The sequence below is a fragment of the Phyllobates terribilis genome, unplaced genomic scaffold, assembly GCF_046119375.1.
Source record: "Phyllobates terribilis strain yellow unplaced genomic scaffold, ASM4611937v1 Scaffold_4__5_contigs__length_816908805, whole genome shotgun sequence".
Taxonomy (NCBI): Eukaryota; Metazoa; Chordata; class Amphibia; order Anura; family Dendrobatidae; genus Phyllobates; species Phyllobates terribilis.
In genome coordinates this window covers 674,009,323-674,151,620 of record NW_027362764.1, presented here as the reverse complement: position 1 = coordinate 674,151,620, position 142,298 = coordinate 674,009,323, and the positions used below count along the sequence as shown (strand labels likewise).

At 46.8% G+C, this 142,298-nt stretch overlaps 3 non-coding genes and 36 pseudogenes across 3 annotated transcripts; all 39 read right to left on the bottom strand.

Moving 5' to 3' along the window:
- Nucleotides 1–5,217: 5,217 nt before the first annotated feature.
- Nucleotides 5,218–5,337, bottom strand: LOC141269720 (5S ribosomal RNA; annotated as a pseudogene).
- A 621-nt stretch (nucleotides 5,338–5,958) lies between these two features.
- On the bottom strand, nucleotides 5,959–6,077 carry LOC141267796 (5S ribosomal RNA; annotated as a pseudogene).
- A 930-nt stretch (nucleotides 6,078–7,007) lies between these two features.
- LOC141268803 (5S ribosomal RNA) lies at nucleotides 7,008–7,127 on the bottom strand (annotated as a pseudogene).
- Nucleotides 7,128–7,747: 620 nt separating this feature from the next.
- Nucleotides 7,748–7,866, bottom strand: LOC141268754 (5S ribosomal RNA; annotated as a pseudogene).
- Nucleotides 7,867–8,798: 932 nt separating this feature from the next.
- Nucleotides 8,799–8,918, bottom strand: LOC141269172 (5S ribosomal RNA; annotated as a pseudogene).
- A 2,198-nt stretch (nucleotides 8,919–11,116) lies between these two features.
- Nucleotides 11,117–11,236, bottom strand: LOC141267514 (5S ribosomal RNA; annotated as a pseudogene).
- A 7,651-nt stretch (nucleotides 11,237–18,887) lies between these two features.
- LOC141267490 (5S ribosomal RNA) lies at nucleotides 18,888–19,007 on the bottom strand (annotated as a pseudogene).
- A 5,623-nt stretch (nucleotides 19,008–24,630) lies between these two features.
- Nucleotides 24,631–24,749, bottom strand: LOC141268215 (5S ribosomal RNA; annotated as a pseudogene).
- A 984-nt stretch (nucleotides 24,750–25,733) lies between these two features.
- On the bottom strand, nucleotides 25,734–25,853 carry LOC141269852 (5S ribosomal RNA; annotated as a pseudogene).
- Nucleotides 25,854–34,854: 9,001 nt separating this feature from the next.
- LOC141269590 (5S ribosomal RNA) lies at nucleotides 34,855–34,974 on the bottom strand (annotated as a pseudogene).
- A 14,689-nt stretch (nucleotides 34,975–49,663) lies between these two features.
- Nucleotides 49,664–49,783, bottom strand: LOC141269314 (5S ribosomal RNA; annotated as a pseudogene).
- Nucleotides 49,784–50,404: 621 nt separating this feature from the next.
- On the bottom strand, nucleotides 50,405–50,523 carry LOC141268228 (5S ribosomal RNA; annotated as a pseudogene).
- Nucleotides 50,524–51,445: 922 nt separating this feature from the next.
- On the bottom strand, nucleotides 51,446–51,565 carry LOC141268483 (5S ribosomal RNA; annotated as a pseudogene).
- Nucleotides 51,566–52,186: 621 nt separating this feature from the next.
- On the bottom strand, nucleotides 52,187–52,305 carry LOC141268227 (5S ribosomal RNA; annotated as a pseudogene).
- Nucleotides 52,306–53,248: 943 nt separating this feature from the next.
- On the bottom strand, nucleotides 53,249–53,368 carry LOC141269322 (5S ribosomal RNA; annotated as a pseudogene).
- Nucleotides 53,369–53,989: 621 nt separating this feature from the next.
- Nucleotides 53,990–54,108, bottom strand: LOC141268226 (5S ribosomal RNA; annotated as a pseudogene).
- A 943-nt stretch (nucleotides 54,109–55,051) lies between these two features.
- Nucleotides 55,052–55,171, bottom strand: LOC141269321 (5S ribosomal RNA; annotated as a pseudogene).
- Nucleotides 55,172–55,792: 621 nt separating this feature from the next.
- On the bottom strand, nucleotides 55,793–55,911 carry LOC141269074 (5S ribosomal RNA; annotated as a pseudogene).
- Nucleotides 55,912–56,854: 943 nt separating this feature from the next.
- Nucleotides 56,855–56,974, bottom strand: LOC141267163 (5S ribosomal RNA). Its single transcript, XR_012321176.1, has one exon. It is a non-coding gene; the product is annotated as a 5S ribosomal RNA (ribosomal RNA).
- Nucleotides 56,975–71,070: 14,096 nt separating this feature from the next.
- On the bottom strand, nucleotides 71,071–71,189 carry LOC141268777 (5S ribosomal RNA; annotated as a pseudogene).
- A 656-nt stretch (nucleotides 71,190–71,845) lies between these two features.
- Nucleotides 71,846–71,965, bottom strand: LOC141268000 (5S ribosomal RNA; annotated as a pseudogene).
- Nucleotides 71,966–72,586: 621 nt separating this feature from the next.
- LOC141269951 (5S ribosomal RNA) lies at nucleotides 72,587–72,695 on the bottom strand (annotated as a pseudogene).
- Nucleotides 72,696–84,503: 11,808 nt separating this feature from the next.
- On the bottom strand, nucleotides 84,504–84,623 carry LOC141270048 (5S ribosomal RNA; annotated as a pseudogene).
- Nucleotides 84,624–85,244: 621 nt separating this feature from the next.
- LOC141268066 (5S ribosomal RNA) lies at nucleotides 85,245–85,363 on the bottom strand (annotated as a pseudogene).
- A 937-nt stretch (nucleotides 85,364–86,300) lies between these two features.
- Nucleotides 86,301–86,420, bottom strand: LOC141267761 (5S ribosomal RNA; annotated as a pseudogene).
- Nucleotides 86,421–87,041: 621 nt separating this feature from the next.
- Nucleotides 87,042–87,160, bottom strand: LOC141270079 (5S ribosomal RNA; annotated as a pseudogene).
- A 6,473-nt stretch (nucleotides 87,161–93,633) lies between these two features.
- LOC141269316 (5S ribosomal RNA) lies at nucleotides 93,634–93,753 on the bottom strand (annotated as a pseudogene).
- Nucleotides 93,754–94,374: 621 nt separating this feature from the next.
- LOC141266997 (5S ribosomal RNA) lies at nucleotides 94,375–94,493 on the bottom strand. Its single transcript, XR_012321016.1, has one exon. It is a non-coding gene; the product is annotated as a 5S ribosomal RNA (ribosomal RNA).
- Nucleotides 94,494–95,434: 941 nt separating this feature from the next.
- LOC141267936 (5S ribosomal RNA) lies at nucleotides 95,435–95,554 on the bottom strand (annotated as a pseudogene).
- A 621-nt stretch (nucleotides 95,555–96,175) lies between these two features.
- On the bottom strand, nucleotides 96,176–96,294 carry LOC141270219 (5S ribosomal RNA; annotated as a pseudogene).
- Nucleotides 96,295–97,237: 943 nt separating this feature from the next.
- Nucleotides 97,238–97,357, bottom strand: LOC141267852 (5S ribosomal RNA; annotated as a pseudogene).
- Nucleotides 97,358–115,957: 18,600 nt separating this feature from the next.
- On the bottom strand, nucleotides 115,958–116,077 carry LOC141268085 (5S ribosomal RNA; annotated as a pseudogene).
- Nucleotides 116,078–116,698: 621 nt separating this feature from the next.
- On the bottom strand, nucleotides 116,699–116,817 carry LOC141268666 (5S ribosomal RNA; annotated as a pseudogene).
- Nucleotides 116,818–117,750: 933 nt separating this feature from the next.
- LOC141269764 (5S ribosomal RNA) lies at nucleotides 117,751–117,870 on the bottom strand (annotated as a pseudogene).
- Nucleotides 117,871–118,491: 621 nt separating this feature from the next.
- Nucleotides 118,492–118,610, bottom strand: LOC141267260 (5S ribosomal RNA). The gene has a single exon (XR_012321269.1). It is a non-coding gene; the product is annotated as a 5S ribosomal RNA (ribosomal RNA).
- Nucleotides 118,611–119,544: 934 nt separating this feature from the next.
- LOC141269230 (5S ribosomal RNA) lies at nucleotides 119,545–119,664 on the bottom strand (annotated as a pseudogene).
- Nucleotides 119,665–137,718: 18,054 nt separating this feature from the next.
- On the bottom strand, nucleotides 137,719–137,838 carry LOC141269961 (5S ribosomal RNA; annotated as a pseudogene).
- Nucleotides 137,839–138,459: 621 nt separating this feature from the next.
- Nucleotides 138,460–138,578, bottom strand: LOC141270015 (5S ribosomal RNA; annotated as a pseudogene).
- A 934-nt stretch (nucleotides 138,579–139,512) lies between these two features.
- Nucleotides 139,513–139,632, bottom strand: LOC141267863 (5S ribosomal RNA; annotated as a pseudogene).
- Between the last annotated feature and the right edge of the window lie 2,666 nt (nucleotides 139,633–142,298).

Sequence of the window (142,298 nt, the reverse complement as noted above, 5' to 3'; positions counted from 1 at the left end):
GTGAAATGATGATCTGGTGTCGGACTGCAATCGGGTTGAGAGGTAGAGACTACCAAGCCATGGTAGAACCCGTGTACTCAGAAAGCAGGCCCACCATTTTGACAGCCCGGGGGGTGGTTGATGTCCGTCATGGGAGGCTGGCCGTCCGCATCCTCAACATTGGGGAGAGGGAAGTACACTTACCCAGGTACGCTACACTCGCCAAACTGTTTGTTGTCGAACACCAAGCTATCAGGGCCGTGGAACCCTTGCCTCCATCTCCTCAGGCGGAGGGTAATGGCTCCCAGAAACAAAAGGAGGACTGGTGCCAGAAACTCCATGTGGGTGCTGACTCCACTCCCCTGCACCAAAAACAAGGAGTCTATCGGGTGGTACAGGAGTACGAGAGAGTCTTTAGTAAGCACCCGCTGGACTTCGGCAGAGTAAAGGGGATAGAACACCACATCCCCACAGGGAGCCACCTACCAATAAAAGAGAGACACAGGCCTGTACCCCCTGCACATTATCAGAACGCCAAGGGCATGCTAAGAGAGATGAAGGAAGCTGGGGTCATTAGAGATAGCTGTAGCCCCTGGGCAGCCCCCTTGGTTCTGGTGAAAAAGAAAGACGGCACCATGAGAATGTGCGTGGACTATAGACGATTCAACCGTATCACCCACAAAGACGCATACCCGCTGCCTAGAATAGAGGAGTCTTTAGCCGCACTAAAATCTGCTAACTTCTTTTCTACTTTGGACCTTACTAGCGGGTACTGGCAGGTTCTTGTGGCAGAGGCTGACAAGGAGAAGACCGCTTTCACCACCCCGATGGGACTGAGCGAGTTCAACTGTATGCCTTTCGGGCTCTGCAACGCACCAGGGACCTTCCAGCGGCTGATGGAATGCTGTCTAGGGCACCGAAACTTCAATACGGTCCTCCTTTACCTGGACGACGTGATCGTCTATTCGAAGACCTACGAGGACGATCTAAAGCACCTGGCCGAGGTGTTCGAAGCCCTGGCAGGCTATGGCCTGAAGGTGAAACCATGGAAGTGTCACCTGCTGAAAGCAAAGGTCCAGTACCTAGGGCACGTGGTAAGCGCGGAAGGAGTGGCCCCCGACCCTGACAAAGTCACGGCAATCAAGAGCTGGCCAAGCCCCTCGAACATCAAAGAGGTGAGACAGTTTCTCGGGTTGGTAGGCTACTACTGAAGGTTCATCCCCGGGTTCACTAAGATGGCAGCTCCTATGCAGGACCTCCTGATCGGACAGTCTAAGTCCCGAAGTCAAAAGCCACCCTTCAAGTGGGATAAACCGGAAGAGGAGTCCTTCCGCCAGCTAAAGATGGCCCTCATGGGGGATGAGATCCTGGCCTACCCTGATTACGGCCAGCCTTTCATTCTCCACACAGATGCCAGTAATGTGGGACTGGGAGCCGTACTGTCCCAAAACCAACAGGGCAGAGAACGGGTGATCGCATACGCCAGTCGGAAGCTGAGGCCCACCGAGAGGAACCCGGAGAATTACAGCTCCTTCAAGCTAGATTTCTTGGCGGTGGTGTGGGCCATGACGGAACGCTTCAAGCATTACCTGGCCTCCGCAAAGTTCACCGTGTACACGGACAACAACCCGTTGACACACCTGGACAATGCAAGACTGGGTGCCCTGGAACAGCGGTGGATGGCCCGTCTCTCCAACTATGACTTCGTGATCATATGCCCCAGAGGAAGCCAAGCAGCTAAGGAAGGAGAAGAGCAAGCTGTTCCTCTACGAAGGCAAGTTGTGCAGAAGGATTGTCAACCACCGGACGCACGAGCTGACCTGGCAAGTCGTGGTCCCAAGGTGAGATGCAGCTATGGTCCTGGGGGCTTTCCATGACAGAGCGGGACACTTCGGTTGGAAGAAACTGGAGTTCCTACTAAGAGGAAGGTTCTTTTGGGTCGGCATGAGAGGAGCTGTAGAAAAATGGTGCAGAGACTGTGGCCCTTGTCACCTGAGGAGGAAGGACCGCACCAGCCAGAAGACACCCTTGAGGCCCATCGTCACCACGCAGCCTCTTGAGCTGGTAGCTCTGGACCATGTCAAATTGGCTCCCAGCCAGTCAGGATACATCTATGCCCTGACAATCGTAGACCACTATTCCCGTTTTCTAGTGGTGGTCCCGGTAAAGGACTTGACAGCCCAAACAGCGGCCAGAGCCTTCCAGCAATACTTCTGCCGTCCACATGGGTATCCGGAACAGGTCCTGACAGACCAGGGTCCAGCGTTCGAGGCTGAAATCTTCCAGGAGTTCTGCAACCTCTATGGCTGTAAGAAAATTCGGACAACGCCTTACCATCCACAAACCAACGGGATGTGTGAGAAGATGAACAATATAGTCATTGATCTCCTGAAGACATTGCCCCTGGAGGAAGGCAGCCTGTGGCCAGAAAAACTGCCGGACCTGATAGACCTATACAACAATATCCCGGTGAATGCTACCAACTGCACCCCGGCTTACCTGATGCGAGCCAGACCGGGTAAGCTGCCCGTAGACCTGGAGATGGGAGTCCTAATACCTGAGGACACCTCCCCGGATGCGGACTGGGATACGGAAAGGCAACTGCAGTACAAGAAAGTACAGGAGAGTGTGGAGAAGAGCCTGGCCCAGGTGAGAGAGAAGCAAGAAAGACTCTTCAATCAACACGCCCCTGCTGGTCCCCTAGAACCTGGTGAGCAAGTCCTAAAGCGAAAAAGAAGGCTACATAAGTTGGACGACCAGTGGGAAAGGGAACCCTACACCGTACTGCAGTCTGACCACGACAACCCAAAGGTGTGCGTAATCACCAAGGACGGAGGAGAAACCACTAGTGTCGTCTCCAGAGACCACCTCAAAAGGTGCCCCGAGCAACTCCGTAGTGCAGAAGAGGATCAGAGTGACCTTGAACCCGCAGAGGACAAGGAAGAAATGATCAGCACCATTCTCGGAGAGTTCCCTCAGTCCTGGACTCGCATAAATGATGCCATAGTGGTACCCGTCCTGCATTTCCTGCAACCGGCCCAGCAACAACCAACACCAGAGCCGGAAGGTGAAGAGGAGCCAGCAGTTCCAGAGGCAGAAGAGCCTGTACCAGCAGCCCAGGAGAGTCAACCCTCTGCTGACAGTGAGCCTGCCATGCCTGCGGTAAGCCAAAGAACCCGCAGACAGCTGCCTGCCCTACCTGTACACCCAGTTGGTAGCTGTACCCCTAACGCTAGTGGGGAAAGCCAGGTTGGTCCACCACCAGACAGTGGGTTAAGGAGGTCAACCAGGAGCACAAAGGGGCAGATACCCGCTCGCTGGAGAATATAGAGTGTACTAAGATTGTAAATAACCCTGTTGCCAAATGTTGAAATGTTTGCCAAGTTACCTGCATGTTTATTAATAGTGTGTTTCAGTTTCTTGCAGCTACCGTAAGGACTCACAGGTTATGGACTTTTTATAACCGGGACCTTGTATGGACTGCATTCTGAGCCTAACCCAGGAATGAACTAAGACTGTGAAGGACTTGGGGTAGGACAGACCCCCACCTGGTTAAGGCTCCCGTTGTATTGGTGATATGGACACCCGGTCACAGGCCACACTGTGACCTTAAGAACTCAATTTGTGCGTCGTCTGTCTATTAATGTTTTATTGTTATGCATATTGTCTTGTTTATTGTTTAGTCCCGGAGTACTAAATTTCACTAGGGGGGAATGTGTCACCCTGGCCTGGATGCCACAAAATGTATTAAAGCTGTGTCTGAGAGCAAGGGGGAGGTTCTCTGGTCAGGGGAACATTAGCATGCAATGCCTCCTGTCTCAGGCCAGTAGGGGGAGCAGGCTGCCCCTATAAAAGCTGGTGCTGGGGGCAGGGTTAGAGAGAACTGGATTGCCTGTCTCAGCTCTGAGACATGTCCCAGAGTGGAGCAGGTACAGAAAGTTGATTGCACCTAAGAGGAAGTGTGGCAGGAGGAGAGCCACAAGCCAGAGACAAGAGGCGAAGAGAGTCTGTCTTGGCAGAGAAAAGACTTAATTTTACCAGACTTTGGTGTCTGAGGCTGGAAGGATTCCACATCCCCCAGCAGAGAACCAGTCCGCAAGGGACTGTACATTCCTTGGCCTAAGAAGCCTGGAGGCCCTGCCACAACTGAAGAGACCAGTAAAGCCGTACAAGGCTGGGAGAAGAAAGGAACCCACGTCGCAGGCCATACAGGCGAGAATACACGGAAAGCTCGGAAACGTGGGCTGTTACCCTATCAGGAGGAGATAGCCAGAAGGAGCGCAGAAAGCACGGTAGGCCTACACCCTCACCCTGACCAGGGCCAATTTCCCCATTGCTCTCAGACGTCCAGGTCCCCTCCTAGCCGGGACTGTTTATGGGTGAGTTTACCTGTTGTAGTTAGGACCCTGGACTGCAACTTGTTGTCTGTGTGCTCCTTGCTCCTCCCGCACTATCAGCACTGGGATTCTCACTACCATCACTCCCACCATCCATTATACTGCCATGGGGCCGCACTCTTCCCGTGGGGAGTCACACTACCCTAGCTGCACACCTCATCAGCCCCAGCGGTCTGCATGCAGCAGCGGTTCCTAATAACCGCAATCCACGGGTGGCGTAGTCGGACATTATTAGCAGAACGTAGCAGACTACCATTGGCCTGACCACCCTGAGCCACGGAACCGGGTCGCCACTACTACCCCCATCGTCTCCCTATTGCCCGGATCCGAGTGCCCCACGGCCCAGGGGGCGAGTCATATGCATCAGACTCTCCTGCCTGTTTTATGATTTCAGGGCCCTATCAGGAATCACCCCCCCCCTCCCCAATTCCTTCTGCACCTTCCTTGCCTTCCTTGCACTGAGGTTAGCTCTTTGGCAGCTGTCTGGCTTGGTTACACAAGCTTCTTTGCAGAGATACATGTTACTTCTGCTGGCCCTCGCTAGGCGGCCGGCATCCAAAACCTTCCCTGGGCACCTGCTGAAAGCCTGGCCCCTTCACGGCACCGGGTGCTTTTAACGCCATCATTTCAACACGGCGAGCTGCGGAGTCAATAAGCACTCCTAGCCGTGACAAGGAGCTCGGTGTCAGGCCTGCGTGAAGGCGGCGGGATAGCATACTTAGCTGCCAACTGGCTCAGAGGCCTTGGGGCTTCCATCATCTAAGTTACTTAAGGTCGGTGTCCGGCAAGGCGGCGTTCCATGCTAGCCGAGCTGGGCAGTAGGGCAAAACGTCATCAAAATGGTCTACAGCACCCGGTGTTCCCAGGTGGTCTCCCAACCAAGTAACAACCAGGCCCAACCCTGCTTAGCTTCCAAGATCAGACAACATCGGGCGTATCCAAGGTGGTATGGCCAGTAGATGCTGCTCGATCCATCGCCCGGCCAGCCTTTCTCAGCATCGCTTGATGGCGAGCAATCTGGCCGTGACGGGGCGGGCTCCGAAGGGTCCATGCAAAGGCTGTGCCGTCCCTACAGGTGGTGTTTGTTTAGCAGTGATTCACCCGCCGCATCAGGTGTCTTCAAAAATGTCTTGGCGCTGTGTCTCCTGCTGGCTAAACCCTTCATCGCGGTAATGTGACAGAAAGAGCAAGCTGGACCCGTAACTTGGGGGCGGAGCGAGACGTCCAGGGGTGTATGAAGGAAGAGGGTGAGATGGTTGCCAGTGACTTTGAGCTGCTCTTCAGGGGGGAGGGTCGTGTTGCCTGCAAAGGTCTTCTTCTTGGGGTTACCGGTTGTTGCCTCCAGCCACACGGGAGACGCTGGTCCTGGTGAAAAGGAGCCTAGTATTAAAAGTAAAGAAGCAACAATGCTGGAGGCCCACGGTGATCAGAAGGATGCTGGTATTTTGCAGAGATGAAATAGCGCAAGAGAGAAAGCAAATGAAAAAAAGAAAAGAGAATGAATGTGTGCACTTGTGAAAGGGAATGGAAAAAAGGCATAGAAGAGAGTGCCCCCTGCTGGTGGAAGGAAGGAAAAAGCAAATGCCTACAGCACCTTGTATTCCCAGGTGGTCTCCCATCCAAGTACTAACCAGGCCCAACCCTGCTTAGCTTCTGAGATCTGACAAGATTGGGCGTGTTCAAGGTGGTGTGGCCGTAGGCAGAGACAAATCTCTCTCTTGCTTCTTTTCTACTTTGAAGTCTGGCTGCCAGCTGCCGTTTCCAGTGCTCAGCAAGACCAGGTCCTTTTGTGCTTTCCCTTCTCTTCAATTTTTTTGCTGGCTTCCTTAAAAGGTCTTGTAGACACAACGCCCCACTCAGAGCCGCTGAGCTCACTGATCGGGTGCAGCGCTGTCGACGGAACGTCGGCTTCACCGCCAATGCCACAGGCCGGGAGCAGAGGCGAGACTCACCGGTAGACCCGGGTAGGGTGAGAAGAGTGCGGTTAGTTGCTTTCTAAAAGCCTGCAGCCGGGGATTAACTTTTAATGAAAGGGAACAATCCCTTTCACTGTCTGCAGCGCGCCACACCTAGGAAGCGCACTCTCACACACAAGCCAGCATGCACACGTGCTCGCATGTGACAACACCCCCTATCTGCCCCTACAACCTCTCCGTCACCATGCGTCAGACTCTCCTGCCTGTTTTATGATTTCAGGGCCCTAGCAGGAATCACCCCCCCCTCCCCAATTCCTTCTGCACCTTCCTTGCCTACCTTGCACTGAGGTTAGCTCTTTGTCAGCCGTCTGGCTTGGTTATACAAGCTTCTTTGCAGAGAAACATGTTACTTCTGCTGGCCCTCGCTAGGCGGCCGGCATCCAAAACCTTCCCTGGGAACCTGCTGAAAGCCTGGCCCCTTCACGGCCCCGGGTGCTTTTAACGCCATCATTTCCACACGGCGAGCTGCGGAGTCAATAAGCTCTCCTAGCCGTGGCAAGGAGCTCGGTGTCAGGCCTGCGTGGCAGTGTACTTAGCTGCCAACTGGCTCAGAGGCCTTGGGGCTTCCATCATCTAAGTTACTTAAGGTCGATGTCCGGCAAAGCGACGTTCCATGCTAGCCGAGCTGGGCATTAGGGCAAAACGTCATCAAAATGGTCTACAGCACCCGGTGTTCCCAGGAGGTCTGCCATCCAAGCACTGTCCGAGCCCAGCCCTGCTTTGCTTTCGAGATCAGATGAGATCAGGCGTATCCAAGGTGGTATGGCCAGTAGACGCCGCTCGATCCATCGCCCGGCCAGCCTTTCTCAGGATCGCTTGGTGGCGAGCAATCTGGCCGTGACGGGGCGGGCTCCGAAGGGTCCATGCAAAGGCTGTGCCGTCCCTACAGGTGTGGTTTGTTTAGCAGTGATTCACCTGCCACATCAGGTGTCTTCAAAAATGTCTCGGCGCAGGGTCTCCTGCAGGCTAAACCCTTCATCGCGGTAATGTGACAGAAAGAGCAAGCTGGATCCGTAACCTGGGGGCGGAGCGAGACGTCCAGGGGTGAATGAAGAAAGAGGGTGAGATGGTTGCCAGTGACTTTGAGCTGCTCTTCAGGGGGGAGGGTCGTGTTGCCTGCAAAGGTCTTCTGCTTGGGGTTACCGGTGGTTGCCTCAGCCACTTGGGAGACGCTGGTCCTGGTGAAAAGGAGCCTAGTATTAAAAGTAAAGAAGAAACAATGCTGGAGGCCCACGGTGATCAGAAGGATGCTGGTATTTTGCAGAGATGAAATAGCGCAAGAGAGAAAGCAAATAAAAAAAAGAAAAGAGATTGAATGTGTGCACTTGTGAAAGGGGATGGAAAAAAGGCATAGAAGAGAGTGCCCCCTGCTGGTGGAAAGAAGGAAAAGGCAAAAGCCTACAGCACCTGGTATTCCCAGGCAGTCTCCCATCCAAGTACTAACCAGTCCCAAACCTGCTTAGCTTCTGAGATAAGACAAGATCAGGCGTGTTCAGGGTGGTTTGACCGTAGGCACAGACCAGCCTCTCACTTGCTGCTTTTCTTCTTTGAAGGCTGGCTTCCGGATGCCCTTTCCAGCGTTCAGCAAGACCAGGTCCTTTTGTGCGTTCCCTTCTCTTCAATTTTTTTGCTGGCTTCCTTAAAAGGTCTTGTAGACAGAAGGCCCCACTCAGAGCCGCTGAGCTCACTGATCGGCTGAAGTGCTGTCGACGGAACGTCAGCTTCACGGCCAATGCCACATGCCGGGATCAGAGGCGAGACTCACCGGTAGACCCGGGTAGGGTGAGTAGAGCGTGGTTAATTGCTTTCTAATAGCCTGCAGCCGGGGATTAACTTTTAATGAAAGGGAACAATCCCTTTGACTGTCTGCAGCGCGCCACACCTAGGAAGCGCACTCTCACACACAAGCCAGCATGCACACGTGCTCGCACGTGACAACACCCCCTATCTGCCCCTACATCCTCTCCGTCACCATGCGTCAGACTCTCCAACCTGTTTTATGATTTCAGGGCCCTAGCAGGAATCACCCCCCCCTCCCCAATTCCTTCCGCACCTTCCTTGCCCTGAGGTTAGCTCTTTGTCAAACGTCTGGCTTGGTTACACAAGCTTCTTTGCAGAGAAACATGTTACTTCTGCTGGCCCTCGCTAGGCGGCCGGCATCCAAAACCTTCCCTGGGCACCTGCTGAAAGCCTGGCCCCTTCACGGCCCCGGGTGCTTTTAACGCCATCATTTCCACACGGCGAGCTGCGGAGTCAATAAGCACTCCTAGCCGTGGTAAAGAACTCGGTGTCAGACCTGCGTGAAGGCAGCGGGGAAGCGTACTTAGCTGCCAACTGGCTCAGAGGCCTTGGGGCTTCCATCATCTAAGTTACTTAAGGACGGTGTCCGGCAAGGCGCCGTTCCATGCTAGCCGAGCTGGGCAGTAGGGCAAAACGTCATCAAAATGGTCTACAGCACCCGGTGTTCCGAGGAGGTCTCCCATCCAAGTACTGTCCGAACCCAGCGCTGCTTTGCTTCCAAGATCAGACGAGATCGGGCGTATCCAAGGTGGTATGGCCAGTAGACGCTGCTCGATCCATCGCCCGGCCAGCCTTTCTCAGGATCGCTTGGTGGCGAGCAATCTGGCCGTGACGGGGCGGGCTCCGAAGGGTCCATGCAAAGGCTGTGCCGTCCCTACAGGTGTGGTTTGTTTAGCAGTGATTCACCCGCCGCATCAGGTGTCTTCAAAAATGTCTCGGCGCAGGGTCTCCTGCAGGCTAAACCCTTCACCGCGGTAATGTGACAGAAAGAGCAAGCTGGACCCGTAACTTGGGGGCGGAGCGAGACGTCCAGGGGTGAATGAAGGAAGAGGGTGAGATGGTTGCCAGTGACTTTGAGCTGCTCTTCAGGGGGGAGGGTCGTGTTGCCTGCAAAGGTCTTCTGCTTGAGGTTACCGGTGGTTGCCTCCAGCCACTTGGGAGACGCTGGTCCTGGTGAAAAGGAGCCTAGTATTAAAAGTAAAGAAGCAACAATGCTGGAGACCCACGGTGATCAGAAGGATGCTGGTATTTTGCAGAGAAGAAATAGCGCAAGAGAGAAAGCAAATGAAAAAAAGAAAAGAGAATGAATGTGTGCACTTGTAAAAGGGAATGGAAAAAAGGCATAGAAGAGAGTGCCCCCTGCTGGTGGAAGGAAGGAAAAAGCAAAAGCCTACAGCACCTGGCATTCCCAGGCGGTCTCTGTTAAATGGTTAATTATGGAAATTCATTTGGAATGTTAATCGATAATCATTTTTCTGAGTTCTATGCCTCAGCCATCGTGTCTAGTTGACATGCGCTATTTGTGTGTGTATTCTTGGTTCACTACCATATGTAGAACAGGTGTCCATACGACTGGCTATAAAAGCCCATGGTACAGAAAGGGGGGGCTCTCTTGCTCTGCCCACCCCACAAGACACAGAATCTTCATGCTGAGAAGCAGATGACATGTAGGCCTGGACACATGCTGGACAAAGACATGATTTACCAGCCAGGATCCAAGGAAAGATGGGTGAATCTCAACAATTAAGCTAATTATGGACAAATGGACAATTACTTTCTAACTAATTATTGTATGTACCTGCTGCAATCTGATTCTTTTTAATGGACAATCCAAGAATAAATAGATACATTTTTTTATAAGAATATCGTGATATTGATACTTTGAGAAGTCCTCAGTAGATAAAAATAATACAGGAAGAGTATGATTTTACAGTCTCCAATCCAAGTACTAACCAGGCCCGACCCTGCTTAGCATCCGAGATCAGATGAGATCGGGCATGTTCAGGGTGGTGTGGCCGTAGGCAGAGACAAGCCTCTCACTTGCTGCTTTTCTACTTTGACGTCTGGCTGCCGGCTGCCCTTTCCAGTGCTCAGCAAGACCAGGTCCTTTTGTGCTTTCCCTTCTCTACAATTTTTTTGCTGGCTTCCTTAAAAGGTCTTGTAGACACAACGCCCCACTCAGAGCCGCTGAGCTCACTGATCAGCTGCAGCGCTGTCGACGGAACGTCAGCTTCACGGCCAATGCCACAGGCCGGGAGGAGAGGCGAGACTCACCGGTAGACCCGGGTAGGGTGAGTAGAACGCGGTTAGTTGCTTTCTAATAGCCTGCAGCCGGGGATTAACTTTTAATGAAAGGGAACAATCCCTTTGACTGTCTGCAGCGCGCCACACCTAGAAAGCGCACTCTCACACACAAGCCAGCATGCACACGTGCTCGCACGTGACAACACCCACTATCTGCCCCTACAACCTCTCTGTCACCATGCGTCAGACTCTCCTGCCTGTATTATGATTTCAGGGCCCTAGCAGGAATCACCCCCCCCTCCCCAATTCCTTCCGCACCTTCCTTGCCTTCCTTGCACTGAGGTTAGCTCTTTGTCAGCCGTCTGGCTTGGTTACACAAGCTTCTTTGCAGAGAAACATGTTACTTCTGCTGGCCCTCGCTAGGCGGCCGGCATCCAAAACCTTCCCAGGGCACCTGCTGAAAGCCTGGCCACTTCACGGCCCCGGGTGCTTTTAATGCCATCATTTCCACACGGCGAGCTGCGGAGTCAATAAGCACTCCTAGCCGTGCCAAGGGGCTCGGTGTCAGGCCTGCGTGAAGGCGGCGGGGTAGCGTACTCAGCTGCCAACTGGCTCAGAGGCCTTGGGGCTTCCATCATCTAAGTTACTTAAGGTCGGTGTCCGGCAAGGCGCCGTTCCATGCTAGCCGAGCTGGGCAGTAGGTAAAAACGTCATCAGAATGGTCTACAGCACCCGGTGTTCCCAGGAGGTCTCCCATCCAAGTACTGTCTGAGCCCAGCCCTGCTTTGCTTCCGAGATCAGATGAGATCGGGCGTATCCAAGGTGGTATGGCCAGTAGAAGTTGCTCGAACCATCGCCCGGCCAGCCTTTCTCAGGATCGCTTGGTGGCGAGCAATCTGGCCGTGACGGGGCGGGCTCCGAAGGGTCCATGCAAAGTTTGTGCCGTCCCTACAGGTGTGGTTTATTTAGCTGTGATTCACCCGCCCCATCAGGTGTCTTCAAAAATGGCTCGGCGCTGGGTCTCCTGCAGGCTAAACCCTTCATCGCGGTAATGTGACAGAAAGAGCAAGCTGGACCCGTAACTTGGGGGCGGAGCGAGACGTTCAGGGGTGAATGAAGGAAGAGGGTGAGATGGTTGCCAGTGACTTTGAGCTGCTCTTCAGGGGGGAGGGTCATGTTGCCTGCAAAGGTCTTCTGCTTGGGGTTACCGGTGGTTGCCTCCAGCCACCCGGGAGACGCTGGTCCTGGTGAAAAGGAGCCTAGTATTAAAAGTTAATAAGCAACAATGCTGGAGGCCCACGGTGATCAGAAGGATGCTGGTATTTTGCAGAAATGAAATAGCGCAAGAGAGAAAGCAAATGAAAAAAAGAAAAGAGAATGAATGTGTGCACTTGTGAAAGGGAATGAAAAAAAGGCATAGAAGAGAGTGCCCCCTGCTGGTGGAAGGAAGGAAAAAGCAAAAGCCTACAGCACCTGGCATTCCCAGGAGGTCTCTGTTAAATGGTTAATTATGGAAATTCATTTGGAATGTTAATCGATAATCATTTTTCTGAGTTCTATGCCTCAGCCATCGTGTCTAGTTGACATGCGCTATTTGTGTGTGTATTTTTGGTTCACTACCATGTGTAGAACAGGTGTCCATACGACTGGCTATAAAAGCCCATGGTACAGAAAGGGGGGCTCTCTTGCTCTGCCCACCCCACAAGACACAGAATCTTCATGCTGAGAAGCAGATGACATGTAGGCCTGGACACATGCTGGACAAATTCATGATTTACCAGCCAGGATCCAAGGAAAGATGGGTGAATCTCAACAATTAAGCTAATTATGGACAAATGGACAATTACTTTATAACTAATTATTGTATGTACCTGCTGCAATCTGATTCTTTTTAATGGACAATCCAAGAATAAATAGATACATTTTTTTATAAGAATATCGTGATATTGATACTTTGAGAAGTCCTCAGTAGAAAAAAATAATACAGGAAGAATATTATTTTACAATGGTGAGCCAGCCAGTCCTGTTTTTTTGTTTTATAAATTAAGTAAGTGAATTTCTTCCGTGAACAGGGGGGGAGTCCTGACGAGCTGAACAGCTGTTGCTCACGTGTCAGTAAATTCACTAGTTTGTCACGAGAAGCAGAAAAGACCTACAGACTGAGGAAAGACAGGAAGCAGAGGTACTAACAAGGAACAGAATCACACAGGAAGAGAATCAGACGAACTGAAGACATTACGTGCTGATAAAGAGAAGCCAAGGAATCTTAAGGTAAGCAAAATATGGATATAATTTCTTGTTTTGCTAAACAAAGTAATATTAATTTCAAAGTTAATGTAGGAGATGACATAGAAGTTTTGTGGCTCAGTTTATACAAAGAATGTGAATTGCAAAATTTACAGTTAACTTCTAAATTGGTAAATAGAGACAAACAGAAATTGAGAAATATTCTACATTTGGTAGATTTTTTTCATAGTCTTGTGTTAGAGATTTCTAAGCAGGAAAATAGTGTAGAAGTGTCAGACGGTGATACTGATTCTGACTGTAATGTGGAAAATGAACAAGAAGTAAGACACGTGTCTGTAACTGAAGGTGACCTTGGGTCTGACCAAGAGACGGACATACAGAAATCTGACATGGGAGGAGACATGACTGACATACGAGAAACCGATATACTAGGTGATGTGGGAGGAGACGTGAGTGACGTAGGAGGAACAGACGTACAAGAGCCACTAAAAATATCAGAGAATTCTGGAATTACCCAGGCTCAACTCCAAATTAAAATGAGGAAAAATTTGCTGAAATTATACAAAATCATGCCAAAATATGATGTCAAAATCCATGCCTGTAGAAATTCAGAGACATTTGAGAGCTTCTCTGATAAGTTTGATTTATCCAATGAGGAGAGGAATCAATTATTTAAAATATGGATTCCTGTGACATTGTCCAGACGTTTACATTTAATGCCCTGTGAAAATGACTCTCCTAATGGATGGGAAAATGATTCGGACAGATTAAGATATTTGATTTATTGTGTCACAAAGGATTTTCCCAACATAGAAGATCTGCAGAAACTAAGGATTGGTAGGAAGGAATGTACATATACATTCATGTCCATATTTGAACGGTTGTACAAAGCTCTCATCAAAAATGGAAAAGTACAACATATGATAACAACTTTTGTACAAAAATTCAAATTCCTAAATTCAGTTTCCCAAGTTATGGCATCACAAAAAAATTCATTATTTGAATGTGCGCAGATGCTGGATTTTGTTAGAAAACATGAGAATCGTGAAAAGAAAATAAATCAAGCTAAATTTATAAAACCAGGAAAGGTAAAATCTTACCAAAAGCCAGTATCAAACTCTCCTAGACTGAGTCATCCCCATAGTGAACTCTATCAAATACGAAGAAGATATCATATATGTTATAAGCCATATCAGCCAGTGCAAAGATCCATCTCTCCACAGAATGAGTTAATTCTCAGTCAGAACTGTGATTCTCTAAAAAGGAAAATGGCTGAAACTGATGGACAGAGACAGGTGAGACGACCAACTCACAGTGACGTCATGGAATGTGGACAGAAGAACAGGCAGTTCTCTGAAGTTTTGAAGGATAGAAAACTGTCTTTCCTAAATAGGGCGTTCCTGGAGATATTTGAGAGAGACAGAAGATTTGGTTTAGGCAGTGGCTAAGGAAAAACTGTAATTATAATGTTGTATCAAAATGTAATACAATGTCTCAATATTTATTTATAATCTTATACAGTAAAATTGTAGTTACATAGTTTATAATAGTTCATATATATATATATATATATATATATATATATATATATATACACTTGTCTAAATAGAGATTGCGTATAATTGTATTTATATATACGTTTATAAAATATATATATATATATTAATTAATAAATTAGAACTTCATATATATACATTTAAGTAGCAATATTTTGAATTACATTAGAACCAACCAATATATGTATAAGATATTTAAATAATTCTGTTTCTGTATGAATTTGATATTTAATTTTATTTTCTTATATTTCCTTAGAGTTTTCATTCCAAAGCAGGATTTGATCAAAGAACTCTAAAATGGATTTATTCCTTTATTCACACAGGAAGTGAAAAAATTGCATGATTTTATGTGTATAACATTTTAAAATAATAACAATATATCTAGTTGAACTATAATATATATGTAATACTTATTAATTCTTTTGTGTTGCTAATATTTTCTGTGCATGAAGTGTTCGTGCAAATTAAAGTAGCTTTACAGCATGATGTGTGACAGCTGCGGCCTTTGATCTTTGAGCTAATACTATAGTATCCCATTCATTCTATTTTCAACTGATGTAACTTAAGACCGGGCAGCCAGTGAAAAAAGAATCTAAGACAAGAGTTTTTTCAAGTGTCTGAAATTCCAGTGACTTACTCTCATATTATATAATATGTACTTGGGGAATATTCAAAGAAATATAAAGATATTCAATTGATATGGCAATGCGCATTAATAAATTGGGATACAACAATTTTGGGTTAAATATATATATATATATCTGAAACTTCATATGTGGAATGTTTGAGTTGAACAGATCTGTGAATGTCAGAGTGAAGGTGACAGATGAGTAAATCAGCAGCTGCTAAGTGTGATTGATGTGACAGAGGCCTCGTATGTTTGTATGTTTGAAAAAAAAAAATGTTTCTTTATGTGAAGGTACAAAAATATATTTAATTCTGAGGAAATTATAATACATAATTAGGTATTATCTACATATATATATTTCTATATTTCTTTAATAATTATTATTTCTTGATTTAACTAATAGTGGATAAGGGCAACCACACATCAAAATGGTTTACAAAGCAAATTTATATTTAGAATAATTTTCCACATGATAATATTCTTGAATAACTATAATATTATTTTTAATGGTTACCTAAATAGGTATACACCTCTCTTTAGTCAAATCTATGCTATTCATCGATATGCAATTTATGCACAATATTTCTAGAAGAATAATTATTTTTAATTTGGTTCTGATATATACAATAATTTTATAAAATAATATTTTTGGTATTAAGGGGAAAAATGTGTTTTTGATCCTGATTACATAATCACTTTTGATCAATACTTATTTTCCACACATTTTAATAAAGAAGGAATAATAATAAGGTACTATGGTATAATTAAGAAGGGTATTACATGCAAAGTTGCATAATTTAATATTTTTTGGTGGTACAAGGTTATGACAAATATGAAATCATCCAGATAATTGAGATATAAGGGTATTTTTTATGGAGAATATAATTACTCTGCATTTGTCATTAAAATTTAAAGGCCTTATTTTTATTTTTATTCTTATTTTTACTCTTAATTTTATTTTTCATTTTTAAAATTTTATTCTTACTTTATACTTCTTATTTTTCTATTTTTTCATTTTTTAATTCTCATTTGATTTTATTTGAGTTCAATATCTCAATTGAGAAAACACATTAATATTTAATAAAGTAATGTCTAATACAAGAGTATTGCTTCATTAAATATATATTGCTAAGGAAAAAAATGTTTACATTTTCTGAGTAAACACAATTCATTCATTCATTTATTCATTCATTCATTCATTCATACATTCATATATTTATTCATTTTGGTTCAGGAGTATACATTCTTTGATATTATTGGTTTAATAAAGATATAAAAACTTGTTTTTTCAAAATACACTGACACCTATGGGTTGGAAAAGGTAATTACACCTATGACATAAAAATGTTCTATCATATGGAGAACTTGATTGATAATGAATTATTATCTATTATTGTTTATTATTCCAAACATAATTTATTTTAATATTTTGATAATAATTAGATGGATATTACTGATTGCTATGGTACGCTGTGATATTATAGGTTAGGAAAAACTGCCAGATTTGGTATCAGATTAGGGAATGAAGACTTCAATCAAGACATCGCAATTATGAATTCTATCTTAATAAAGACTTTTAATTTTTATAAATCAAAGAGATTCTCAAAAGTTACAAGAAGAAGCAACTGATATCCGGACGTCTCAGAAGGTAACAGGTGTGAATGCTGAGTGTTATAATAGACTGTGTCCATTACATACAATACAATTCACACCACTGATCACCAGGACGGCAGAGGATGATGATCCTATATGTACTGTGTTGTGTTCAAGTTTCATCACGTTCCAGTGGTTTCTTATCACCTGCAACGCTTCAATGAAAGCTGGTGAACAGGTAATACCTGGCATATGTGTCCTGTATATAAAGGACTGAGTACTGGTTATGGTGCTATATAAAGCAGGGAAGTGTCAAGTTAACCCTTGCTTTACTGACCAAAGACGTCACATCTGTTCCAAAAGTGACACGAGACCAGTGCGGACACACGGAAGATTCCAAAGACGATCCAACGTAAGTCCAGGTGACACTGCACAGATATTAAAGCTACATTTCATCCATGGACTTTGTTTTCTTATCAACTGACACACATGATCTTTCTAATAAAGAGTACAGTTTATGGACTGAACAATAATGAACACAATTATGGACTGTACAATATCTACATGCTGTAATTTATTTCAAAGGAGTTTTCATCTAAAGACTGTGTTATAAAAGAACCAAGAAGAAGACGAGACGACGACCCGATGACATCAGATGATGACGATTGAACCCGCGATTGCTTCAATTTAGATATAGGGAAGTATAATTATACATATTAAATGAATATTAGTCACGGCTTACCATAACATGAATTCACATCATTATATAGCAATAATCCGATATTGATACTATTATTACTATTTTTTTATTATGGAAATTTAATGATATTGCCAAGGAAGAAGGAAAGAAAAAATGATTGATGAATGTATCTTCTTTTGAGATTTTTCAGTTAAAGTCCTTTTATTCTCAAAAAAGGGGGAAATGTTAAATGGTTAATTATGGAAATTCATTTGGAATGTTAATCGATAATCATTTTTCTGAGTTCTATGCCTCAGCCATCGTGTCTAGTTGACATGCGCTATTTGTGTGTGTATTTTTGGTTCACTACCATATGTAGAACAGGTGTCCATACGACTGGCTACAAAAGCCCATGGTTCAGAAAGGGGGGGCTCTCTTGCTCTGCCTACCCCACAAGACACAGAATCTTCATGCTGAGAAGCAGATGACATGTAGGCCTGGACACATGCTGGACAAAGACATGATTTACCAGCCAGGATCCAAGGAAAGATGGGTGAATCTCAACAATTAAGCTAATTATGGACAAATGGACAATTACTTTCTAACTAATTATTGTATGTACCTGCTGCAATCTGATTCTTTTTAATGGACAATCCAAGAATAAATAGATACATTTTTTTATAAGAATATCGTGATATTGATACTTTGAGAAGTCCTCAGTATATAAAAATAATACAGGAAGAGTATTATTTTACAGTCTCCCATCCAAGTACTAACCAGGCCCAACCCTGCTTAGAATCCAAGATCAGATGAGATCGGGCGTGTTCAGGGTGGTGTGGCAGAAGGCGGAGACAAGCCTCTCACTTGCTGCTTTTCTACTTTGACGTCTGGCTGCCGGCTGCCCTTTCCAGTGCTCAGCAAGACCAGGTCCTTTTGTGCTTTCCCTTCTCTTCAATTTTTTTGCTGGCTTCCTTAAAATGTCTTGTAGACACAACGCCCCACTCAGAGCTTATAAGCTCACTGATCGGCTGCAGCGCTGTCGACGGAACGTCAGCTTCACGGCCAATGCCACAGGCCGGGAGGAGAGGCGAGACTCACCGGTACACTCGGGTAGGGTGAATAGAGCGCGGTTAGTTGCTTTCTAATAGCCTGCAGCCGGGGATTAACTTTTATTGAAAGGGAACAATCCCTTTGACTGTCTGCAGCGTGCCACACCTAGGAAGCGCACTCTCACACACAAACCAGCATGCACACGTGCTCGCACGTGACAACACCCCTTATCTGCCCCTACAACCTCTCCGTCACCATGCGTCAGACTCTCCTGCCTGTTTTATGATTTCAGGGCCCTAGCAGGAATCACCCCCCCCTCCCCAATTCCTTCCGCACCTTCCTTGCCTTCCTTGCACTGAGGTTAGCTCTTTGTCACCCGTCTGGCTTGGTTACACAAGCTTCTTTGCAGAGAAACATGTTACTTCTGCTGGCCCTCGCTAGGCGGCCGGCATCCAACACCTTCCCTGGGCACCTGCTGAAAGCCTGGCCCCTTCACGGCCCCGGGTGCTTTTAACGCCATCATTTCCACACGGCGAGCTGCGGAGTCAATAAGCACTCCTAGCCGTGGCAAAGAGCTCGGTGTCAGGCCTGCGTGAAGGCGGCAGGGTAGCGTACTTAGCTGCCAACTGGCTCAGAGGCCTTGGGGCTTCCATCATCTAAGTTACTTAAGGTCGGTGTCCGGCAAGGCGCCGTTCCATGCTAGCCGAGCTGGGCAGTAGGTAAAAACGTCATCAAAATGGTCTACAGCACCCGGTGTTCCCAGGAGGTCTCCCATCCAAGTACTGTCCGAACCCAGCCCTGCTTTACTTCTGAGATCAGATGAGATCGGGCGTATCCAAGGTGGTATGGCCAGTAGACGCTGCTTGATCCATCGGCCGGCCAGCCTTTCTCAGGATCGCTTTGTTATGATCTGCTACAGAGAGTATGGAAAGAAAGGAGATCTATCCCTACAATAGAACTAAACTAGATCCCTACGATGTAACGGGGAACCTGATCCTGCGATCAGACCCGCTAAAGTCTTTGGCTAGTCTGAACGCAGACCTATAGATGTGAGGGAGGGATCCCTACAAGATCTAGGGACTGGGAAAAGTTGGACACCTCCTAGCAGAAATAGTAGCAGTCAAAGACAAACACACAACAAAAAGGCATAGGGGTCAGAAGACCTAGCAAAACTAACAGAGAACGGCAACAGAGCAACAAGCTAGCTCAACAGTAGTAAATACAAATGAAGTCCAGCAAAGCCAGGAGGGCGGAGCCGGATTAAATAGACAAAATGGTCATGTGACCAGCAAACTAAAAAAAAACTAACAGGAGAGTTGTAACAGTACCCCCTCTTCTAAGAGGATCCTCCGGATCCCCTAGGCCCAGGCTTACCAGGAAACCTCCTGTGAAACGCTCGGACAAGTCTGGGTGCAGAAACATAATCCGCTCTCACCCATGAGTTATCCTCAGGTCCGAAACCCTTCCAAGCGACGAGATACTGCAAACTCCCTCTATACCGTCTAGAATTTAGGATGCGGGAAATTTCATATTCCCCGTCCTCCACCACCGGAGGAACAGTGGCAGAGGCGTCACCATCCGACACATCAGCTTTTTTCAACAGAGAAACATGAAACACCGTATTAATCCTCCAGGACGTAGGAACCTCCAGCCTAACAGCAGATTGGTTAACTATCTGAAGTACCTTAAAGGGCCCTACGAACTTGGGACCCAATTTTTAAGAAGGAATCCTCAATTGCAGATTCTTAGAGGACAACCAAACCATGTCACCAACCGCAAACAAAACCCCTTGCCGTTTCCTATCAAAGTACCTCTTAGATTTTTTGTTAGCCTCCTGAAGATTACCACGCACATCCGTCCAAACTCTCTCCAAATCACCGGAAAAACTATCCTCCTCAGGCACAGCCGAAACCAATTTGGAAAATGACCCAAAAGACGGATGTCTCCCAGAACAACAAAAAAAAGGCGAACACCCAGCAGAAGAGGATGTATGGTTGTTAAGAGCAAATTCAGCAAGTGGCAGAAATTCAGACCACCCCTCTTGATTGTCTGCCACAAAACAACGCAAGAACTGCTCAACATCCTGGTTCTTCCTTTCTGTCTGGCCATTAGACTCAGGATGATATCCGGATGAAAACGACAAATGAACTCCCAACCTGTCACAAAAGGCACGCCAAAAACGAGCCACGAACTGAGGTCCCCTTTCAGAAACAATGTCAGTAGGAACACCATGTAGTCTGACAATCTCCTTGACAAAGGCCTTAGCGAGTGTCTTAGCGCAAGGCAGTTTGATGAAGGGAACCAAGTGACACATCTTGCTAAAACGGTCCACGACCACCCAGATGACCGTGAAACCTTCAGAGGGAGGAAGGTCAGTAATAAAGTCCATAGCCAGATGTGTCCAAGGAGCACTAGGAACCTCCAGAGGGCAAAGCAACCCCGCAGCAGGAGCATGCGAAGACTTGGATCTTGCACACACAGTACATTGGCGCACCCACTTAATGACTTCCTTCTGCCATCCAGGCCACCAAAAACTGCGACCCACAAGTCTCTTGGTCTCAGAAATTCCTGGATGACCTGCCAACCGAGACTCATGACACTCAACAAACAAATCTCTCCTAAAGGTCCTAGGCACAAACAACCTCCCATGGGGATTGTTAGATGGGGCATTCTCCTGTGCTTTAAGAATCTCACCCTCCAAAACGGAGTCCAAAGCAGCAATCACAACACCTTCTTGTAAAATGGTCTCCTCTTCCTCCTCAACACCGACCATGGGAGAAAAGCTGCGAGACAGAGCATCCGCTTTAACATTCTTGGTACCCAGGATGTAAGTAACGGAAAAATTAAACCGCGAGAAAAAAAGTGCCCACCTAGCCTGACGGGCATTCAAGCGCTTGGCAGCATCAAGATAGATCAGATTTTTATGATCAGTGAAAACCTGAATGGGAAATTCAGCACCTTCCAAGAGATGACGCCAGTGTTCAAATGCGAGTTTAATCGCCAGCAATTCCCGATTACCAATATCGTAATTAAGTTCAGTCTCGGAAATTTTTTTTGAAAAAAAAGGCACAGGGATGTACTCCATCCTTGTTTTCCTGAGACAACACCGCACCAACCCCCACCGAAGAAGCATCAACCTCAACCAAAAACGGCTTAGTCACATCAGGCTGCATAAGGATGGGAGCAGAGGTGAACCTCTCCTTTAGAAACACAAAAGCTTCAATGGCCTCAGAAGTCCACTGAACCACATTAGCACCTTTCCTGGTGAGATCGGTCAGCGGTTTGACAATAATAGAACATTTTTTTATGAATTTTCTGTAATAATTGGCGAAACCCAAAAACCTCTGTATCGATTTCAAACCAATAGGCCTAGGCCATTCCTGCACAGCTTGAACTTTAACCGGGTCCATCTCAAAACCTTCACTGGAGATAATGTAGCCCAAAAAACTAATTCTCTGTACAGCGAACTCACATTTCTCCAGCTTAGCAAAAAGCGAATTGTCCATTAATAACTGTAATACCTCACGTACGCTCCGCCAATGAGACTCCAGATCCGGCGAATAAATCAAAATGTCATCCAAATGCACAACCACATTTTTGACGATTAAAGGTCTAAGGATATCATTAATAAGATTCTGAAAAAATGCTGGAGCATTGGTGAGATCAAAAGGCATAACCAGATTCTCAAAATGACCCACAGGAGTGTTAAAAGCAGTCTTCCATTCATCACCCTCCTTCATGCGCAACAAATTGTATGCCCCCCGGAGATCAATTTTAGAGAACCACTTGGCCCCCACTAACTGGTTAAATAAATCAGGAATCAATGGCAGTGGGTAAGGATTGCGTACAGTAATTTTTTTAATCTCACGAAAGTCCAGACAAGGACGTAAACCGCGATCTTTTTTTTTTACAAAAAAAAATCCAACAGCCACAGGAGACTTGGAAGGCCTAATGTGACCGGCGGCCAAGCTTGTCTGTATGTATTCTTCCAAAGCCTTTCTTTCAGGAATAGTAAGATTAAATAAACGACTCTTAGGAAGAGTCGCGCCAGGGACAAATTCAATGGTACAATCATAGTCTCTATGGGGAGGCAAAACCTGCGACTCCTCCTCAGAAAAAACTCTCCAAAAATCCTGAATAGGTACAGGCAATTCCCCTCTATCCACAGCAGCAATGTGCCCGGTACAACACTTGTCATAACACTTAGGGCTCCAGGACTTAATTTCATTGGTAGACCAATCCAGTACAGGATTGTGCAATTTTAACCAGGGTAACCCCAACATTACTGGAGAAGGCAAATTATCCAATACCACCAAATCCAAATTCTCTTGATGAATACCATTAATAGTGAGGGGAAATTCACAGACCTTGTGAGTAACACTCTTCAAGGGAGAGCCATCGACAGAAACCACAGCAATAGGGAATGACAAAGTTTTAGGTTCTAATCTAAGTTTTTCCAAGAATCCCCCATCAATCACATTCAGAGTAGATCCATAATCTACAAATACCCGAAATTCAATTAATTCATCCTGAGCAGCAGTAGTGGCAGATAGGAATACTCACTTAGAATTTAAACAGGCAATACGAGCATGACTGACCATTTTTTTTTCTTTCTTCTTACGAAGCACACAGCTCTTAATAAAATGACCAGAATTTCCGCAATAGAAACACAAGCCTTCAGAAAGTCGGCGGTCTTTTTCCTGAGAGCGGGGTGCCATCGCCCCAATTTCCATCGGCTCTCCATTGTCAGCACAGAACCTCTCAGGACTCGAAGCTGACATAGCAGAGGATTTGCTCTCATTAACCCTTTCACGCAGTCTCCTGTCCACCCGTATAGCTAATTGCATTGCCTCCTGCAAGTTTCCAGGTGTGGGATAAGCAATCAGTAAATCCTTTACCCTTTCACATAGCCCTGCAAGAAACAAGCTTTTCAAAGCAGAATCGTTCCACCCCACCTGGGCAGACCACCGACGGAAGTGAGAACAATATTTTTCCACATTACCTGATCCCTGCCTCAAACGTCTTAATTCAGACTCAGCAGATGAGACACGATCAGGATCATCGTACAACAAACCCAAATCAGAAAAAAAACTATCCACTGATCTAAAGCACGGATCACTAGGTTTATAGAGAGAAGGCCCATCCCTGAGGATCTTTGCGCAAAAGTGACATTATGATCCCTATGTGCTGTGATTCATCACCAGAGGATCCGGGTCACAAACGAAAATATAATAGACAAGCATTTTTAAATGAAAAAAAATCTTGTTGTTTGCCAAAAAATAGATCAGGCAGACGTACCTTAGGTTCCACAAAATGCGCTCCAGAACAGCTACTCACGTGTTGTTGGAGCTTGGTCACCTCCAGAGAGAGTCCCTGCAAGCGTTGAGCCAAATCTTGCACCGAGACCATGATGGAAAACTGGAGGTCTTTCCTTAGAGAAATTTTTTTTTTTTTTTTTTTTATGGCTGGAATTACTGTTATGATCTGCTACAGAGACTAAGGAAAGAAAGGAGATCTATCCCTACAATAGAACTAAACTAGATCCCTACGATGTAACGGGGAACCTGATCCTGCGATCAGACCCGCTAAAGTCCTCGGCTAGTCTGAACGCAGACCTATAGATGTGAGGGAGGGATCCCTACAAGATCTAGGGACTGGGAAAAGTTGGACACCTCCTAGCAGAAATAGTAGCAGTCAATGACAAACACACAACAAAAAGGCATAGGGGTCAGAAGACCTAGCAAAACTAACAGAGAACGGCAACAGAGCAACAAGCTAGCTAAACAGTAGTAAATACAAATGAAGTCCAGCAAAGCCAGGAGGGCGGGGCCGGATTAAATAGGCAAAATGGTCATGTGACCAGCAAACTAAAAAAAAACTAACAGGAGAGTTGTAACACGCTTGGTGGCGAGCAATCTGGCGGTGACGGGGCGGGCTCCGAAGGGTCCATGCAAAGGCTGTGCCGTCCCTACAGGTGTGGTTTGTTTAGCAGTGATTCACCCGCCGCATCAGGTGTCTTCAAAAATGTCTCAGCGCAGGGTCTCCTGCAGGATAAACCCTTCATCGCGGTAATGTGACAGAAAGAGCAAGCTGGACCCGTAACTTGGGGGCGGAGCGAGACGTCCAGGGGTGAATGAAGGAAGAGGGTGAGATGGTTGCCAGTGACTTTGAGCTGCTCTTCAAGGGGGAGGGTCGTGTTGCCTGCAAAGGTCTTCTGCTTGGGGTTACCGGTGGTTACCTCCAGCCACGCGGGAGACGCTGGTCCTGGTGAAAAGGAGCCTAGTATTAAAAGTAAAGAAGCAACAATGCTGGAGGCCCACGGTGATCAGAAGGATGCTGGTATTTTGCAGAGATGAAATAGCGCAAGAGAGAAAGCAAATGAAAAAAAGAAAAGAGAATGAATGTGTGCACTTGTGAAAGGGAATGGAAAAAAGGCATAGAAGAGAGTGCCCCCTGCTGGTGGAAGGAAGGAAAAAGCAAAAGCCTACAGCACCTGGTATTTCCAGGCAGTCTCCCATCCAAGTACTAAACAGGCCCAACCCTGCTTAGCTTCCAATATCAGACAAGATCAGGCGTGTTCAGGGTGGTTTGGCCGTAGGCACTGGCAAGCCTCTCACTTGCTGCTTTTCTACTTTGAAGGCACAGACAAGCCTCTCACTTGCTGCTTTTCTACTTTGAAGTCTGGCTGCCGGATGCCCTTTCCAGTGTTCAGCAAGACCAGGTGCTTTTGTGCTTTCCCTTCTCTTCAATTTTTTTGCTGGCTTCCTTAAAAGGTCTTGTTGACAGAACGCCCCACTCAGAGCCACTGAGCTCACTGATCGGCTGGAGCGCTGTCGATGGAACGTCAGCTTCACGGCCAATGCCACAGGCCGGGAGCAGAGGCGAGACTCAACGGTAGACCCGGGTAGGGTGAGTAGAGCGCGGTTAGTTGCTTTCTAATAGCCTGCAGCCGGGGATTAACTTTTAATGAAAGGGAGCAATCCCTTTGACTGTCTGCAGCGCGCCACACCTAGGAAGCGCACTCTCACACACAAGCCAGCATGCACACGTGCTCGCACGTGACAACACCCCCTATCTGCCCCTACAACCTCTCCGTCACCATGCGTCAGACTCTCCTGCCTGTTTGATGATTTCAGGGCACTAGCAGGAATCACCCCCCCCCTCCCCAATTCCTTCCGCACCTTCCTTGCCTTCCTTGCACTGAGGTTAGCTCTTTGTCAGCCGTCTGGCTTGGTTACACAAGCTTCTTTGCAGAGAAACATGTTACTTCTGCTGGCCCTCGCTAGGCTGCCGGCATCCAAAACCTTCCCTGGGCACCTGCTGTAAGCCTGGCCCCTTCACGGCCCCGGGTGCTTTTAACGCCATCATTTCCACACGGCGAGCTGCGGAGTCCATAAGCACTCCTAGCCGTGGCAAGGAGCTCGGTGTCAGGCCTGCGTGAAGGGCGGCGGGGTAGCGTACTTAGCTGCCAACTGGCTCAGAGGCCTTGGGGCTTCCGTCATCTAAGTTACTTAAAGTCGGTGTCCGGCAAGGCGCCGTTCCATGCTAGCCGAGCTGGGCAGTAGGGCAAAACGTCATCAAAATGGTCTACATCACCCGATGCTCCCAGGAGGTCTCCCATCCAAGTACTGTCCGAGCCCAGCCCTGCTTTGCTTCCGAGATCAGACGAGATTGGGCGTATCCAAGGTGGTAAAGCCAGTAAACGCTGCTCGATCCATCGCCCGGCCAGCCTTTCTCAGGATCGCTTGGTGGCGAGCAATCTGGCCGTGACGGGGCGGGCTCCGAAGGGTCCATGCAAAGGCTGTGCCGTCCCTACAGGTGTGGTTAGTTTAGCAGTGATTCACCCGCCGCATCAGGTGTCTTCAAAAATGTCTCGGCGCAGGGTCTCCTGCAGGCTAAACCCTTCATCGCGGTAATGTGACAGAAAGAGCAAGCTGGACCCGTAACTTGGGGGCTGAGCGAGACGTCCAGGGGTGAATGAAGGAAGAGGGTTAGATGGTTGCCAGTGACTTTGAGCTGCTCTTCAGGGGGGAGGGTCGTGTTGCCTGCAAAGGTCTTCTGCTTGGGGTTACCGGCGGTTGCCTCCAGCCACCCGGGAGACGCTGGTCCTGGTGAAAAGGAGCCTAGTATTTAAAGTAAATAAGCAACAATGCTGGAGGCCCACGGTGATCAGAAGGATGCTGGTATTTTGCAGAGATGAAATAGCGCAAGAGAGAAAGCAAATGAAAAAAAGAAAAGAGAATGAATGTGTGCACTTGTGAAAGGGAATGGAAAAAAGGCATAGAAGAGAGTGCCCCCTGCTGGTGGAAGGAAGGAAAAAGCAAAAGCCTACAGCACCTGGCATTCCCAGTCGGTCTCTGATAAATGGTTAATTATGGAAATTCATTTGGAATGTTAATCGATAATCATTTTTCTGAGTTCTATGCCTCAGCCATCGTGTCTAGTTGACATGCGCTATTTGTGTGTGTATTTTTGGTTCACTGCCATATGTAGAACAGGTGTCCATACGACTGGCTATAAAAGCCCATGGTACAGAAAGGGGGGGCTCTCTTGCTCTGCCCACCCCACAAGACACAGAATCTTCATGCTGAGAAGCAGATGACATGTAGGCCTGGACACATGCTGGACAAAGACATTATTTACCAGCCAGGATCCAAGGAAAGATGGGTGAATCTCAACAATTAAGCTAATTATGGACAAATGGACAATTAGTTTATAACTAATTATTGTATGTACCTGCTGCAATCTGATTCTTTTTAATGGACAATCCAAGAATAAATAGATACATTTTTTTATAAGAATATCGTGATATTGATACTTTGAGAAGTCCTCAGTAGAAAAAAATAATACAGGAAGAGTATTATTTTACAATGGTGAGCCAGCCAGTCCTGTTTTTTTGTTTTTTAAATTAAGTAAGTGAATTTCTTCCGTGAACAAGGGGGGAGTCCTGACGAGCTGAACAGCTGTTGTTCACGTGTCAGTAAATTCACTAGTTTGTCACGAGAAGCAGAAAGGACCTACAGACTGAGGAAAGACAGGAAGCAGAGGTACTAACAAGGAACAGAATCACACAGGAAAAGAATCAGACGAACTGAAGACAGGACGTGCTGATAAAGAGAAGCCAAGGAATCTTAAGGTAAGCAAAATATGGATATAATTTCTTCTTTTGCTAAACAAAGTAATATTAATTTCAAAGTTATTGTAGGAGATGACATAGAAGTTTTGTGGCTCAGTTTATACAAAGAATGTGAATTGCAGAATTTACAGTTAACTTCTAAATTGGTAAAAAGAGACAAACAGAAATTGAGAAATATTCTACATTTGGTAGATTTTTTTCATAGTCTTGTGTTAGAGATTTCTAAGCAGGAAAATAGTGTAGAAGTGTCAGACGGTGATACTGATTCTGACTGTAATGTGGAAAATGAACAAGAAGTAAGACACGTGTCTCTAACTGAAGGTGACCTTGGGTCTGACCAAGAGACGGACATACAGAAACCTGACATGGGAGGAGACATGACTGACATACGAGAAACCGACATACTAGGTGATGTGGGAGGAGACGTGAGTGACGTAGGAGGAACGGACGTACAAGAGCCACTAAAAACATCAGAGAATTCTGGAATTACCCAGGCTCAACTCCAAATTAAAATGAGGAAAAATTTGCTGAAATTATACAAAATCATGCCAAAATATGATGTCAAAATCCATGCCTGTAGAAATTCAGAGACATTTGAGAGCTTCTCTGATAAGTTTGATTTATCCAATGAGGAGAGGAATCAATTATTTAAAATATGGATTCCTGTGACATTGTCCAGACGTTTACATTTAATGCCCTGTGAAAATGAGTCTCCTAATGGATGGGAAAATGATTCGGACAGATTAAGATATTTGATTTATTGTGTCACAAAGGATTTTCCCAACATAGAAGATCTGCAGAATCTAAGGATTGGTAGGAAGGAATGTACATATACATTCATTTCCATATTTGAACGGTTGTACAAAGCTCTCATCAAAAATGGAAAAGTACAACATATGATAACAACTTTTGTACAAAAATTCAAATTCCTAAATTCAGTTTCCCAAGTTATGGCATCACAAAAAAATTCTTTATTTGAATGTCCGCAGATGCTGGATTTTGTTAGAAAACATGAGAATCGTGAAAAGAAAATAAATCAAGCTAAATTTATAAAACCAGGAAAGGTAAAATCTTACCAAAAGCCAATATCAAACTCTCCTAGACTGAGTCATCCCCATAGTGAACTCTATCAAATACGCAGAAGATTTCATATATGTTATAAGCCATATCAGCCAGTGCAAAGATCCATCTCTCCACAGAATGAGTTAATTCTCAGTCAGAACTGTGATTCTCTAAAAAGGAAAATGGCTGAAACTGATGGACAGAGACAGGTGAGACGACCAACTCACAGTGACGTCATGGAATGTGGACAGAAGAACAGGCAGTTCTCTGAGGTTTTGAAGGATAGAAAAATGTCTTTCCTAAATAGGGCGTTCCTGGAGATATTTGAGAGAGACAGAAGATTTGGTTTAGGGAGTGGCTAAGGAAAAACTGTAATTATAATGTTGTATCAAAATGTAATACAATGTCTCAATATTTATTTATAATCTTATACAGTAAAATTGTAGTTACATAGTTTCTAATAGTTCATATATATATATATATATATACACTTGTCTAAGTAGAGATTGCGTATAATTGTATTTATATATACGTTTATAAAATATATATATATATATATTAATTAATAAATTAGAACTTCATATATATAAATTTAAGTAGCAATATTTTGAATTACATTAGAACCAACCAATATATGTATAAGATATTTAAATAATTCTGTTTCTGTATGAATTTGATATTTAATTTTATTTTCTTATATTTCCTTAGAGTTTTCATTCCAAAGCAGGATTTGATCAAAGAACTCTAAAAATGGATTTATTTCTTTATTCACACAGGAAGTGAAAAAATTGCATGATTTTATGTGTATAACATTTTAAAATAATAACAATATATCTAGTTGAACTATAATATATATGTAATACTTATTAATTCTTTTGTGTTGCTAATATTTTCTGTGCATGAAGTGTTCGTGCAAATTAAAGTAGCTTTACAGCATGACGTGTGACAGCTGCGGCCTTTGAACTTTGAGCTAATAGTATAGGATCCCATTCATTCTATTTTCAACTGATGTAACTTAAGACCGGGCAGCCAGTGAAAAAAGAATCTAAGACAAGAGTTTTTTCAAGTGTCTGAAATTCCAGTGACTTACTCTCATATTATATAATATGTACTTGGGGAATATTCAAAGAAATATAAAGATATTCAATTGATATGGCAATGCGCATTAATAAATTGTGATACAACAATTTTGGGTTAAATATATATATATATATATATCTAAAACTTCATATGTGGAATGTTTGAGTTGAACAGATCTGTGAATGTCAGAGTGAAGGTGACAGATGAGTAAATCAGCAGCTGCTAAGTGTGATTGATGTGATAGAGGCCTCGTATGTTTGTATGTTTGAAAAAAAAAAATGTTTCTTTATGTGAAGGTACAAAAATATATTTAATTCTGAAGAAATTATAATACATAATTAGGTATTACAGTGCCTACAAGTAGTATTCAACCCCCTGCAGATTTAGGTGGTTGACACATGCGGAATTAACTTGGCATTGTGACATTTGTACTGTAGATCAGCCTGGAAGTGGGAAATGCACTGCAGCAACTTTTTTTTTGTTTTTTTGTTTTTTTAAAACGTTAAAAGTTAATTCAGAGTGTCATTTATTATTCAACCCCTCAAACCACAAGAATTCTGTTTGGTCCCCCTAAAGTATTAAGAAGTAGTTCAGGCACCAAGAATAATGAGCTTCACATGTGTGGATTAAAGATCTCTTTTGCCAGCCTTTTCTGACTATTTAAGACCCTCCCCAAACTTGTGAACAGCACTCAGACATGGTCAACATGGGAAAGACAAAAGAGCATTCCAAGGCCATCAGAGACAAGATCGTGGAGGGTCACAAGGCTGGCAAGGGGTACAAATCCCTTTCCAAGGAGTTGGGCCTACCTGTCTCCACTGTTGGGAGCATCATCCGTAAGTGGAAGGCTTATGGAACTACTGTTAGCCTTCCACGGCCTGGACAGCCTTTGAAAGTGTCCTCCCGTGCCGAGGCCAGGCTTGTCCGAAGAGTCAAGGCTAACCCAAGGACAACAAGGAAGGAGCTCCGGGAAGATCTCATGGCAGTGGGGACATTGGTTTCAGTCAATACCATAAGTAACGTACTCCACCGCAATGGTCTACGTTCCAGACGAGCCCGTAAGGTACCTTTACTTTCAAAGCATCATGTCAAGGCTCATCTACAGTTTGCTCATGATCACTTGGAGGACTCTGAGACAGACTGGTTCAAGGTTCTATGGTCTGATGAGACCAAGATCGAGATCTTTGGTGCCAACCACACACGTGACGTTTGGAGACTGGATGGCACTGCATACGACCCCAAGAATACCATCCCTACAGTCAAGCATGGTGGTGGAAGCATCATGCTGTGGGGCTGTTTCTCTGCCAAGGGGCCTGGCCATCTGGTCCGCATCCATGGGAAGATGGATAGCACGGCCTACCTGGAGATTTTGGCCAAGAACCTCCGCTCCTCCATCAAGGATCTTAAGATGGATCGTAATTTCATCTTCCAACAAGACAATGACCCAAAGCACACAGCCAAGAAAACCAAGGCCTGGTTCAAGAGGGAAAAAGTCAAGGTGTTGGAGTGGCCTAGTCAGTCTCCTGACCTTAACCCAATTGAAAACTTGTGGAAGGAGCTCAAGGATAGAGTCCACATGAGACACCCAAAGAACCTAGATAACTTGGAGAAGATCTGCATGGAGGAGTGGGCCAAGAAAACTCCACAGACCTGTGCCGGCCTGATCAGGTCTTATAAAAGACGATTATTAGCTGTAATTGCAAACAAGGGTTATTCCACAAAATATTAAACATAGGGGTTGAATAATAATTGACCCACACTTTTATGTTTAAAATTTAATAAAATTCAACTGAGCAACATAACTTTTTGGTTTGTAAGATTTATGTTTCTGTTCATAAAACCTACTCTCGTTTGCAGTTTGAAGGCTCTAACTTATTTGCATCTTATCAAACCAGCTAAATCTGCAGGGGGTTGAATACTACTTGTAGTCACTGTATCTACATATATATATTTCTATATTTCTTTAATAATTATTATTTCTTGATTTAACTAATAGTGGATAAGGGCAACCACACATCAAAATGGTTTACAAAGCTAATTTATATTTAGAATAATTTTCCACATGATAATATTCTTGAATAACTATAATATTATTTTTAATGGTTACCTAAATAGGTACACACCTCTCTTTAGTCAAATCTATGCTACTCATCGATATGAAATTTATGCACAATATTTCTAGAAGAATAATTATTTTTAATTTGGTTCTGATATATACATAAATTTTATAAAATAATATTTTTGGTATTAAGGGGGAAAATGTGTTTTTGATCCTGATTACATAATCAATTTTGATCAATACTTATTTTCCACACATTTAAATAAAGAAGAAATAATAATAAGGTACTATGGTATAATTAAGAAGGGTATTACATGCAAAGTTGCATAATTTAATATTTTTTGGTGGTACAAGGTTAGGACAAATATGAAATCATCCAGATAATGGAGATATAAGGGTATTTTTTATGGAGAATATAATTACTCTGCATTTGTCATTAAAATTTAAAGGCCTTATTTTTATTTTTATTCTTATTTTTACTCTTAATTTTATTTTCCATTTTTAAAATTTTATTCTTACTTTATACTTCTTATTTTTCTATTTTTTCATTTTTTAATTCTCATTTGATTTTATTTGAGTTCAATATCTCAATTGAGAAAACACATTAATATTTAATAAAGTAATGTCTAATACAAGAGTATTGCTTCATTAAATATATATTGCTAAGGAAAAAAATGTTTACATTTTCTGAGTAAACACAACAATTCATTCATTCATTTATTCATTCATTCATTCATTCATTCATTCATACATTCATATATTTATTCATTTTGGTTCAGGAGTATACATTCTTTGATATTATTGGTTTAATAAAGATATAAAAACTTGTTTTTTAAAAATTCACTGACACCTATGGGTTGGAAAAGGTAATTACACCTATGACATAAAAATGTTCTATCATATGGAGAACTTGATTGATAATGAATTATTATCTATTATTGTTTATTATTCCAAACATAATTTATTTTAATATTTTGATAATAATTAGATGGATATTACTGATTGCTATGGTACGCTGTGATATTATAGGTTAGGAAAAACTGCCAGATTTGGTATCAGATTAGGGAATGAAGACTTCAATCAAGACATCGCAATTATGAATTCTATCTTAATAAAGACTTTTAATTTTTATAAATCAAAGAGATTCTCAAAAGTTACAAGAAGAAGCAACTGATATCCGGACGTCTCAGAAGGTAACAGGTGTGAATGCTGAGTGTTATAATAGACTGTGTCCATTACATACAATACAATTCACACCACTGATCACCAAGACGGCAGAGGACGATGATCCTATATGTACTGTGTTGTGTTCAAGTTTCATCACGTTCCACTGGTTTCTTATCACCTGCAACGCTTCAATGAAAGCTAGTGAACAGGTAATACCTGGCATATGTGTCATGTATATAAAGGACTGAGTACTGGTTATGGTGCTATATAAAGCAGGAAAGTGTCAAGTTAACCCTTGCTTTACTGACCAAAGACGTCACATCTGTTCCAAAAGTGACACGAGACCAGTGCGGACACACCGAAGATTCCAAAGACGATCCAACGTAAGTCCAGGTGACACTGCACAGATATTAAAGCTACATTTCATCCATGGACTTTGTTTTCTTATCAACTGACACACATGATCTTTCTAATAAAGAGTACAGTTTATGGACTGAACAATAATGAACACAATTATGGACTGTACAATATCTACATGCTGTAATTTATTTCAAAGGAGTTTTCATCTAAAGACTGTGTTATAAAAGAACCAAGAAGAAGACGAGACGACGACCCGATGACATCAGATGATGACGATTGAACCCGCGATTGCTTCAATTTAGATATAGGGAAGTATAATTATACATATTAAATGAATATTAGTCGCGGCTTACCATAACATGAATTCACATCATTATAAAACAATAAACCGATATTGATACTATTATTACTATTATTATTATTATGGAAATTTAATGATATTGCCAAGGAAGAAGGAAAGAAAAAATGATTGATGAATGTATCTTCTTTTGAGAAATTTCAGTTAAAGTCCTTTTATTCTCAAAAAAGGGGGAAATGTTAAATGGTTAATTATGGAAATTCATTTGGAATGTTAATCGATAATCATTTTTCTGAGTTCTATGCCTCAGCCATCGTGTCTAGTTGACATGCACTAGTTGTGTGTGTATTTTTGGTTCACTACCATATGTAGAACAGGTGTGCCATACGACTGGCTATAAAAGCCCATGGTACAGAAAGGGGGGGCTCTCTTGCTCTGCCCACCCCACAAGACACAGAATCTTCATGCTGAGAAGCAGATGACATGTAGGCCTGGACACATGCTGGACAAAGACATGATTTACCAGCCAGGATCCAAGGAAAGATGGGTGAATCTCAACAATTAAGCTAATTATGGACAAATGGACAATTACTTTATAACTAATTATTGTATGTACCTGCTGCAATCTGATTCTTTTTAATGGACAATCCAAGAATAAATAGATACATTTTATTATAAGAATATCGTGATATTGATACTTTTAGAAGTCCTCAGTAGAAAAAAATAATACAGGAAGAGTATTATTTTACAGTCTCCCATCCAAGTACTAACCAGGCCTGACCCTGCTTAGCTTCCAAGATCAGATGAGATCAGGCGTGTTCAGGGTGGTGTGGCCATAGGCAGAGACAAGCCTCTCACTTGCTGCTTTTCTACTTTGACGTCTGGCTGTCGGCTGCCCTTTCCAGTGCTCAGCAAGACCAGGTCCTTTTGTGCTTTCCCTTCTCTTCAATTTTTTTGCTGGCTTCCTAAAAAGGTCTTGTAGACACAACGCCCCACTCAGAGCCGCTGAGCTCACTGATCGGCTGCACCCCCTATCTGCCCCTACAACCTCTCCGTCACCATGCGTCAGACTCTCCTGCCTGTTTTATGATTTCAGGGCCCTAGCAGGAATCACCCCACCCCTCCCCAATTCCTTCCGCACCTTCCTTGCCTTCCTTGCACTGAGGTTAGCTCTTTGTCAGCCGTCTGGCTTGGTTACACAAGCTTCTTTGCAGAGAAACATGTTACTTCTGCTGGCCCTCGCTAGGCCGCCGGCATCCAAAACCTTCCCTGGGCACCTGCTGAAAGCCTGGCCCCTTCACGGCCCCGAGTGCTTTTAACGCCATCATTTCCACAAGGCGAGCTGCAGAGTCAATAAGCACTCCTAGCCGTGGCAAGGAGCTCGGTGTCAGGCCTGCGTGAAGGTGGCGGGGTAGCGTACTTAGCTGCCAATTGGCTCAGAGGCCTTGGGGCTTCCATCATCTAAGTTACTTAAGGTTGGTGTCCGGCAAGGCGCCGTTCCATGCTAGCCGAGCTGGGCAGTAGGGCAAAACGTCATCAAAATGGTCTACAGCACCCGGTGTTCCCAGGAGGTCTCCCATCCAAGTACTGTCTGAGCCCAGCCCTCCTTTGCTTCCGAAATCAGAGGAGATCGGGCGTATCCAAGGTGGCATGGCCAGTAGACGTTGCTCGATCCATTGCCCGGCCAGCCTTTCTCAGGATCGCTTGATGGCGAGCAATCTGGCCGTGACGGGGCGGGCTCCGAAGGGTCCATGCTAAGGCTGTGCCGTCCCTACTAGTGTTGAGCCACCCCCGTAGTGTTCGAGTTCGGTTCGGTTCTTCGAACACCCGTGTGTTCGCCGAACTGTTCGTCGAACTGTTCGTCGAACACCTTCGAACACCGTTAAAACCAATGGCAGGCAAACAAAAACACATAGAAACACATAGAAAACACCTTCAAAGGTGTCCAAAAGCTGACAAACTGCTCAGAAGACATAACTAACACATGGAAAAGTGACAAGAACATATAGTCATGCGAAAATAAAAGAGGTGGAGGAGTAAAAGGAGGGGGAGACACAGATATAGGCATGTCATGCCCTTCTAAAATCCAAAAAGTGAGAAGCCGACACGGCCAGTCCGCTCCTGCCCGTGCCACCTCCGTGTCGCCGGGTTTGTGCCAGAGCCGCGGTGAACCCTGATGGCCAGCCCCCCTCTCCCAATACTGGTGCCTGTCCGCTGGTGGGTCGAGCGAGCCCCCCTGTGGTGGAGGCAGCTCTAAGCTTTTTAATTTAAATTGTCTCTCTAATTTGAATGAATACACTTTAAATCCATTTACAAGGATCTATTGGAGGGCAAGTCTCATGCCAGCAGCCGCGTAATTCCAGCTCCAGTAGCGTCCACTAAAGCTGCTGCAGTTAAAAAGCTTTTATAAGGATCGATCTCGGCTGTCCACCGCAAGGCATCCTACTGCCAGTCCCAGCCCCCATGCCTTGGGGTGCCTCCTGATGCTCTTCACTGAGTATCCCATGGTCCCGAAGCACTTCCTTTGATAAAATTAAGTGTCTAAACTACAGGTGGTGTAGCTTGCTTAACAGCCGGGATAATCCGCTGACTAGCAGACACTGCTACTAGGCACAAAGTATTTCCTGGGCTAGATGCAGTTAAAAATTTGTAATTAGATACTCTCGTTGGATGCTGAGAAAGCATTCCATAGAGTCTCCTGGCACGCCATATATGATTCTCTTAAAAAGCTTGGGGTAGGGGTCTAGGGGACCCTTTTATAGCCAAAATCACGGCCCTGTATCACAATACGTCACCTAGGCTGAAGATAAATGGAACTGTAGCACCCTGAGCGCTTGGTTGCTACAGACGTATTGCACCTCACCCAGAGGTGTGATATCTCACTCTCAGGTAAGGATGGAGTGTGGATCAGGACCCGACACCTGCATGCATTACACCACATTGCCGTGGGGCAGGGCGACCAATATGCCTCTGAGATGGGCACGACAGTCCCTGTCCCTGGCTGGAGTGGGGGGAGGGAACACTGAGGAAGGGGAACCCTGTAGTGCAGGAGCAGGGAGGAAGCAGTTCCTGGGTGCATTGAGAAGGGAGTATAAAAGGTGGGCACCATCTTATTTCAGTGCAGAGAAGTCTGAGCAGAAGTGGCAGGGAGCAGGGGCTCTGCATGAGCTCTGCTCCGGAGGCGGGCCTAGTAACAGAGGCCCAGGCCTGGAAGAGGGAGAAGGAAGGAAGAGGAGCGGAGAAGGCTCCAGGAACGAGGAATGAAGGGATCCCAGGGGTGCGGACGGGCGAGTCGCCACCGCACGCCCGAATCCACCTGCGTGGAGGGGTCAGGCCAAAGGGGGAGACCGGTCCCCGAAACTAGTGGAGGCAGGAAACGACCCTTAGCTAGAAACCGGAGGCTGTGACATTTTATGTGGCGCAGCCCCTCGCTACACCCGCTAGGAAGGCACCACATAGGGTCAGGGAAACTGGCGCCAAGTTTACCAAGAGGAGGCCCGAGGCAGCCGGACAGAAGGGTTGGTAAGAAAGGCCAGACAAAGGACACACAAAGGGGGTCCTGTGAAGCGCTCCAAAGTTATCTGGGAGTTGTCTGAGCCCCTCACCTGGTGAGCACAGTACGACGTGGGCAGCCGTTACCTGCAGACGTGGTCTGGATAATAAGAACTGTGAGTAAAGGCCCTGGACTGCATCACTGACTCCGTGTCGTTACTGCTGCTGCCCTGCACCATCACCCCCATCCTCCGCATACACTGCCCTGAGGCTATACTCCTCCCGTGGGGAGTTATGCTACGCTCTGCTGCACCCACAACACCAGCCTCAGCGGTCTGCCCTGTAGCGGCGGTTCACTCTGACCGCAATCCACGGATGGCGTAGTCGGACATTTAAACATCAAAACCACATAAATAGTTCCGCCACTGGTTTGACCACCCTGAGCTACGGAACCGGGTCGCCTCCACGAAGACTACAACCACCAGCATCCACCAAAAAGGGTCCGGCTCCGGGTGTCCCAAGGCCCAGGGGGTGCATCAGAACATTTTCATCACCTTTCACAATCACCAATGGGACAAGGCAGGGATGTCCTCTGTCCCCTCTCTTATACATCCTAGTGACGGAGCACCTGCTCTCATCAATACGCCATAACCCCAATATTAGGTGGATTGAGGTGGGAGGCACCGAGTACAAGTGCTCTCTATTTGCTGATGATGTCCTAGTATATATCACTCAATCACATATATCCATCCATGCTGTTATGGCTGAAATAGATCACTTTGTTACATGGTCAAATTTTAAAATCAATGCAGCGAAGTCTGAGGCCCTCGATGTCTCCCTCCCCAAATCCATATAGGATTCCATCCAGTCCAACTTTCCCTTTGCCTGGCCCTCACAGGGTATCAAATACTTAGGAATTCCTATTCATAGAGACCTCTCCCATCTATGTTATCTTAATTTTGGGCCCTTTATTGAACAACTCCATACAGACCACGGTTGGCAAGTTAGAACTGTAAGATTCACGACGTGAACCACTGGTGTTTTGTGGAAAAGCACATGTACACTGCGTTCCAAATTATTATGCAAAAAGTGTTTAGGAGTGATAAGGGAAGAATTTGTTTGTTTGTCAGTTAAACTCATTGATGGTGATGTGTGTCAGGGCTCTTTATATCACTGTAAGCAATTGCAGACACCTGTGCTAATTAGTTTGGCAGGTGTGTCCAATGAAAGGCAAGACTACTTAAGAAGGCTGTCTCACATTTTTAAGCAGCCTACATTTTCTGCCAAAATGGGAAAGAAAAAGGATGTGTCGGCTGCTGAGAAGCAACAAATTGTGGAGTGTTTAGGTCAAGGCATGACTACAATCAACATTGTGCGATGATCAGGATGAAGTGTCTTGGCAATCAAGAAGTATGTAGCTGATTCACAGTACACACGTGTGCGTGCTGATAAGGGCAAATTGAGGACTCTTTCCTACAGGCAATTACGTCAGGTTGAAAGAGCAGCGGCAAAAAAGCCTTGTCATAGCAGCAGACAAGTTTTTGAAGCTGCTTGTGCCTCCAACGTTCCCCGAACAACAAGATGCAGGGTCCTTCAGAGGTTTGCAGCTGTGCATACGCCATCCTGTCGACCTCCTCTATCCACTTCACACAAGCAGAAACGGCTCCAGTGGGCCAAACATTACATGAAGACTGATTTCAAAACTGTTTTGTTCACGGATGAGTGCCGTGCAGCGCTCGATGGTCCAGATGGATGGAGTGGAGGATGGCTGGTTGATGGACACCCCACGCAAACACGGCTACAGCGCCAACAAGGAGGAGGTGGAGTAATGTTTTGGGCTGGAATCATGGGGAGAGAGATTGTCGGCCCCTTTAGGATCCCTGAAGGCGCTAAAGATGAACTCCATAATGTATGTGGATTTTCTCAAACAGCACTTCCTGCCATGGTTCAAGAAGAAGAACCGTGTATTTCACAGCAAGATCATTTTTCTGCATGATAATGCACCATCTCATGCTGCACATAAAACATCTGCATCTCTGGCTGATATGGGCATAAAAGGGGACAAACTTATGGTGTGACCCCCATGCTCCCCTGACCTCTACCCCATTCAGAACCTTTGGAGCATCATTAAAAGGAGTGTCTATGATGGCGGGAGGCAGTTCACATCTAAGCAACAGCTCTGGGAAGGTATTCTGTCCTCATGCAAAACAATTGAAGCAGAAACCATCCAAAACCTGACAAATTCAATGGACGAGAGAGTTCAGAAGCTCCTTTCGAACAAGGGGTCCTATGTGAAAATGTAACATCACCTAGAATAAAGTTTTGAGTTGAAAACTGTTTGATTTCAGTTTCTAACAACCTGCTAATGCTTATAATTTCAAAAATGACCATTTTTTTGGTCTTTATTAAAATGAAAAGGTTGATCGAAAAGTTTGGGGGATCTAAGAGTGTGGCAACCCAGTAGTCATGATTACTTCGAATTCTGACAATATGAGGGTCATGCTGCAGGTAGTGCAGCAAGAAGGCACTTATGTGTCTTGCGCATCTCGGAGCCCCAAAATTATTTTCCGGGCAAGATGCAGCTAAAAATTATTATTAATTTTAAATCTGGTGAAGCTTTAGTATAGATGGCCTAATAGGATCAGTGCTGCACACTGCTACAAAGCCCAAATTATTTTCCAGCCAAGATGCAGATAAACATGATTAGTAATTTGAAAGCTTAAAACGGTTGGTAGGGTGATTTTAACCAATCATCAAGCTTTTACTCTCCCCAGGATGACACATGGGTAGAAAAGTCGTTTCGGATCCATGATTTGTTCATCTTTATAAACGTGAGTCTGTCCACATTATCAGTGGAGAGCCGTGTGCGCTTATCTGTCAGCACACCACCAGCAGCGCTGAACACACGTTCAGACAGAACGCTGGCTGCGGGGCATGACAAGATCTCCAAGGCGTAAGTGACTAGCTCCGGCCATTTATCCAGATTGGAAGCCCAAAAAGAGCAAGGGTCCAGTGACACAGTCGTGGCTTCAATGTTTACTTGGAGATACTCCTGTACCATCGTCTCTAGCCGTTGACTATGTGTCAGACTTCTTGTCTCCTGTGGCCTTGCAAAGGATGGGCTAAAAAAGTGGTGAAATGATTCCGCAAAATTGATGTTACCAGCAGATACTGTGGTTCTGTTACGGTTTGAGTGCTGAACACTTGATGGTCCCATGGTTGGCAAGTTGGAACTGTGAGATTCACTACGTGCACCACTGGTATTTTGTGGAAAAGCACATGTAAGATTCTGCAACAGTCTCTGCTGATACTCCTGCATGCGTGCATCCCTTTCTATGGCAGGAATAATTTCTGCAAATTTACTTTTGTACCGGGGATCTAACAGTGTGGCAACCCAGTAGTCAGGATTATTTCTAATTCTCACAATTCGAGGGTCATGTTGCAGGTAGTGCAGCAAGAAGGCACTCATGTGTGTTGCGCATCCAGGAGCACCAAGTCCCTGTTGTGTTGGTGGCGAGGTAACAATCATGCTTCCTTCCTCTGTCCTCTCCCCCCAACCTCGCACAACAGAAATGTGATCAAGGTCTCCCTCATCTGATGAGTCTTCCATCAGTTCGTCCTCCACTTCTTCCTGGGCTCCTGCACCTTCCTCACTAGTTTGGCTGCTACCATGCGCCCTGGTAAAACCATCTCCCCCACCCTCACATGCCTGCCGCCTTGGTGCTGCCGACCGTCTGGACCTTGCAGATGTTAGCCCTTCCGCATACAACTCCTCCTCCTCTACTTCCACCACCTCCTCTTGTGCCACCACCTGACTCCGAATCTGTTTAACATGTGCTCCAGCATGTAAATCACCGGAATAGTCATGCTGATAATGGCATCGTCAGCACTAAACATCTTCGTCGCCATTTCAAAACTGTGCAGAAGGGTGCATAGGTCCCTGATCTGAGACCACTCCTCCAGCGTGATTTGCCCCACCTCTGAATCTCGTTGGCCCAGGCTATACATCAGAACGTATTGCACCAGGGCTTGTCGGTGCTGCCACAGTCGCTGCAACATGTGCAGAGTTGAATTCCACCGGGTAGGCACATCGCATTTAAGCCGGTGAAGTGGCAGGCCCAACGACTTCTGTAGAGATGTAAGTCGCTGAGCTGCGGGATGCGAGCGGCGGAAGTGAGCACACAGCGACCGTGCCCTCTGCAGAAGGCCATCTAGTCTGGGATAGTGGGCTAAAAATTGCTGGACAACCAGGTTCAACACGTGAGCCATACAAGGCACGTGTGTGACATTGCCCCGGCGAAGGGCCGCACCCAGGTTTGCAGCATTGTCGCACACGGCCTTCCCTGGTTTCAGGTCCAGTGGAGACAACCATTCATGAAATTGGTTCTCCAGAGCTGACCACAACTCCTCAGCTGTGTGACTCACATTTCCCAGACATTTCAATGTAAAAACCGCCTGATGACGTTGAGCCCTACTGCCAGCATAGTAAGGAGGTGTGCAGGATTCCTTCTGCGCAGTTAGAAAGCTTGTGGCATGACCAGACAGGATTTGGGTGCAGGTGGAAGACCGAGAGGAGGTTGAGGAGGCAGAAGCAGTGGAGGAACTTTGACATAAAGAGGATTGACGCACAACTCGTGGGGACGGCAAGACTTGGACAGCAGCCCCTTGTCCTGCTGTCACCATAGTTACCCAGTGCCCAGTCAGCGACATGTAACGCCCCTGTCCATGCCTACTCGTCCAAGTGTCTGTGGTGAAATGCACCCTGTCACACACAGAGTTTCTCAAAGAAGCGGTGATGTTGTGTGCGACATGCTGGTGGAGCGCAGGCACACCTTTTTTTGAGAAGTAGTGCCGACTGGGCATCTGGTACTGGGGCACTGCGACGGACATAAGGTTTCGAAAATCCTCTGTGTCCACCAGGCGGAAAGGCAGCATTTCTGTAGCCAAGAGCTTGCAGATGGTGAAATTCAACCTCTTAGCTTTTTCATGGCTAGGAGGAAATGGTCTTTTACTTGTCCACATCTGAGGGACCGAGGGCTGGCTATTGTGCTTAGACGGGGTTGATAAGGGTGTCCCCGGCAAACTGCCGGTCTGTGAGGAAGATGCAGGCGGACATGTTAGGTTGCCTTGATCCAAAGGTGGTGCTATCGATGTCGGACAGCGCTCAACACCAGCTGGTGTTACCACCTCCAAAGAAAATGATGACCTGCCAATCACGCTGGCTGTTGCGGGTAATGAGGTGGCAGGTCTGCGCCCCAAAACAGGTGTGACTGCTGTCCTCCCAGTCACAGAGGATGAAGAGGCCGCGGATGCACAAGATATGGCAGACGGTGGTTGGCCCGGCCGGCTAGGCCGCATTGTAGCACACTGAGCTTCCCACTGCAACTTATGCTTCATGTCCATGTGCCGGTTCATGCATGAAGTACTCAAACTATGTATTTTTTGGCCTCTACTTAGCTTTTGCTGACAAATGTTACAGATAACACGAGTTGGGTCATCTTTATCGATCTGAAAAAATGCCCAGGCTATGCAAGGCTTAGCACCCATGCGACCTGAAGAGCCACCACGACTTGTGGTGAGAGGCAGAGTTGTGTTTGAGGATGCAGTTGTTGACGTGCTTCCAGTACTACGTCTCTGTCCAGGAAGGCGCAACCTGACATCGTCGTCACTAGCATCTTCCTCCACCTCCTCTGCTGACCTCATCTCTTGGCTGACTGTGGGTTGACAGTAAGTGGGATCTCCAACCTCATCATCATCACCCTGTGCGTTATCACACCCGTCGTCCTCAGAGCCAACCTGTTCCTGCCCTGACAAAAAACTAAAGTTGTCGCTCCAATCAGGTATTTGAGTCTTATCATCGTCTTCCTCATTGTCTCCACCAACAGGAGTTACAGTTTGGGAATGAGGGTCTACATTATGGTCAGTACCTTCTGCGTCTGGTCCTGGATCCGACTCATAAAGATTCTGGGCATCAGTGCAGATCATTTCCTCGTCTGGATTCACAGAAGCGCTGGAGTCGACCTCTGATTCCCAGGCTATAGTATGAGTAAACAGCTCTGCAGACTCAACCATCTGTTCTACCTCATACTCAGACGGGCAGCTGGAGATTTGGGAGCTGTGAAGAAGCAAGTGCGATTGGGGTGACACCTTTGAGGACTGGAGTATTTGTGATGTTGAAGTTGATGTGGAGGAGAGCCCACTTAAAGGAGCACTTGATATCCGTTGAAGCACCTGCTGTTTTTGTACCTCATCTGGAATTTGTAGCGATTGGCGTGGCCGTAAGAAAGGGATCTTATCACATTGTCCGCTAAAAGAAGTAGACATTTTAGTTTGGCTGGAAGATGGTCTTTCTTCTGCAGATGTTACTGTTGCTTTAACACCTACCCCACGGACACAACCTTTTTTCCCCTTCCCAACATGCCTATTCCCCTTTCCACCAGCAGCAGGCCTTTATCCACTCATTTTGGTGGTTAACTAATTCACAACTCTGGAGTTGTTTGCACAAAAAAACAATGGATGGGAACCGAGCAGAGCTGAGTGGCCAAACTGTGGTATTAGGCCAAAACTATTGGCTGGGTTAGATGCAGAAAAAAATTATATTCAATTTGCAACCTGATGGAGGTCTGTATAGATGGATTAATAGAACAAGTCCCACACACAGCTAGAAGCCCAATATTTTTTCAGAGGTAGATGCAGAAAAAAATATATTCAGTTTGCAACCTGATGGAGGTCAGTATAGATGGACTAATACAACAAGTCCCACACACAGCTAGAAGCCCAATATTTTTTCAGAGGTAGATGCAGAAAAAAATATATTCAGTTTGCAACCTGATGGAGGTCTGTATAGATGGATTAATAGAACAAGTCCCACACACAGTTAGAAGCCCAATATTTTTTCAGAGGTAGATGCAGAAAAAAATATATTCAGTTTGCAACCTGATGGAGGTCTGTATAGATGGATTAATAGAACAAGTCCCACACACAGCTAGAAGCCCAATATTTTTTCAGAGGTAGATGCAGAAAAAAATATATTCAGTTTGCAACCTGATGGAGGTCTGTATAGATGGATTAATAGAACAAGTCCCACACACAGCTAGAAGCCCAATATTTTTTCAGAGGTAGATGCAGAAAAAAATATATTCAGTTTGCAACCTGATGGAGGTCTGTATAGATGGATTAATAGAACAAGTCCCACACACAGCTAGAAGCCCAATATTTTTTCAGAGCTAGATGCAGAAAAAAATATATTCAGTTTGCAACCTGATGGAGGTCAGTATAGATGGACTAATACAACAAGTCCCACACACAGCTAGAAGCCCAATATTTTTTCAGAGGTAGATGCAGAAAAAAATATATTCAGTTTGCAACCTGATGGAGGTCTGTATAGATGGATTAATAGAACAAGTCCCACACACAGCTAGAAGCCCAATATTTTTTCAGAGGTAGATGCAGAAAAAAATATATTCAGTTTGCAACCTGATGGAGGTCTGTATAGATGGATTAATAGAACAAGTCCCACACACAGCTAGAAGCCCAATATTTTTTCAGAGGTAGATGCAGAAAAAAATATATTCAGTTTGCAACCTGATGGAGGTCTGTATAGATGGATAAATAGAACAAGTCCCACACACAGCTAGAAGCCCAATATTTTCATAGAATCATAGAATCATAGAATGGTAGAGTTGGAGGGGACCTCCTGGGTCATCTGGTCCAACCCCCTGCTCAAGGCAGGATTCACTAGATCATCTCAGACAGATGTCTGTCCAGCCTCTGTTTGAAGACGTCCATTGAAGGGGAACTCACCACCTCTCGTGGCAGCCTGTTCCACTCATTAATCACCCTAACTGTCAAAAAGTTTTTTCTAATATCTAATCTGTGTCTCCTCCCATTTAGTTTCATCCCAATGCTTCTAGTCTTTCCTTGTGCAAATGAGAATAAAGATGATCCTTCTACAATGTGACAGCCCTTGACATATTTGTAGACAGCTATTAAGTCTCCTCTCAGTCTTCTTTTTTGCAAGCTAAACATTCCCAAATCCTGCAACCGTTCCTCATAGGACAGGGTTTGCAGACCAGTCACCATTCTGGTCGCTCTTCTCTGAACTTGCTCCAGTTTGTCTATGTCTTTTTTAAAATGTGGTGCCCAAACCTGTACACAGTATTCCAGATGAGGTCTGACCAAAGAGGAGTAAAGACCGATAATGACTTCACGTGATCTAGACTGTATGCTTCTGTTAATACATCCCAGAATTGTATTTGCCTTTTTTGCTGCTCCATCACACTGTTGACTCATGTTCAGTGTATGATCTATTAGTATACCTAAGTCTTTTTCACATGTACTGTTGCTTAGCTCTATTCCTCCCATTCTGTATATGCTTTTTTCATTTTTATTGCCCAGATGTAGTACTTTGCATTTTTCCCTGTTAAAAATCATTCTGTTGGTTGCTGCCCACTGCTCCAGTTTATTTAGGTCTTTTTGAATCCTCTCTCTCTCTTCTCTAGTATTAGCTATCCCTCCTAGCTTTGTGTCATCAGCAAATTTAATCAGTTTACCCTCAATTCCTTCATCTAAATCATTGATAAAGATGTTGAACAATACAGGTCCCAGGATGCAGCCCTGTGGTTCCCCACTTGAGACATTCATCCAGCTGGATGTGAAGCCATTTACAACCACTCTTTGAGTCCGATCACTAAGCCAGTTATGAATCCACCTAACAGTTGCCTGGACCATTGCATACTTGGTCATTTTTTCTATAAGGATGGTGTGAAATACTTTGTCAAATGCTTTGCTGAAGTCAAGATATACTATATCTACAGTATTTCCCTGATCCACCCAGTCAGTGATTCTGTCATAGAAGGAAAATAAGTTAGTCTGACATGACTTGTTAGTTACAAACCCATGCTGACTCTGGTTAATCACTTCATTCTTATCCAGGTACTTACATACATGTTGTTTAATAATTTGTTCAAAGATCTTTCCTGGTATAGAAGTCAGACTCACCGGCCTATAGTTCCCTGGGTCCACCTTCTTCCCCTTTTTGAAGATAGGAACAACATTTGCTCTTCTCCAGTCTTCTGGGACTTCTCCTGTTCTCCAAGAATTTTCAAAGATTATGGAGAGTGGTTCTAAAATTTCTTCTACGATCTCCTTCAGTACTCTGGAGTGTAAGTCATCTGGACCTGGAGACTTGAACTCATTTTTGTTAGCTAAATATTCCCTCACAATCTATCTGTTTACAGATTACTTGGATTCTTCTATTCCTTTAAAAGGACAGTGAAGATCAGTTGATGTTACATTTTCTTTCTGAGAGAAAACAGATGCAAAATAGGAATTAAAAAGTTTGGCCTTCTCAACATCCTCTCTTACCATTTCTCCATTTTCAGCCTGTAAAAATCCTATAGCATCTTTGACTTTTCTTTTACTTTTGACATACCCCCAAAATCCTTTTTTATTGCTTTTGACATCTCTTGCAAGGCTTAATTCATTGTCAGCTTTAGCTAACCTGATACGTGCCCTACAGGATCTGCAGACTGCATTATAATCTTCTTTAGATATGCCTCCCTCTTTCCATTTAATAAACATTTCTTTCTTACTTTTTAGCATGTGTTTAAGTTCTGTGTTCATCCATCCTGGTTTCCTTAAATGCTTCCCATTCTTCCTACTTTTCGGGATTGTTTTCGGGATTTTTTCAGAGGTAGATGCAGAAAAAAATATATTCAGTTTGCAACCTGATGGAGGTCTGTATAGATGGATTAATAGAACAAGTCCCACACACAGCTAGAAGCCCAATATTTTTTCAGAGCTAGATGCAGAAAAAAATTATATTCAATTTGCAACCTGATGGAGGTCAGTATAGATGGACTAATAGAATGATGCTATGCCCAAAAGATTTTACTTCACTAGGTGCAGTAAAAAAATTGGTATTCTATACAGAGGTGGTATATCTTGCAACACAGATAGGCTACTCCACTGACTAACACACTCTGCAATAGGCCAAAAAGGATTAGCTTTGCTAGATTCAGCCAAATGCTGTGAAAAAAACTTGCACAGCACTGGCACAGACCTGCCTGGCAAAAACTGATAGGAACTGATGTAACCTAGTCCTGAAAAGGACTCCAATTACAATTAGTCTTTACTCCCATAATCTATCTATTTAAGAGCACAGACCTGCCTGATAAAAGTCGTAGGAAATGCTGTAACCTAGTCCTTAAAAGGACTGCAATCACAACTATTCCCTACTCCCAAGCTATCTGTAGATTTGTGCGAAAATTGGCTTGAAATTAACAAGGTATAGCGCACACAGCAACAGCGGTGCCGTCTAACACGCAGCTGCAGCAGTGAGAAAATGGTGGTGACGGGGAAAATGGCTTGGTCTTATAGGGCAAGGACATGTGACATACACTGCCAATGACACATGCCCTTGCTTGTGTGAAAAAAAGCACTTCGCTCCGTGTGTGCGCTGCTGATAGGCTGACAGATTGCACCTCCCCACTGCAAATACGGGAAAGAGAAAAAAAATGGAGATCTTCATTGTTCCTGCAGAGATCCATCCCCTGCCCCTCCCCCCACCCTGCTGTACACTCAAACTGCGTATTAAAATTAATTTTCATCATTACTGAGAAAAAATCCAGTTATGATTTTGGTGCACGAACAGTTATCGAACATAACCTCGAGCAGCCGAATTTTTCTCAAATTGTTCGTGTTCGCCGAACGGCTCGAACACCGCCCAAAACAGCTCGAATTTGAGATTGGCGAACAGTTCGAGTAGAACAACGCTCATCTCTAGTCCCTACAGGTGTGGTTTGTTTAGCAGTGATTCACCCGCCGCATCAGGTGTCTTCAAAAATGGCTCGGCGCAGGGTCTCCTGCAGGCTAAACCCTTCATCGCGGTAATGTGACAGAAAGAGCAAGCTGGACCCGTAACTTGGGGGCAGAGCGAGACGTCCAGGGGTGAATGAAGGAAGAGGGTGAGATGGTTGCCAGTGACTTTGAGCTGCTCTTCAGGGGGGAGGGTCGTGTTGCCTGCAAAGGTCTTCTGCTTGGGGTTACGGGTGGTTGCCTCCAGCCACACGGGAGACGCTGGTCCTGGTGAAAAGGAGCCTAGTATTAAAAGTAAAGAAGCAACAATGCTGGAGGCCCACGGTGATCAGAAGGATGCTGGTATTTTGCAGAGATGAAATAGCGCAAGAGAGAAAGCAAATGAAAAAAAGAAAAGAGAATGAATGTGTGCACTTGTGAAAGGGAATGGAAAAAAGGCATAAAAGAGAGTGCCCCCTGCTGGTGGAAGGAAGGAAAAAGCAAAAGCCTACAGCACCTGGCATTCCCAAGCCGTCTCTGTTAAATGGTTAATTATGGAAATTCATTTGGAATGTTAATCGATAATCATTTTTCTGAGTTCTATGCCTCAGCCATCGTGTCTAGTTGACATGCGCTACTTGTGTGTGTATTTTTGGTTCACTACCATATGTAGAACAGGTGTCCATACGACTGGCTATAAAAGCCCATGGTACAGAAAGGGCGGGCTCTCTTGCTCTGCCCACCCCACAAGACACAGAATCTTCATGCTGAGAAGCAGATGACATGTAGGCCTGGACACATGCTGGAAAAAGACATGATTTACCAGCCAGGATCCAAGGAAAGATGGGTGAATCTCAACAATTAAGCTAATTATGGACAAATGGACAATTACTTTATCACTAATTATTGTATGTAACTGCTGCAATCTGATTCTTTTTAATGGACAATCCAAGAATAAATAGATACATTTTTTTATAAGAATGTCGTGATATTGATACTTTGAGAAGTCCTCAGTAGAAAAAAATAATACAGGAAGAGTATTATTTTACAGTCTCCCATCCAAGTACTAACCAGGCCCAATCCTGCTTAGCTTCCAAGATCAGACAAGATCAGGCGTGTTCAGGGTGGTGTGGCCGTAGGCAGAGACAAGCCTCTCACTTGCTGCTTTTCTACTTTGAAGTCTGGCTGCCGGCTGCCCTTTCCAGTGCTCAGCAAGACCAGGTCCTTTTGTGCTTTCACTTCTCTTCAATTTTTTTACTGGCTTCCTTAAAAGGTCTTGTAGACACAACGCCCCACTCAGAGCCGCTGAGCTCACTGATCGGCTGCAGCGCTGTCGACGGAACGTCAGTTCACGGCCAATGCCACAGGCTGGGAGCAGAGGCGAGACTCACCGGTAGACCCGGGTAGGGTGAGTAGAGCGCGGTTAGTTGCTTTCTAATAGCCTGCAGCCAGGGATTAACTTTTAATGAAAGGGAACAATCCCTTTGACTGTCTGCAGCGCGCCACACCTAGGAAGCGCACTCTCACACACAAGCCAGCATGCACACGTGCTCGCACGTGACAACACCCCCTATCTGCCCCTACAACCTCTCCGTCACCATGCGTCAGACTCTCCTGCCTGTTTTATGATTTCAGGGCCCTAGCAGGAATCACCCCCCCCTCCCCAATTTCTTCCTTGCACTGAGGTTAGCTCTTTGTCAGCCGTCTGGCTTGGTTACACAAGCTTATTTGCAGAGAAACATGTTACTTCTGCTGGCCCTCGCTAGGCGGCCGGAATCCAAAACCTTCCCTGGGCACCTGCTGAAAGCCTGGCCCCTTAACGGCCCCGGGTGCTTTTAACGCCATCATTTCCACACGGCGAGATGCGGAGTCAATAAGCACTCCTAGCCGTGGCAAGGAGCTCGGTGTCAGACCTGCGTGAAGGCGGCGGGGTAGCGTACTTAGCTGCCAACTGGCTCAGAGGCCTTGGGGCTTCCATCATCTAAGTTACTTAAGGTCGGTGTCCGGCAAGGCGCCGTTCCATGCTAGCTGAGCTGGGCAGTAGGGCAAAACGTCATCAAAATGGTCTACAGAACCCGGTGTTCCCAGGAGGTCTCCCATCCAAGTACTGTCCAAGCCCAGCCCTGCTTTGCTTTTGAGATCAGACGAGATCAGGCGTATCCAAGGTGTTAGGACCAGTAGACGCTGCTCGATCCATCGCCCGGCCAGCCTTTCTCAGGATCGCTTGGTGGCAAGCAATCTGGCCGTGACGGGGCGGGCTCCGAAGGATCCATGCAAAGGCTGTGCCGTCCCTACAGGTGTGGTTTGTTTAGCAGTGATTCACCCGCCACATCAGGTGTCTTCAAAAATGTCTCGGTGCAGGGTCTCCTGCAGGCTAAACCCTTCATCGCGGTAATGTGACAGAAAGAGCAAGCTGGACCCGTAACTTGGGGGCGGAGCGAGACGTCCAGGGGTGAATGAAGGAAGAGGGTGAGATGGATGCCAGTGACTTTGAGCTGCTCTTCAGTGGGGAGGGTCGTGTTGCCTGCAAATGTCTTCTGCTTGGGGTTACCGGTGGTTGCCTCCAGCCACGTGGGAGACGCTGGTCCTGGTGAAAAGGAGCCTAGTATTAAAAGTAAAGAAGCAACAATGCTGGAGGCCCACGGTGATCAGAAGGATGGTGGTATTTTGCAGAGACGAAATAGCGCAAGAGAGAAAGCAAATGAAAAAAAGAAAAGAGAATGAATGTGTGCACTTGTGAAAGGGAATAGAAAAAAGGCACAGAAGAGAGTGCCCCCTGCTGGTGGAAGGAAAGAAAAAGCAAAAGCCTACAGCTCCTGGTAGTCCCAGGTGGTCTCCCATCCAAGTACTAACCAGGCCTGACACTGCTTAGCTTCCAAGATCAGACGAGATAGGGCGTGTTCAGGGTGGTGTGGCCGTAGGCAGTAACAAGCCTCTCACTTGCTGCTTTTCTACTTTGACGTCTGGCTGCCGGCTGCCCTTTCCAGTGCTCAGCAAGACCAGGTCCTTTTGTGCTTTCCCTTCTCTTCAATTTTTTTGCTGGCTTCCTTAAAAGGTCTTGTAGACACAATGCCCCACTCAGAGCCGCTGAGCTCACTGATCGGCTGCAGCGCTGTCGACGGAACGTCAGCTTCACGGCCAATGCCACAAGCCGGGAGCAGAGGCGAGACTCACCGGTAGACCCGGGTAGGGTGAGTAGAGCGCGGTTAGTTGCTTTCTAATAGGCTGCAGCCTGGGATTAACTTTTAATGAAAGGGAACAATCCCTTTGACTGTCTGCAGCGCGCCACACCTAGGAAGCGCACTCTCACACACAAGCCAGCATGCACACGTGCTCGCACGTGACAACACCCCCTATCTGCCCCTACAACCTCTCCTTCACCATGCGTCAGACTCTCCTGCCTGTTTTATGATTTCAGGGCCCTAGCAGGAATCACCCCCCCTCCCCAATTTCTTCCTTGCACTGAGGTTAGCTCTTTGTCAGCCGTCTGGCTTGGTTACACAAGCTTATTTGCAGAGAAACATGTTACTTCTGCTGGCCCTCGCTAGGCGGCCGGAATCCAAAACCTTCCCTGGGCACCTGCTGAAAGCCTGGCCCCTTCACGGCCCCGGGTGCTTTTAACGCCATCATTTCCACACGGCGAGATGCGGAGTCAATAAGCACTCCTAGCCGTGGCAAGGAGCTCGGTGTCAGACCTGCGTGAAGGCGGCGGGGTAGCGTACTTAGCTGCCAACTGGCTCAGAGGCCTTGGGGCTTCCATCATCTAAGTTACTTAAGGTCGGTGTCCGGCAGGGCGCCGTTCCATGCTAGCCGAGCTGGGCAGTAGGGCAAAACGTCATCAAAATGGTCTACAGAACCCGGTGTTCCCAGGAGGTCTCCCATCCAAGTACTGTCCAAGCACAACCCTGCTTTGCTTTTGAGATCAGACGAGATCAGGCGTATCCAAGGTGTTAGGACCAGTAGACGCTGCTCGATCCATCGCCCGGCCAGCCTTTCTCAGGATCGCTTGGTGGCAAGCAATCTGGCCGTGACGGGGCGGGCTCCGAAGGATCCATGCAAAGGCTGTGCCGTCCCTACAGGTGTGGTTTGTTTAGCAGTGATTCACCCGCCACATCAGGTGTCTTCAAAAATGTCTCGGTGCAGGGTCTCCTGCAGGCTAAACCCTTCATCGCGGTAATGTGACAGAAAGAGCAAGCTGGACCCGTAACTTGGGGGCGGAGCGAGACGTCCAGGGGTGAATGAAGGAAGAGGGTGAGATGGATGCCAGTGACTTTGAGCTGCTCTTCAGTGGGGAGGGTCGTGTTGCCTGCAAATGTCTTCTGCTTGGGGTTACCGGTGGTTGCCTCCAGCCACGTGGGAGACGCTGGTCCTGGTGAAAAGGAGCCTAGTATTAAAAGTAAAGAAGCAACAATGCTGGAGGCCCACGGTGATCAGAAGGATGGTGGTATTTTGCAGAGACGAAATAGCGCAAGAGAGAAAGCAAATGAAAAAAAGAAAAGAGAATGAATGTGTGCACTTGTGAAAGGGAATAGAAAAAAGGCACAGAAGAGAGTGCCCCCTGCTGGTGGAAGGAAAGAAAAAGCAAAAGCCTACAGCTCCTGGTAGTCCCAGGTGGTCTCCCATCCAAGTACTAACCAGGCCTGACACTGCTTAGCTTCCAAGATCAGACGAGATAGGGCGTGTTCAGGGTGGTGTGGCCGTAGGCAGTAACAAGCCTCTCACTTGCTGCTTTTCTACTTTGACGTCTGGCTGCCGGCTGCCCTTTCCAGTGCTCAGCAAGACCAGGTCCTTTTGTGCTTTCCCTTCTCTTCAATTTTTTTGCTGGCTTCCTTAAAAGGTCTTGTAGACACAATGCCCCACTCAGAGCCGCTGAGCTCACTGATCGGCTGCAGCGCTGTCGACGGAACGTCAGCTTCACGGCCAATGCCACAAGCCGGGAGCAGAGGCGAGACTCACCGGTAGACCCGGGTAGGGTGACTAGAGCGCGGTTAGTTGCTTTCTAATAGGCTGCAGCCTGGGATTAACTTTTAATGAAAGGGAACAATCCCTTTGACTGTCTGCAGCGCGCCACACCTAGGAAGCGCACTCTCACACACAAGCCAGCATGCACACGTGCTCGCACGTGACAACACCCCCTATCTGCCTCTACAACCTCACCATCACCATGCGTCAGACTCTCCTGCCTGTTTTATGATTTTAGGGCCCTAGCAGGAATCACCCCCCCCCCTCCCCAATTCCTTCCGCACCTTCCTTGCCTTCCTTGCACTGAGGTTAGCTCTTTGTCAGCCGTCTGGCTTGGTTACACAAGCTTCTTTGCAGAGAAACATGTTACTTCTGCTGGCCCTCGCTAGGCGGCCGGCATCCAAAACCTTCCCTGAGCACTTGCTGAAAGCCTGGCCCCTTCACGGCCCCGGGTGCTTGTAACGCCTTCATTTCCACACGGCGAGCTGCGGAGTCAATAAGCACTCCTAGCTGTGACAAGGAGTTCGGTGTCAGGCCTGCGTGAAGACGGCGGGCTAGCGTACTTAGCTGCCAACTAGCTCAGAGGCCTTGGGGCTTCCATCATCTAAGTTACTTAAGGTCGGTGTCCGGCAAGGCGCCCTTCCATGCTAGCCGAGCTGGGCAGTAGGGCAAAACGTCATCCAAATGGTCTACAGCACCCGGTGTTCCCAGGAGGTATCCCAACCAAGTACTGTCCGAGCCCTGCCCTGCTTTGCTTCCGAGATCAGACAAAATCGGGCGTATACAAGGTGGTATGGCCAGTGGACGCTGCTCGATCCATCGCCCGGCCAGCCTTTCTCAGGATCGCTTTGTGGCAAGCAATCTGGCCGTGACGGGGCGGGCTCCGAAGGGTCCATGCAAAGGCTGTGCCGTCCCTACACGTGTGGTTTGTTTAGCAGTGATTCACCCGCCGCATCAGGTGTCTTCAAAAATGGTTCGGCGCAGGGTCTCCTGCAGGCTAAACCCTTCATCGCGGTAATGTGACAGAAAGAGCAAGTTGGACCTGAAACTTGGGGGCGGAGCGATACGTCCAGGGGTGAATGAAGGAAGAGGGTGAAATGGTTGCCAGTGACTTTGAGCTGCTCTTCAGGGGGGAGGGTCATGTTGCCTGCAACGGTCTTCTGCTTGGGGTTACCGGTGGTTGCCTCCAGCCACCCGGGAGACGCTGGTCCTGGTGAAAAGGAGCCTAGTATTAAAAGTAAATAAGCAACAATGCTGGAGGCCCACGGTGATCAGTAGGATGCTGGTATTTTGCAGAGATGAAATAGCGCAAGAGAAAAAGCAAATGAAAAAAAGAAAAGAGAATGAATGTGTGCACTTGTGAAAGGGAATGGAAAAAAGGCATAGAAGAGAGTGCCCCCTGCTGGTGGAAGGAAGGAAAAAGCAAAAGCCTACAGCTCCTGGTAGTCCCAGGTGGTCTCCCATCCAAGTACTAACCAGGCCTGACACTGCTTAGCTTCCAAGATCAGACGAGATAGGGCGTGTTCAGGGTGGTGTGGCCGTAGGCAGTAACAAGCCTCTCACTTGCTGCTTTTCTACTTTGACGTCTGGCTGCCGGCTGCCCTTTCCAGTGCTCAGCAAGACCAGGTCCTTTTGTGCTTTCCCTTCTCTTCAATTTTTTTGCTGGCTTCCTTAAAAGGTCTTGTAGACACAATGCCCCACTCAGAGCCGCTGAGCTCACTGATCGGCTGCAGCGCTGTCGACGGAACGTCAGCTTCACGGCCAATGCCACAAGCCGGGAGCAGAGGCGAGACTCACCGGTAGACCCGGGTAGGGTGACTAGAGCGCGGTTAGTTGCTTTCTAATAGGCTGCAGCCTGGGATTAACTTTTAATGAAAGGGAACAATCCCTTTGACTGTCTGCAGCGCGCCACACCTAGGAAGCGCACTCTCACACACAAGCCAGCATGCACACGTGCTCGCACGTGACAACACCCCCTATCTGCCTCTACAACCTCACCATCACCATGCGTCAGACTCTCCTGCCTGTTTTATGATTTTAGGGCCCTAGCAGGAATCACCCCCCCCCCTCCCCAATTCCTTCCGCACCTTCCTTGCCTTCCTTGCACTGAGGTTAGCTCTTTGTCAGCCGTCTGGCTTGTTTACACAAGCTTCTTTGCAGAGAAACATGTTACTTCTGCTGGCCCTCGCTAGGCGGCCGGCATCCAAAACCTTCCCTGAGCACTTGCTGAAAGCCTGGCCCCTTCACGGCCCCGGGTGCTTGTAACGCCTTCATTTCCACACGGCGAGCTGCGGAGTCAATAAGCACTCCTAGCTGTGACAAGGAGTTCGGTGTCAGGCCTGCGTGAAGACGGCGGGCTAGCGTACTTAGCTGCCAACTAGCTCAGAGGCCTTGGGGCTTCCATCATCTAAGTTACTTAAGGTCGGTGTCCGGCAAGGCGCCCTTCCATGCTAGCCGAGCTGGGCAGTAGGGCAAAACGTCATCCAAATGGTCTACAGCACCCGGTGTTCCCAGGAGGTATCCCAACCAAGTACTGTCCGAGCCCTGCCCTGCTTTGCTTCCGAGATCAGACAAAATCGGGCGTATACAAGGTGGTATGGCCAGTGGACGCTGCTCGATCCATCGCCCGGCCAGCCTTTCTCAGGATCGCTTTGTGGCGAGCAATCTGGCCGTGACGGGGCGGGCTCCGAAGGGTCCATGCAAAGGCTGTGCCGTCCCTACACGTGTGGTTTGTTTAGCAGTGATTCACCCGCCGCATCAGGTGTCTTCAAAAATGGTTCGGCGCAGGGTCTCCTGCAGGCTAAACCCTTCATCGCGGTAATGTGACAGAAAGAGCAAGTTGGACCTGAAACTTGGGGGCGGAGCGATACGTCCAGGGGTGAATGAAGGAAGAGGGTGAAATGGTTGCCAGTGACTTTGAGCTGCTCTTCAGGGGGGAGGGTCATGTTGCCTGCAACGGTCTTCTGCTTGGGGTTACCGGTGGTTGCCTCCAGCCACCCGGGAGACGCTGGTCCTGGTGAAAAGGAGCCTAGTATTAAAAGTAAATAAGCAACAATGCTGGAGGCCCACGGTGATCAGTAGGATGCTGGTATTTTGCAGAGATGAAATAGCGCAAGAGAAAAAGCAAATGAAAAAAAGAAAAGAGAATGAATGTGTGCACTTGTGAAAGGGAATGGAAAAAAGGCATAGAAGAGAGTGCCCCCTGCTGGTGGAAGGAAGGAAAAAGCAAAAGCCTACAGCACCTGGTATTCCCAGGCAGTCTCCCATCCAAGTACTAACCAGACCCAACCCTGCTTAGCTTACAAGATCAGACAAGATCAGGCATGTTTAGGGTGGTGTGGCCATAGGCAGAGACAAGCCTCTCACTTGCTGCTTTTCTACTTTGAAGTCTGGTTGCCGGATGCCCTTTCCAGTGTTCAGCAAGACCAGGTCCTTTTGTGCTTTCCCTTCTCTTCAATTTTTTTGCTGGCTTCCTTAAAAGGTCTTGTAGACACAATGCCCCACTCAGAGCCGCTGAGCTCTCTGATCGGCTGCAGCGCTGTCGACGGAACGTCAGCTTCACGGCCAATGCCACAGGCCGGGAGCAGAGGCGAGACTCACCTGTAGACCCGGGTAGGGTGAGTAGAGCGCGGTTAGTTGCTTTCTAATAGCCTGCAGCCGGGGATTAACTTTTAATGAAAGGGAACAATTACTTTGACTGTCTGCAGCGCGCCACACCTAGGAAGCGCACTCTCACACACAAGCCAGCATGCACACGTGCTTGCACGTGACAACACCCCCTATCTGCCCCTACAACCTCTCCGTCACCATGCGTCAGACTCTCCTGCCTGTTTTATGATTTCAGGGCCCTAGCAGGAATCACCCCCCCCCCTCTCCAATTCCTTCCGCACCTTCCTTGCCTTCCTTGCACTGAGGTTAGCTCTTTGTCAGCCATCTGGCTTGGTTACACAAGCTTCTTTGCAGAGAAACATGTTACTTCTGCTGGCCCTCGCTAGGCGGCCGGCATCCAAAACCTTCCCTGGGCACCTGCTGAAAGCCTGGCCCCTTCACGGCCCCGGGTGCTTTTAACGCCATCATTTCCACACGGCGATCTGCTGAGTCAATAAGCACTCCTAGCCATGTCAAAGAGCTCGGTGTCAGGCCTGCGTGAAGGCGGCGGGGTAGCGTACTTAGCTGCCAACTGGCTCAGAGGCCTTGGGGCTTCCATCATCTAAGGTACTTAAGGTCGGTGTCCGGCAAGGAGCCGTTCCATGCTAGCCGAGCTGGGCAGTAGGGCAAAACGTCATCAAAATAGTCTACAGCACCCGGTGTTCCCAGGAGGTCTCCCATCCAAGTACTGTCAAAGCCCAGCCCTGCTTTGCTTCCGAGATCAGACGAGATCGGGTGCATCCAAGGTGGTATGGCCAGTAGACGCTGTCTGATCCATCGCCCGGCCAGCCTTTCTCCGGATCGCTTGGTGGCGAGCAATCTGGCCGTGACGGGGCGGGCTCTGAAGGGTCCATGCAAAGGCTGTGCCATCCCTACAGGTGTGGTTTGTTTAGCAGTGATTCACCCGCCGCATCAGGTGTCTTCAAAAATGTCTCGGCGCAGGATCTCCTGCAGGCTAAACCCTTCATCGCGGTAATGTGACAGAAAGAGCAAGCTGGACGCATAACTTGGGGACGGAGCGAGACGTCCGGGGGTGAATGAAGGAAGAGGGTGTGATGGTTGCCAGTGACTTTGAGCTGCTCTTCAGGGGGGAGGGTCGTGTTGCCTGCAAAGGTCTTCTGCTTGGAGTTACCGGTGGTTGCCTCCAGCCACGCGGGAGACGCTGGTCCTGGTGAAAAGGAGCCTAGTATTAAAAGTAAAGAAGCAACAATGCTGGAGGCCCACGGTGATCAGAAGGATGCTGGTATTTTGCAGAGATGAAAAAGCGCAAGAGAGAAAGCAAATGAAAAAAAGAAAAGAGAATGAATGTGTGCACTTGTGAAAGGGAATGGAAAAAAGGCATAGAAGAGAGTGCCCCCTGCTGGTGGAAGGAAGGAAAAAGCAAAAGCCTACAGCACCTGGCATTCCCAGGCGGTCTCTGTTAAATGGTTAATTATGGAAATTCATTTGGAATGTTAATCGATAATCATTTTTCTGAGTTCTATGCCTCAGCCATCGTGTCTAGTTGACATGCGCTATTTGTGTGTGTATTTTTGGTTCACTACCATATGTAGAACAGGTGTCCATACGACTGGCTATAAAAGCCCATGGTACAGAAAGGGCGGGCTCTCTTGCTCTGCCCACCCCACAAGACACAGAATCTTCATGCTGAGAAGCAGATGACACGTAGGCCTGGACACATGCTGGACAAAGACATGATTTACCAGCCAGGATCCAAGGAAAGATGGGTGAATCTCAACAATTAAGCTAATTATGGACAAATGGACATTACTTTATAACTAATTATTGTATGTACCTGCTGCAATCTGATTCTTTTTAATGGACAATCCAAGAATAAATAGATACATTTTTTTATAAGAATATCGTGATATTGATACTTTGAGAAGTCCTCAGTAGAAAAAAATAATACAGGAAGAGTATTATTTTACAATGGTGAGCCAGCCAGTCCTGTTTTTTTGTTTTTTAAATTAAGTAAGTGAATTTCTTCCGTGAACAAGGGGGGAGTCCTGACGAGCTGAACAGCTGTTGTTCACGTGTCAGTAAATTCACTAGTTTGTCACGAGAAGCAGAAAGGACCTACAGACTGAGGAAAGACATGAAGCAGAGGTACTAACAAGGAACAGAATCACACAGGAAAAGAATCAGATGAACTGAAGACAGGACGTGCTGATAAAGAGAAGCCAAGGAATCTTAAGGTAAGCAAAATATGGATATAATTTCTTCTTTTGCTAAACAAAGTAATATTAATTTCAAAGTTAATATAGGAGATGACATAGAAGTTTTGTGGCTCAGTTTATACAAAGAATGTGAATTGCAGAATTTACAGTTAACTTCTAAATTGGTAAATAGAGACAAACAGAAATTGAGAAATATTCTACATTTGGTAGATTTTTTTCATAGTCTTGTGTTAGAGATTTCTAAGCAGGAAAATAGTGTAGAAGTGTCAGACGGTGATACTGATTCTGACTGTAATGTGGAAAATGAACAAGAAGTAAGACACGTGTCTGTAACTGAAGGTGACCTTGGGTCTGACCAAGAGACGGACATACAGAAACCTGACATGGGAGGAGACATGACTGACATACGAGAAACCGATATACTAGGTGACGTGGGAGGAGACGTGAGTGACGTAGGAGGAATGGACGTACAAGAGCCACTAAAAATATCAGAGAATTCTGGAATTACCCAGGCTCAACTCCAAATTAAAATGAGGAAAAATTTGCTGAAATTATACAAAATCATGCCAAAATATGATGTCAAAATCCATGCCTGTAGAAATTCAGAGACATTTGAGAGCTTCTCTGATAAGTTTGATTTATCCAATGAGGAGAGGAATCAATTATTTAAAATATGGATTCCTGTGACATTGTCCAGACGTTTACATTTAATGCCCTGTGAAAATGACTCTCCTAATGGATGGGAAAATGATTCGGACAGATTAAGATATTTGATTTATTGTGTCACAAAGGATTTTCCCAACATAGAAGATCTGCAGAAACTAAGGATTGGTAGGAAGGAATGTACATATACATTCATGTCCATATTTGAACGGTTGTACAAAGCTCTCATCAAAAATGGAAAAGTACAACATATGATAACAACTTTTGTACAAAAATTCAAATTCCTAAATTCAGTTTCCCAAGTTATGGCATCACAAAAAAATTCATTATTTGAATGTGCGCAGATGCTGGATTTTGTTAGAAAACATGAGAATCGTGAAAAGAAAATAAATCAAGCTAAATTTATAAAACCAGGAAAGGTAAAATCTTACCAAAAGCCAATATCAAACTCTCCTAGACTGAGTCATCCCCATAGTGAACTCTATCAAATACACAGAAGATTTCATATATGTTATAAGCCATATCAGCCAGTGCAAAGATCCATCTCTCCACAGAATGAGTTAATTCTCAGTCAGAACTGTGATTCTCTAAAAAGGAAAATGGCTGAAACTGATGGACAGAGACAGGTGAGACGACCAACTCACAGTGACGTCATGGAATGTGGACAGAAGAACAGGCAGTTCTCTGAGGTTTTGAAGGATAGAAAAATGTCTTTCCTAAATAGGGCGTTCCTGGAGATATTTGAGAGAGACAGAAGATTTGGTTTAGGGAGTGGCTAAGGAAAAACTGTAATTATAATGTTGTATCAAAATGTAATACAATGTCTTAATATTTATTTATAATCTTATATAGTAAAATTGTAGTTACATAGTTTCTAATAGTTCATATATATATATATATATATATATATATATACACTTGTCTAAGTAGAGATTGCGTATAATTGTATTTATATATACGTTTATAAAATATATATATATATATTAATTAATAAATTAGAACTTCATATATATAAATTTAAGTAGCAATATTTTGAATTACATTAGAACCAACCAATATATGTATAAGATATTTAAATAATTCTGTTTCTGTATGAATTTGATATTTAATTTTATTTTCTTATATTTCCTTAGAGTTTTCATTCCAAAGCAGGATTTGATCAAAGAACTCTAAAATGGATTTATTTCTTTATTCACACAGGAAGTGAAAAAAATGCATGATTTTATGTGTATAACATTTTAAAATAATAACAATATATCTAGTTGAACTATAATATATATGTAATACTTATTAATTCTTTTGTGTTGCTAATATTTTCTGTGCATGAAGTGTTCGTGCAAATTAAAGTAGCTTTACAGCATGACGTGTGACAGCTGCGGCCTTTGAACTTTGAGCTAATAGTATAGGATCCCATTCATTCTATTTTCAACTGATGTAACTTAAGACCGGGCAGCCAGTGAAAAAAGAATCTAAGACAAGAGTTTTTTCAAGTGTCTGAAATTCCAGTGACTTACTCTCATGTTATATAATATGTACTTGGGGAATAGTCAAAGAAATATAAAGATATTCAATTGATATGGCAATGCGCATTAATAAATTGGGATACAACAATTTTGGGTTAAATATATATATATATATATATATATCTAAAACTTCATATGTGGAATGTTTGAGTTGAACAGATCTGTGAATGTCAGAGTGAAGGTGACAGATGAGTAAATCAGCAGCTGCTAAGTGTGATTGATGTGACAGAGGCCTTGTATGTTTGTATGTTTGAAAAAAAAAAATGTTTCTTTATGTGAAGGCACAAAAATATATTTAATTCTGAGGAAATTATAATACATAATTAGGTATTATCTACATATATATATTTCTATATTTCTTTAATAATTATTATTTCTTGATTTAACTAATAGTGGATAAGGGCAACCACACATCAAAATGGTTTACAAAGCAAATTTATATTTAGATTAATTTTCCACATGATAATATTCTTGAATAACTATAATATTATTTTTAATGGTTACCTAAATAGGTACACACATCTCTTTAGTCATATCTATGCTACTCATCGATATGAAATTTATGCACAATATTTCTAGAAGAATAATTATTTTTAATTTGGTTCTGATATATACATAAATTTTATAAAATAATATTTTTGGTATTAAGGGGGAAAATGTGTTTTTGATCCTGATTACATAATCACTTTTGATCAATACTTATTTTCCACACATTTTAATAAAGAAGAAATAATAATAAGGTACTATGGTATAATTAAGAAGGGTATTACATGCAAAGTTGCATAATTTAATACTTTTTGGTGGTACAAGGTTATGACAAATATGAAATCATCCAAATAATGGAGATATAAGGGTATTTTTTATGGAGAATATAATTACTCTGCATTTGTTATTAAAATTTAAAGGCCTTATTTTTATTTTTATTCTTATTTTTACTCTTAATTTTATTTTTCATTTTTAAAATTTTATTCTTACTTTATACTTCTTATTTTTCTATTTTTTCATTTTTTAATTCTCATTTGATTTTTTTTTAGTTCAATATCTCAATTGGGAAAACACATTACTATTTAATAAAGTAATGTCTAATACAAGAGTATTGCTTCATTAAATATATATTGCTAAGGAAAAAAATGTTTACATTTTCTGAGTAAACACAACAATTCATTCATTCATTTATTCATTCATTCATTCATTCATTCATACTTTCATATATTTATTTATTTTGGTTCAGGAGTATACATTCTTTGATATTATTGGTTTAATAAAGATATAAAAACTTGTTTTTTCAAAATACACTGACACCTATGGGTTGGAAAAGGTAATTACACCTATGACATAAAAATGTTCTATCATGTGGAGAACTTGATTGATAATGAATTATTATCTATTATTGTTTATTATTCCAAACATAATTTATTTTAATATTTTGATAATAATTAGATGTATATTACTGATTGCTATGGTACGCTGTGATATTATAGGTTAGGAAAAACTGCCAGATTTGGTATCAGATTAGGGAATGAAGACTTCAATCAAGACATCGCAATTATGAATTCTATCTTAATAAAGACTCTTAATTTTTATAAATCAAAGAGATTCTCAAAAGTTACAAGAAGAAGTAACTGATATCCTGACGTCTCAGAAGGTAACAGGTGTGAATGCTGAGTGTTATAATAGACTGTGTCCATTACATACAATACAATTCACACCACTGATCACCAGGACGACAGAAGACCATGATCCTATATGTACTGTGTTGTGTTCAAGTTTCATCACGTTCCAGTGGTTTCTTATCACCTGCAACGCTTCAATGAAAGCTGGTGAACAGGTAATACCTGGCATATGTGTCCTGTATATAAAGGACTGAGTACTGGTTATGGTGCTATATAAAGCAGGTGTAGCGTCGGCGTCCCTGCCCTCTGCTAGGCAGGGACGCTGTTCCCCTCACCTCTCTGCTCCGAGCCCGGCGTCCTCCTCCCACTCTGCTGGCAGCGCGCGCTCCTTCCCGGCCACTGTGCTTAGGGCGCGCGCGCGCTCCCTCCCTCTTAAAGGGGCCGCGCGCGCCGTCCTAAGGAGTCCCCGGCCAATGGCCGGAGGACTTCACCATATATAAGGCACCTCCTCCAAAATGGAGGTGCCCGAGCAATGTTGTTGCACTGTTCACTACTCTGCTTCAGCCCTCAGGTCCCATTGCCAGTTACCTGCCAGATACCTGCCAGATTCCTGCCAGCTTGCTGTCTTATTCCTGCCTGACATTCTGCTACCTGCATGCCAGCCTGAGGTCTGACGGTCTGCCTTACTACTCCTGTCAGTCTGTCTAAGGACCAGCTTGCCCGCTCACCTGGGAGCGCACATCAAATACCTGCCTGCTTGCCTGAGGTCCGACGGTCTGCCTTCCAACTCTTGTCAGTCTGTCTATGGACCAGCTTGCCCGCTCACCTGGGAGCGCACATCTGCTACCTGCCTGCTAGTCTACCTGGAGGCTCTGCCGTCACGTGCTGTGACCACCTGCCTGTCCAGTGACTCCTGCCCGCTCACCTGGGAGCGCTCATCTGCCGCCTGTCTGTTGGTCTTCCTGGAGGCTCCGCCGTCACATGCTGTGACCACCCGTTTATCCAGAGACTCTCGCCTGCTCACCTGGGAGCTCACGTCTACCATCAGCCACCACAGGTTGTACCAACCCTTTACCCAGAGACTGCCCCGGTCACTTGCCGTGACCATCTGCCCGTTCACCCTGAGACTGCCCCGGTCACTTGCCGTGACCATCTGCCCGTTCATCCAGAGACTGCCCCGGTCACTTGCCGTGACCTCCTGCCCGTTCTTCTAGAGACTGTCCCGGTCACCTGCTGTGACTGCCTGCCTGGTCGCCACCCGCTCCCTTACAAGGACCGCCCCCTTGTATAGTAGCTCAGAGGTTCCGCCTCCCAGACCCGTTACAGTTTGCTCGGGCCATGGAACCCGGTGGCACCCAAGCTCCCTCGCTCTCGGACCTCTGTCATGAACTGTCCCGTCAGAGGTCCCAACAGGAGTCCATCCTGGGTCACCTGCGGAATGTCAATTCTCGCCTGGACACTCTGACTGCTCCACCAGCAACCACCGCCATTGCCATGACTCGCAACCCGGCAGCTCCGCTGCCCACCAATACCATGGTATCCTACCCCGGACCCCGGCTTTCTGCACCTCCTCGCTTCGGAGGCGACTCCGCCCAGGCTCGGGGCTTCATAAATCAGTGCACCCTGCACTTTGAACTCCTGTCCCACCAGTTTAACTCCGACCAGGCCAAAATTGCCTTCATCATGTCCCATCTCACCGGGGAGGCCCTGGCCTGGCTAAATCCTCTATGGGAGAGAGGAGACCCCCTGGTGTCCGACTTGCCTGCCTTTCTCATGGCTTTCCGGAAAGTCTTCGACGAACCCGGACGGAAGACCTCATCCGCATCATCTCTGCTACGCCTCCGTCAGGGAAGTCTCACCGTGGGCCAATATGCCATACGGTTCCGTACCCTTGCCTCGGAGCTGGCCTGGGATAACGACGCTCTGGTATCCGTCTTCTGGGAGGGTCTGTCCGGCCGTATTAAAGATGAACTTGCCGGTCGGGACATTCCTACCACTCTCGATGACCTAATAACTCTTGCCACCCGGATTGACCTACGGTTCCAGGAGCGTTCCAAAGAGGTCACCCGTGAGAGGAGGTTTCCACGTCTAGCTCCTACTTTTCAGAAATCCGTCTCTCCCCAGGTACACTCTCCTGAGCCTATGCAGGTCGACCAGACCAAGATGGTCAAAACCCGTCAGGACTTACGCCGTGCCGAAGGGAGCTGCTTCTACTGTGGCAGTAAGGAGCACCGGATCCGTACCTGCCCGGAGAGGTCGGGAAATGCCTGTGTCTAGGTTCGCTCAGAGAGGTCAACCTAGACAAGAATAAATCCTCTCCATCTCTGCTACTGTCAGTCTCTATTATCTGCGGGGAGAATCGTTATTTCGAACTAGCCCAACTTGCCTCTGGAGCTGCCGGGAATCTTATCTCACAGTCCCTGGTAGAAAAATACCGCATTCCCACCAAACCTCTGGCTGTACCATTATCTGTCGCTGCTGTGGATGGGGGCCTCTTACCACGTCCCATCCAACTCATCACCGAATCCGTAACTCTGCAGGTGGGAATGCTGCATTCTGAGAGCATCTCTTTTCATGTTCTGCCTGGACTCTCTCACGCCCTCTTACTAGGTCTACCTTGGCTCCAGAGACATGCACCCGTGCTTGACTGGCAGACCGGAGAAGTCCTTCGCTGGGGACAGGACTGTCATAAGACTTGTTTGGTTCCTGTTCATCCCGTCCGCCTTCTCCTACCCCAACTTATCTACCTGGACTTCCGATTCCCTAATGGTCATTTGCTGATGTCTTTAATAAAAAGGAGGCAGAGACATTACCCCCTCATAGACCATACGACTGTCCTATCGACCTGTTACCCGGTACTACTCCTCCCCGTGGGCGTATTTACCCATTGTCCGCTGCTGAGACCCGGTCGATGTCCGAATATATTGAGGAGAATTTGGCCAGGGGATTCATCCGGAAATCTACCTCCCCGGCGGGAGCAGGCTTCTTCTTCGTAAAAAAGAAGGACGGCTCTCTCTGTCCCTGTATAGACTATAGAGGCCTTAACCAGATCACGGTGAAGAATAAGTACCCCCTTCCGCTCATTCCAGAATTATTTGATCGCCTGAGGGGGGCTAGAGTCTTCACCAAACTGGACCTCCGTGGGGCGTACAACCTGGTCCGTATCCGTCAAGGGGATGAATGGAAGACTGCATTCAACACCCGGGACGGCCACTATGAATATCAGGTAATGCCCTTTGGTCTCTGTAACGCTCCTGCCGTCTTTCAATAGTTGGTCAATGACATCTTCCGGGACCTTCTCTACTCCTGCGTTGTGGTGTACCTGGACGACATCTTGGACTTCTCTCCGGATCTCCAGACTCACCGGAGGGACGTTCGTCAGGTCCTGCTCAGGCTCAGGCAGAACCACCTCTTCGCTAAATATGAGAAGTGCCTCTTTGAGCAGATCTCGCTTCCTTTTTTGGGCTACATTATTTCTCAGACCGGCCTACGAATGGATCCAGAGAAACTGTCTGCCATTGAGAAATGGCCCCGACCGGAGGGGTTGAAGGCCATTCAGCGGTTCCTGGGCTTCGCCAACTACTACCGCCTCTTCATACTGCACTTCTCTTCCCGGACTGCCCCAATTTTTGCGCTCACCCATAAGGGTACTAATCCCAAAGAGTGGCCGCCCGAAGCAGAGGAGGCCTTTCTTTCCTTAAAACAGGCCTTCTCTTCTGCCCCGGTGCTGCATCGTCCGGACGGCAACAAGCAGTTCTTTCTGGAGGTTGACGCCTCCTCCTCTGGAGCCGGAGCTGTACTTACTCAAAAATCTTCTTCCGGGAGGATGGTAACTTGCGGCTTCTTCTCCAAACTCTTCTCCTCTTCTGAGCGCAATTATTCCATAGGAGACCGAGAGTTATTGGCCATCAAGCTGGCATTGGAGGAGTGGCGTTACCTACTCGAGGGGGCTCTTCATCCGGTAATAATTTACACTGACCACAAGAACTTGGCTTATCTCCAGCATGCCCAGAGGCTTAATCCGCGCCAAGCCCGGTGGTCCTTGTTTTTTGCTCGCTTTGATTTTGTTCTACATTTTCGCCCGGCTGACAAGAACATCAAAGCAGACGCCTTGTCCCGATCCTTTCTGGTATCTGATCTCGAGGAAGAACCTAAACATATCATCGATCCCGCCAGAGTAATGCAGGTGGCTCCCGTGAGTCTAAATCGTCTCCCTCCCGGTAAGACGTTCGTATCGGTACCTGATCGGGAGAAGATCCTACACTGGGGTCATTCGTCTAAACTAGCTGGCCACGCCGGTCAGAAAAAGACCCTCCAGCTTATTTCCCGGCACTACTGGTGGCCTAACCTGCGCAAGGATGTAATAGACTTTGTTTCTGCCTATGTGTCCTGTGCCCGCAACAAAGTTCCGAGACACCTGCCAGCCGGTCGCCTTCTTCCTCTGCCAGTACCTGCTGCCCCCTGGCAGCATATAGCGATGGACTTCATAACTGATCTTCCCGTCTCTGCCGGTTGTACGGTCATTTGGGTGGTCGCTGACCGCTTTTCCAAGATGGCTCACTTCATTCCCCTGCCAGGCCTCCCGTCTGCACCCGAGCTGGCTAAAGACTTTATCCGCCACATCTTCCGTCTTCATGGCCTGCCCCGTCACATCGTGTCGGATCGTGGGGTACAGTTCACTTCTCGTTTCTGGAGAGCCACTTGTAAATTGCTAGACGTCACCCTGGACTTCTCCTCCGCTTACCACCCACAGTCTAATGGTCAAGTGGAGCGGATCAATCAGATCCTGACCAGTTACCTCCGGCACTTCGTTAATGCCCACCATTCTGACTGGGTGGATCTCCTGCCATGGGCCGAATTCTCGTACAACAATCACGAGAGCGAATCTTCCTCCAAATCCCCGTTTTTTGTCGTCTTCGGTCAGCATCCTCGGATCCCGTTTCCCGTCTCCACCTCGGTGGACAATCCGGCTGCGGAATCTCTTGTTAACAAATTTTCCTCCACATGGGAGAGTACCCGGTCCGCACTCCTTCTGTCATCCGAGCGTATGAAAAGACATGCTGACAAAAAACGTCTGGATCCTCCTCAATTCCGTCCAGGGGATAAGGTCTGGCTCTCGTCCAAGTATGTCCGGCTCAAGATTCCTTCCTATAAGTTAGGGCCTCGGTTCATCGGTCCTCTGGAAATCATCAGTCAGATCAACCCGGTGGCCTATAAATTGAAACTCCCGGCCAACTTGCGGATCCCTAACTCCTTCCATGTATCTCTCCTCAAACCTGTGGTACTTAACTCTTTTTCCAAGTCTACAGGCACGCCTCCTGCTCCGGTTTCCGCTGAAAACGAATTTGAGGTAGAGAACATTCTGGCCACCAAAAGGGTAAGAGGGAAGACCTTTTTTCTAGTAGATTGGAAGGGGTTTGGTCCTGAAGAGAGAACGTGGGAGCCCCGGGAGAACATCCATGCCCCTCTCATCCTTGCTAAATTTCTGTCTGGCCTAAAAAAGGGGGGGCCTAAAGGGGGGGTACTGTAGCGTTGGTGTCCCTGCCCTCTGCTAGGCAGGGACGCTGTTCCCCTCATCACTCTGCTCCGAGCCCGGCGTTCTCCTCCCGCTCTACTGGCAGCGCGCGCTCCTTCCCGGCCACTGTGCTTAGGGCGCGCGCGCGGTCCCTCCCTCTTAAAGGGGCCGCGCGCGCCGTCCTAAGGAGTCCCCTGCCAATGGCCGGAGGACTTCACCATATATAAGGCACCTCCTCCAAAATGGAGGTGCCCGAGCAATGTTGTTGCACTGTTCACTACTCTGCTTCAGCCCTCAGGTCCCGTTGCCAGTTACCTGCCAGATACCTGCCAGATTCCTGCCAGCTTGCTGTCTTATTCCTGCCTGACATTCTGCTACCTGCCTGCTAGCCTGAGGTCCGACGGTCTGCCTTACTACTCCTGTCAGTCTGTCTAAGGACTAGCTTGCCCGCTCACCTGGGAGCGCACATCAACTACCTGCCTGCTTGCCTGAGGTCCGACGGTCTGCCTTCCAACTCTTGTCAGTCTGTCTATGGACCAGCTTGCCCGCTCACCTGGGAGCGCACATCTGCTACCTGCCTGCTAGTCTACCTGGAGGCTCTGCCGTCACGTGCTGTGACCACCTGCCTGTCCAGTGACTCCTGCCCGCTCACCTGGAAGCGCTCATCTGCCGCCTGTCTGTTGGTCTTCCTGGAGGCTCCGCTGTCACATGCTGTGACCACCCGTTTATCCAGAGACTCTCGCCTGCTCACCTGGGAGCTCACGTCTACCATCAGCCACCACAGGTTGTACCAACCCTTTACCCAGAGACTGCCCCGGTCACTTGCCGTGACCATCTGCCCGTTCACCCTGAGACTGCCCCGGTCACTTGCCGTGACCATCTGCCCGTTCACCCAGAGACTGCCCCGGTCACTTGCCGTGACCATCTGCCCGTTCATCCAGAGACTGCCCCGGTCACTTGCCGTGACCTCCTGCCCGTTCTTCTAGAGACTGTCCTGGTCACCTGCTGTGACTGCCTGCCTGGTCGCCACCCGCTCCCTTACAAGGACCGCCCCCTTGTATAGTAGCTCAGAGGTTCCGCCTCCCAGACCCGTTACAGCAGGAAAGTGTCAAGTTAACCCTTGCTTTACTGACCAAAGACGTCACATCTGTTCCAAAAGTGACACGAGACCAGTGCGGACACACCGAAGATTCCAAAGACGATCCAACGTAAGTCCAGGTGACACTGCACAGATATTAAAGCTACATTTCATCCATGGACTTTGTTTTCTTATCAACTGACACACATGATCTTTCTAATAAAGAGTACAGTTTATGGACTGAACAATAATGAGCACAATTATGGACTGTACAATATCTACATGCTGTAATTTATTTCAAAGGAGTTTTCATCTAAAGACTGTGTTATAAAAGAACCAAGAAGAAGACAAGACAACGACCCGATGACATCAGATGATGACGATTGAACCCGCGATTGCTTCAATTTAGATATAGGGAAGTATAATTATACATATTAAATGAATATTAGTCACGGCTTACCATAACATGAATTCACATCATTATATAACAATAATCCGATATTGATACTATTATTACTATTATTATTATTATGGAAATTTAATGATATTGCCAAGGAAGAAGGAAAGAAAAAATGATTGATGAATGTATCTTCTTTTGAGAATTTTCAGTTAAAGTCCTTTTATTCTCAAAAAGGGGGAAATGTTAAATGGTTAATTATGGATATTCATTTGGAATGTTAATCGATAATCATTTTTCTGAGTTCTATGCCTCAGCCATCGTGTCTAGTTGACATGCGCTATTTGTGTGTGTATTTTTGGTTCACTACCATATGTAGAACAGGTGTCCATATGACTGGCTATAAAAGAACATGGTACAGAAAGAGGGGGCTCTCTTGCTCTGCTTACCCCACAAGACACAGAATCTTCATGCTGAGAAGCAGATGACATGTAGGCCTGGACACATGCTGGACAAAGACATGATTTACCAGCCAGGATCCAAGGAAAGATGGGTGAATCTAAACAATTAAGCTAATTATGGACAAATGGACAATTACTTTATAACTAATTATTGTATGTACCTGCTGCAATCTGATTCTTTTTAATGGACAATCCAAGAATAAATAGATACATTTTTTTATAAGAATATCGTGATATTGATACTTTGAGAAGTCCTCAGTAGAAAAAAATAATACAGGAAGAGTTTTATTTTACAGTCTCCCATCCAAGTACTAACCAGTCCCAACCCTGCTTAGCTTCCAAGATCAGATGAGATCAGGCATGTTCAGGGTGGTGTGGCCGTAGGCAGAGACAAGCCTCTCACTTGCTGCTTTTCTACTTTGACGTCTGGCTGCCGGCTGCCCTTTCCAGTGCTCAGCAAGACCAGGTCCTTTTGTGCTTTCCCTTCTCTTCAATTTTTTTGCTGGCTTCCTTAAAAGGTGTTGTAGACACAACGCCCCACTCAGAGCCGCTGAGCTCACTGATCGGCTGCAGCGCTGTAGACGGAACGTCAGCTTCACGGCCAATGCCACAGGCCGGGAGCAGAGGCGAGACACACCGGTAGACCCGGGTAGGTTGAGTAGAGCGCGGTTAGTTGCTTTCTAATAGCCTGCAGCCAGGGATTAACTTTTAATGAAAGTGAACAATCCCTTTGACTGTCTGCAGCGCACCACACCTAGGAAGAGCACTCTTACACAAAAGTCAGCATGCACACGTGCTCGCACGTGACAACACCCCCTATCTGCCCCTACAACCTCTCCGTCACCATGCGTCAGACTCTCCTGCCTGTTTTATGATTTCAGGGCCCTAGCAGGAATCACCCCCTCCCCTCCCCAATTCCTTCCACACCTTCCTTGCACTAAGGTTAGCTCTTTGTCAGCCGTCTGGCTTGGTTACAAAAGCTTCTTTGCAGAGAAACATGTTACTTCTGCTGGCCCTCGCTAGGCGGCCGGCATCCAAAACCTTCCCTGGGCACCTGCTGAAAGCCTGGCCCCTTCACGGCCCCGGGTGCTTTTAACGCCATCATTTCCTCACGGCGAGCTGCGGAGTCAATAAGCACTCCTAGCTGTGTTGCCTGCAAAGGTCTTCTGCTTGGGGTTACCGGTGGTTGCCTCCAGCAACGCGGGAGACGCTGGTCCTGGTGAAAAGGAGCCTAGCATTAAAAGTTAAGAAGCAACAATGCTGGAGGCCCACGGTGATCAGAAGGATGCTGGTATTTTGCAGAGATGAAATAGCGCAAGAGAGAAAGCAAATGAAAAAAAGAAAAGAGAATGAAAGTGTGCACTTGTGAAAGGGAATGGAAAAAAGGCATAGAAGAGAGTGCCACCTGCTGGTGGAAGGAAGGAAAAAGCAAAAGCCTACAGCACCTGGTATTCCCAGGTGGTCTCCCATCCAAGTACTAACCAGGCCCAACCCTGCTTAGTTTTCAAGATCAGACGAGATTGGGCATGTTCAGGGTGAGAAGAGCGCAGTTAGTTGCTTTCTAATAGGCTGCAGCCAGGGATTAACTTTTAATGAAAGGGAACAATCCCTTTGACTGTCTGCAGCGCACCACACCTAGGAAGCGCACTCTCACACACAAGCCAGCATACACACGTGCTCGCACGTGACAACACCCCCTATCTGCCCCTACAACCTCTCCGTCACCATGCATCAGACTCTCCTGCCTGTTTTTTGATCTCAGGGCCCTATCAGGAATCACCCCACCCCCCCCAATTCCTTCCGCACCTTCCTTGCCTTCCTTGCACTGAGATTAGCTCTTTGGCAGCCGTCTGGCTTGGTTACACAAGCTTCTTTGTAGAGATACATGTTACTTCTGCTGGCCCTTGCTAGGCGGCCGGCATCCAAAACCTTCCCTGGGAACCTGCTGAAAGCCTGGCCCCTTCACGGCCCCGGGTGCTTTTAACGCCATCATTTCCACACAGCGTGCTGCGGAGTCAATAAGCACTCCTAGCCGTGGCAAGGAGCTCGGTGTCAGGCCTGCGTGAAGGCGGCGGGGTAGCGTACTTAGCTGCCAACTGGCTCAAAGGCCTTGGGGCTTCCATCATTTAAGTTACTTAAGGTCGGTGTCTGGCAAGGCGCCGTTCCATGCTAGCCGAGCTGGGCAGTAGGGCAAAACGTCATCAAAATGGTCTACAGCACCCGGTGTTCCCAGGAGGTCTCCCATTCAAGTACTGTCTGAGCCCAGCCCTGCTTTGCTTCCGAGATCAGACGAGATCAGGCGTATCCAAGGTGGTATGGCCAGTAGACGCTGCTCGATCCATCGCCCGGCCAGCCTTTCTCAGGATCGCTTGGTGGCGAGCAATCTGGCCGTGACAGGGCGGGCTCCGAAGGGTCCATGCAAAGGCTGTGCTGTCCATACAGGTGTGGTTTGTTTAGCAGTGATTCACCCGCCGCATAAGGTGTCTTCCAAAATGTCTCGGCGCAGGGTCTCCTGCAGGCTAAACCCTTCATCGTGGTAATGTGACAGAAAGAGCAAGCTGGACCCGTAACTTGGGGGTGGAGCGAGACGTCCAGGGGTGAATGAAGGAAGAGGGTGAGATGGTTGCCAGTGACTTTGAGCTGCTCTTCAGGGGGGAGGGTCGTGTTGCCTGCAAAGGTCTTCTACTTGGGGTTACCGGTGGTTGCGTCCAGCCACTTGGGAGACGCTGGTCCTGGTGAAAAGGAGCCTAGTATTAAAAGTAAATAAGCAACAATGCTGGAGGCCCACGGTGATCAGAAGGATGCTGGTATTTTGCAGAGATGAAATAGCGCAAGAGAGAAAGCAAATGAAAAAAAGAAAAGAGAATGAATGTGTGCACTTGTGAAAGGGAATGGAAAAAAGGCATAAAAGAGAGTGCCCCCTGCTGGTGGAAGGAAGGAAAAAGCAAAAGCCTACAGCACCTGGTATTCCCTGGTAGTCTCCCATCCAAGTACTAACCAGGCCTGGCCCTGCTTTGCTTCTGAGATCACATGTGTTCAGGGTGGTATAGCCGTAGGCAGGGACAAGCCTCACACTTGCTGCTTTTCTACTTTGAAGTCTGGCTGCCGGATGCCCTTTCCAGTGTTCAGCAAGACCAGGTCCTTTTGTGCTTTCCCTTCTCTTCAATTTTTTTGCTGGCTTCCTTAAAAGGTCTTGTAGACAGAACGCCCCACTCAGAGCCGCTGAGCTCAGTGATCGGCTGCAGCGCTGTCGACGGAACGTCAGCTTCACGGCCAATGCCACAGGCCGGGAGCAGAGGCGAGACTCACCGGTAGACCCGGGTAGGGTGAGTAGAGCACGGTTAGTTGCTTTCTAATAGCCTACAGCTGGGGATTAACTTTTAATGAAAGGGAACAATCCCTTTGACTGTCTGCAGCGCGCCACACCTATTAAACGCACTCTCACACACAAGCCAGCATGCACACGTGCTCGCACGTGACAACACCCCCTATCTGCCTCTACAACCTCTCCGTCACCATGCGTCAGACTCTCCTGCCTGTTTTATGATTTCAGGGCCCTAGCAGGAATCACCCCCCCTCTCCCCAATTCCTTCCGCACCTTCCTTGCACTGAGGTTAGCTCTTTGTCAGCCGTCTGGCTTGGTTACACAAGCATCTTTGCAGAGAAACATATTACTTCTGCTGGCCCTCGCTAGGCGGCCGGCATCCAAAACCTTCCCTGGGCACCTCCTGAAAGCCTGTCCTCTTCACGGCCCCTGGTGCTTTTAACGCCATCATTTCCACACGGCAAGCTGCGGAGTCAATAATCACTCCTAGCCGTGGCAAGGAGCTCGGTGTCAGGCCTGCGTGAAGGCTAGAGATGAGCGTTGTTCTACTCGAACTGTTCGCCAATCTCAAATTCGAGCTGTTTTGGGCGGTGTTCGAGCCGTTCGGCGAACACGAACAATTTGAGAAAAATTCGGCTGTTCGAGGTTATGTTCGATAACTGTTCGTGCACCAAAATCATAACTGGATTTTTTCTCAGTAATGATGAAAATTAATGTTAATACGCAGTTTGAGTGTACAGCGGGGTGGGGGGAGGGGCAGGGGATGGATCTCTGCAGGAACAATGAAGATCTCCATTTTTTTTTCTCTTTCCCGCATTTGCAGTGGGGAGGTGCAATCTGTCAGCCTATCAGCAGCGCACACACGGAGCGAAGTGCTTTTTTTCACACAAGCAAGGGCATGTGTCATTGGCAGTGTATGTCACATGTCCTTGCCCTATAAGACCAAGCCATTTTCCCCGTCGCCACCATTTTCTCACTGCTGCAGCTGCGTGTTAGACGGCACCGCTGTTGCTGTGTGCGCTATACCTTGTTAATTTCAAGCCAATTTTCGCACAATTATACAGATAGCTTGGGAGTAGGGAATAGTTGTGATTACAGTCCTTTTAAGGACTAGATTACAGCATTTCCTACGACTTTTATCAGGGAGGTCTGTGCTCTTAAATAGATAGGTTGTGGGAGTAAAGACTAATTGTAATTGGAGTCCTTTTCAGGACTAGGTTACATCAGTTCCTATCAGTTTTTGCCAGGCAGGTCTGTGCCAGTGCTGTGCAAGCTTTTTTCACAGCATTTGGCTGAATCTAGCAAAGCTAATCCTTTTTGACCTATTGCAGAGTGTGTTAGTCAGTGGAGTAGCCTATCTGTGTTGCAAGATATACCACCTGTGTATAGAATACCAATTTTTTTACTGCACCTAGTGAAGTAAAATCTTTTGGGCATAGCATCATTCTATTAGTCAATCTATACTGACCTCCATCAGGTTTCAAATTAAAACTAATTTTTATCTGCATCTACAGTACCTCTGAAAAAATATTTGGGCTTCTACCTGTGTGTGGGACTTGTTGTATTAGTCCATCTATACTGACCTCCATCAGGTTGCAAACTGAATATATTTTTTTCTACATCTACCTCTGAAAAAATATTGGGCTTCTAGCTGTGTGTGGGACTTGTTGTATTAGTCCATCTATACTGACCTCCATCAGGTTGCAAACTGAATATATTTTTTTCAGCATCTACCTCTGAAAAAATATTGGGCTTCTAGCTGTGTGTGGGTCTTGTTCTATTAATCCATCTATACTGACCTCCATCAGGTTGCAAACTGAATATAATTTTTTTCTGCATCTAGCTCTGAAAAATATTTGGCCTTCTAGTAGTGTGTCGGACTTTCTCTATTAGTCCATCTATACTGACCTCCATCAGGTTGCAAACTGAATATAATTTTTTTCTGCATCTAGCTCTGAAAAAATATTTGGCCTTCTAGTAGTGTGTCGGACTTTCTCTATTAGTCCATCTATACTGACCTCCATCAGATTGCAAATTAAAACTAATTTTTATCTGCATCTACAGTACCTCTGAAAAAATATTTGGGCTTCTAGCTGTGTGTGGGACTTGTTGTATTGGTCCATCTATACTGACCTCCATCAGGTTGCAAACTGAATATATTTTTTTCTGCATCTACCTCTGAAAAAATATTGGGCTTCTAGCTGTGTGTGGGACTTGTTGTATTAGTCCATCTATACTGACCTCCATCAGGTTGCAAACAATATATTTTTTTCTGCATCTACCTCTGAAAAAATATTGGGCTTCTAGCTGTGTGTGGGTCTTGTTCTATTAATCCATCTATACTGACCTCCATCAGGTTGCAAACTGAATATAATTTTTTTCTGCATCTAGCTCTGAAAAAATATTTGGCCTTCTAGTAGTGTGTCGGACTTTCTCTATTAGTCCATCTATACTGACCTCCATCAGGTTGCAAATTAAAACTAATTTTTATCTGCTTCTACAGTACCTCTGAAAATATATTTGGGCTTCTAGCTGTGTGTGGGACTTGTTGTATTAGTCCATCTATACTGACCTCCATCAGGTTGCAAACTGAATATATTTTTTTCTGCATCTACCTCTGAAAAAATATTGGGCTTCTAGCTGTGTGTGGGTCTTGTTCTATTAATCCATCTATACTGACCTCCATCAGGTTGCAAACTGAATATAATTTTTTTCTACATCTAGATCTGAAAAAATATTTGGCCTTCTAGTAGTGTGTCGGACTCTCTCTATTAGTCCATCTATACTGACCTCCATCAGGTTGCAAACTGAATATATTTTTTTCTGCATCTACCTCTGAAAAAATATTTGGCCTTCTAGTAGTGTGTCGGACTTTCTCTATTAGTCCATCTATACTGACCTCCATCAGGTTGCAAATTAAAACTTATTTTTATCTGCATCTACAGTACCTCTGAAAAAATATTTGGGCTTCTAGCTGTGTGTGGGACTTGTTGTATTAGTCCATCTATACTGACCTCCATCAGGTTGCAAACTGAATATATTTTTTTCCTGCATCTACCTCTGAAAAAATATTGGGCTTCTAGCTGTGTGTGGGTCTTGTTCTATTAATCCATCTATACTGACCTCCATCAGGTTGCAAATTCAAAATAATTTTTTTCTGCATCTAACCCAGCCAATAGTTTTGGCCTAATACCACAGTTTGGCCACTCAGCTCTGCTCGGTTACCATCCATTGTTTTTTTGTGCAAACAACTCCAGAGTTGTGAATTAGTTAACCACCAAAATGAGTGGAAAAATGCCTGCTGCTGGTGGAAAGGGGAATAGGCGTGTTGGGAAGGGGAAAAAAGGTTGTGTCCGTGGGGTAGGTGTTAAAGCAACAGTAACATCTGCAGAAGAAAGACCATCTTCCAGCCAAACTAAAATGTCTACTTCTTTTAGCGGACAATGTGATAAGATCCCTTTCTTACGGCCACGCCAATCGCTACAAATTCCAGATGAGGCACAAAAACAGCAGGTGCTTCAACGGATATCAAGTGCTCCTTTAAGTGGGCTCTCCTCCACATCAACTTCAACATCACAAATACTCCAGTCCTCAAAGGTGTCACCCAAATCGCACTTGCTTCCTCACAGCTCCCAAATCTCCAGCTGCCCGTCTGAGTATGAGGTAGAACAGATGGTTGAGTCTGCAGAGCTGTTTACTCATACTATAGCCTGGGAATCAGAGGTCGACTCCAGCGCTTCTGTGAATCCAGACGAGGAAATGATCTGCACTGATGCCCAGAATCTTTATGAGTCGGATCCAGGACCAGACGCAGAAGGTTCTGACCATAATGTAGACCCTCATTCCCAAACTGTAACTCCTGTTGGTGGAGACAATGAGGAAGACGATGATAAGACTCAAATACCTGATTGGAGCGACAACTTTAGTTTTTTGTCAGGGCAGGAACAGGTTGGCTCTGAGGACGACGGGTGTGATAACGCACAGGGTGATGATGATGAGGTCGGAGATCCCACTTACTGTCAACCCACAGTCAGCCAAGAGATGAGGTCAGCAGAGGAGGTGGAGGAAGATGCTAGTGACGACGAGGTCAGGTTGCGCCTTCCTGGACAGAGACGTAGTACTGGAAGCACGTCAACAACTGCATCCTCAAACACAACTCTGCCTCTCACCACAAGTCGTGGTGGCTCTTCAGGTCGCATGGGTGCTAAGCCTTGCATAGCCTGGGCATTTTTTCAGATCGATAAAGATGACCCAACTCGTGTTATCTGTAACATTTGTCAGCAAAAGCTAAGTAGAGGCCAAAAAATACATAGTTTGAGTACTTCATGCATGAACCGGCACATGGACATGAAGCATAAGTTGCAGTGGGAAGCTCAGTGTGCTACAATGCGGCCTAGCCGGCCGGGCCAACCACCGTCTGCCATATCTTGTGCATCCGCGGCCTCTTCATCCTCTGTGACTGGGGGGACAGCAGTCACACCTGTTTTGGGGCGCAGACCTGCCACCTCTTTACCCGCAACAGCCAGCGTGATTGGCAGGTCATCATTTTCTTTGGAGGTGGTAACACCAGCTGGTGTTGAGCGCTGTCCGACATCGATAGCACCACCTTTGGATCAAGGCAACCTAACATGTCCGCCTGCATCTTCCTCACAGACCGGCAGTTTGCCGGGGACACCCTTATCAACCCCGTCTAAGCACAATAGCCAGCCCTCGGTCCCTCAGATGTGGACAAGTAAAAGACCATTTCCTCCTAGCCATGAGAAAGCTAAGAGGTTGAATTTCACCATCTGCAAGCTCTTGGCTACAGAAATGCTGCCTTTCCGCCTGGTGGACACAGAGGATTTTCGAGACCTTATGTCCGTCGCAGTGCCCCAGTACCAGATGCCCAGTTGGCACTACTTCTCAAAGAAAGGTGTGCCTGCGCTCCACCAGCATGTCGCACATAACATCACCGCTTCTTTGAGAAACTCTGTGGGTGACAGCGTGCATTTCACCACAGACACTTGGACGAGTAGGCATGGACAGGGGCGTTACATGTCGCTGACTGGGCACTGGGTAACTATGGTGACAGCAGAACAAGGGGCTGCTGTCCAAGTCTTGCCGTCCCCACGAGTTGTGCGTCAATCCTCTTTATGTCAAAGTTCCTCCACTGCTTCTGCCTCCTCAACCTCCTCTCGGTCTTCCACCTGCACCCAAAGCCTGTCTGGTCATGCCACAAGCTTTCTAACTGCGCAGAAGGGATCCTGCACACCTCCTTACTATGCTGGCAGTAGGGCTCAACGTCATCAGGCGGTTTTTACATTGAAATGTCTGGGAAATGTGAGTCACACAGCTGAGGAGTTGTGGTCAGCTCTGGAGAACCAATTTCATGAATGGTTGTCTCCACTGGACCTGAAACCAGGGAAGGCCGTGTGCGACAATGCTGCAAACCTGGGTGCGGCCCTTCGCCGGGGCAATGTCACACACGTGCCTTGTATGGCTCACGTGTTGAACCTGGTTGTCCAGCAATTTTTAGCCCACTATCCCAGACTAGATGGCCTTCTGCAGAGGGCACGGTCGCTGTGTGCTCACTTCCGCCATTCGCATCCCGCAGCTCAGCGACTTACATCTCTACAGAAGTCGTTGGGCCTGCCACTTCACCGGCTAAAATGCAATGTGCTTACCCGGTGGAATTCAACTCTGCACATGTTGCAGCGACTGTGGCAGCACCGACAAGCCCTGGTGCAATACGTTCTGACGTATAGCCTGGGCCAACGAGATTCAGAGGTGGGGCAAATCACGCTGGAGGAGTGGTCTCAGATCAGGGACCTATGCACCCTTCTGCACAGTTTTGAAATGGCGACGAAGATGTTTAGTGCTGACGATGCTATTATCAGCATGACTATTCCGGTGATTTACATGCTGGAGCACATGTTAAACAGAATTCGGAGTCAGGTGGTGGCACAAGAGGAGGTGGAGGAAGTAGAGGAGGAGGATTTGTATGCGGAAGGGCTAACATCTGCAAGGTCCAGACGGTGGGCAGCACCAAGGCTTCAGGCATGTGAGGGTGGGGAAGATGGTTTTACCAGGGCGCATGGTAGCAGCCAAACTAGTGAGGAAGGTGCAGGAGCCCAGGAAGAAGTGGAGGACGAACTGATGGAAGACTCATCAGATGAGTGAGACCTTGATCACATTTCTGTTGTGCGAGGTTGGGGGGAGAGGACAGAGGAAGGAAGCATGATTGTTACCTCACCACCAACACAACAGGGACTTGGTGCTCCTGGATGCGCAACACACATGAGTGCCTTCTTGCTGCACTACCTGCAACATGACCCTCGAATTGTGAGAATTAGAAATAATCCTGACTACTGGGTTGCCACACTGTTAGATCCCCGGTACAAAAGTAAATTTGCAGAAATTATTCCTGCCATAGAAAGGGATGCACGCATGCAGGAGTATCAGCAGAGACTGTTGCAGAATCTTACATGTGCTTTTCCACAAAATACCAGTGGTGCACGTAGTGAATCTCACAGTTCCAACTTGCCAACCGTGGGACCGTCAAGTGTTCAGCACTCAAACCGTAACAGAACCACAGTATCTGCTGGTAACATCAATTTTGCGGAATCATTTCACCACTTTTTTAGCCCATCCTTTGCAAGGCCACAGGAGACAAGAAGTCTGACACATAGTCAACGCCTAGAGACGATGGTACAGGAGTATCTCCAAGTAAACATTGAAGCCACGACTGTGTCACTGGACCCTTGCTCTTTTTGGGCTTCCAATCTGGATAAATGGCCGGAGCTAGCCACTTACGCCTTGGAGATCTTGTCATGCCCCGCAGCCAGCGTTCTGTCTGAACGTGTGTTCAGCGCTGCTGGTGGTGTGCTGACAGATAAGCGCACGCGGCTCTCCACTGATAATGTAGACAGACTCACGTTCATAAAGATGAACAAATCATGGATCCGAAACGACTTTTCTACCCCTGTGTCATCCTGGGGAGAGTAAAAGCTTGATGATTGGTTAAAATCACCCTACCAACCGTTTTAAGCTTTCAAATTACTAATCATGTTTATCTGTATCTTGACTGGAAAATAATTTGGGCTTTGTAGCAGTGTGCAGCACTGATCCTATTAGGCCATCTATACTAAAGCTTCACCAGATTTAAAATTAAAAATAATTTTTAGCTGCATCTAGCCCGGAAAATAATTTTGGGGCTCCGAGATGCGCAAGGCACATAAGTGCCTTCTTGCTGCACTACCTGCAGCATGACCCTCATATTGTCAGAATTCGAAGTAATCATGACTACTGGGTTGCCACACTCTTAGATCCCCCAAACTTTTCGATCAACCTTTTCATTTTAATAAAGACCAAAAAAATGGTCATTTTTGAAATTATAAGCATTAGCAGGTTGTTAGAAACTGAAATCAAACAGTTTTCAACTCAAAACTTTATTCTAGGTGATGTTACATTTTCACATAGGACCCCTTGTTCGAAAGGAGCTTCTGAACTCTCTCGTCCATTGAATTTGTCAGGTTTTGGATGGCTTCTGCTTCAATTTTTTGCATGAGGACAGAATACCCTCCCAGAGCTGTTGCTTAGATGTGAACTGCCTCCCGCCATCATAGACACTCCTTTTAATGATGCTCCAAAGGTTCTGAATGGGGTAGAGGTCAGGTGAGCATGGGGGTCACACCATAAGTTTGTTCCCTTTTATGCCCATATCAGCCAGAGATGCAGATGTTTTATGTGCAGCATGAGATGGTGCATTATCATGCAGAAAAATGATCTTGCTGTGAAATACACGGTTCTTCTTCTTGAACCATGGCAGGAATTGCTGTTTGAGAAAATCCACATACATTATGGAGTTCATCTTTAGCGCCTTCAGGGATCCTAAAGGGGCCGACAATCTCTCTCCCCATGATTCCAGCCCAAAACATTACTCCACCTCCTACTTGTTGGCGCTGTAGCCGTGTTTGCGTGGGGTGTCCATCAACCAGCCATCCTCCACTCCATCCATCTGGACCATCGAGCGCTGCACGGCACTCATCCGTGAACAAAACAGTTTTGAAATCAGTCTTCATGTAAAGTTTGGCCCACTGGAGCCGTTTCTGCTTGTGTGAAGTGGATAGAGGAGGTCGACAGGATGGCGCATGCACAGCTGCAAACCTCTGAAGGACCCTGCATCTTGTTGTTCGGGGGACGTTGGAGGCACAAGCAGCTTCAAAAACTTGTCTGCTGCTATGACAAGGCTTTTTTGCCGCTGCTCTTTCAACCTGACGTAATTGCCTGTAGGAAAGAGTCCTCAATTTGCCCTTATCAGCACGCACACGTGTGTACTGTGAATCAGCTACATACTTCTTGATTGCCAAGACACTTCATCCTGATCATCGCACAATGTTGATTGTAGTCATGCCTTGACCTAAACACTCCACAATTTGTTGCTTCTCAGCAGCCGACACATCCTTTTTCTTTCCCATTTTGGCAGAAAATGTAGGCTGCTTAATAATGTGAGAGAGCCTTCTTAAGTAGTCTTGCCTTTCATTGGACACACCTGCCAAACTAATTAGCACAGGTGTCTGCAATTGCTTACAGTGATATAAAGAGCACTGACACACATCACCATCAATGAGTTTAACTGACAAACAAACAAATTCTTCCCTTATCACTCCTAAACACTTTTTGCATAATAATTTGGAACGCAGTGTACATGTGCTTTTCCACAAAACACCAGTGGTTCACGTAGTGAATCTTACAGTTCTAACTTGCCAACCGTGGTCTGTATGGAGTTGTTCAATAAAGGGCCCAAAATTAAGATAACATAGATGGGAGAGGTCTCTATGAATAGGAATTCCTAAGTACTTGATACCCTGTGAGGGCCAGGCAAAGGGAAAGTTGGACTGGATGGAATCCTATATGGATTTGGGGAGGGAGACATCGAGGGCCTCAGACTTCGCTGCATTGATTTTAAAATTTTACCATGTAACAAAGTGATCTATTTCAGCCATAACAGCATGGATGGATATATGTGATTGAGTGATATATACTAGGACATCATCAGCAAATAGAGAGCACTTGTACTCGGTGCCTCCCACCTCAATCCACCTAATATTGGGGTTATGGCGAATTGATGAGAGCAGGTGCTCCGTCACTAGGATGTATAAGAGAGGGGACAGAGGACATCACTGCCTTGTCCCATTGGTGATTGTGAAAGGTGATGAAAATGTTCTGACGCACCCCCTGGGCCTTGGGACACCCGGAGCCTGACCCTTTTTGGTGGATGCTGGTGGTTGTAGTCTTCGTGGCGGCGACCCGGTTCCGTGGCTCAGGGCGGTCAAACCAGTGGCGGAACTATTTATGTGGTTTTGATGTATAAATGTCCGACTACGCCACCCGTGGATTGCGGTCAGAGTGAACCGCCGCTACAGGGCAGACCGCTGAGGCTGGTGTTGTGGGTGCAGCAGAGCGTAGCATAACTCCCCACGGGAGGAGTATACCCTCAGGGCAGTGTATGCGGAGGATGGGGGTGATGGTGCAGGGCAGCAGCAGTAACGACACGGAGTCAGTGATGCAGTTCAGGGCCTTTACTCACAGTTCTTATTATCCAGACCACGTCTGCAGGTAACGGCTGCCCACGTCGTACTGTGCTCACCAGGTGAGGGGCTCAGACAACTCCCAGATAACTTTGGACCCCCTTTGTGTGTCCTTTGTCTGGCCTTTCTTACCAACACTTCTGTCCGGCTGCCTCGGGCCTCCTCTTGGTAAACTTGGCGCCAGTTTCCCTGACCCTATGTGGTGCCTTCCTAGCGGGTGTAGCGAGGGGCTGCGCCACATAAAATGTCAGAGCCTCCGGTTTCTAGCTGAGGGTCATTTCCTGCCTCCACTAGTTCGGGGACCGGTCTCCCCCTTTGGCCTGACCCCTCCACGCAGGTGGATTCGGGCGTGCGGTGGCGACTCGCCCGTCCGCACCCCTGGGATCCCTTCATTCCTCGTTCCTGGAGCCTTCTCCGCTCCTCTTCCTTCCTTCTCCCTCTTCCAGGCCTGGGCCTCTGTTACTAGGCCCGCCTCCGGAGCAGAGCTCATGCAGAGCCCCTGCTCCATGCCACTTCTGCTCAGACTTCTCTGCACTGAACTAAGATGGTGCCCACCTTTTATACTCCCTTCTCAATGCACCCAGGAACTGCTTCCTCCCTGCTCCTGCACTACAGGGTTCCCCTTCCTCAGTGTTCCCTCCCCCCACTCCAGCCAGGGACAGGGACTGTCGTGCCCATCTCAGGGGCATATTGGTCGCCCTGCCCCACGGCAATGTGGTGTAATGCATGCAGGTGTCGGGTCCTGATCCACACTCCATCCTTACCTGAGAGTGAGATATCACACCTCTGGGTGAGGTGCAATACGTCTGTAGCAACCGAGCCCTCAGGGTGCTACAGTTCCATTTATCTTCAGCCTAGGTGACGTATTGCGATACAGGGCCGTGATTTTGGCTATAAAAGGGTCCCCTAGACCCCTACCCCAAGCTTTTTAAGAGAATCATATATGGCGTGCCAGGAGACTCTATGGAATGCTTTCTCAGCATCCAACGAGAGTATCTAATTACAAATTTTTAACTGCATCTAGCCCAGGAAATACTTTGTGCCTAGTAGCAGTGTCTGCTAGTCAGCGGATTATCCCGGCTGTTAAGCAAGCTGCACCACCTGTAGTTTAGACACTTAATTTTTTCAAAGGAAATGCTTCGGGACCATGGGATACTTAGTGAAGAGCATCAGGAGGCACCCCAAGGCATAGGGGCTGGGACTGGCAGTAGGATGCCTTGCGGTGGACAGCCGAGCTCGATCCTTATAAAAGCTTTTTAACTGCAGCAGCTTTAGTGGACGCTACTGGAGCTGGAATTACCGCGGCTGCTGGCATGAGACTTGCCCTCCAATAGATTCTTGTAAATGGATTTAAAGTGTATTCATTCAAATTAGAGAGACAATTTAAATTAAAAAGCTTAGAGCTGCCTCCACCACAGGGGGGCTCGCTCGACCCACCAGCGGACAGGCACCAGTATTGGGAGAGGGGGGCTGGCCGTCAGGGTTCACCGCGGCTCTGGCACAAACCCGGCGACACGGAGGTGGCACGGGCAGGAGCGGACTGGCCGTGTCGACTTCTCACTTTTTGGATTTTAGAAGGGCATGACATGCCTATATCTGTGTCTCCCCCTCCTTTTACTCCTCCACCTCTTTTATTTTCGCATGACTATATGTACTTGTCACTTTTCCATGTGTTAGTTATGTCTTCTGAGCAGTTTGTCAGCTTTTGGACACCTTTGAAGGTGTTTTCTATGTGTTTCTATGTGTTTTTGTTTGCCTGCCATTGGTTTTAACGGTGTTCGACGAACCGAACCGAACTCGAACACTACGGGGGTGGCTCAACACTAGTGAAGGCGTCGGGGTAGCGTACTTAGCTGCTAACTGGCTCAGAGGCCTTGGGGCTTCCATCATCTAAGTTACTTAAGGTCGCTGTCCGGCAAGACGCCGTTCCATGCTAGCCGAGCTGGGCAGTAGGGCAAAACGTCATCAAAATAGTCTACAGCACACGGTGTTCCCAGGAGGTCTCCCATCCAAGTACTGTCCGAGCCCAGCATTGCTTTGCTTCCAAAATCAGACAAGATCAGGCGTATCCAAGGTGGTATGGCCAGTAGATGCTGCTCGATCCATCGCCCGGCCAGCCTTTCTCAGGATCGCTTGGTGGCGAGCAATCTGGCCGTGACGGGGCGGGCTCCGAAGGGTCCATGCAAAGGCTGTGCCGTCCCTACAGGTGTGGTTTGTTTAACAGTGATTCACTCGCCGCATCAGGTGTCTTCAAAAATGTCTCGGCGCAGGGTCTCCTGCAGGCTAAACCCTTCATTGCGGTAATGTGACAGAAAGAGCAAGCTGGACCCGTAACTTGTGGGCGGAGCGAGACGTCCAGGGGTGAATGAAGGAAGATAGTGAGATGGTTGCCAGAGACTTTGCGCTGCTCTTCAGGGGGGAGGGTCGTGTTGCCTGCAAAGATCTTCTGCTTGGGGTTACCGGTGGTTGCCTCCAGCCACGCGGGAGACGCTGGTCCTGGTGAAAAGGAGCCTAGTATTAAAAGTAAAGAAGCAACAATGCTGGAGGCCCACGGTGATCAGAAGGATGCTGGTATTTTGCAGAGATGAAATAGCGCAAGAGAGAAAGCAAATGAAAAAAAGAAAAGAGAAGGAATGTGTGCACTTGTGAAAGGGAATGGAAAAAAGGCATAGAAGAGAGTACCCCCTGCTGGTGGAAGGAAAGAAAAAGCAAAAGCCTACAGCACCTGGTATTCCCAGGCAGTCTCCCATCCAAGTACTAACCAGGCCCAACTCTGCTTAGCTTCCAAGATCAGATGAGAGCAGGCATGTTCAGGGTAGTGTGACCGTAGGCAGAAACAAGCCTCTCACTTGCTGCTTTTCTACTTTGAAGTCTGGCTGCCGGATGCCCTTTCCAGTGTTCAGCAAGACCAGGTCCTTTTGTGCTTTCCCTTCTCTTCAATTTTTTTGCTGGCTTCCTTAAAAGGTCTTGTAGACACAACGCCCCACTTAGAGCCGCTGAGCTCACTGATCGGCTGTAGCGCTGTCGACGGAACGTCAGCTTCACGGCCAATGCCACAGGCCGGGAGCAGAGGCGAGACTCACCGGTAGACCCGGGTAGGGTGAGTAGAGCGCGGTTAGTTGCTTTCTAATAGCCTGCAGCCGGGGATTAACTTTTAATGAAAGGGAACAATCCCTTTGACTGTCTGCAGCGCGCCACACCTAGGAAGCGCACTCTCACACACAAGCCAGCATGCACACGTGCTCGCACGTGACAACACCCCCTGCCCCTACAACCTCTCCGTCACCATGCGTCAGACTCTCCTGCCTGTTTTATGATTTCAGGGCCCTAGCAGGAATCACCCCCCCCTCCCCAATTCCTTCCGCACCTTCCTTTCCTTCCTTGCACTGAGGTTAGCTCTTTGTCAGCCGTCTGGCTTGGTTACACAAGCTTCTTTGCTGAGAAACATGTTACTTCTGCTGGCCCTCGCTATGCGGCCGGCATCCAAAACCTTCCCTGGGCACCTGCTGAAAGCCTGGCCCCTTCATGGCCCCGGGTGCTTTTAACGCCATCATTTCCACATGGCGAGCTGCGGAGTCAATAAGAACTCCTAGCCGTGGCAAGGAGCTCGGTGTCAGGCCTGCGTGAATTCGGCGGGCTAGCGTACTTAGCTGCCAACTGGCTCAGAGGTCTTGGGGCTTCCATCATCTAAGTTACATAAGGTCAGTGTCCGGCAAGGCGCCATTCCATGCTAGCCGAGCTGGCCAGTAGGGCAAAACGTCATCAAAATGGTCTACAGCACCCGGTGTTCCCAGGAGGTATCCCATCCAAGTACTGTCCGAGCCCAGCCCTGCTTTGCTTCCGAGATCAGACGAGATCAGGCATATCCAAGGTGGTATGGCCAGTAGACGCTGCTTGATTCATCGCCCGGCCAGACTTTCTCAGGATCGCTTGGTGGCGAGCAATCTGGCCGTGATGGGGCGGGCTCCGAAGGGTCCATGCAAAGGCTGTGCCATCCCTACAGGTGTGGTTTGTTTAGCAGTGATTCACCCGCCGCATCAGGTGTCTTCAAAAATGTCTCGGCGCAGGATCTCCTGCAGGCTAAACCCTTCATCGCGGTAATGTGACAGAAAGAGCAAGCTGGACCCGTAACTTGGGGGCGGAGCGAGACATCCAGGGGTGAATGAACGAAGAGGGTGAGATGGTTGCCAGTGACTTTGAGCTGCTCTTCAGGGTTGAGGGTCGTGTTGCCTGCAAAGGTCTTCTGCTTGGGGTTACCGGTGGTTGCCTCCAGCCACGCTGGAGACGCTGGTCCTGGTGAAAAGGAGCCTAGTATTAAAATTAAAGAAGCAACAATGCTGGAGGCCCACGGTGATCAGAAGGATGCTGGTATTTTGCAGAGATGAAATAGCGCAAGAGAGAAAGCAAATGAAAAAAAGAAAAGAGAATGAATGTGTGCACTTGTGAAAGGGAATGGAAAAAAGGCATAGAAGAGAGTGCCCCCTGCTGGTGGAAGGAAGGAAAAAGCAAAAGCCTACAGCACCTTGTATTCCCAGGCAGTCTCCCATCCAAGTACTAACCAGACCCAACCCTGCTTAGCTTCCAAGATCAGGCAAGATAGGGCACGTTCAGCGTGCTGTGGCCGTAGGCACAGGCAAGCCTCTCACTTGCTGCTTTTCTACTTTGACGTCTGGCTGCCGGCTGCCCTTTCCAGTGCTCAGCAAGACCAGGTCCTTTTGTGCTTTCCCTTCTCTTCAATTTTTTTGCTGGCTTCCTTAAAAGGTCTTGTAGACACAATGCCCCACGCAGAGCCGCTGAGCTCACTGATCGGCTGCAGCGCTGTCGACGGAACGTCAGCTTCACGGCCAATGCCACAGGCCGGGAGCAGAGGCGAGACTCACCGGTAGACCCGGGTAGGATGAGTAGAGCGCGGTTAGTTGCTTTCTAATAGCCTGCAGCCGGGGATTAACTTTTAATGAAAGGGAACAATCCCTTTGACTGTCTGCAGCGCGCCACACCTAGGAAGCGCACTCTCACACACAAGCCAGAATGCACACGTGCTCGCACGTGACAACACCTCCTATCTGCCCCAACATCCTCTCCGTCACCATTAGTGTTGAGCCACCCCCGTAGTGTTCGGGTTCGGTTCGGTTCGTCGAACACCGGGATGTTCGAGGAACTGTTCGTCGAACTGTTCGTCGAACACCTTAGAACACCGTCGAACACCGTTAAAACCAATGGCAGGCAAACAAAAACACATAGAAACTCATAGAAAACACCTTCAAAGGTGTCCAAAAGCTGACAAACTGCTCAGATGACGCTTTCTTTAAAAAAGCCGGCCGGCAATTCAGCAGCGGCATACACCGGTACCCGACAATTTAGACAAGAAGGAATAGAGCCTCACACATAGATTAGATAGATATAAACATGTCAGTCACATATATATGAAGTACAGTGACAGTCTTGCATACTGTACTTGTCATTTAGTGTAAAGGATTTATTAAAAAAAATAATAGTGTTTTCATGCACCGTCTCTTTAAAAAAGCCGGCCGGCAATTCAGCATCTGTACCCGACAATTTATAACAGACAGAATAGAGCTTCACACATAGATTAGATAGATAGAAACATGTCAGTCACATATATATGAAGTACAGTGACAATGTTGCTTACTGTACTTGTCATTTAGTGTAAAGGATTTATTACAAAAAATAATAGTGTTTTCATGCACCGTCTCTTTAAAAAAGCCGGCCGGCAATTCAGCATCTGTACCCGACAATTTATAACAGACAGAATAGAGCTTCACACATAGATTAGATAGATAGAAACATGTCAGTCACATATATATGAAGTACAGTGATAGTGTTGGTTACTGTACTTGTCATTTAGTATTAAAATAAAGGATTTATTATTAAAAAAAATTGGCGTGGGGTTCCCCTTAATTTTAGGCTCTAGCGGAGGTTAAGCAGACAGCTGGGGCAGATGTTTGAAGCCTGGGAAGGGGGTAATACCCACGGAGCTTCCCAGGCTACTAATATCAGCCCCCAGCTGAATACATAGCCTTTACTAGCTATTAAATTGGGGGACCCCCCCAAAAAAATGACGTGGGGTCCCCCCTAATTTAATAGCTAGCAAAGGCTAGGCAGACAGCTGGGGGCTGATATTAATAGCCCAGGAAGGGAGCCATGAATATTGTCCCCCTCCCAGGCTAGAAACACCAGCCGTCAGCCGCCCCAGAAATGGCGCATTCATAGGATGCGCCAATTCTGGCACTTAGCCTCGCTCTTCCACGCTGCCCTGTAGCGGTGGCAGGGGGTAATAGGGCTGGGGTTGATGTCAGCTTATAATGCCAGCTGACATCAAGCCCAGGTTAGTAATGGAGAGGCGTCTATAAGACACCCCCATTACTAACCCCATAGTCAAAGTTAAAAGAAAACACAAACACCCAGAATAAAGTCCTTTAATTGAAATAAAGACACAATCCTTTATTGTTCTAAATTAAACCATACTTACCATCACGCCCATTCCAGCTGAAGCCAACGATCTCCTGCAATAAAAGAAAAATAATAAAGCAACATCATCCTTACCTTTCCATGGTTCCCACGACAGCTTCAGCTCTGCTACATCGAGATGACAGGCTGGACCGCAGCAGAACGCTGCCATCCAGCCTGTCATCCCGCAGACACTGAGAAGCGCCGGCATGCTTGCGCTCTGCAGTGTCTGGCTGTGACGGCATAAAGATGAGACGAGTTCATGTCCAATGAACTCGGCGCACCTCATGCACGTCACTGACAGCGTGGGAAAATTCTCACGCTGAAGCGCTGAGTGCAGGAGAATTCTCCCACGCTGTCAGTGACGTGCATGAGGTGAGCTCATGTCCAATGAACTCAGCTCACCTCCTGCACGTCACTGACAGCGTGGGAGAATTCTCCTGCACTCAGCGCTTCAGCGTGAGAATTCTCCCACGCTGAAGCGCTGAGTGCAGGAGAATTTTCCCACGCTGTCAGTGACGTGCATGAGGTGAGCCGAGTTCATTGGACATTAACTCGGCTCATCTGGATGCCCTCACAGAGAGACACTGTGGAGCGCAAGCAAGCCTGCGCTTCTCAGTGTCTGCGGGATGACAGGCTGGATGGCAGAGTTCTGCTGCGGTCCAGCCTGTCATCTCGATGTAGCAGAGCTGAAGCTGTCATGGGAACCATGGAAAGGTAAGGATGATGTTGCTTTATTATTTTTCTTTTATTTCAGGAGATCGTTGGCTTCAGCTGGAATGGGCGTGACGGTAAGTATGGTTTAATTTAGAACAATAAAGAATTGTGTGTTTATTTCAATTAAAGGACTTTTTTCTGGGTGTTGTGTTTTTTTTAAATACTTTACTAGAAATTCATGGTGGTCATGTCTAATATTGGCGTGACCCCATGAATTTTGGGCTTAGGGCCAGCTGATAATGCCAAGCTGGCCCTAACCCCTTTATTACCCAGTGAGCCACCGCATCAGGGCCCTGGATGAGTTGGGTACAGCGCCAGAAGATGGCGCTTCTATGAACGCGCCATTTTCCGGGGTGGCTGCGGACTGCAATTTGCAGCGGGGGTGGCCCAGAAAGCTTGGGTCTCCCTGCGCTGCGGATTCCAGCCCCCAGCTGCCTAGTTGTACCTGGCTGGACACAAAAACAGGGCGAAGCCCCACGTCAATTTTCTTTAAATTATTTCATGAAATAATTAAGAAAAAAAGGGCTTCCCTATATTGTTGTGTCCGGCCAGGTACAAATAGGCAGCTGGTGGTTGGGGGCAGCCCGTTCCTGCCTGCTGCACCTGACTGGACACAAATATAGTGCGAAGCCCCACATCAATTTTTTTTTAATTATTTCATGAATTTCCTGAAATAATTTAAAAAAATTGAAGTGGGGCTTCGCACTATATTTGTGTCCAGCCAGGTACAGCAGGCAGGAATGGGCTGCCCCCAACCACCAGCTGCCTATTTGTACCTGGCCGGACACAACAATATAGAGAAGACCTTTTTTTCTTAATTATTCCATGAATTTCATGAAATAATTAAAAAAAATTGAAGTGGGGCTTCGCACTATATTTGTGTCCAGCCAGGTGCAGCAGGCAGGAACGGGCTGCCCCCAACCACCAGCTGCCTATTTGTACCTGGCCGGACACAACAATATAGGGAAGGCCTTTTTTTCTTAATTATTTCATGAATTTCATGAAATAATTAAAAAAAAAAATACGTGGGGCTTCGCCCTACTTTTGTGTCCAGCCAGGTACAACTAGGCAGCTGGGGGCTGGAATCTGCAGCGCAGGGAGGCCCAAGCTTTCTGGGCCCCCCCCGCTGCAAATTGCAGTCCGCAGCCACCCCGGAAAATGGCGCTTTCATAGAAGCGCCATCTTCTGGCGCTGTACCCAACTCATCCAGGGCCCTGGTGCGGTGGCTCACTGGGTAATAAAGGGGTTAGGGCTAGCTTGGTATTATCAGCTGGCCCCAAGCCCAAAATTCATGGGGTCACGCCAGTATTAGACATGACCGCCATGAATTTCTAGTAAAGTATTTAAAAAAAACACAACACCCAGAATAAAGTCCTTTAATTGAAATAAACACACAATTCTTTATTGTTCTAAATTAAACTATACTTACCATCACGCCCATTCCAGCTGAAGCCAACGATCTCCTGCAATAAAAGAAAAATAATAAACCAACCTCATCCTTACCTTTCCATGGTTCCCACGACAGCTTCAGCTCTGCTACATCAAGATGACAGGCTGGACCGCAGCAGAACGCTGCCATCCAGCCTGTCATGCCGCAGACACTGAGAAGAGCAGGCATGCTTGCGCTCCTCAGTGTCTTGCTGTGACGGCATCCAGATGAGCCGAGGTCATGTCCAATGAACTCGGCTCACCTCATGCACGTCACTGACAGCGTGGGAAAATTCTCACGCTGAAGTGCTGAGTGCAGGAGAATTCTCCCACGCTGTCAGTGACGTGCATGAGGTGAGCTCATGTCCAATGAACTCAGCTCACCTCATGCACCTCACTGACAGCGTGGGAAAATTCTCCTGCACTCAGCGCTTCAGCGTGAGAATTCTCCCACGCTGTAAGTGACGTGCATGAGGTGAGCCGAGTTCATTGGATATGACCTCGGCTCATCTTTATGCCATCACAGAGAGACAATGTGGAGCGCAAGCAAGCCTGCGCTTCTCAGTGTCTGCGGGATGACAGGCTGGATGGCGGCGTTCTGCTGCGGTCCAGCCTGTCATCTCGATGTAGCAGAGCTGAAGCTGTCGTGGGAACCATGGAAAGGTAAGGATGAGGTTGTTTTATTATTTTATTTTTATTACAGGAGATCGTTGGCTTCAGCTGGAATGGGCGTGATGGTAAGTATGGTTTAATTTAGAGCAATAAAGAATTGTGTCTTTATTTCAATTAAAGGACATTATTCTGGGTGTTTGTGTTTTTTTTAACTTTGACTATGGGGTTAGTAATGGGGGTGTCTTATAGACGCCTCTCCATTACTAACCTGGGCTTGATGTCAGCTGGCATTATAAGCTGACATCAACCCCAGCCCTATTACCCCCTGCCACCGCACCAGGGCAGCGTGGAAGAGCGAGGCTAAGTGCCAGAATTGGCGCATCCTATGAATGCGCCATTTCTGGGGCGGCTGACGGCTGGTGTTTCTAGCCTGGGAGGGGGCCAATATTCATGGCTCCCTTCCTGGGCTATTAATATCAGCCCCCAGCTGTCTGCCTAGCCTTTGCTAGCTATTAAATTAGGGGGGACCCCACATCATTTTTTTGGGGGGGTCCCCCATTTTAATAGCTAGTAAAGGCTATGTATTCAGCTGGGGGCTGATATTAGTAGCCTGGGAAGCTCCGTGGGTATTACCCCCTTCCCAGGATTCAAACATCTGCCCCAGCTGTCTGCTTAACCTCCGCTAGAGCCTAAAGTTAAGGGGAACCCCACGCCAATTTTTTTAATAATAAATCCTTTATTTTAATACTAAATGACAAGTACAGTAACCAACACTATCACTGTACTTCATATTTATGTGACTGACATGTTTCTATCTATCTAATCTATGTGTGAAGCTCTATTCTGTCTGTTATAAATTGTCAGGTACAGATGCTGAATTGCCGGCCGGCTTTCTTAAAGAGACGGTGCATGAAAACACTATTATTTTTTTTAATAAATCCTTTACACTAAATGACAAGTACAGTAATCAACACTGTCACTGTACTTCGTATATATGTGGCTGACATGTTTATATCTATCTAATCTATGTGTGAAGCTCTATTCTTTCGGTTCTAAATTGTCGGGTACCGGTGTATGCCGCTGCTGAATTGCCGGCTTTTCATGTTTCACTGTTGGCACTGTTCCCATGATTTGGGCAATCACTGTAATGCCACAACCACCATGGCTGTGGCATTACAGTGAGTGGCAGACAATCCCTGCATGATTGGTGCTCTAAATATCACCAGACATGCAGGACACGCTTTTGGTGCACGAACAGTTATCGAACATAACCTCGAACAGCCGAATTTTTTGCAAATCGTTCGGGTTCGTCGAACAACTCGAACACCGCCCAAAACAGCTCGAATTTGAGATTGGCGAACAGTTCTAGTCGAACACCGCTCATCTCTAGTCACCATGCGTCAGACTCTCCTGCCTGTTTTATGATTTCAGGGCCCTAGCAGGAATCACACCCCCCCTCCCCAATTCCTTCCGCACCTTCCTTGCCTTCCTTGCACTGAGGTTAGCTCCTGTCATACGTCTGGCTTGGTTACACAAGCTTCTTTGCAGAGAAACATGTTACTTCTGCTGGCCCTCGCTAGGCGGCCGGCATCCAAAACCTTCCCTGGGCACCTGCTGAAAGCCTGGCCCCTTCACGGCCCCGGGTGCTTTTAACGCCATCATTTCCACACGTCGAGCTGCAGAGTCAATAAGCACTCCTAGCTGTGGCAAGGAGCTCGGTGTCAGGCCTGCGTGAAGGCGGCAGGGTAGCGTACTTAGCTGCCAACTGGCTCAGAGGCCTCGGGGCTTCCATCATCTAAGTTACTTAAGGTCGGTGTCCGGCAAGGCACCGTTCCATGCTAGCCGAGCTGGCCAGTAGGGCAAAACGTCATCAAAATGGTCTACAGCACCCGGTGTTCCCAAGAGGTCTCCCAACCAAGTACTGTCCGAGCCCAGCCCTGCTTTGCTTTCATGATCAAACGAGATCGGGCGTATCCAAGGTGGTATGGCCAGTAGACGCTGCTCGATCCATCGCCCGGCCAGCCTTTCTCAGGATCGCTTGGTGGCGAGCAATCTGGCCGTGATGGGGTGGGCTCCGAAGGGTCCATGCAAAGGCTGTGCCGTCCCTACAGGTGTGGTTTGTTTAGCAGTGATTCACCAGCCGCATCAGGTGTCTTCAAAAATGTCTCGGTGCAGGGTCTCCTGCAGGCTAAACCCTTCATCGCGGTAATGTGACAGAAAGAGCAAGCTGGACCCGTAACTTGGGGGCGGAGCGAGACGTCCAGGGGTGAATGAAGGAAGAGGGTGAGATGGTTGCCAGTGACTTTGAGCTGCTCTTCAGGGGGGAGGGTCGTGTTGCCTGCAAAGGTCTTCTACTTGGGGATACCGGTGGTTGCCTCCAGCCACGCGGGAGACGCTGGTCCTGGTGAAAAGGAGCCTAGTATTAAAAGTAAAGAAGCAACAATGCTGGAGGCCCACGGTGATCTGAAGGATGTTGGTATTTTGCAGAGATGAAATAGCGCAAGAGAGAAATCAAATGAAAAAAAGAAAAGAGAATGAATGTGTGCACTTGTGAAAGGGAATGGAAAAAAGGCATAGAAGAGAGTGCCCCCTGCTGGTGGAAGGAAGGAAAAAGCAAAAGCCTATAGCACCTGGTATTTCCAGGCGGTCTCCCATCCAAGTACTAACCAGGCCCAACTCTGCTTAGCTTCCAAGATCAGATGAGATCGAGCGTGTTCAGGGTGGTGTGGCCGTAGGCAGAGACAAGCCTCTCACTTGCTGCTTTTCTACTTTGAATGCTGGCTGCCGGCTGCCCTTTCCAGTGCTCAGCAAGACCAGGTCCTTTTGTGCTTTCCCTTCTCTTCAATTTTTTGCTGGCTTCCTTAAAAGGTCTTGTAGACTCAACGCCCCACTCAGAGCCGCTGAGCTCACTGATCGGCTGCAGCGCTGTCGACGGAACGTCAGCTTCGCAGCCAATGCCACAGGCCGGGAGCAGAGGCGAGACTCACCGGTAGACCCGGGTAGGGTGAGTAGAGAGCGGTTAGTTGCTTTTTAATAGCCTGCAGCCGGGGATTAACTTTTAATGAAAGGGAACAATCCCTTTGACTGTCTGCAGCGCGCCACACCTAGGAAGCGCACTCTCACACACAAGCCAGCATGCACACGTGCTCGCACGTGACAAAACCACTATCTGCCCCTACAACCTCTCCGTCACCATGCATCAGACTCTCCTGCCTGTTTTATGATTTCAGGGCCCTATCAGGAATCACCCCCCCCCTCCCCAATTCCTTCCGCACCTTCCTTGCCTTCCTTGCACTGAGGTTAGCTCTTTGTCAGCCGTCTGGCTTGGTTACACAAGCTTCTTTGCAGAGAAACATGTTACTTCTGCTGGAACTCACTAGACGGCCGGCATCCAAAACCTTCACTGGGCACCTGCTGAAAGCCTGGCCCCTTTACGGCCCCGGGTGCTTTTAACGCCATCATTTCCTCACGGCGAGCTGCGGAGTCAATAAGCACTCCTAGCCGTGGCAAGGAGCTCGGTGTCAGCCCTGCGTGAAGGGCGGCGGGGTAGCGTACTTAGCTGCCAACTGGCTCAGAGACCTTGGGGCTTCAATCATCTAAGTTACTTAAGGTCGGTGTCCGGCAAGGCGCCGTTCCATGCAAGCCGAGCTGGGCAGTAGGGCAAAACGTCATCAAAATGGTCTACAGCACCCAGTGTTCCCAGGAGGTCTCCCATCCAAGTACTGTCTGAGCCCAGCCCTGCTTTGCTTCCGAAATCAGATGAGATCAGGCATATCCAAGGTGGTATGGCCAGTAGACGCTGCTCGATCCATCGCCCGGCCAGCCTTTCTCAGGATCGCTTGGTGGCGAGCAATCTGGCCGTGACGGGGCGGGCTCCGAAGGGTCCATGCAAAGGCTGTGCCATCCCTACAGGTGTGGTTTGTTTAGCAGTGATTCACCCGCCGCATCAGGTGTCTTCAAAAATGTCTCGGCCCTGGATCTCCTGCAGGCTAAACCCTTCATCGCGGTAATGTGACAGAAAGAGCAAGCTAGACCCGTAAATTGGGGGCGGAGCGAGACGTCCAGGGGTGAATGAAGGAAGAGGGTGAGATGGTTGCCAGTGACTTTGAGCTGCTCTTCAGGGGGGAGGGTCGTGTTGCCTGCAAAGGTCTTCTGCTTGGGGTTACCGGTGGTTGCTTCCAGCAACGCAGGAGACACTGGTCCTGGTGAAAAGGATCCTAGTATTAAAAGTAAAGAAGCAACAATGCTGGAGGCCCACGGTGATCAGAAGGATGCTGGTATTTTGCAGAGATGAAATAGCGCAAGAGAGAAAGCAAATGAAAAAAAGAAAAGAGAATGAATGTGTGCACTTGTGAAAGGGAATGGAAAAAAGGCATAGAAGAGAGTGCCCCCTGCTGGTGGAAGGAAGGAAAAAGCAAAAGCCTACAGCACCTGGTATTCCCAGGCAGTCTCCCATCCAAGTACTAACCAGGCCCAACCCTGCATATCTTCCTAGATCAGATGACATTGGGCTTGTTCAGGGTCGTGTGGGCATAGGCAGAGACAAGCTTCTCAATTGCTGCTTTTCTACTTTAAAGTCTTGCTGCCGGCTGCCCTTTCCAGTGTTCAGCAAGACCAGGTCCTTTTGTGCTTTCCCTTCTCTTCAATTTTTTTGCTGGCTTCCTTAAAAGGTCTTGTAGACAGAAGGCCCCACTCAGAGCCGCTGAGCTCACTGATCGGCTGCAGCGCTGTCGACGGAACGTCGGCTTCACGGCCAATGCCACAGGCCGGGAGCAGAGGCGAGACTCACCGGTAGACCCGGGTAGGGTGAGTAGAGCGCGGTTAGTTGCTTTCTAATAGCCTGCAGCCGGGGATTAACTTTTAATGAAAGGGAACAATCCCTTTGACTGTATGCAGCGCGCCACACCTAGGAAGCGCACTCTCACACACAAGCCAGCATGCACACGTGCTCGCACGTGACAACACCCCCTATCTGCCCCTACAACCTCTCCGTCACCATGCGTCAGACTCTCCTGCCTGTTTTATGATTTCAGGGCACTAGCAGGAATCACCACCCACCCTCCCCAATTCCTTCCGCACCTTCCTTGCCTTCCTTGCACTGAGGTTAGCTCTTTGTCAGCCGTCTGGCTTGGTTACACAAGCTTCTTTGCAGATAAACATGTTACTTCTGCTAGCCCTCGCTAGGCGGCCGGCATCCAAAACCTTCCCTGGGCACCTGCTGAAAGCCTGGCCCCTTCACGGCCCCGGGTGCTTTTAACGCCATCATTTCCACATGGCGAGCTGCGGAGTCAATAAGCACTCCTAGCCGTGGCAAGGAGCTCGGTGTCAGGCCTGCTTGAAGGCGGCGGGGTAGCGTACTTAGCTGCCAACTGGCTCAGAGGCCTTGGGGCTTCCATCATCTAAGTTACTTAAGGTAGGTGTCCGGCAAGGCGCCGTTCCATGCTAGCCGAGCTGGGCAGTAGGGCAAAACGTCATCAAAATGGTCTACAGCACCCGGTGTTCCCAGGAGGTATCCCATCCAAGTACTGTTCGAGCCCAGCCCTGCTTTGTTTCTGAGATCAGACGAGATCAGGCGCATCCAAGGTGGTATGGCCAGTAGACGCTGCTCGATCCATCGCCCGGCCAGCCTTTCTCAGGATCGCTTTGTTATGATCTGCTACAGAGACTAAAGAAAGAAAGGAGATAATTCCCTACAATAGAACTAAGCTAGATCCCTACGATATAACGGGGAACCTGATCCTGCGATCAGACCCGCTAAAGTCCTCGGCTAGTCTGAACGCAGACCTATAGATGTGAGGGAGGGATCCCTACAAGATCTAGGGACTGGGAAAAGTTGGACACCTCCTAGCAGAAATAGTAGCAGTCAAAGACAAACATACAACAAAAAGGCATAGGGGTCAGAAGACCTAGCAAATCTAACAGAGAACGGCAACAGAGCAACAAGCTAGCTCAACAGTAGTAAATACAAATGAAGTCCAGCAAAGCCAGGAGGGCGGAGCCGGATTAAATAGGCAAAATGGTCATGTGACCAGCAAACTAAAAAAAACCTAACAGGAGAGTTGTAACAGTACCCCCTCTTCTAAGAGGATCCTCCGGATCCCCTAGGCCCAGGCTTACCAGGAAACCTCCTGTGAAACGCTCGGACAAGTCTGGGGGCAGAAACATAATCCGCTCTCACCCATGAGTTATCCTCAGGTCCGAAACCCTTCCAAGCGACGAGATACTGCAAACTCCCTCTATACCGTCTAGAATTTAGGATCCGGGAAATTTCATATTCCCCGTCCTCCACCACCGGAGGAACAGTGGCAGAGGCGTCACCATCCGACACATCAGCTTTTTTCAACAGAGAAACATGAAACACCGGATTAATCCTCCAGGACGTAGGAACCTCCAGCCTAACAGCAGATTGGTTAACTATCTGAAGTACCTTAAAGGGCCCTACGAACTTGGGACCCAATTTTTTAGAAGGAATCCTCAATCGCAGATTCTTAGAGGACAACCAAACCATGTCACCAACCGCAAACAAAATCTCTTGCCGTTTCCTATCAAAGTACCTCTTAGATTTTTTGTTAGCCTCCTGAAGATTACCACGCACATCCGTCCAAACTCTCTCCAAATCACCGGAAAAACTCTCCTCCTCAGGCACAGCCAAAACCAATTTGGAAAATGACCCAAAAGACGGATGTCTCCCAGAACAACAAAAAAAAGGCGAACACCTAGCAGAAGAGGATGTATGGTTGTTAAGAGCAAATTCAGCAAGTGGCAGAAACTCAGACCACCCCTCTTGATTGTCTGCCACAAAACAACGCAAGAACTGCTCAACATCCTGGTTCTTCCTTTCTGTCTGGCCATTAGACTCAGGATGATATCCGGATGAAAACGACAAATGAACTCCCAACCTGTCACAAAAGGCACGACAAAAACGTGCCACGAACTGAGGTCCCCTATCAGAAATAATGTCAGTAGGAACACCATGTAGTCTGACAATCTCCTTGACAAAGGCCTTAGCGAGTGTCTTAGCGCAAGGCAGTTTGATGAAAGGAACCAAGTGACACATCTTGCTAAAACGGTCCACGACCACCCAGATGACCGTGAAACCTTCAAAGGGAGGAAGGTCAGTAATAAAGTCCATAGCCAGATGTGCCCAAGGTGCACTAGGAACCTCCAGAGGGCAAAGCAACCCCGCAGAAGGAGCATGCGAAGACTTGGATCTTGCACACACAGTACATTGGCGCACCCACTTAATGACTTCCTTCTGCAATCCAGGCCACCAAAAACTGCGACCCACAAGTCTCTTGGTCTCAGAAATTCCTGGATGACCTGCCAACCGAGACTCATGACACTCAACAAACAAATCTCTCCTAAAGGTCCTAGGCACAAACAACCTCCCATGGGGAGTGTTAGATGGGGCATTCTCCTGTGCTTTAAGAATCTCATCCTCCAAAACGGAGTCCAAAGCAGCAATCACAACACCTTCTTGTAAAATGGTCTCCTCTTCCTCCTCAACACCGACCATGGGAGAAAAGCTGCGAGACAAAGCATCCGCTTTAACATTCTTGGTACCCGGGATGTAAGTAACGGAAAAATTAAACCGCGAGAAAAAAAGTGCCCACCTAGCCTGACGGGCATTCAAGCGCTTGGCAGCATCAAGATAGATCAGATTTTTATGATCAGTGAAAACCTGAATGGGAAATTCAGCACCTTCCAAGAGATGACGCCAGTGTTCAAATGCGAGTTTAATAGCCAGCAATTCCCGATTATCAATATCGTAATTAAGTTCAGTCTCGGAAAATTTTTTTGAAAAAAAGGCACAGGGATGTACTCCATCCTTGTTTTCCTGAGACAACACCGCACCAACCCCCACCGAAGAAGCATCAACCTCAACCAAAAACGGCTTAGTCACATCAGGCTGCATAAGGATGGGAGCAGAGGTGAACCTCTCGTTTAGAAACACAAAAGCGTCAATGGCCTCAGAAGTCCACTGAACCGCATTAGCACCTTTCCTGGTGAGATCGGTCAGCGGTTTGACAATAATAGAAAATTTTTTTATGAATTTTCTGTAATAATTGGCGAAACCCAAAAACCTCTGTATCGATTTCAAACCAATAGGCCTAGGCCATTCCTGCACAGCTTGAACTTTAACCGGGTCCATCTCAAAACCTTCACTGGAGATAATGTAGCCCAAAAAACTAATTCTCTGTACAGCGAACTCTCATTTCTCCAGCTTAGCAAAAAGCGAATTGTCCATTAATAACTGTAATACCTCACGTACTCTCCGCCAATGAGACTCCAGATCCGGCGAATAAATCAAAATGTCATCCAAATACACAACCACATTTTTGCCGATTAAAGGTCTAAGGATATCATTAATAAGATTCTGAAAAAATGCTGGAGCATTGGTGAGACCAAAAGGCATAACCAGATTCTCAAAATGACCCACAGGAGTGTTAAAAGCAGTCTTCCATTCATCACCCTCCTTCATGCGCAACAAATTGTATGCCCCCCGGAGATCAATTTTAGAGAACCACTTGGCCCCCACTAACTGGTTAAATAAATCAGGAATCAATGGCAGTGGGTAAGGATTGCGTACAGTAATTTTATTAATCTCACGAAAGTCCAGACAAGGACGTAAACCGCCATCTTTTTTTTTTACAAAAAAAAATCCAACAGCCACAGGAGACTTGGAAGGCCTAATGTGACCGGCGGCCAAGCTTGTCTGTATGTATTCTTCCAAAGCCTTTCTTTCAGGAATAGTAAGATTAAAAAAACGACTCTTAGGAAGAGTCGCGCCAGGGACAAATTCAATGGTACAATCATAGTCTCTATGGGGAGGCAAAACCTGCGACTCCTCCTCAGAAAAAACTCTCCAAAAATCCTGAATAGGTACAGGCAATTCCCCTCTATCCACAGCAGCAATGCGCCCGTTACAACACTTGTCATAACACTTAGGGCTCCAGGACTTAATTTCATTGGTAGACCAATCCAGTACAGGATTGTGCAATTTTAACCAGGGTAACCCCAATATTACTGGAGAAGGCAAATTATCCAATACCACCAAATCCAAATTCTCTTGATGAATACCATTAATAGTGAGGGGAAATTCACAGACCTTGTGAGTAACACTCTTCAAGGGAGAGCCATCGACAGAAACCACAGCAATAGGGGATGACAAAGTTTTAGGTTCTAATCTAAGTTTTTCCAAGAATCCCCCATCAATCACATTCAGAGTAGATCCATAATCCACAAATACCCGAAATTCAATTAATTCATCCTGAGCAGCAGTAGTGGCAGATAGGAATACTCCCTTAGAATTTAAACAGGCAATACGAGCATGACTGACCATTTTTTTTTCTTTCTTCTTACGAAGCACACAGCTCTTAATAAAATGACCAGAATTTCCGCAATAGAAACACAAGCCTTCAGAAAGTCGGCGGTCTTTTTCCTGAGAGCGGGGTGCCATCACCGAAATTTCCATCGGCTCTCCATTGTCAGCACAGAACCTCTCAGGACTCGAAGCTGACATAGCAGAGGATTTGCTCTCATTAACCCTTTCACGCAGTCTCCTGTCCACCCGTATAGCTAATTGCATTGCCTCCTGCAAGTTTCCAGGTGTGGGATAAGCAATCAGTAAATCCTTTACCCTTTCACATAGCCCTGCAAGAAACAAGCTTTTCAAAGCAGAATCATTCCACCCCACCTGGGCAGACCACCGACGGAAGTGAGAACAATATTTTTCCACATTACCTGATCCCTGCCTCAAACGTCTTAATTCAGACTCAGCAGATGAGACACGATCAGGATCATCGTACAACAAACCCAAAGCAGAAAAAAAAATATCCACTGATCTAAAGCACGGATCACTAGGTTGGAGAGAGAAGGCCCATCCCTGAGGATCTTTGCGCAAAAGTGACATTATGATCCCTATGCGCTGTGATTCATCACCAGAGGATCCGGGTCTCAAACTAAAATATAATAGACAAGCATTTTTAAAAGAAAAAAAATCTTGTTGTTTGCCAAAAAATAGATCAGACAGACGTACCTTAGGTTCCACAAAATGCGCTCCAGAACAGCTACTCACGTGTTGTTGGAGCTTGGTCACCTCCAGAGAGAGTCCCTGAAAGCGTTGAGCCAAATCTTGCACCGAGACCATGATGGAAAACTGGAGATCTATCCTTAGAGAAATTTTTTTTTTTTTTTTTTTTTTATGGCTGGAATTACTGTTATGATCTGCTACAGAGACTAAGGAAAGAAAGGAGATCTATCCCTACAATAGAACTAAACTAGATCCCTACGATGTAACGGGGAACCTGATCCTGCGATCAGACCCGCTAAAGTACTTGGCTAGTCTGAACGCAGACCTATAGATGTGAGGGAGGGATCCCTACAAGATCTAGGGACTGGGAAAAGTTGGACACCTCCTAGCAGAAATAGTAGCAGTCAAAGACAAACACACAACAAAAAGGCATAGGGGTCAGAAGACCTAGCAAAACTAACAGAGAACGGCAACAGAGCAACAAGCTAGCTCAACAGAAGTAAATACAAATGAAGTCCAGCAAAGCCAGGAGGGCGGAGCCGGATTAAATAGGCAAAATGGTCATGTGACCAGCAAACTAAAAAAAAACTAACAGGAGAGTTGTAACACGCTTGGTGGCGAGCAATCTGGCCGTGACGGGGCAGGCTCCGAAGGGTCCATGCAAAGGCTGTGCCGTCCCTACAGGTGTGGTTTGTTTAGCAGTGATTCACCCGCCGCATCAGGTGTCTTCAAAAATGGCTCGGTGCAGGGTCTCCTGCAGGCTAAACCCTTCATCGCGGTAATGTGACAGAAAGAGCAAGCTGGACCCGTAACTTGGGGGCGGAGCGAGACGTCCAGGGGTGAATGAAGGAAGAGGGTGAGATGGTTGCCAGTGACTTTGAGCTGCTCTTCAGGGGGGAGGGTCGTGTTGCCTGCAAAGGTCTTCTGCTTGGGGTTACCGGTGGTTGCCTCCAGCCACGCGGGAGACGCTGGTCCTGGTGAAAAGGAGCCTAGTATTAAAAGTAAAGAAGCAACAATGCTGGAGGCCCACGGTGATCAGAAGGATGCTGGTATTTTGCAGAGATGAAATAGCACAAGAGAGAAAGCAAATGAAAAAAAGAAAAGAGAATGAATGTGTGCACTTGTGAAAGGGAATGGAAAAAAGGCATAGAAGAGAGTGCCCCCTGCTGGTGGAAGGAAGGAAAAAGCAAAAGCCTACAGCACCTGGTATTCCCAGGTGGTCTCCCACCCAAGTACTAACCAGTAGAGATGAGCGTTGTTCTACTCGAACTGTTCGCCAATCTCAAATTCGAGCTGTTTTGGGAGGTGTTCGAGCCGTTCGGCGAACACGAACAATTTGAGAAAAATTCGGCTGTTCGAGGTTATGTTCAATAACTGTTCGTGCACCAAAATCATAATTGGATTTTTTCTCAGTAATGATGAAAATTAATGTTGATACGCAGTTTGAGTGTACAGCGGGGTGGGGGGAGGGGCAGGGGATGGATCTCTGCAGGAACAATGAAGATCTCCATTTTTTTTTCTCTTTCCCGCATTTGCAGTGGGGAGGTGCAATTTGTCAGCCTATCAGCAGCGCACACACGGAGCGAAGTGCTTTTTTTCACACAAGCAAGGGCATGTGTCATTGGCAGTGTATGTCACATGTCCTTGCCCTATAAGACCAAGCCATTTTCCCCGTCGCCACCATTTTCTCACTGCTGCAGCTGCGTGTTAGACGGCACCGCTGTTGCTTGTTAATTTCAAGCCAATTTTCGCACAAATCTACAGATAGCAGTCCTTTTAAGGACTAGGTTACAGCATTTCCTACGACTTTTATCAGGCAGGTCTGTGCTCTTAAATAGATAGATTGTGGGAGTAAAGACTAATTGTAATTGGAGTCCTTTTCAGGACTAGGTTACATCAGTTCCTATCAGTTTTTGCCAGGCAGGTCTGTGCCAGTGCTGTGCAAGTTTTTTTCACAGCATTTGGCTGAATCTAGCAAAGCTAATCCTTTTTGGCCTATTGCAGAGTGTGTTAGTCAGTGGAGTAGCCTATCTGTGTTGCAAGATATACCACCTGTGTATAGAATACCAATTTTTTTACTGCACCTAGTGAAGTAAAATCTTTTGGGCATAGCATCATTCTATTAGTCCATCTATACTGACCTCCATCAGGTTGCAAATTGAATATAATTTTTTTCTGCATCTAGCTCTGAAAAAATATTGGGCTTCTAGCTGTGTGTGGGACTTGTTCTATTAATCCATCTATACAGACCTCCATCAGGTTGCAAACTGAATATATTTTTTTCTGCATCTACCTCTGAAAAAATATTGGGCTTCTAGCTGTGTGTGGGACTTGTTCTATGAATCCATCTATACAGACCTCCATCAGGTTGCAAACTGAATATATTTTTTTCTGCATCTACCTCTGAAAAAATATTGGGCTTCTAGCTGTGTGTTGAACTTGTTCTATTAATCCATCTATACAGACCTCCATCAGGTTGCAAACTGAATATATTTTTTTCTGCATCTACCTCTGAAAAAATATTGGGCTTCTAGCTGTGTGTGGGACTTGTTCTATTAATCCATATATACAGACCTCCATCAGGTTGCAAACTGAATATATTTTTTTCTGCATCTACCTCTGAAAAAATATTGGGCTTCTAGCTGTGTGTGGGACTTGTTGTATTAGTCCATCTATACTGACCTCCATCAGGTTGCAAACTGAATATATTTTTTTCTGCATCTACCTCTGAAAAAATATTGGGCTTCTAGCTGTGTGTGGGACTTGTTGTATTAGTCCATCTATACTGACCTCCATCAGGTTGCAAACTGAATATATTTTCTTCTGCATCTACCTCTGAAAAAATATTGAGCTTCTAGCTGTGTGTGGGACTTGTTGTATTAGTCCATCTATACTGACCTCCATCAGGTTGCAAACTGAATATATTTTTTCTGCATCTACCTCTGAAAAAATATTGGGCTTCTAGCTGTGTGTGGGACTTGTTCTATTAATCCATCTATACAGACCTTCATCAGGTTGCAAACTGAATATATTTTTTTCTGCATCTACCTCTGAAAAAATATTGGGCTTCTAGCTGTGTGTGGGACTTGTTGTATTAGTCCATCTATACTGACCTCCATCAGGTTGCAAACTGAATATATTTTTTTCTGCATCTACCTCTGAAAAAATATTGGGCTTCTAGCTGTGTGTGGGACTTGTTGTATTAGTCCATCTATACTGACCTCCATCAGGTTGCAAACTGAATATATTTTTTTCTGCATCTACCTCTGAAAAAATATTGGGCTTCTAGCTGTGTGTGGGACTTGTTCTATTAATCCATCTTTACAGACCTCCATCAGGTTGCAAACTGAATATATTTTTTTCTGCATCTACCTCTGAAAAAATATTGGGCTTCTAGCTGTGTGTGGGACTTGTTGTATTAGTCCATCTATACTGACCTCCATCAGGTTGCAAACTGAATATATTTTTGTCTGCATCTACCTCTGAAAAAATATTGGGCTTCTAGCTGTGTGTAGGACTTGTTGTATTAGTCCATCTATACTGACCTCCATCAGGTTGCAAACTAAATATATTTTTTTCTGCATCTACCTCTGAAAAAATATTGGGCTTCTAGCTGTGTGTGGGACTTGTTCTATTAATCCATCTATACTGATCTCCATCAGGTTGCAAACTGAATATATTTTTTTCTGCATCTAGCTCTGAAAAAATATTGGGCTTCTAGCTGTGTGTGGGACTTGTTCTATTAATCCATCTATACAGACCTCCATCAGGTTGCAAACTGAATATATTTTTTGCTGCATCTACCTCTGAAAAATATTGGGCTTCTAGCTGTGTGTGGGACTTGTTCTATTAATCCATCTATACAGACCTCCATCAGGTTGCAAACTGAATATATTTTTTTCTGCATCTACCTCTGAAAAAATATTGGGCTTCTAGCTGTGTGTGGGACTTGTTGTATTAGTCCATCTATACTGACCTCCATCAGGTTGCAAACTGAATATATTTTTTTCTGCATCTACCTCTGAAAAAATATTGGGCTTCTAGCTGTGTGGGGGACTTGTTGTATTAGTCCATCTATACTGACCTCCATCAGGTTGCAAACTGAATATATTTTTTTCTGCATCTACCTCTGAAAAAATATTGGGCTTCTAGCTGTGTGGGGGACTTGTTGTATTAGTCCATCTATACTGACCTCCATCAGGTTGCAAACTGAATATATTTTTTTCTGCATCTACTTCTGAAAAAATATTGGGCTTCTAGCTGTGTGTGGGACTTGTTCTATTAATCCATCTATACAGACCTCCATCAGGTTGCAAACTGAATATATTTTTTTCTGCATCTACCTCTGAAAAAATATTGGGCTTCTAGCTGTGTGTGGGACTTGTTCTATTAATCCATCTATACAGACCTCCATCAGGTTGCAAACTGAATATATTTTTTTCTGCATCTAGCTCTGAAAAAATATTGGGCTTCTAGCTGTGTGTGGGACTTGTTGTATTAGTCCATCTATACTGACCTCCATCAGGTTGCAAACTGAATATATTTTTTTCTGCATCTACCTCTGAAAAAATATTGGGCTTCTAGCTGTGTGTGGGACTTGTTCTATTAATCCATCTATACAGACCTCCATCAGATTGCAAATTGAATATAATTTTTTTCTGCATCTAACCCAGCCAATAGTTTTGGCCTAATACCACAGTTTGGCCACTCAGCTCTGCTCGGTTCCCATCCATTGTTTTTTTGTGCAAACAACTCCAGAGTTGTGAATTAGTTAACCACCAAAATGAGTGGAAAAAGGCCTGCTGCTGGTGGAAAGGGGAATAGGCGTGTTGGGAAGGGGAAAAAAGGTTGTGTCCGTGGGGTAGGTGTTAAAGCAACAGTAACATCTGCAGAAGAAAGACCATCTTCCAGCCAAACTAAAATGTCTACTTCTTTTAGCGGACAATGTGATAAGATCCCTTTCTTACGGCCACGCCAATCGCTACAAATTCCAGATGAGGCACAAAAACAGCAGGTGCTTCAACGGATATCAAGTGCTCCTTTAAGTGGGCTCTCCTCCACATCATCTTCAACATCACAAATACTCCAGTCCTCAAAGGTGTCACCCCAATCGCACTTGCTTCCTCACAGCTCCAAAATCTCCAGCTGCCCGTCTGAGTATGAGGTAGAACAGATGGTTGAGTCTGCAGAGCTGTTTATTCATACTATAGCCTGGGAATCAGAGGTCGACTCCAGCGCTTCTGTGAATAGAGACGAGGAAATGTTCTGCACTGATGCCCAGAATCTTTATGAGTCGGATCCAGGACCAGACGCAGAAGGTTCTGACCATAATGTAGACCCTCAATCCCAAACTGTAACTCCTGTTGGTGGAGACAATGAGGAAGACGATGATAAGACTCAAATACCTGATTGGAGCGACAACTTTAGTTTTTTGTCAGGGCAGGAACAGGTTGGCTCTGAGGACGACGGGTGTGATAACGCACAGGGTGATGATGATGAGGTTGGAGATCCCACTTACTGTCAACCCACAGTCAGCCAAGAGATGAGGTCAGCAGAGGAGGTGGAGGAAGATGCTAGTGACGACGAGGTCAGGTTGCGCCTTCCTGGACAGAGACGTAGTACTGGAAGCACGTCAACAACTGCATCCTCAAACACAACTCTGCCTCTCACCACAAGTCGTGGTGGCTCTTCAGGTCGCATGGGTGCTAAGCCTTGCATAGCCTGGGCATTTTTTCAGATCGATAAAGATGACCCAACTCGTGTTATCTGTAACATTTGTCAGCAAAAGCTAAGTAGAGGCCAAAAAATACATAGTTTGAGTACTTCATGCATGAACCGGCACATGGACATGAAGCATAAGTTGCAGTGGGAAGCTCAGTGTGCTACAATGCGGCCTAGCCGGCCGGGCAAACCACCGTCTGCCATATCTTGTGCATCCGCGGCCTCTTCATCCTCTGTGACTGGGGGGACAGCAGTCACACCTGTTTTGGGGCGCAGACCTGCCACCTCTTTACCCGCAACAGCCAGCGTGATTGGCAGGTCATCATTTTCTTTGGAGGTGGTAACACCAGCTGGTGTTGAGCGCTGTCCGACATCGATAGCACCACCTTTGGATCAAGGCAACCTAACATGTCCACCTGCATCTTCCTCACAGACCGGCAGTTTGCCGGGGACACCCTTATCAACCCCGTCTAAGCACAATAGCCAGCCCTCGGTCCCTCAGATGTGGACAAGTAAAAGACCATTTCCTCCTAGCCATGAGAAAGCTAAGAGGCTGAATTTCACCATCTGCAAGCCCTTGGCTACAGAAATGCTGCCTTTCCGCCTGGTGGACACAGAGGATTTTCGAGACCTTATGTCCGTCGCAGTGCCCCAGTACCAGATGCCCAGTCGGCACTACTTCTCAAAGAAAGGTGTGCCTGCGCTCCACCAGCATGTCTCACACAACATCACCGCTTCTTTGAGAAACTCTGTGTGTGACAGGGTGCATTTCACCACAGACACTTGGACGAGTAGGCATGGACAGGGGCGTTACATGTCGCTGACTGGGCACTGGGTAACTATGGTGACAGCAGGACAAGGGGCTGCTGTCCAAGTCTTGCCGTCCCCACGAGTTGTGCGTCAATCCTCTTTATGTCAAAGTTCCTCCACTGCTTCTGCCTCCTCAACCTCCTCTCGGTCTTCCACCTGCACCCAAAGCCTGTCTGGTCATGCCACAAGCTTTCTAACTGCGCAGAAGGGATCCTGCACACCTCCTTACTATGCTGGCAGTAGGGCTCAACGTCATCAGGCGGTTTTTACATTGAAATGTCAGGGAAATGTGAGTCACACAGCTGAGGAGTTGTGGTCAGCTCTGGAGAACCAATTTCATGAATGGTTGTCTCCACTGGACCTGAAACCAGGGAAGGCCGTGTGCGACAATGCTGCAAACCTGGGTGCGGCCCTTCGCCGGGGCAATGTCACACACGTGCCTTGTATGGCTAACGTGTTGAACCTGGTTGTCCAGCAATTTTTAGCCCACTATCCCAGACTAGATGGCCTTCTGCAGAAGGCACGGTCGCTGTGTGCTCACTTCCGCCGTTCGCATCCCGCAGCTCAGTGACTTACATCTCTACAGAAGTCGTTGGGCCTGCCACTTCACCGGCTAAAATGCGATGTCCCTACCCGGTGGAATTCAACTCTGCACATGTTGCAGCGACTGTGGCAGCACCGACAAGCCCTGGTGCAATACGTTCTGACGTATAGCCTGGGTCAACGAGATTCAGAGGTGGGGCAAATCACGCTGGAGGAGTGGTCTCAGATCAGGGACCTATGCACCCTTCTGCACAGTTTTGAAATGGCGACGAAGATGTTTAGTGCTGACGATGCCATTATCAGCATGACTATTCCGGTGATTTACATGCTGGAGCACATGTTAAACAGAATTCGGAGTCAGGTGGTGGCACAAGAGGAGGTGGAGGAAGTAGAGGAGGAGGAGTTGTATGCGGAAGGGCTAACATCTGCAAGATCCAGACGGTCGGCAGCACCAAGGCGGCAGGCATGTGAGGGTGGGGGAGATGGTTTTACCAGGGCGCATGGTAGCAGCCAAACTAGTGAGGAAGGTGCAGGAGCCCAGGAAGAAGTGGAGGACGAACTGATGGAAGACTCATCAGATGAGGGAGACCTTGATCACATTTCTGTTGTGCAAGGTTGGGGGGAGAGGACAGAGGAAGGAAGCATGATTGTTACCTCGCCACCAACACAACAGGGACTTGGTGCTCCTGGATGCGCAACACACATGAGTGCCTTCTTGCTGCACTACCTGCAACATGACCCTCGAATTGTGACAATTAGAAATAATCCTGACTACTGGGTTGCCACACTGTTAGATCCCCGGTACAAAAGTAAATTTGCAGAAATTATTCCTGCCATAGAAAGGGATGCACACATGCAGGAGTATCAGCAGAGACTGTTGCAGAATCTTACATGTGCTTTTCCACAAAATACCAGTGGTGCACGTAGTGAATCTCACACTTCCAACTTGCCAACCGTGGGACCGTCAAGTGTTCAGCACTCAAACCGTAACAGAACCACAGTATCTGCTGGTAACATCAATTTTGCGGAATCATTTCACCACTTTTTTAGCCCATCCTTTGCAAGGCCACAGGAGACAAGAAGTCTGACACATAGTCAACGCCTAGAGACGATGGTACAGGAGTATCTCCAAGTAAACATTGAAGCCACGACTGTGTCACTGGACCCTTGCTCTTTTTGGGCTTCCAATCTGGATAAATGGCCGGAGCTAGCCACTTACGCCTTGGAGATCTTGTCATGCCCCGCAGCCAGCGTTCTGTCTGAACGTGTGTTCAGCGCTGCTGGTGGTGTGCTGACAGATAAGCGCACGCGGCTCTCCACTGATAATGTAGACAGACTCACGTTCATAAAGATGAACAAATCATGGATCCGAAATGACTTTTCTACCCCTGTGTCATCCTGGGGAGAGTAAAAGCTTGATGATTGATTAAAATCACCCTACCAACCGTTTTAAGCTTTCAAATTACTAATCATGTTTATCTGTATCTTGGCTGGAAAATAATTTGGGCTTTGTAGCAGTGTGCAGCACTGATCCTATTAGGCCATGTATACTAAAGCTTCACCAGATTTAAAATTAATAATAATTTTTAGCTGCATCTAGCCTGGAAAATAATTTTGGGGCTCCAAGATACGCAAGACACATAAGTGCCTTCTTGCTGCACTACCTGCAGCATGACCCTCATATTGTCAGAATTCGAAGTAATCATGACTACTGGGTTGCCACACTCTTAGATCCCCCAAACTTTTCGATCAACCTTTTCATTTTAATAAAGACCAAAAAAATGGTCATTTTTGAAATTATAAGCATTAGCAGGTTGTTAGAAACTGAAATCAAACAGTTTTCAACTCAAAACTTTATTCTAGGTGATGTTACATTTTCACATAGGACCCCTTGTTCGAAAGGAGCTTCTGAACTCTCTCATCCATTGAATTTGTCAGGTTTTGGATGGTTTCTGCTTCAATTGTTTTGCATGAGGACAGAATACCCTCCCAGAGCTGTTGCTTAGATGTGAACTGCCTCCCGCCATCATAGACACTCCTTTTAATGATGCTCCAAAGGTTCTGAATGGGGTAGAGGTCAGGGGAGCATGGGGGTCACACCATAAGTTTGTCCCCTTTTGTGCCCATATCAGCCAGAGATGCAGATGTTTTATGTGCAGCATGAGATGGTGCATTATCATGCAGAAAAATGATCTTGCTGTGAAATACACGGTTCTTCTTCTTGAACCATGGCAGGAAGTGCTGTTTGAGAAAATCCACATACATTATGGAGTTCATCTTTAGCGCCTTCAGGGATCCTAAAGGGGCCGACAATCTCTCTCCCCATGATTCCAGCCCAAAACATTACTCCACCTCCTCCTTGTTGGCGCTGTAGCCGTGTTTGCGTGGGGTGTCCATCAACCAGCCATCCTCCACTCCATCCATCTGGACCATCGAGCGCTGCACGGCACTCATCCGTGAACAAAACTGTTTTGAAATCAGTCTTCATGTATTGTTTGGCCCACTGGAGCCGTTTGTGCTTGTGTGAAGTGGATAGAGGAGGTCGACAGGATGGCGTATGCACAGCTGCAAACCTCTGAAGGACCCTGCATCTTGTTGTTCGGGGGACGTTGGAGGCACAAGCAGCTTCAAAAACTTGTCTGCTGCTATGACAAGGCTTTTTGGCCGCTGCTCTTTCAACCTGACGTAATTGCCTGTAGGAAAGAGTCCTCAATTTGCCCTTATCAGCACGCACACGTGTGTACTGTGAATCAGCTACATACTTCTTGATTGCCAAGACACTTCATCCTGATCATCGCACAATGTTGATTGTAGTCATGCCTTGACCTAAACACTCCACAATTTGTTGCTTCTCAGCAGCCGACACATCCTTTTTCTTTCCCATTTTGGCAGAAAATGTAGGCTGCATAATAATGTGAGAGAGCCTTCTTAAGTAGTCTTGCCTTTCATTGGACACACCTGCCAAACTAATTAGCACAGGTGTCTGCAATTGCTTACAGTGATATAAAGAGCCCTGACACACATCACCATCAATGAGTTTAACTGACAAACAAACAAATTCTTCCCTTATCACTCCTGAACACTTTTTGCATAATAATTTGGAACGCAGTGTACATGTGCTTTTCCACAAAACACCAGCGGTTCACGTAGTGAATCTTACAGTTCTAACTTGCCAACCGTGGTCTGTATGGAGTTGTTCAATAAAGGGCCCAAAATTAAGATAACATAGATGGGAGAGGTCTCTATGAATAGGAGTTCCTAAGTATTTGATACCCTGTGAGGGACAGGCAAAGGGAAAGTTGGACTGGATGGAATCCTATATGGATTTGGGGAGGGAGACATCGAGGGCCTCAGACTTCGCTGCATTGATTTTAAAATTTGACCATGTAACAAAGTGATCTATTTCAGCCACAACAGCAGGGATGGATATATGTGATTGAGTGATATATACTAGGACATCATCAGCAAATAGAGAGCACTTGTACTCGGTGCCTCCCACCTCAATCCACCTAATATTGGGGTTATGGCGAATTGATGAGAGCAGGTGCTCCGTCACTAGGATGTATAAGAGAGGGGACAGAGGACATCCCTGCCTTGTCCCATTGGTGATTGTGAAAGGTGATGAAAATGTTCTGACGCACCCCCTGGGCCTTGGGACACCCGGAGCCGGACCCTTTTTGGTGGATGCTGGTGGTTGTAGTCTTCGTGGCGTCGACCCGGTTCCGTGGCTCAGGGCGGTCAAACCAGTGGCAGAACTATTTATGTGGTTTTGATGTTTAAATGTCCGACTACGCCACCCGTGGATTGCGGTCAGAGTGAACCGCTGCTACAGGGCAGACCGCTGAGGCTGGTGTTGTGGGTGCAGCAGAGCGTAGCATAACTCCCCACGGGAGGAGTATAGCCTCAGGGCAGTGTATGCGGAGGATGGGGGTGATGGTGCAGGGCAGCAGCAGTAACGACACGGAGTCAGTGATGCAGTCCAGGGCATTTACTCACAGTTCTTATTATCCAGACCACGTCTGCAGGTAACGGCTGCCCACGTCGTACTGTGCTCACCAGGTGAGGGGCTCAGACAACTCCCAGATAACTTTGGAGCACTTCACAGGACCCCCTTTGTGTGTCCTTTGTCTGACCTTTCTTACCAACACTTCTGTCCGGCTGCCTCGGGCCTCCTCTTGGTAAACTTGGCGCCAGTTTCCCTGACCCTATGTGGTGCCTTCCTAGCGGGTGTAGCGAGGGGCTGCGCCACATAAAATGTCAGAGCCTCCGGTTTCTAGCTGAGGGTCGTTTCCTGCCTCCACTAGTTCGGGGACCGGTCTCCCCCTTTGGCCTGACCCCTCCACGCAGGTGGATTCGGGCGTGCGGTGGCGACTCGCCCGTCCGCACCCCTGGGATCCCTTCATTCCTCGTTCCTGGAGCCTTCTCCGCTCCTCTTCCTTCCTTCTCCCTCTTTCAGGCCTGGGCCTCTGTTACTAGGCCCGCCTCCGGAGCAGAGCTCATGCAGAGCCCCTGCTCCCTGCCACTTCTGCTCAGACTTCTCTGCACTGAACTAAGATGGTGCCCACCTTTTATACTCCCTTCTCAATGCACCCAGGAACTGCTTCCTCCCTGCTCCTGCACTACAGGGTTCCCTCTCCTCAGTGTTCCCTCCCCCCACTCCAGCCAGGGACAGGGACTGTCGTGCCCATCTCAGGGGCATATTGGTCGCCCTGCCCCACGGCAATGTGGTGTAATGCATGCAGGTGTCGGGTCCTGATCCACACTCCATCCTTACCTGAGAGTGAGATATCACACTTCTGGGTGAGGTGCAATACGTCTGTAGCAACCGAGCCCTCAGGGTGCTACAGTTCCATTTATCTTCAGCCTAGGTGACGTATTGCGATACAGGGCCGTGATTTTCGCTATAAAAGGGTCCCCTAGACCCCTACCCCAAGCTTTTTAAGAGAATCATATATGGCGTGCCAGGAGACTCTATGGAATGCTTTCTCAGCATACAACGAGAGTATCTAATTACAAATTTTTAACTGCATCTAGCCAAGGAAATACTTTGTGCCTAGTAGCAGTCTCTGCTAGTCAGCGGATTATCCCGGCTGTTAAGCAAGCTACACCACCTGTAGTTTAGACACTTAATTTTTTCAAAGGAAATGATTCGGGACCATGGGATACTTAGTGAAGAGCATCAGGAGGCACCCCAAGGCATAGGGGCTGGGACTGGCATTAGGATGCCTTGCGGTGGACAGCCGAGCTCGATCCTAATAAAAGCTTTTTAACTGCAGCAGCTTTAGTGGACGCTACTGGAGCTGGAATTACGCGGCTGCTGGCATTAGACTTGCCCTCCAATAGATCCTTGTAAATCGATTTAAAGTGTATTCATTCAAATTAAAGAGACAATTTAAATTAAAAAGCTTAGAGCTGCCTCCACCACAGGGGGGCTCGCTTGACCCACCAGCGGACAGGCACCAGTATTGGGAGAGGGGGGCTGGCCAACAGGGTTCACCGCGGCTCTGGCACAAACCCGGCGACACGGAGGTGGCACGGGCAGGAGCGGACTGGCCGTGTCGGCTTCTCACTTTTTGGATTTTAGAAGGGCATGACATGCCTATATCTGTGTCTCCCCCTCCTTTTACTCCTCCACCTCTTTTATTTTCGCATGACTATATGTACTTGTCACTTTTCCATGTGTTAGTTATGTCTTCTGAGCAGTTTGTCAGCTTTTGGACACCTTTGAAGGTGTTTTCTATGTGTTTCTATGTGTTTTTGTTTGCCTGCCCTTGTTTTTAACGGTGTTCGAAGGTGTTCGACGAACAGTTCGGCGAACACACGGGTGTTCGACGAACCGAACCGAACTCGAACACTACGGGGGTGGCTCAACACTAATCAGAAGGATGCTGGTATTTTGCAGAGATGAAATAGCACAAGAGAGAAAGCAAATGAAAAAAAGAAAAGAGAATGAATGTGTGCACTTGTGAAAGGAAATGGAAAAAAGGCATAGAAGAGAGTGCCCCCTGCTGGTGGAAGGAAGGAAAAAGCAAAAGCCTTCTGCACCTGGTATTCCCAGGCGGTCTCCCATCCAAGTACTAACCAGGCCCAACCATGCATAGCTTCCAAGATCAGACAACATTGGGCCTGTTCAGGGTGCTGTGGGCATAGACAGAGACTAGCCTCTCAATTGCTGCTTTTCTACTTTGACGTCTGGCTGCCGGCTGCCCTTTCCAGTGCTCAGCAAGACCAGGTCCTTTTGTGCTTTCCCTTCTCTTCAATTTTTTTGCTGGCTTCCTTAAAAGGTCTTGTAGACAGAAGGCCCCACTCAGAGCCGCTGAGCTCACTGATCGGCTGCAGCACTGTCGACGGAACGTCGGCTTCACGGCCAATGCCACAGGCCGGGAGCAGAGGCGATACTCACCGGTAGACCCGGGTAGGGTGAGTAGAGCGCGGTTAGTTGCTTTCTAATAGCCTGCAGCCGGAGATTAACTTTTAATGAAAGGGAACAATCCCTTTGACTGTCTGCAGCGCGCCACAGCTAGGAAGCGCACTCTCACACACAAGCCAGCATGCACACGTGCTCGCACGTGACAACACCCCCTATCTGCCCCTACAACCTCTCCGTCACCATGCGTCAGACTCTCCTGCCTGTTTTATGATTTCAGGGCCCTAGCAGGAATCACCCCCCCCCTCCCCAATTCCTTCCGCACCTTCCTTGCCTTCCTTGCACTGAGGTTAGCTCTTTGTCAGCCGTCTGGCTTGGTTACACAAGCTTCTTTGCAGAGAAACATGTTACTTCTGCTGGCCCTCGCTAGGCGGCCGGCATCCAAAACCTTCCCTGGGCACCTGCTGAAAGCCTGGCCCCTTCACGGCCCCGGGTGCTTTTAACGTCATCATTTCCACACGGCGAGCTGCGGAGTCAATAAGCACTCCTAGCCGTGGCAAGGAGCTCGGTGTCAGGCCTGCGTGAAGGCGGCGGGGTAGCGTACTTAGCTGCCAACTGGCTCAGAGGCCTTGGGGCTTCCATCATCTAAGTTACTTAAGGTCGGTGTCCGGCAAGGCGCCGTTCCATGCTAGCCGAGCTGGGCAGTAGGGCAAAACGTCATCAAAATGGTCTACAGCACCCGGTGTTCCCAGGAAGTCTCCCATCCAAGTACTGTCTGAGCCCAGCCCTGCTTTGTTTCCGAGATCAGACGAGATCGGGCATATCCAAGGTGGTATGGCCAGTAGACGCTGCTCGATCCATCGCCCGGCCAGCCTTTCTCAGGATCGCTTGGTGGCGAGCAATCTGGCCGTGACGGGGCGGGCTCCGAAGGGTCCATGCAAAGGCTGTGCCATCCCTACAGGTGTGGTTTGTTTAGCAGTGATTCACCCGCCGCATCAGGTGTTTTCAAAAATGTCTCGGCGCAGCGTCTCCTGCAGGCTAAACCCTTCATCGCGGTAATGTGACAGAAAGAGCAAGCTGGACCCGTAACTTGGGGGCGGAGCGAGACATCCAGGGGTGAATGAAGGAAGAGGGTGAGATGGTTGCCAGTGACTTTGAGCTGCTCTTCAGGGGGGAGGGTCGTGTTGCCTGCAAAGGTCTTCTGCTTGGGGTTACCGGTGGTTGCCTCCAGCCACGCGGGAGACGCTGGTCCTGGTGAAAAGGAGCCTAGTATTAAAAGTAAAGAAGCAACAATGCTGGAGGCCCACGGTGATCAGAAGGATGCTGGTATTTTGCAGAGATGAAATAGCGCAAGAGAGAAAGCAAATGAAAAAAAGAAAAGAGAATGAATGTGTGCACTTGTGAAAGGGAATGGAAAAAAGGCATAAAAGAGAGTGCACCCTGCTGGTGGAAGGAAGGAAAAAGCAAAAGCCTACAGCACCTGGCATTCCCAGGCAGTCTCCCATCTAAGTACTAACCAGGCCAAACCCTGCTTAGCTTCTGAAATCAGATGAGATTGGGCGTGTTCAGGAAGGTGTGGCCGTAGGCAGAGACAAGCCTCTCACTTGCTGCTTTTCTACTTTGAAGTCTGGCTGCCGGCTGCCCTTTCCAGTGCTCAGCAAGACCAGGTCCTTTTGTGCTTTCCCTTCTCTTCAATTTTTTGGCTGGCTTCCTTAAAAAGTCTTGTAGACAGAAGGCCCCACTCAGAGCCGCTGAGCTCACTGATTGGCTGCAGCGCTGTCGACGGAACGTCAGCTTCGCGGCCAATGCCACAGGCCGGGAGCAGAGGCGAGACTCACCGGTAGACCCGGGTAGGGTGAGTAGAGCGCGGTTAGTTGCTTTCTAATAGCCTGCAGCCGGGGATTAACCTTTAATGAAAGGGAACAATCCCTTTGACTGTCTGCAGCGCGCCACACCTAGGAAGCGCACTCTCACACACAAGTCAGCATGTACACGTGCTCGCACGTGACAACACCCCCTATCTGCCCCTACAACCTCTCCGTCACCATGCGTCAGACTCTCCTGCCTGTTTTATGATTTCATGGCCCTAGCAGGAATCACGCACCCCCTCCCCAATTCCTTCCTTGCCTTCCTTGCACTGAGGTTAGCTCTTTGTCAGCCGTCTGGCTTGGTTACACAAGCTTCTTTGCAGAGAAACATGTTACTTCTGCTGGCCCTCGCTAGGCGGCCGGCATCCAAAACCTTCCCTGGGCACCTGCTGAAAGACTGGCCCCTTCATGTCCCCGGTTGCTTTTAACGCCATTATTTCCACATGGCGAGCTGCGGCGTCAATAAGCACTCCTAGCCGTGGCAAGGAGCTCGGTGTCAGGCCTGCGTGAAGGCGGCGGGGTAGCGTACTTAGCTGCCAACTGGCTCAGAGGCCTTGGGGCTTCCATCATCTAAGTTACTTAAGATCGGTGTCCGGCAAGGCGCCGTTCCATGCTAGCCGAGCTAGGCAGTAGGGCAAAACGTCATCAAAATGGTCTACAGCACCCAGTGTTCCCAGGACGTCTCCCATCCAAGTACTGTCTGAGCCCAGCCCTGCTTTGTTTCCAAGATCAGACGAGATCGAGCGTATCCAAGGTGGTATGGCCAGCAGACGTTGCTTGATCCATCGCCCGGCCAGCCTTTCTCAGGATCGCTCGGTGGCGAGCAATCTGGCCGAGACGGGGCGGGCTCCGAAGGGTCCATGCAAAGGCTGTGCCATCCCTACAGGTGTGGTTTGTTTAGCAGTGATTCACCCGCCGCATCAGGTGTTTTCAAAAATGTCTCGGCGCAGGGTCTCCTGCAGGCTAAACCCTTCATCGCGGTAATGTGACAGAAAGAGCAAGCTGGACCTGTAACCTGGGTGCGGAGCGAGACGTCCAGGGGTGAATGAAGGAAGAGGGTGAGATGGTTGCCAGTGACTTTGAGCTGCTCTTCAGGGGGGAGGGTCGTGTTGCCTGCAAAGGTCTTCTGCTTGGGGTTACCGGTGGTTGCCTCCAGCCACGTGGGAGACGCCGATCCCGGTGAAAAGGAGCCTAGTATTAAAAGTAAAGAAGTAACAATGCTGGAGGCCCACGGTGATCAGAAGGATGCTGGCATTTTGCAGAGATGAAATAGCGCAAGAGTGAAAGCAAATGAAAAAAAGAAAAGAGAATTAATGTGTGCACTTGTGAAAGGGAATGGAAAAAAGGCATAGAAGACAGTGCCCCCTGCTGGTGGAAGGAAGGAAAAAGCAAAAGCCTACAGCACCTGGTATTCCCAGACAGTCTCCCATCCAAGTACTAACCAAGCCCAACCCTGCTTATCTTCTGAGATCAGACAAGATCAAGCATGTTCAGGGTGGTGTGGCCATAGGCAGAAACAATTTTCTCACTTGCTGCTTTTCTACTTTGAAGTCTGGCTGCCGGCTGCCCTTTCCAGTGCTCAGCAAGACCAAGTCCTTTTGTGCTTTCCCCTCTCTTCAATTTTTTTGCTGGCTTCCTTAAAAGGTCTTGTAGATACAATGCCCCACTCAGAGCCGCTGAGCTCACTGATCGGCTGCAGCGCTGTCGACGGAACGTCAGCTTCACGGCCAATGCCACAGGCCGGGAGCAGAGGCGAGACTCACCGGTAGACCCGGGTAGGGTGAGTAGTGCGCGGTTAGTTGCTTTCTAATAGCCTGCAGCCGGGGATTAACTTTTAATGAAAGGGAACAATCCCTTTGACTGTCTGCAGCGCGCCACACCTAGGAAGCGCACTCTCACACACAAGCCAGCATTGCACACGTGCTCGCACGTGACAACACCCCCTATCTGCCCCTACAACCTCTCCGTCACCATGCATCAGACTCTCCTGCCTGTTTTATGATTTCAGGGCCCTAGCAGGAATCACCACCCCCCCTCCCCAATTCCTTCCTTGCCTTCCTTGCACTGAGGTTAGCTCTTTGTCAGCCGTCTGGCTTGGTTACACAAGCTTCTTTGCAGAGAAACATGTTACTTCTGCTGGCCCTCGCTAGGTGGCCAGCATCCAAAACCTTCCCTGGGCACCTGCTGAAAGCCTGGCCCCTTCACGGCCCCGGGTGCTTTTAAAGCCATCATTTCCACACGGCGAGCTGCGGAGTCAATAAGCACTCCTAGCCGTGGCAAGGAGCTCGGTGTCAGGCCTGCGTGAAGGCGGCAGGGTAGCGTACTTTGCTGCAAACTGGCTCAGAGGCCTTGGGCTTCCATCATCTAAGTTACTTAAGGTGGGTGTCCGGCAAGGCGCCGTTCCATGCTAACCGAGCTGGGCAGTAGGGCAAAACGTCATCAAAATGGTCTACAGCACCCGGTGCTCCCAGGAGGTCTCCCATCCAAGTACTGTCTGATCCCAGCCCTGCTTTGCTTCTGAGATCAGACGAGATCGGGCGTATCCAAGGTGGTATGGCCAGTAGACGCTACTCGATCCATCGCCCGGCCAGCCTTTCTCAGGATTGCTTTGTGGCGAGCAATCTGGCCGTGACGGGGCGGGCTCCGAAGGGTCCATGCAAAGGCTGTGCCTTCCCTACAGGTGTGGTTTGTTTAGCAGTGATTCACCCGCCGCATCAGGAGTCTTCAAAAATGTCTCAGCGCAGGGTCTCCTGCAGGCTAAACCCTTCATCGCGGTAATGTCACAGAAAGAGCAAGCCGGACCCGTAACTTGGGGGCGGAGCAAGACGTCCAGGGGTGAATGAAGGAAGAGGGTGAGATGGTTGCCAGTGACTTTGAGCTGCTCTTCAGGGGGGAGGGTCGTGTTGCCTGCAAAGGTCTTCTGCTTGGGGTTACCGGTGGTTGCCTCCAGCCACGCGGGAGACGCTGGTCCTGGTGAAAAGGAGCCTAGTATTAAAAGGAAAGAAGCAACAATGCTGGAGGCCCACGGTGATCAGAAGGATGCTGGTATTTTGCAGAGATGAAGTAGCGCAAGAGAGAAAGCAAATGAAAAAAAGAAAAGAGAATGAATGTGTGCACTTGTGAAAGGGAATGGAAAAAAGGCATAGAAGAGAGTGCCCCCTGCTGGTGGAAGGAAGGAAAAAGCAAAAGCCTACAGCACCTGGCATTCCCAGGCGGTCTCTGTTAAATGGTTAATTATGGAAATTCATTTGGAATGTTAATGGATAATCATTTTTCTGAGTTCTATGCCTCAGCCATCGTGTCTAGTTGACATGCGCTATTTGTGTGTGTATTTTTGGTTCACTACCATATGTAGAACAGGTGTCCATACGACTGGCTATAAAAGCCCATGGTACAGAAAGGGGGGGCTCTCTTGCTCTGCCCAAACCACAAGACACAGAATCTTCATGCTGAGAAGCAGATGACATGTAGGCCTGGACACATGCTGGACAAAGACATGATTTACCAGCCAGGATCCAAGGAAAGATGGGTGAATCTCAACAATTAAGCTAATTATGGACAAATGGACAATTACTTTATAACTAATTATTGTATGTACCTGCTGCAATCTGATTCTTTTTAATGGACAATCCAAGAATAAATAGATAAATTTTTTTATACGAATATCGTGATATTGATACTTTGAGAAGTCCTCAGTAGAAAAAAATAATACAGGAAGAGTATTATTTTACAATGGTGAGCCATGGTTTTTTTGTTTTTTAAATTAAGTAAGTGAATTTCTTCCGTGAACAAGGGGGGAGTCCTGACGAGCTGAACAGCTGTTGTTCACGTGTCAGTAAATTCACTAGTTTGTCACGAGAAGCAGAAAGGACCTACAGACTGAGGAAAGACAGGAAGCAGAGGTACTAACAAGGAACAGAATCACACAGGAAAAGAATCAGACGAACTGAAGACAGGACGTGCTGATAAAGAGAAGCCAAGGAATCTTAAGGTAAGCAAAATATGGATATAATTTCTTCTTTTGCTAAACAAAGTAATATTAATTTCAAAGGTAATGTAGGAGATGACATAGAAGTTTTGTGGCTCAGTTTATACAAAGAATGTGAATTGCAGAATTTACAGTTAACTTCTAAATTGGTAAATAGAGACAAACAGAAATTGAGAAATATTCTACATTTGGTAGATTTTTTTCATAGTCTTGTGTTAGAGATTTCTAAGCAGGAAAATAGTGTAGAAGTGTCAGACGGTGATACTGATTCTGACTGTAATGTGGAAAATGAACAAGAAGTAAGACACGTGTCTGTAACTGAAGGTGACCTTGGGTCTGACCAAGAGACGGACATACAGAAACCTGACATGGGAGGAGACATGACTGACATACGAGAAACCGACATACTAGGTGATGTGGGAGGAGACGTGAGTGACGTAGGAGGAACGGACGTACAAGAGCCACTAAAAATATCAGAGAATTCTGGAATTACCCAGGCTCAACTCCAAATTAAAATGAGGAAAAACTTGCTGAAATTATACAAAATCATGCCAAAATATGATGTCAAAATCCATGCCTGTAGAAATTCAGAGACATTTGAGAGCTTCTCTGATAAGTAGTGTTGAGCCACCCCCGTAGTGTTCGAGTTCGGTTCGGTTCGTCGAACACTCGTGTGTTCGCCGAACTGTTCGTCGAACTGTTCGTCGAACACCTTCGAACACCGTTAAAACCAATGGCAGGCAAACAAAAACACATAGAAACACATAGAAAACACCTTCAAAGGTGTCCAAAAGCTGACAAACTGCCCAGAAGACACAACTAACACATGGAAAAGTGACAAGTACATACAGTCATGCGAAAATAAAAGAGGTGGAGGAGTAAAAGGAGGGGGAGACACAGATATAGGCATGTCATGCCCTTCTAAAATCCAAAAAGTGAGAAGCCGACACGGCCAGTCCGCTCCTGCCCGTGCCACCTCCGTGTCGCCGGGATTGTGCCAGAGCCGCGGTGAACCCTGATGGCCAGCCCCCCTCTCCCAATACTGGTGCCTGTCCGCTGGTGGGTCGAGCGAACCCCCCTGTGGTGGAGGCAGCTCTAAGCTTTTTAATTTAAATTGTCTCTCTAATTTGAATGAATACACTTTAAATCCATTTACAAGGATGTATTGGAGGGCAAGTCTCATGCCAGCAGCCGCGTATTTCCAGCTCCAGTAGCGTCCACTAAAGCTGCTGCAGTTAAAAAGCTTTTATAAGGATCGAGCTCGGCTGTCCACCGCAAGGCATCCTACTGCCAGTCCCAGCCCCTATGCCTTGGGGTGCCTCCTGATGCTCTTCACTGAGTATCCCATGGTCCCGAAGCATTTCCTTTGAAAAAATTAAGTGTCTAAACTACAGGTGGTGTAGCTTGCTTAACAGCCGGGATAATCCGCTCACTAGCAGACACTGCTACTAGGCACAAAGTATTTCCTGGGCTAGATGCAGATAAAAAATTGTAATTAGATACTCTCGTTGGATGCTGAGAAAGCATTCCATAGAGTCTCCTGGCACGCCATATATGATTCTCTTAAAAAGCTTGGGGTAGGGGTCTAGGGGACCCTTTTATAGCCAAAATCACGGCCCTGTATCGCAATACGTCACCTAGGCTGAAGATAAATGGAACTGTAGCACCCTGAGGGCTCGGTTGCTACAGACGTATTGCACCTCACCCAGAGGTGTGATATCTCACTCTCAGGTAAGGATGGAGTGTGGATCAGGACCCGACACCTGCATGCATTACACCACATTGCCGTGGGGCAGGGCGACCAATATGCCCCTGAGATGGGCACGACAGTCCCTGTCCCTGGCTGGAGTGGGGGGAGGGAACACTGAGGAAGGGGAACCCTTTAGTGCAGGAGCAGGGAGGAAGCAGTTCCTGGGTGCATTGAGAAGGGAGTATAAAAGGTGGGCACCATCTTAGTTCAGTGCAGAGAAGTCTGAGCAGAAGTGGCAGGGAGCAGGGGCTCTGCATGAGCTCTGCTCCGGAGGCGGGCCTAGTAACAGAGGCCCAGGCCTGGAAGAGGGAGAAGGAAGGAAGAGGAGTGGAGAAGGCTCCAGGAACGAGGAATGAAGGGATCCCAGGGGTGCGGACGGGCGAGTCGCCACCGCACACCCGAATCCAGCTGCGTGGAGGGGTCAGGCCAAAGGGGGAGACCGGTCCCCGAACTAGTGGAGGCAGGAAACGACCCTCAGCTAGAAAGCGGAGGCTCTGACATTTTATGTGGCGCAGCCCCTCGCTACACCCGCTAGGAAGGCACCACATAGGGTCAGGGAAACTGGCACCAAGTTTACCAAGAGGAGGCCCGAGGCAGCCGGACAGAAGTGTTGGTAAGAAAGGCCAGACAAAGGACACACAAAGGGGGTCCTGTGAAGTGCTCCAAAGTTATCTGGGAGTTGTCTGAGCCCCTCACCTGGTGAGCACAGTATGGCGTGGGCAGCCGTTACCTGCAGACGTGGTCTGGATAATAAGAACTGTGAGTAAAGGCCCTGGACTGCATCACTGACTCCGTGTCGTTACTGCTGCTGCCCTGCACCATCACCCCCATCCTCCGCATACACTGCCCTGAGGCTATACTCCTCCCGTGGGGAGTTATGCTACACTCTGCTGCACCCACAACACCAGACTCAGCGTTTTGCCCTGTAGCGGCGGTTCACTCTGACCGCAATCCACGGGTGGCGTAGTCGGACATTTAAACATCAAAACCACATAAATAGTTCCGCCACTGGTTTGACCGCCCTGAGCCACGGAACCGGGTCGCCGCCACGAAGACTACAACCACCAGCATCCACCAAAAAGGGTCCGGCTCCGGGTGTCCCAAGGCCCAGGGGGTGCGTCAGAACATTTTCATCACCTTTCACAATCACCAATGGGACAAGGCAGGGATGTCCTCTGTCCCCTCTCTTATACATCCTAGTGACGGAGCACCTGCTCTCATCAATTCGCCATAACCCCAATATTAGGTGGATTGAGGTGGGAGGCACCGAGTACAAGTGCTCTCTATTTGCTGATGATGTCCTAGTATATATCACTCAATCACATATATCCATCCATGCTGTTATGGCTGAAATAGATCACTTTGTTACATGGTAAAATTTTAAAATCAATGCAGCGAAGTCTGAGGCCCTTGATGTCTCCCTCCCCAAATCCATATAGGATTCCATCCAGTCCAACTTTCCCTTTGCCTGGCCCTCACAGGGTATCAAATACTTAGGAATTCCTATTCATAGAGACCTCTCCCATCTATGTTATCTTAATTTTGGGCCCTTTATTGAACAACTCCATACAGACCACGGTTGGCAAGTTAGAACTGTAAGATTCACTACGTGAACCGCTGGTGTTTTGTGGAAAAGCACATGTACACTGCGTTCCAAATTATTATGCAAAAAGTGTTTAGGAGTGATAAGGGAAGAATTTGTTTGTTTGTCAGTTAAACTCATTGATGGTGATGTGTGTCAGGGCTCTTTATATCACTGTAAGCAATTGCAGACACCTGTGCTAATTAGTTTGGCAGGTGTGTCCAATGAAAGGCAAGACTACTTAAGAAGGCTCTCTCACATTATTAAGCAGCCTACATTTTCTGCCAAAATGGGAAAGAAAAAGGATGTGTCGGCTGCTGAGAAGCAACAAATTGTGGAGTGTTTAGGTCAAGGCATGACTACAATCAACATTGTGCGATGATCAGGATGAAGTGTCTTGGCAATCAAGAAGTATGTAGGTGATTCACAGTACACACGTGTGCGTGCTGATAAGGGCAAATTGAGGACTCTTTCCTACAGGCAATTACGTCAGGTTGAAAGAGCAGCGGCAAAAAAGCCTTGTCATAGCAGCAGACAAGTTTTTTAAGCTGCTTGTGCCTCCAACGTCCCCCGAACAACAAGATGCAGGGTCCTTCAGAGGTTTGCAGCTGTGCATGCGCCATCCTGTCGACCTCCTCTATCCACTTCACACAAGCAGAAACGGCTCCAGTGGGCCAAACATTACATGAAGACTGATTTCAAAACTGTTTTGTTCATGGATGAGTGCCGTGCAGCGCTCGATGGTCCAGATGGATGGAGTGGAGGATGGCTGGTTGATGGACACCCCACGCAAACACGGCTACAGCGCCAACAAGGAGGAGGTGGAGTAATGTTTTGGGCTGGAATCATGGGGAGAGAGATTGTCGGCCCCTTTAGGATCCCTGAAGGCGCTAAAGATGAACTCCATAATGTATGTGGATTTTCTCAAACAGCACTTCCTGCCATGGTTCAAGAAGAAGAACCGTGTATTTCACAGCAAGATCATTTTTCTGCATGATAATGCACCATCTCATGCTGCACATAAAACATCTGCATCTCTGGCTGATATGGGCACAAAAGGGGACAAACTTATGGTGTGACCCCCATGCTCCCCTGACCTCTACCCCATTCAGAACCTTTGGAGCATCATTAAAAGGAGTGTCTATGATGGCGGGAGGCAGTTCACATCTAAGCAACAGCTCTGGGAGGGTATTCTGTCCTCATGCAAAACAATTGAAGCAGAAACCATCCAAAACCTGACAAATTCAATGGACGAGAGAGTTCAGAAGCTCCTTTCGAACAAGGGGTCCTATGTGAAAATGTAACATCACCTAGAATAAAGTTTTGAGTTGAAAACTGTTTGATTTCAGTTTCTAACAACCTGCTAATGCTTATAATTTCAAAAATGACCATTTTTTTGGTCTTTATTAAAATGAAAAGGTTGATCGAAAAGTTTGGGGGATCTAAGAGTGTGGCAACCCAGTAGTCATGATTACTTCGAATTCTGACAATATGAGGGTCATGCTGCAGGTAGTGCAGCAAGAAGGCACTTATGTGCCTTGCGCATCTCGGAGCCCCAAAATTATTTTCCGGGCTAGATGCAGCTAAAAATTATTTTTAATTTTAAATCTGGTGAAGCTTTAGTATAGATGGCCTAATAGGATCAGTGCTGCACACTGCTACAAAGCCCAAATTATTTTCCAGTCAAGATACAGATAAACATGATTAGTAATTTGAAAGCTTAAAACGGTTGGTAGGGTGATTTTAACCAATCATCAAGCTTTTACTCTCCCCAGGATGACACAGGGGTAGAAAAGTCGTTTCGGATCCATGATTTGTTCATCTTTATGAACGTGAGTCTGTCTACATTATCAGTGGAGAGCCGCGTGCGCTTATCTGTCAGCACACCACCAGCAGCGCTGAACACACGTTCAGACAGAATGCTGGCTGCGGGGCATGACAAGATCTCCAAGGCGTAAGTGGCTAGCTCCGGCCATTTATCCAGATTGGAAGCCCAAAAAGAGCAAGGGTCCAGTGACACAGTCGTGGCTTCAATGTTTACTTGGAGATACTCCTGTATCATCGTCTCTAGGCGTTGACTATGTGTCAGACTTCTTGTCTCCTGTGGCCTTGCAAAGGATGGGCTAAAAAAGTGGTGAAATGATTCCGCAAAATTGATGTTACCAGCAGATACTGTGGTTCTGTTACGGTTTGAGTGCTGAACACTTGACGGTCCCACGGTTGGCAAGTTGGAACTGTGAGATTCACTACGTGCACCACTGGTATTTTGTGGAAAAGCACATGTAAGATTCTGCAACAGTCTCTGCTGATACTCCTGCATGCGTGCATCCCTTTCTATGGCAGGAATAATTTTTGCAAATTTACTTTTGTACCGGGGATCTAACAGTGTGGCAACCCAGTAGTCAGGATTATTTCTAATTCTCACAATTCGAGGGTCATGTTGCAGGTAGTGCAGCAAGAAGGCACTCATGTGTGTTGCGCATCCAGGAGCACCAAGTCCCTGTTGTGTTGGTGGCGAGGTAACAATCATGCTTCCTTCCTCTGTCCTCTCCCCCCAACCTCGCACAACAGAAATGTGATCAAGGTCTCCCTCATCTGATGAGTCTTCCATCAGTTCGTCCTCCACTTCTTCCTGGGCTCCTGCACCTTCCTCACTAGTTTGGCTGCTACCATGCGCCCTGGTAAAACCATCTCCCCCACCCTCACATGCCTGCCGCCTTGGTGCTGCCGACCGTCTGGACCTTGCAGATGTTAGCCCTTCCGCATACAACTCCTCCTCCTCTACTTCCTCCACCTCCTCTTGTGCCACCACCTGACTCCGAATTCTGTTTAACATGTGCTCCAGCATGTAAATCACCGGAATAGTCATGCTGATAATGGCATCGTCAGCACTAAACATCTTCGTCGCCATTTCAAAACTGTGCAGAAGGGTGCATAGGTCCCTGATCTGAGACCACTCCTCCAGCGTGATTTGCCCCACCTCTGAATCTCGTTGGCCCAGGCTATACGTCAGAACGTATTGCACCAGGGCTTGTCGGTGCTGCCACAGTCGCTGCAACATGTGCAGAGTTGAATTCCACCGGGTAGGCACATCGCATTTTAGCCGGTGAAGTGGCAGGCCCAACGACTTCTGTAGAGATGTAAGTCGCTGAGCTGCGGGATGCGAACGGCGGAAGTGAGCACACAGCGACCGTGCCCTCTGCAGAAGGCCATCTAGTCTGGGATAGTGGGCTAAAAATTGCTGGACAACCAGGTTCAACACGTGAGCCATACAAGGCACGTGTGTGACATTGCCCCGGCGAAGGGCCGCACCCAGGTTTGCAGCATTGTCGCACACGGCCTTCCCTGGTTTCAGGTCCAGTGGAGACAACCATTCATGAAATTGGTTCTCCAGAGCTGACCACAACTCCTCAGCTGTGTGACTCACATTTCCCAGACATTTCAATGTAAAAACCGCCTGATGACGTTGAGCCCTACTGCCAGCATAGTAAGGAGGTGTGCAGGATCCCTTCTGCGCAGTTAGAAAGCTTGTGGCATGACCAGACAGGCTTTGGGTGCAGGTGGAAGACCGAGAGGAGGTTGAGGAGGCAGAAGCAGTGGAGGAACTTTGACATAAAGAGGATTGACGCACAACTCGTGGGGACGGCAAGACTTGGACAGCAGCCCCTTGTCCTGCTGTCACCATAGTTACCCAGTGCCCAGTCAGCGACATGTAACGCCCCTGTCCATGCCTACTCGTCCAAGTGTCTGTGGTGAAATGCACCCTGTCACACACAGAGTTTCTCAAAGAAGCGGTGATGTTATGTGCGACATGCTGGTGGAGCGCAGGCACACCTTTCTTTGAGAAGTAGTGCCGACTGAGCATCTGGTACTGGGGCACTGCGACGGACATAAGGTCTCGAAAATCCTCTGTGTCCAGCAGGCGGAAAGGCAGCATTTCTGTAGCCAAGAGCTTGCAGATGGTGAAATTCAACCTCTTAGCTTTCTCATGGCTAGGAGGAAATGGTCTTTTACTTGTCCACATCTGAGGGACCGAGGGCTGGCTATTGTGCTTAGACGGGGTTGATAAGGGTGTCCCCGGCAAACTGCCGGTCTGTGAGGAAGATGCAGGCGGACATGTTAGGTTGCCTTGATCCAAAGGTGGTGCTATCGATGTCGGACAGCGCTCAACACCAGCTGGTGTTACCACCTCCAAAGAAAATGATGACCTGCCAATCACGCTGGCTGTTGCGGGTAAAGAGGTGGCAGGTCTGCGCCCCAAAACAGGTGTGACTGCTGTCCCCCCAGTCACAGAGGATGAAGAGGCCGCGGATGCACAAGATATGGCAGACGGTGGTTGGCCCGGCCGGCTAGGCCGCATTGTAGCACACTGAGCTTCCCACTGCAACTTATGCTTCATGTCCATGTGCCGGTTCATGCATGAAGTACTCAAACTATGTATTTTTTGGCCTCTACTTAGCTTTTGCTGACAAATGTTACAGATAACACGAGTTGGGTCATCTTTATCGATCTGAAAAAATGCCCAGGCTATGCAAGGCTTAGCACCCATGCGACCTGAAGAGCCACCACGACTTGTGGTGAGAGGCAGAGTTGTGTTTGAGGATGCAGTTGTTGACGTGCTTCCAGTACTACGTCTCTGTCCAGGAAGGCGCAACCTGACCTCGTCGTCACTAGCATCTTCCTCCACCTCCTCTGCTGACCTCATCTCTTGGCTGACTGTGGGTTGACAGTAAGTGGGATCTCCGGCCTCATCATCATCACCCTGTGCGTTATCACACCCGTCGTCCTCAGAGCCAACCTGTTCCTGCCCTGACAAAAAACTAAAGTTGTCGCTCCAATCAGGTATTTGAGTCTTATCATCGTCTTCCTCATTGTCTCCACCAACAGGAGTTACAGTTTGGGAATAAGGGTCTACATTATGGTCAGAACCTTCTGCGTTTGGTCCTGGATCCGACTCCTAAAGATTCTGGGCATCAGTGCAGATTATTTCCTCGTCTGGATTCACAGAAGCGCTGGAGTCGACCTCTGATTCCCAGGCTATAGTATGAGTAAACAGCTCTGCAGACTCAACCATCTGTTCTACCTCATACTCAGACGGGCAGCTGGAGATTTGGGAGCTGTGAGGAAGCAAGTGCGATTTGGGTGACACCTTTGAGGACTGGAGTATTTGTGATGTTGAAGTTGATGTGGAGGAGAGCCCACTTAAAGGAGCACTTGATATCCGTTGAAGCACCTGCTGTTTTTGTGCCTCATCTGGAATTTGTAGCGATTGGTGTGGCCGTAAGAAAGGGATCTTATCACATTGTCCGCTAAAAGAAGTAGACATTTTAGTTTGGCTGGAAGATGTTCTTTCTTCTGCAGATGTTACTGTTGCTTTAACACCTACCCCACGGACACAACCTTTTTTCCCCTTCCCAACACGCCTATTCCCCTTTCCACCAGCAGCAGGCCTTTTTCCACTCATTTTGGTGGTTAACTAATTCACAACTCTGGAGTTGTTTGCACAAAAAAACAATGGATGGTAACCGAGCAGAGCTGAGTGGCCAAACTGTGGTATTAGGCCAAAACTATTGGCTGGGTTAGATGCAGAAAAAAATTATTTTGAATTTGCAACCTGATGGAGGTCAGTATAGATGGATTAATAGAACAAGACCCACACACAGCTAGAAGCCCAATATTTTTTCAGAGGTAGATGCAGAAAAAACTATATTCAGTTTGCAACCTGATGGAGGTCAGTATAGATGGACTAATAGAACAAGTCCCACACACTGCTAGAAGCCCAAATATTTTTTCAGAGGTACTGTAGATGCAGATAAAAATTAGTTTTAATTTGCAACCTGATGGAGGTCAGTATAGATGGACTAATAGAGAAAGTCCGACACACTACTAGAAGGCCAAATATTTTTTCAGAGGTAGATGCAGAAAAAAATATATTCAGTTTTCAACCTGATGGAGGTCAGTATAGATGGATTAATAGAACAAGACCCACACACAGCTAGAAGCCCAATATTTTTTCAGAGGTAGATGCAGAAAAAAATATATTCAGTTTGCAACCTGATGGAGGTCAGTATAGATGGACTAATAGAACAAGTCCCACACACTGCTAGAAGCCCAAATATTTTTTCAGAGGTACTGTAGATGCAGATAAAAATTAGTTTTAATTTGCAACCTGATGGAGGTCAGTATAGATGGACTAATAGAGAAAGTCCGACACACTACTAGAAGGCCAAATATTTTTTCAGAGGTAGATGCAGAAAAAAATATATTCAGTTTGCAACCTGATGGAGGTCAGTATAGATGGATTAATAGAACAAGACCCACACACAGCTAGAAGCCCAATATTTTTCAGAGGTAGATGCAGAAAAAACTATATTCAGTTTGCAACCTGATGGAGGTCAGTATAGATGGACTAATAGAACAAGTCCCACACACTGCTAGAAGCCCAAATATTTTTTCAGAGGTACTGTAGATGCAGATAAAAATTAGTTTTAATTTGCAACCTGATGGAGGTCAGTATAGATGGACTAATAGAGAAAGTCCGACACACTACTAGAAGGCCAAATATTTTTTCAGAGCTAGATGCAGAAAAAAATTATATTCAGTTTGCAACCTGATGGAGGTCTGTATAGATGGATTAATAGAACAAGACCCACACACAGCTAGAAACCCAATATTTTTTCAGAGGTAGATGCAGAAAAAAATATATTCAGTTTGCAACCTGATGGAGGTCAGTATAGATGGACTAATAGAACAAGTCCCACACACTGCTAGAAGCCCAAATATTTTTTCAGAGGTACTGTAGATGCAGATAAAAATTAGTTTTAATTTGCAACCTGATGGAGGTCAGTATAGATGGACTAATAGAATGATGCTATGCCCAAAAGATTTTACTTCACTAGGTGCAGTAAAAAAATTGGTATTCTATACACAGGTGGTATATCTTGCAACACAGATAGGCTACTCCACTGACTAACACACTCTCCAAAAGGCCAAAAAGGATTAGCTTTGCTAGATTCAGCCAAATGCTGTGAAAAAAACTTGCACAGCACTGGCACAGACCTGCCTGGCAAAAACTGATAGGAACTCATGTAACCTAGTCCTTAAAAGGACTGCAATCACAACTATTCCCTACTCCCAAGCTATCTGTATATTTGTGCGAAAATTGGCTTGAAATTAACAAGGTATAGCGCACACAGCAACAGCGGTGCCGTCTAACACGCAGCTGCAGCAGTGAGAAAATGGTGGCGACGGGGAAAATGGCTTGGTCTTATAGGGCAAGGACATGTGACATACACTGTCAATGACACATGCCCTTGCTTGTGTGAAAAAAAGCACTTCGCTCCGTGTGTGCGCTGCTGATAGGCTGACAGATTGCACCTCTCCACTGTAAATGCGGGAAAGAGAAAAAAAAATGGAGATCTTCATTGTTCCTGCAGAGATCCATCCCCTGCCCCTCCCCCCACCCCGCTGTACACTCAAACTGCGTATTAACATTAATTTTCATCATTACTGAGAAAAAATCCAGTTATGATTTTGGTGCACGAACAGTTATCGAACATAACCTCGAACAGCCGAATTTTTCTCAAATTGTTCGTGTTCGCCGAACGGCTCGAACACCGCCCAAAACAGCTCGAATTTGAGATTGGCGAACAGTTCGAGTAGAACAACGCTCATCTCTACTGATAAGTTTGATTTATCCAATGAGGAGAGGAATCAATTATTTAAAATATGGATTCCTGTGACATTGTCCAGACGTTTACATTTAATGCCCTGTGAAAATGACTCTCCTAATGGATGGGAAAATGATTCGGACAGATTAAGATATTTGATTTATTGTGTCACAAAGGATTTTCCCAACATAGAAGATCTGCAGAAACTAAGGATTGGTAGGAAGGAATGTACATATACATTCATGTCCATATTTGAACGGTTGTACAAAGGTCTTATCAAAAATGGAAAAGTACAACATATGATAACAACTTTTGTACAAAAATTCAAATTCCTAAATTCAGTTTCCCAAGTTATGGCATCACAAAAAAATTCATTATTTGAATGTGCGCAGATGCTGGATTTTGTTAGAAAACATGAGAATCGTGAAAAGAAAATAAATCAAGCTAAATTTATAAAACCAGGAAAGGTAAAATCTTACCAAAAGCCAATATCAAACTCTCCTAGACTGAGTCATTCCCATAGTGAACTCTATCAAATACGCAGAAGATTTCATATATGTTATAAGCCATATCAGCCACTGCAAAGATCCATCTCTCCACAGAATGAGTTAATTCTCAGTCAGAACTGTGATTCTCTAAAAAGGAAAATGGCTGAAACTGATGGACAGAGACAGGTGAGACGACCAACTCACTGTGACGTCATGGAATGTGGACAGAAGAACAGGCAGTTCTCTGAGGTTTTGAAGGATAGAAAAATGTCTTTCCTAAATAGGGCGTTCCTGGAGATATTTGAGAGAGACAGAAGATTTGGTTTAGGGAGTGGCTAAGGAAAAACTGTAATTATAATGTTGTATCAAAATGTAATACAATGTCTCAATATTTATTTATAATCTCATACAGTAAAATTGTAGTTACATAGTTTCTAATAGTTCATATATATATATATATATATATATATATATATATACACTTGTCTAAGTAGAGATTGCGTATAATTGTATTTATATATACGTTTATAAAATATATATATATATATATATATATATATATATATATATATATATTAATTAATAAATTAGAACTTCATATATATAAATTTAAGTAGCAATATTTTGAATTACATTAGGACCAACCAATATATGTATAAGATATTTAAATAATTCTGTTTCTGTATGAATTTGATATTTAATTTTATTTTCTTATATTTCCTTAGAGTTTTCATTCCAAAGCAGGATTTGATCAAAGAACTCTAAAATGGATTTATTTCTTTATTCACACAGGAAGTGAAAAAATTGCATGATTTTATGTGTATAACATTTTAAAATAATAACAATATATCTAGTTGAACTATAATATATATGTAATACTTATTAATTCTTTTGTGTTGCTAATATTTTCTGTGCATGAAGTGTTCGTGCAAATTAAAGTAGCTTTACAGCATGACGTGTGACAGCTGCGGCCTTTGAACTTTGAGCTAATAGTATAGGATCCCATTCATTCTATTTTCAACTGATGTAACTTAAGACCGGGCAGCCAGTGAAAAAAGAATCTAAGACAAGAGTTTTTTCAAGTGTCTGAAATTCCAGTGACTTACTCTCATATTATATAATATGTACTTGGGGAATATTCAAAGAAATATAAAGATATTCAATTGATATGGCAATGCGCATTAATAAATTGGGATACAACAATTTTGGGTTAAATATATATATATATATCTAAAACTTCATATGTGGAATGTTTGAGATGAACAGATCTGTGAATGTCAGAGTGAAGGTGACAGATGAGTAAATCAGCAGCTGCTAAGTGTGATTGATGTGACAGAGGCCTCGTATGTTTGTATGTTTGAAAAAAAAAAATGTTTCTTTATGTGAAGGTACAAAAATATATTTAATTCTGAGGAAATTATAATACATAATTAGGTATTATCTACATATATATATTTCTATATTTCTTTAATAATTATTATTTCTTGATTTAACTAATAGTGGATAAGGGCAACCACACATCAAAATGGTTTACAAAGCAAATTTATATTTAGAATAATTTTCCACATGATAATATTCTTGAATAACTATAATATTATTTTTAATGGTTACCTAAATAGGTACACACCTCTCTTTAGTCAAATCTATGCTACTCATCGATATGAAATTTATGCACAATATTTCTAGAAGAATAATTCTTTTTAATTGGGTTCTGATATATACATAAATTTTATAAAATAATATTTTTGGTATTAAGGGGGAAAATGTGTTTTTGATATTGATTACATAATCACTTTTGATCAATACTTATTTTATACACATTTAATAAAGAAGAAATAATAAGGTACTATGGTATAATTAAGAAGGGTATTACATGCAAAGTTGCATAATTTAATATTTTTTGGTGGTACAAGGTTATGACAAATATGAAATCATCCAGATAATGGAGATATAAGGGTATCTTTTATGGAGAATATAATTACTCTGCATTTGTCATTAAAATTTAAAGGCCTTATTTTTATTTTTATTCTTATTTTTACTCTTAATTTTATTTTTCATTTTTAAAATTTTATTCTTACTTTATGCTTCTTATTTTTCTATTTTTTCATTTTTTAATTCTCATTTGATTTTATTTCAGTTCAATATCTCAATTGAGAAAACACATTAATATTTAATAAAGTAATGTCTAATACAAGAGTATTGCTTCATTAAATATATATTGCTAAGGAAAAAAATGTTTACATTTTCTGAGTAAACACAACAATTCATTCATTAATTTATTCATTCATTCATTCATTCATACATTCATATATTTATTCATTTTGGTTCAGGAGTATACATTCTTTGATATTATTGGTTTAATAAAGATATAAAAACTTGTTTTTTCAAAATACACTGACACCTATGGGTTGGAAAAGGTAATTACACCTATGACATAAAAATGTTCTATCATATGGAGAACTTGATTGATAATGAATTATTATCTATTATTGTTTATTATTCCAAACATAATTTATTTTAATATTTTGATAATAATTAGATGGATATTACTGATTGCTATGGTACGCTGTGATATTATAGGTTAGGAAAAACTGCCAGATTTGGTATCAGATTAGGGAATGAAGACTTCAATCAAGACATCGCAATTATGAATTCTATCTTAATAAAGACATTTAATTTTTATAAATCAAAGAGATTCTCAAAAGTTACAAGAAGAAGCAACTGATATCCGGACGTCTCAGAAGGTAACAGGTGTGAATGCTGAGTGTTATAATAGACTGTGTCCATTACATACAATACAATTCACACCACTGATCACCAGGATGGCAGAGGACGATGATCCTATATGTACTGTGTTGTGTTCAAGTTTCATCACGTTGCACTGGTTTCTTATCACCTGCAACGCTTCAATGAAAGCTGGTGAACAGGTAATACCTGGCATATGTGTCCTGTATATAAAGGACTGAGTACTGGTTATGGTGCTATATAAAGCAGGAAAGTGTCAAGTTAACCCTTGCTTTACTGACCAAAGACGTCACATCTGTTCCAAAAGTGACACGAGACCAGTGCGGACACAAGAAAGATTCCAAAGACGATCCAACGTAAGTCCAGGTGACACTGCACAGATATTAAAGCTACATTTCATCCATGGACTTTGTTTTCTTATCAACTGACACACATGATCTTTCTAATAAAGAGTACAGTTTATGGACTGAACAATAATGAACACAATTATGGACTGTACAATATCTACATGCTGTAATTTATTTCAAAGGAGTTTTCATCTAAAGACTGTGTTATAAGAGAACCAAGAAGATGACGAACCGATGACATCAGATGATGACGATTGAACCCGCGATTGCTTCAATTTAGATATAGGGAAGTATAATTATACATATTAAATGAATATTAGTCACGGCTTACCATAACATGAATTCACATCATTATATAACAATAAACCGATATTGATACTATTATTACTATTATTATTATTATGGAAATTTAATGATATTGCCAAGGAAGAAGGAAAGAAAAAATGATTGATGAATGTATCTTCTTTTGAGATTTTTCAGTTAAAGTCCTTTTAGTCTCAAAAAAGGGGGAAATGTTAAATGGTTAATTATGGAAATTCATTTGGAATGTTAATCGATAATCATTTTTCTGAGTTCTATGCCTCAGCCATCGTGTCTAGTTGACATGCGCTATTTGTGTGTGTATTTTTGGTTCACTACCATATGTAGAACAGGTGTCCATACGACTGGCTATAAAAGCCCATGGTACAGAAAGGGGGGGCTCTCTTGCTCTGCCCACCCCACAAGACACAGAATCTTCATGCTGAGAAGCAGATGACATGTAGGCCTGGACACATGCTGGACAAAGACATGATTTACCAGCCAGGATCCAAGGAAAGATGGGTGAATCTCAACAATTAAGCTAATTATGGACAAATGGACAATGACTTTATAACTAATTATTGTATGTACCTGCTGCAATCTGATTCTTTTTAATGGACAATCCAAGAATAAATAGATTTTTATAAGAATATCGTGATATTGATACTTTGAGAAGCCCTCAGTAGAAAAAAATAATACAGGAAGAGTATTATTTTACAGTCTCCCATCCAAGTACTAACCAGGCCTGACCCTGCTTAGCTTCTGAGATCAGATGAGATCGGGCGTGTTCAGGGTGGTGTGGCCGTAGGCAGAGACAAGCCTCTCACTTTCTGCTTTTCTACTTTGAAGTCTGGCTGCCGGCTGCCCTTTCCAGTGCTCAGCAAGACCAGGTCCTTTTGTGCTTTCCCTTCTCTTCAATTTTTTTGCTGGCTTCCTTTAAAGGTCTTGTAGACAGAAGGCCTCACTCAGAGCCGCTGAGCTCACTGATCGGCTGCAGCGCTGTCGACGTAACGTCAGCTTCGCGGCCAATGCCACAGGCCGGGAGCAGAGGCGAGACTCACCGGTAGACCCGGGTAGGGTGAGTAGAGCGCGGTTAGTTGCTTTCTAATAGCCTGCAGCCGGGGATTAACTTTTAATGAAAGGGAACAATCCCTTTGACTGTCTGCAGCGCGCCACACCTAGGAAGCGCACTCTCACACACAAGCCAGCATGCACACGTGCTCGCACGTGACAACACCCCCTATCGGCCCCTACAACCGCTCCGTCACCATGCGTCAGACTCTCCTGCCTGTTTTATGATTTCAGGGCCCTAGCAGGAATCACCCCCCCTCCCCAATTCCTTCCGCACCTTCCTTGCCTTCCTTGCACTGAGGTTAGCTCTTTGTCAGCCGTCTGGCTTGGTTGCACAAGATTCTTTGCAGAGAAACATGTTACTTCTGCTGGCCCTCGCTAGGCGAACGGCATCCAAATCCTTCCCTGGGCACCTGCTGAAAGCCTGGCCCCTTCACGGCCCCGAGTGCTTTTAACGCCATCATTTCCACACGGCGAGCTGCGGAGTCAATAAGCACTCCTAGCCGTGGCAAGGAGCTCGGTGTCAGGCCTGCGTGAAGGCGGCGGGGTAGCGTACTTAACTGCCAACTGGCTCAGAGGCCTTGGGGCTTCCATCATCTAAGTTACTTAAGGTCGGTGTCCGGCAAGGCGCCGTTCCATGCTAGCCGAGCTGGGCAGTAGGTAAAAACGTCATCAAAATGGTCTACAGCACCCGGAGTTCCCAGGAGGTCTCCCATCCAAGTGCTGTCTGAGCCCAGCCCTGCTTTGCTTCTGAGATCAGATGAGATCGGGCGTATCAAAGATGGTATGGCCAGTAGAAGCTGCTCGATCCATCGCCCGGCCAGCCTTTCTCAGGATCGCTTGGTGGCGAGCAATCTGGCCGTGACGGGGCGGGCTCCGAAGGGTCCATGCAAAGTCTGTGCCGTCCCTACAGGTGTGGTTTGTTTAGCAGTGATTCACCCGCCGCATCAGGTGTCTTCAAAAATGGCTTGGCGCAGGTTCTCCTGCAGGCTAAACACTTCATCGCGGTAATGTGACAGAAAGAGCAATCTGGACCCGTAACTTGGGGGCGGAGCGAGACGTCCAGGGGTGAATGAAGGAAGAGGGTGAGATGGTTGCCAGTGACTTTGAGCTGCTCTTCAGGGGGGAGGGTCGTGTTGCCTGCAAAGGTCTTCTGCTTGGGGTTACCGGTGGTTGCCTCCAGCCACGCGGGAGTCGCTGGTCCTGGTGAAAAGGAGCCTAGTATTAAAAGTAAAGAGGCAACAATGCTGGAGGCCCACGGTGATCAGAAGGATGCTGGTATTTTGCAGAGATGAAATAGCGCAAGAGAGAAAGCAAATGAAAAAAAGAAAAGAGAATGAATGTGTGCACTTGTGAAAGGGAATGGAAAAAAGGCATAGAAGAGAGTGCCCCCTGCTGGTGGAAGGAAGGAAAAAGCAAAAGCCTACAGCACCTGGTATTCCCAGGTGGTCTCCCATCCACATACTTACCAGTCCCAACCCTGCATAGCTTTCAAGATCAGACAAGATTGGGCGTGTTCAGGGTGGTGTGGCCATGGACAGAGACAAGCCTCTCACTTGCTGCTTTTCTACTTTGAAGGCTGGCTGCCGGCTGCCCTTTCCAGTGCTCAGCAAGACCAGGTCCTTTTGTGCTTTCCCTTCTCTTCAATTTTTTTACTGGCTTCCTTAAAAGGTCTTGTAGACAGAAGGCCCCACTCAGAGCCACTAAGCTCAGTGATCGGCTGCAGCGCTGTCGACGGAACGTCAGCTTCGCGGAAAATGCCACAGGCCGGGAGCAGAGGCGAGACTCACCGGTAGACCCGGGTAGGGTGAGTAGAGCGCGGTTAGTTGCTTTCTAATAGCCTGCAGCCGGGGATTAACTTTTAATGAAAGGGAACAATCCCTTTGACTGTCTGCAGCGCGCCACACCTAGGAAGCGCACTCTCACACACAAGCCAGCATGCACACGTGCTCGCACGTGAAAACACCCCCTATCTGCCCCTACAACCTCTCCGTCACCATGCATCAGACTCTCCTGCCTGTTTTATGATTTCAGGGCCCTAGCAGGAATCACCCCCCCACCTCCCCAATTCCTTCCTTGCCTTCCTTGCACTGAGGTTAGCTCTTTGTCAGCCGTCTGGCTTGGTTACACAAGCTTCTTTGCAGAGAAACATGTTACTTCTGCTGGCCCTCGCTAGGCGGCCGGCATCCAAAACCTTCCCTGGGCACCTGCTGAAAGCCTGGCCCCTTCACGGCCCTGGGTGCTTTTAAAACCATCATTTCCACACGGCGAGCTGCGGAGTCAATAAGCACTCCTAGCCGTGGCAAGGAGCTCGGTGTCAGGCCTGCGTGAAGGCGGCGGGGTAGCGTACTTAGCTGCCAACTGGCTCAGAGGCCTTGGGGCTTCCATCATCTAAGTTACTTAAGGTCGGTGTCCGGCAAGGCGCCGTTCCATGCTAGTCGAGCTGGGCAGTAGGGCAAAATGTCATCAAAATGGTCTACAGCACCCGGTGTTCCCAGGAGGTCTCCCATCCAAGTACTGTCCGAGCCCAGCCCTGCTTTGCTTTCGATATCAGACGAGATCGGGCGTATCCAAGGTGGTATGGCCAGTAGACGCTGCTTGATCCATCGCCCGGCCAGCCTTTCTCAGGATCGCTTTGTTATGATCTGCTACAGAGAGTATGGAAAGAAAGGAGATCTATCCCTACAATAGAACTAAACTAGATCCCTACGATGTAACGGGGAACCTGATCCTGCGATCAGACCCGCTAAAGTCCTCGGCTAGTCTGAACGCCGACCTATAGATGTGAGGGAGGGATCCCTACAAGATCTAGGGACTGGGAAAAGTTGGACACCTCCTAGCAGAAATAGTAGCAGTCAAAGACAAACACACAACAAAAAGGCATAGGGGTCAGAAGACCTAGCAAAACTAACAGAGAACGGCAACAGAGCAACAAGCTAGCTCAACAGTAGTAAATACAAATGAAGTCCAGCAAAGCCAGGAGGGCGGAGCCGGATTAAATAGGCAAAATTGTCATGTGACCAGCAAACTAAAAAAAACCTAACAGGAGAGTTGTAACAGTACCCCCGCTTCTAAGAGAATTCTCCGGATCCCCTAGGCCCAGGCTTACCAGGAAACCTCCTGTGAAACGCTCGGACAAGTCTGGGGGCAGAAACATAATCCGCTCTCACCCATGAGTTATCCTCAGGTCCGAAACCCTTCCAAGCGACGAGATACTGCAAACTCCCTCTATACCGTCTAGAATTTAGGATGCGGGAAATTTCATATTCCCCGTCCTCCACCACCGGAGGAACAGTGGCAGAGGCGTCACCATCCGACACATCAGCTTTTTTCAACAGAGAAACATGAAACACCGGATTAATCCTCCAGGACGTAGGAACCTCCAGCCTAACAGCAGATTGGTTAACTATCTGAAGTACCTTAAAGGGCCCTACGAACTTGGGACCCAATTTTTTAGAAGGAATCCTCAATCGCAGATTCTTAGAGGACAACCAAACCATGTCACCAACCGCAAACAAAACCTCTTGCCGTTTCCTATCAAAGTACCTCTTAGATTTTTTGTTAGCCTCCTGAAGATTACCACGCACATCCGTCCAAACTCTCTCCAAATCACCGGAAAAACTCTCCTCCTCAGGCACAGCCGAAACCAATTTGGAAAATGACCCAAAAGACGGATGTCTCCCAGAACAACAAAAAAAAGGCGAATACCCAGCAGAAGAGGATGTATGGTTGTTAAGAGCAAATTCAGCAAGTGGCAGAAACTCAGACCACCCCTCTTGATTGTCTGCCACAAAACAACGCAAGAACTGCTCAACATCCTGGTTCTTCCTTTCTGTCTGGCCATTAGACTCAGGATGATATCCGGATGAAAACGACAAATGAACTCCCAACCTGTCACAAAAGGCACGCCAAAAACGAGCCATGAACTGAGGTCCCCTATCAGAAACAATGTCAGTAGGAACACCATGTAGTCTGACAATCTCCTTGACAAAGGCCTTAGCGAGTGTCTTAGCGCAAGGCAGTTTGATGAAGGGAACCAAGTGACACATCTTGCTAAAACGGTCCACGACCACCCAGATGACCGTGAAACCTTCAGAGGGAGGAAGGTCAGTAATAAAGTCCATAGCCAGATGTGTCCAAGGTGCACTAGGAACCTCCAGAGGGCAAAGCAACCCCGCAGCAGGAGCATGCGAAGACTTGGATCTTGCACACACAGTACATTGGCGCACCCACTTAATGACTTCCTTCTGCCATCCAGGCCACCAAAAACTGCGACCCACAAGTCTCTTGGTCTCAGAAATTCCTGGATGACCTGCCAACCGAGACTCATGACACTCAACAAACAAATCTCTCCTAAAGGTCCTAGGCACAAACAACCTCCCATGGGGAGTGTTAGATGGGGCATTCTCCTGTGCTTTAAGAATCTCATCCTCCAAAACGGAGTCCAAAGCAGCAATCACAACACCTTCTTGTAAAATGGTCTCCTCTTCCTCCTCAACACCGACCATGGGAGAAAAGCTGCGAGACAAAGCATCCGCTTTAACATTCTTGGTACCCAGGATGTAAGTAACGGAAAAATTAAACCGCGAGAAAAAAAGTGCCCACCTAGCCTGACGGGCATTCAAGCGCTTGGCAGCATCAAGGTAGATCAGATTTTTATGATCAGTGAAAACCTAAATGGGAAATTCAGCACCTTCCAAGAGATGACGCCAGTGTTCAAATGCGAGTTTAATCGCCAGCAATTCCCGATTACCAATATCGTAATTAGGTTCAGTCTCGGAAAATTTTTTTGAAAAAAAGGCACAGGGATGTACTCCATCCTTGTTTTCCTGAGACAACACCGCACCAACCCCCACCGAAGAAGCATCAACCTCAACCAAAAACGGCTTAGTCACATCAGGCTGCATAAGGATGGGAGCAGAGGTGAACCTCTCCTTTAGAAACACAAAAGCTTCAATGGCCTCAGAAGTCCACTGAACCGCATTAGCACCTTTCCTGGTGAGATCGGTCAGCGGTTTGACAATAATAGAAAATTTTTTTATGAATTTTCTGTAATAATTGGCGAAACCCAAAAACCTCTGTATCGATTTCAAACCAATAGGCCTAGGCCATTCCTGCACAGCTTGAACTTTAACCGGGTCCATCTCAAAACCTTCACTGGAGATAATGTAGCCCAAAAAACTAATTCTCTGTACAGCGAACTCACATTTCTCCAGCTTATCAAAAAGCAAATTGTCCATTAATAACTGTAATACCTCA